The sequence below is a fragment of the Citrus sinensis genome, chromosome 4 (genome assembly GCF_022201045.2).
Source record: "Citrus sinensis cultivar Valencia sweet orange chromosome 4, DVS_A1.0, whole genome shotgun sequence".
NCBI lineage: Eukaryota > Viridiplantae > Streptophyta > Magnoliopsida > Sapindales > Rutaceae > Citrus > Citrus sinensis.
In genome coordinates this window covers 8,389,603-8,533,781 of record NC_068559.1, presented here as the reverse complement: position 1 = coordinate 8,533,781, position 144,179 = coordinate 8,389,603, and the positions used below count along the sequence as shown (strand labels likewise).

Sequence of the window (144,179 nt, the reverse complement as noted above, 5' to 3'; positions counted from 1 at the left end):
GCCTTAGCTCTGAACCAATCAATGAATCATCATCCTAGTGTAGCTAATGAGGTTTGTGCTCTTTGTTCGAACTTGTCTCATACAGCACAGAATTGTCCATCATTACCAGCCTATCAAGAGGCTTATTCTGAGCAGGCACATGCCTTACAATCATATGAGAAAACCCCCAATAATCCATATTCACCCACATATAATCCTAATTGGAGGAATCACCCGAATTTTTCTTGGAAACAAAATCAACCTTTGTCAAACCAAGGAGGACAACAGTTAAACATGCCCAATCAACAATTTGTCCCTCCTAACCAAGTACATCCTCCTGCCCAACAACCTATATCTCAATTTGTTGCACCCCAACAAAGGAAGCCTTCTTTAGAGGATACACTTCAAAGTTTCATTCAGTCAACCCAACAAGCTTTTCAGTCAAATACTCAAGCTATTCTGAAGCTTGAACATCAATTAGGTCAATTAGCAACTACTGTAGCTGAGAGAGAAAAAGGAAAATTTCCAAGTCAACCAATTCCTAATCTCAAAGGAGTGCACGAAGTTGGATCGAGTTCAAGCCATCAACATGAAGAAGCAAAATCTGTTATGACCTTGAGAAGAGGAAAATTATTTGACAACAAAGTAGAGGTTCAAACAAGGAAGACATCTGAGCCTACTTCTTCAGATCCAATTCCATCACAAGACTCATCACCAAATGATCTAGAAGAGAGTGGCCCACCAGCTTACATTCCTAAGGCTCCTTTTCCTCAAAGGTTAACAAAGGTAAAGAAAGGGACTTCAACAGGTGAGATTATGGAAATCTTCAAACAGGTAAGTATAAACATCCCTTTACTCGATGCCATTAAGCAAGTTCCTTCCTATGCCAAGTTTTTAAAAGATTTATGCACTAAAAAGAGAAATTTACATGTCATTAAAAATGCGTTTTTAACTGAACAAACTAGCAATTTACTTCAATGTAAAATGCCACCAAAATTTAAGGATCCTGGCTCTCCTACTATCTCATGTGTTATAGGGAACCAATGTTTTGATAAAGCATTATTGGATTTGGGTGCTAGTGTTAATCTTTTGCCTTATTCTGTTTACATGCAGCTTGGACTAGGTGAGTTAAAATCAACTCCTATTATTTTGCAACTTGCTGATAGATCAATGAAAATACCTCGTGGTATTATAGAGGATGTGTTGATACAGATTGATAAATTTTATTATCCTGTTGATTTTATCGTTATTGATACTCAGCATGTACATGATCCTAAGAAACACACTCCAGTTATTCTAGGTCGTCCTTTCTTAGCTACAGCTGATGCTCTTATTAATTGTGGGAATGGAAACATGCAGCTATCTTTTGGTAATATGACCATGGAATTGAATATTTTAAATGTTACCAAGCAGCCACAAGAAGAAGATGAATTTGTTGAAGCGAATATGATAGAGGAATTAGTAGAAGATTCATTCATTTCTAATCATAATGATGATCCATTAGAGGCATGTCTAACTCATTCTGATTTATCTTTTAATGATGACAGTGCAATTGCAGAAATCAGCGCTTTACTTGATGCACCTCTAATTACGGACACAACTAAATGGAAGACAAAGTCAGAACTACTGCCTCATTCTGAGAAGAAAATTGGCCCATCTGCGGAGGCACCACCAAAATTGAAGGGACTTTTGTGAATTTCCTTTCTAATGAAGGAATACTTGAGCATGACTCTTTATCCGAAAATCTAGTTGAAGCAGATCTTCTAAATGACAATTTGACTTTTCCATCTGAATACTGAGTCACATTTTACAACTCTATATTAGGCTCAAGTTGTTTTGGAATCGCTGGTGGAGCGGCTCCTTCAAGAATCCATTCTTCTGGAAGATGGACATCTTTCCATTGAATAGGTTTTGGAATGACAGTGTTGGCTCTAGACAAATCAGTCTGCAAGAGAAGAGTCTCATCTCTTTTTGACTGGAATTTATGTTGTGTACTGAATGCGGTGATCATTGCCTTATACGAGATTTTAAAAATTAAGGCAACTGGGATGGATCCCTCAATCATGTTATAATTATGAGTTTTGATTTGTAAAATCATGCTTTTCAAAATATTTTTATCTTTAAGTGAAATTGTTATGTTTGGATAACAATCAAATGAAATTGGACCTTTACAAAGACTGGACTCAATGTTACTTAGCAAAGAATCATCAAAGGAGATGAATCGCCCATCTCTAAGGACAGCAAGTATGGAAGTATCCAAGCCTTCTTTGGTTAAGGGTTTTATACCGACTTGAATAAGACCTATGTGAACATAATTGAAATTCTTTTCTTTTAATTTCTTTAAAGAATGCTCAAAAAACAAATGAATTGTTTCAGAAGGATTTGAAAGAGTTATATCACGTTCTTCAGTTTTTATGATATAATCATTCTTTAAAAAATCAAGCTTTTTTGTTTTGTAAATCTTTTCTTTAGAAATTTTTGGAAATCTATTTTCTCTGATACCAGAAGAAAATAGGATCGAATGATGGATATGCTTTCGTTGGATCTCAATATTAAAAACTCAAATTAAATAATTAACGGATCGGCTTTTCCAAATTTTAAAATTAAATTACCAGGTTTGAAATTAAGTAGATTTGCTTTGGATCGCGGTTGGTCAGATTTTAGAGAGGTATGTGGCGTTGTTTTACCGGAACGATGTGACCGAAGTCAAGCCTTTGGATCCAGATCTGACTTAGAACAGATCAATAATCCGCACATTCTGGTTTCCAGCCTATATACCAAAACTTTTTACCAAATAATTATTAGAATCTTTTAGCAAGCCTAGCAACACATACATCTAAAGGCTAGGGTGCATACACAGTACCAGATCCGGTTCCCGGAAATGGTGCTCTGAAGGAATGGAGGGAGAAGAGAAGATTTACAACTGAGGATCGAGATCTGGTCTCTTTGCCTCAGAGGAACGTACAGTTTATATGGCAGATCTGATAGAGATCAGTCTGCAAGCATGCTTTTTTTAAAATAAAATGCTTTAAAATTAAATTACAGAAATTTAAATTACATAAAGTAAATTGCAGAAAAGTAAATGCTTTAAAGTAAATTGCGAAAATTTAAATTACATTGAACTTTAAAAATTTGAAGAACTGAATTTAAACATACATCTTTGCTTTGGTTGGCTTTTACAAATTTTCAAATCTTTCCAGAAGGGAAGATTGAAAGTCGGGAAGATTGGGAAGGTAAAGAACTAGTCTGATCACCCAAAGCTCTGTGATAGAACTATTGTGTAAACAGAAAATTTCTTTGGAACCCTTCGGAGAGAGAGAGAGATTTTTTAGAGAGAAGGAAGAGAAGAAGAGAGAGAGAAGCCCTAAAACTATGAAATGAAAAACCTGAGGAGTCTAAGTCTTCCTCTCGGTTTATATACAAAAATCTTTAAACTGTTCACTGTAGCGGGACTTTAAGTGCACAGTAACATCTGGAACTCTGCACTGTTCACTGTAGCGGGATTTTAAGTGCACAGTAACAATTGGATCGTAACTTTGAATAGTAGATGCTTTGTACAAAAATTGAAATACGATACGGGTGAAGAGACATGTGCGCTCTCACTTGTGTCCAGAGGACCACCCGAAGAAATACTAGAATAGAAATTACTTTTCTTTTCTTTTTTTTTTCTTTTTTTTTTAAGTAAATATTCAAATAATCATTTACAATGCTTTACTGGAGAGAAAATGCCGAAACAATCATCTTCGTTTTCATCTCCAAGGGAAATGAATGGCTCTTCGTCTTCATCATCATCTTCATCTTCAGAGGAGTCTGCAACTGAGGATTTTGATCTTGAGGCGAGGAGCTGTTCCATGGCTTTAAAATATTCATCTTCAGTCTTGGCGCCTGCCAAAAGAGACTGGGCTTTGGATTTTTGGGTTAGGAAGGTTTGTTGGGCTTTAGAGGTGGTTAAGGTTGGTTAAAGAAGATTTTTAGAGGAAAGCCAATCTTTGATCATATTAACAGTCAGTTTGGACTGTTCATCAAATTTTGACCACCATTTGACTTTAAAGGTTCTTTGAAGGATGACTTGGGAATCTTGGATGTGGAAGCGGAGGTTCCACGAACAGACCCATGGTAGGAAGAAATTTGCACAAAAGCAAAGAAAGGGGGAAAATCTTTTTTCTGAGTCAGAAGGTAAGTAATGGGCTTTGAAAAGGTTTAGGCAATTTGTAGCGTTTGGCGATAGGATTTGTGGAATTGGGCCAAAAAGATTCCACCAGTGATGAAACCAATTTGGGAGACTTTGAACGGTTATCTTCGTATTGAAGAAAAATAACCATGAATGGGATTTTTTGGGGTTTTGGATAAAAAAGGTGTTATACCATGCTTGTTGGTAATCCTAATAGGAAAAAGTCCGACAATGTGGTAAACGAGTCTCAAAATTTAAAGGGAAGGTTTTGAAGCTGTGGAGTAGGTCACCCCACTGGTTTGGGCTCAATACTTTAAGGATTGTGGCCGTGGAATAAGCCGGTTCTGAATGGGCTTTGGCAAGAAAGAAATGTTTGAATTTAACTGATTCAGTTATTTCCAAAATGCTTTGATAGTAAGACTGGGGTTTTGTCAAATCCCATGGTTTGAAAAACCAGCCTTTGGGAAAAAACTTTGAAATGCTTTGAAAAGGATCAGAATGGTAAAATCCATCTTCTAGAGAAAGAATGTTTTGAAAATGGGTTTTATCAAACCAATCGGAGGTTTTCTTTGAAGGTGTTGGCTGAGAAAGCACAATTTGGGAAGATGAGCTTTCAGCAGAGACAACAACATTTTGGGAAGAGGGTTTTGTAATTTCAATTTCTTCTTTAGGAGAATTTTGGCTTTGAGAAAGGTTTTGAAGGGCGAGCATGAGCTCAGGAGATTTGGTAATGGAACTCATCCATTGCTTTACTTGGTCATCAGAAGAAATAGATTTGTATTGGGAACCATACTCTTCAACCAGTTCAATCCAGGATTTGATGGGTAAGGCTGAAGAAAGTAATTTTTCTTTGGAAGGGGTTGAAAGGGATTCTTTGAAAGGTTCTTGGGAACCAGTGTCTTTGAGAATTGCTTTACCTTTATTCTTCTTTGGCGGCATTATCTGTTTTGAAGAAATTCTCTGGTTAGAAAATCAGGAACAGAATTTTTATCACCTTTAATAAATTCGATATCAAAATCAAAAACACTTAAAATAGCTTGTCATCGTGCAAAAATCTGTTTTGATGCAATGTTATGAACATCCTTTTCTAAAACATGTTTTGCAGCTTTGCAATCAATCCTAAGTAAAAATTTTTGATTTAGTAAATCACTTTGGAATTTAGATATGCATAAAACAATGGAAAGAATTTCTTTTTTGATAGTAGAATAATTTTTCTGGCAATCATTCCAATGTGCAGAAACATATTGTACTATCTGTTCTTTATCATTTTCCCTTTGTTTCAATATACCTCCATAACCTATGTCAAATGCATCAGTTTCAACAATTTTAAATAATGCAGGATTTGCAAGAAATAAACATGGGATATTTTTTACAGACTGCTTTATTAATTTAACAACTTTAGTATGTTCTTCTGACCAAGCAACAGGGTTCTTTTTCAACCTATCATGCAAAGGTTTAGACATCCTATTGATATTAGGGCAAAAATCAAGAACATAATTTAAACTTCCAAGGAATCTTTGTAATTGGGTTTTGTCCAAAATCTTGTCTGGGAATTTATCTGCAAACAAAAGTGATCTTTCTATTGGAGTGATAGTTCCTTTGGAAATATAATGACCTAGGAACCGGACTTTTGTTTGAAATAAAGAAATTTTTGAACTAGAAAGGGCTAACCCAGCCTTTTTAGTAACAAGATAAAAAGTCTTTAAATGTTTGAAATGTTGATCAATACTTTGAGAAAAAATCAACACATCATCAATGTAAACAATGCAAAACTCAGAATAGGGATTATAAATATCGTTCATGATTCTTTGAAATTCTGAGGGTGCATTTTTCAAACCAAAAGGCATTACTGTCCATTCGTATTGTCCAAAGGGAACAGTAAAAGCTGTTTTGTATCGATCTTTGGGGTGAATTTGTATCTGCCAAAAACCAGACTTCATATCAAATTTGGAAAAAATGAAAGCTGAACAAAGTTTTTGGAGCAAATCTTTTTTATTAGGTATTGGGTACCTAATCCATTTTAAAGCTTTATTCAAAGGTTTGTAGTTTATCACAAGTCTAGGTACGCCTCTTTCAATCTCAGAATTTTTATTAACATAAAAAGCGGCACAAGACCATGGGGACCTTGACTTAACAATGAGTCCTTTTGACTCTAAATCTTTAATTTCATTTTTGCAATGTTGTTCCAAATCCATATTCATTTGGATTGGACAGGCTTTAGTGGGTATTTGCTTTTCATCAAAAGAATTTTCATAAGGCAAATCTACCAAATGTTGTTTCCTATTCCAAAAAGCAGATGGTAAATCGGCACATATTTCTTTTTCAATAAGACTTTTGAAATCGGAGACTTTTCTTTGTATAAAATCACTTTGTAGTTGACTTTCAGTTCTTTGAAAATTTAAATCCTTTTGTAAACAAAACAAATCATCTTGTTTGGATTTAAGGATGGCATTGATTTTGTTTTGGTAAACAGAACAAGCTTTAACAATGTTGAGATTCCTAGTTTTTGGCTTTTCAATAAACGAGAAAACAAGGTCTTTAGATTTTGCTTTGAAATATATACCATCATAATTGACAGCATAAGGGGTTATGAGATTTATAAAAGGGGTTCCTAAAATGATAGCATGGTGAATATCATTTGTAAGAACAAAAGAAGTTTTAAATTCAATTTTATTATTATAAATCGAGGCATCAACTTTGGAACTAACATTTAATTTTGAATTATTAGCGGCAGAAAGTCTTTCTTTTGTCTTTTCATGAAATCTTTTGGGGACGATCTCTTCTCTAATGCAATTTAAATCGGCGCCTGTATCAAAAAGGGCAATGGCGTCCATTGCAAAATCATCAGAAAAGATTAAAGTGACTTTAATCAAATACTTTCTTGTGGTGATTTGTTTTAAAACAAATAGGAAATCATTGGGTACAGACTCAATGTTTTCCACTTTAATTTCATCACCATCATCAGGATTAGATTCATTATCTGAATTATCCTGCAATTGTTTTTGTAAAAGAAGTTGGATAGTCTCAGAATCACTTTTTTGTTTTTCTTTTAAATCTCTGATTTCACATTTGATTTCTTTTATCTCTTTCTGAAGATCTTAGATATTAGGAACCATCTTTTTGTTTTCTTTTTATCCAAAATTTGAGTAAGATCATAAGAGTTCTTTTTGATAATTGGAACCTTAGAAATCTCAGCTGAGGTTCCGGCTTTGTCGGAATCCATAGTTTTCAAAAGTTTATCAAGATAATCCTTTTGAAGATTTGGATCTGAAATATGCTTTACAAGTTCAAGAAAAATCTCTTGGTCTTTAGTCAAAACATTGTTTTTCTTTAAATAGGAATCTGAATCAGAACCGTTGCTGCTAGATGCAGAGGTGTCTGAATCAAGTAATTCGTCGACTTGGAGGGGGTCACTATCTCCCGACATGGAAGACTCGGAGTCTGAAGACTCTATAAGGAGGGGGGCTATTTTGGAAAGGATGTCCTCATTGAGGTCAAGCTCTTGGAGTCTTTTGTTCATTCTGCAAAACTTTGCAGTATGACCTTTCATGCCACATTTAAAACATGTAGCATCTTTGAAGTTGAATGGGGTTTTAGGTTTGGCTTTAAACTCTTTCTTTTTAGAGAAACTATGTTTCTTATAAGGCCTTGAAGGTTTCTTATAAGGAAGTTTCTTAAAATCATGAAAGGGTTTCCTATGGCTCTTAGATTTGTAATGTTTCTTGTAAGGTTTTGAAGAACACTTACCATTACAGTCTTTGGAAGTAGAAGCTTTAAAGGGGTCGTAATTGAATTGCTTACAGAAACTGCCTAATTCTTGCTTAGATCTCCTAAGCTCCTGCTTTAGACGTTTCTGAAGTTTCAAATCTTGACAGATCTTTAAACCTTCTTTATTGACAAAACTGACTAGTTCACCATAAGTGAGCTCATCATAAGGAATACGATTGTCATAAAGAGCTTTGATGGAGTTTCTAACCTTTTCTCCCAAAAGGGTAGGTAAACCTGCAAGGAATTTTTCCTTCCAAGTTACATGATTCGCATCATCCCTAAGGAAGAGTCTAGTAAAGAAAGTTGTTTTGTAGTCTTGGAAATCACTAAGTTTTCTACACCTTAAGTTGTGTAGTAACTCAGCGTTTTTGTCCCTAAGGTGAGAAGGGTCACCTATGAAATGAAGGGATATGATCAATATCAGGGTAGCAACAGCATCCTGAATAGGGTTATTGAATTCGTCAAGAATGGGGGCACCATTCTCATCGGTTTGGATGGCATTGAAGATATCTAATTGCTGCAATTTAGTGAGAAGATGATCCCACCATCCTTTAAGTTGACTAGTAAAACCAGCAATTAGGATTTCTGCAATGGCCTTGTCAGAAGTTCCCGATTGGGTTTTATAGGCATTGGCTGCCATGGTCATTTGCTGCAATACACCTAGAATGTTGTACTCAGACATTCCATCTATATTCCACTCATAGACAGAGGATGCATTATATCGGGCTTGATTTAATGCACTAGGCCTGTTGTCTATAGTCAAATCAGGTGGAGATTTGGAAGTAGGGAGTGCCAATTCCCAATGGATTTTATTGGCTTTAGAAACAGGTTCTTCGATAAAGGCTTCTAAGTCAGAAGAGGCAATAGAAACCTGGTCTTGTTCAAGTACTCCAATCTTGCTAGATTGAGGAGTATCAGGGGCTATTTGAATCTTACTAGATGAGGAAGAAGCAGCTTCTATTCTATCTAGTTTTTCTCTAATAGCTTTGGCAAAATCTGATTTTGATTCATGGACAAGCCTTTGGCTAGTTTTCGAAACCTGAAAAGGTTTGAAAATAGGTTCTTTAAGCAGATCTAGGTTGACTTTGAAAAGGAAGATTTATAATAGAAGGGACTTTTGTGAATTTCCTTTCTAATGAAGGAATACTTGAGCATGACTCTTTATCCGAAAATCTAGTTGAAGCAGATCTTCTAAATGACAATTTGACTTTTCCATCTGAATACTGAGTCACATTTTGCAACTTTGTATTAGGCTCAAGTTGTTTTGGAATCGCTGGTGGAGCGGCTCCTTCAAGAATCCATTCTTCTGGAAGATGGACATCTTTCCATTGAATAGGTTTTGGAATGACAGTGTTGGCTCTAGACAAATCAGTCTGCAAGAGAAGAGTCTCATCTCTTTTTTACTGGAATTTATGTTGTGTACTGAATGCGGTGATCATTGCCTTATACGAGATTTTAAAAATTAAGGCAACTGGGATGGATCCCTCAATCATGTTATAATTATGAGTTTTGATTTGTAAAATCATGCTTTTCAAAATATTTTTATCTTTAAGTGAAATTGTTATGTTTGGACAACAATCAAATGAAATTGGACCTTTACAAAGACTGGACTCAATGCTACTTAGCAAAGAATCATCAAAGGAGATGAATCGCCCATCTCTAAGGACAGCAAGGATGGAAGTATCCAAGCCTTCTTTGGTTAAGGATTTTATACCGACTTGAATAAGACCTATGTGAACATAATTGAAATTCTTTTCTTTTAATTTCTTTAAAGAATGCTCAGAAAACAAATGAATTGTTTCAAAAGGATTTGAAAGAGTTATATCACGTTCTTCAGTTTTTATGATATAATCATTCTTTAAAAAATCAAGCTTTTTTGTTTTGTAAATCTTTTCTTTAGAAATTTTTGGAAGTTCCCAACAATCAATTGCTTTATCAAAGTTCTCAATAAAGAATTCTTCCGAACTCACAACATGCTTTGAATCACTAGTCTTCCCGGAAGAAGAGCTAGAAAAGGATGATGTTCTACAGTGCATAGGGTCCATGAGTAAAACCTATGGTCTATCTATATATATATATATATATATATATTGGGGGAAAGAGCAAAAGTATTTTCTGTGGGGACTGAGGGGAGACCGAAGAAGGAAGGCGAAAGGAATCAAAATCAAAGACATGTTGAGCTGTTACCATCCTTTTCATAAATCCATTTTTTTAATTAATGGTGATACTCAAATTTTATTATCATGTAATTTTTTGTAATTATTTTATTTAAACTATTTACGGAATGGTTGTGTATGTATTAGTTAAATAATTACTTTTTATTTATAAACGTGACTTAAATATTTAGTAAAAACTGTTTTTGAAAATGATATTACCGAACATATATTCACTACTTTTATCCTCTCAATTGTGTCTACCAAATGCATATTATTATTTTCAGTTTTAAAATACAGGATACAGAAAATCATACCAGACGCATACTTAAATTCAAAATACGGCAACTGTAAAACACCATTTTGATTCTCATTTTTATTTTCAGAAAATACAAATTCAAAAACAATACCAAATGGGCCTTTAGTTTCTCCGAATTTCAGCTCATTCAGATATGTTTAGACTATCGTTTTGCACCACCAAACATGATACATGAGTAATTTATGAAAGATTGGATAGCAACCAACCATTTTGAAAAATCGATTAAAAATCAGTTATAGACCCAATTCATTCCAAAATTTCCAGAACTAAAACATACACATTTAACTTTAATTATTTCAAACATATGGTAAATTTTGGACAAAATATTTCAATAATTTGAGAGTTCATTCCAAAATCATTACTTATAAACAAGTCTTATGATTTTGGCCATCAATCATATAAATATAAATAAGAAAAATTAAACAAATGAAGTAGATATTGCCTTATTATGAACATAAATATAAATAAGACAAATCTAATATTGCCTTAGTAATGAACTGAAGAAACAAAATTTTGTTTTGCCCTGTAAACAAATCCATTAAAGAAATGATAAAGACACCTCATTTCTTAACCTAAGCCACATACTTCAAACTTTTCCTTTGCAAAAGCATCTATTTGATAGTTTGTAATAAGTAATCATCCAATGAGACTATTTATAGCAAATAAAAATTGAAATCTATTCGATATGAACAAAACTAAAAAATAACAGTCGAAAAAAAATGAAAAGATTGCTTTTGAAAAAAAAAACTAATAACATATGAACAAATGGTTAATAAGCAATAAGTTATATCAACATAGAACCACTATGAACCAATATAAACCATCAATTTTAGCATAATCATGCTACTCTTAAGAATTCCCAAATTAGAAATTTTAGGGTTTTAGTGTAAAAAATGTTTAATGTCGTTCATCAGTGAAATAAAGTTAACCTTATAGTGACGATCAACCTAAACACAATATTTTCCAAAGTAAATATAATGAAGACTATTTGGTGCCAATAAAAGAAAAGAAAGTAGCAGAGAAAAAAACACAATAAAAGCTAAATCTTTACCTTCTTGTTTCTTCCAAGTAGCCAAAGAAACAATGCCCTCTAGTTTCTTCCAAGGAGCCAAAGAAACATAGAAGCTCTTCTCCAAATCACTTATTTAAACCTAAAAGAACAATTAAAACAAAAAAAAAACTCAAGATCTAATGACAATAAGAGAGACCCGAAATCATAAAATAAGAAAAGAAATAAGAAGTTAGGATTTTGAAGGCAAATGGTGAACATGTGCCACCGGTTTGACAGAATCATGGCTGAGCAATTTTTGACAATTTGGATGTTAGGGATTTTTCAGATCTGGGGAGCTTAGGAGGGAACGAATACTTTGGTAGAGGGAGTTGAAAAGTTATATTTTGGATAAGATAAGACTTGTCCATTTGTTTTGTTTTTATCCACTCAAAAAGCACAACTCTAAAAAAATTAAAAAATAATTCGTAGCCTAGTGGTCTTTTGATTCAATGTAGAAGCTTTAGGTTTAAGAGGTCTTGCGTTCTAATTCGAACTAAAACAAAATTAAAATGATAATTTTTAATTGCTGATACCTAAGCGTCATTGATCGCTATTACTAAAGCTATTGATACTTCAGTATTAGTAATTAGTGATATATATCTGTTAAACGCGGAAAATGATCCAAATGTATGTATATACTGATACTTTTAAATAAAGTGTCAGAAGACAAGTATCAGTAAAGATATTTTTCTAGTAGTGATTCTGTTTTATGAATGAAGTTCTTTTACATAAAATAAGAATAATAATATATAATAATAATTCCATTTATGAGTACCTGAATTTATTTGCTAATAACTATATCAAATTAGCAAAATTACATTAATTAAGCAGTAAATGTAGCACACGTGCATGCAATTGGAAGTAGTTAGCTTCATACTTCATTTGTCAGCTTGAAGCGATATATATATATATATATAATTGAGAGGTGCATGCTTTGATTCGTGGTTGTTCGGCGGCTATATAGAGCGTAAAATATTGACAGCTACTTCTTTTATCAAATTAGAGAGCCTAAAGCTAACAAAGGAAAATGGAAGAGAAATAGGAAGGTGGAGAAGAGAAAACAGAAGTAAAATGAAAGAAGTGAAAAAAAAAAAGGGAAGCTGAGAGTGAGGAAAAAGAGAAAAAGTTAAGAAATATTGAGAGTGAAAAAGAAGTTGAAAAGAGGAATTTGGCAGTTAGATTTATATTCAATCAGTGGATCACATATTTATAAAATTTGAACAATTATGATTTAATTTACATCATACGTATAAGTTTTTATATCAGTTCTAACACTTAATTTTTTTACCTGTATTTTAAAAGAAATCCGAGAATTCAAGAACCCACAAGAGTCCCAACGAACCCCAGAGTGAAACAAGAATGGTGATGGATACTATTATTACTATTATGTATCTTATGAAGCATTTATATTTAATAGTATGATTTAGTATCATGTTATGATTATACGCACGCATATTATATGATTGTTTAAGTCAAGAGATGTGATTGTATGTCAATATATGTTTACCTTTCCGCATAGGCTCTGCACATGTGTATTGAGAATTAAGTTACTCTGCCCATGCGATGTAGTTAAATCTTGTTGGGTATTGAGAAGTTTTTCCCCTATCATGCGATGATGATCTATGCGAATATTCAGAGTTATTTCCCCTAGGTACTATTTGGTGTAGTTTTGTAATGTATGTATGTATGAATTTATGTTTGCTTATGTAATGTGTTCATTGTGGAGTTATTTCATATGATTATGTATAAGTACTAGTTCGTTACTTTATTTATATATACATAATTATATCCACTCATTGAGCCGCAAACTCACTATTTTTCTATTTATTCCATTTCTCCTAGGTTTCCATTGGGTTTCGTATAGTTCGATTTTTAGTCAATTGAGGTTGGACCACGACACACATTACTGTTTGACTTGCATTTTGAGCATATTTACGTTTATATGTAAATATTTAAGATGTATGTGTATATAGTGAGATATGAAATGCATGAAGTTTGAATATGTTTTCAAATGAAGCGCAAATGTTACTATATATTTATAGTAGAAGCTTGAGACCATTTTTATATATTCATGAATTAAGTTTATATCATGAGTTTTATATATAAGATCGCATGGTTCGCCTCGAATCCGACAGATGGATCCGGGCAAGTTGTGATAGTAAAAGAATAATGGATTAATACAGAAGACTACAACTCTAAGCATGTCTTTGGTTAAACAATTTTTTACCTTCTTTGAATGAATAGCATATGGTCTATTAAGCAGGATCAATAAGGAGTAACATCTCACAGAAATAGAGCATAAAGAAGATTTCACAGATAGTACTATGAACAATCAATATGTCTGTAATAATATTATTAAATAATGAAACAATTGCTCTCAAACCAAACCACACATGAGTTGATAAATGATTTCATTGCTTTTTTAATTTCTTCCTTGTAGATTCGATTCGATCAACTTTATTTGTTAATTGATCAATATTTATGAATCTATTACTACTTGTACATGAACAATATGTTTGGTTTTATTTCTTCATGTTATAGAAACATTCTTTGTACTAAAGAACTAATTGACTCCCGACTACAAGAAAACAGGAAAACAAGAACAATAAGCTACGATATATAAAGGCTAATCAGAACCTCATAAGACAAGAATGATTATTACGCATTTAACATCATTCCTACATCAAATCCTCCAACCAAGAAAAGTCTCCTTTGCATGGCATAACTTAGCCACACCATTTCTCATCTCTATTGAAAGAAATTTAGATCTATCACAAATAGATGTAAGCAATTAAAAACTAAAAATATTAATTTTCCAAAAACACAATAAAATCCAGAAAATAAATGACACGAAGATTTTTACGTGGCTCAGATTAATCAATCCTACATCCACAAGGTCATGCCCAGATGAAAAGCAATTCACTAAGTTGAAATGTTACAACCTATGGATTTACCAAACTTAAGACTCTCGCTTACAGTTTATCACCATACAGTTTATTCAACCTTAGACTGAATCTGCTTCTCTTGAATAATTGCTACCCCTCTTGATCCACGATCCTCAAGGCACTTCGTAAAGTGATCAATAGCAATTCTTCAACGTCCGGTGATCCAAGATCCACATAAACTCTCCACAAAGATGAAAAGAAGATAAGAAAACAAATCAACACAACATGGTGCTCCAAATCCGAATTCTCTAAGAACGAGGTCGAATTTTGCTTGTCTGCTTTATGCTCTGTGTTGTGCGATCAACCTTCAATTATGAAATACTTCTCCTTATATAGACACTAAAGTTTCACCAAAATAGCAAGTCTTAAAAGACTTGGATTCTTTTCAAATAAGAGTTTTTTTTTCTCTTATAATTCCTATGAATCTGAATAGTAATAAATATGATCTTCTTGCCTTATTTGTCTCCCAAGAAATATCTAGAGCATTTAATGACTTCCTGTTTGAACCAACTTCTTGCTCTAAATAGATCTCATACGCCAATTATAGAATCTCATTATTAATTGCCTTGCTAAATTAGACATCTAATTAAATTAGGAAACAAATATTCCTAATAAATTGGAATCTCACTAAATTAAGGAATTAAATAAATTAATCTATATTACAAGATGTGCAATAAATAAACTTCTAATTTAACTAGACTTAGCATAAAATACCAACTTTATAAATAATGGCCTTAACATCTATCAGCTTATTTGGAGATTCCATTGAACAGAGAATAGTAATTCTAATTACAGAATTCAAGCAGTCCTCCATCCTGGCTCTTCGGTCTCCTCTAGTATTACTCCTAGATTTGTTTGATGTTACCTCCCATAAAAGTGAAGGAACAACAATCTTCATCACTTTTTCTCGTAAAGCCATCTTGGAAAATTCATAGAGAGTAGTCCTTCACTAAACATGGCATCAGTTGGTTGACTTCTTGTAAACATCTCCAACAACAAAATTCCAAAGTTGTTTACATCTCATGTCATAAATACTTTGCTGCCCATGCCATACTCTAAACACATTGACTGATAACAAACAGAGGTGTGCGACGATAAGCTCAAGCTAAAATTATGCTCAATGGTAGAGGTCGATCCCCTCTTCAGTGCCTCATTGTGGTCCTTTTCTTTAGCTTTTCCTCAACCTTTAGTACTAGTTGATAGGCCATTTTCCACATCTCTAAGTCAATTTTACTAGACAAAATATCAATAATTTGTAATTAAATAGAGAATGGGAGGGTGTGATGTCACACATCGTGGGAATAATATTGGTAATGAGCTTATAAGAGATGATCACTCTCAAATTAACAAGAGACTTTTTGCGTACGCTTAGCCATACTAAGAATAAAAACTGTAAGGGTGAATTATATGTATGTGAAACTTAAAACAAACAATATCTTACAAATAAGAATCGTATCTTTTTCTTTTTATCACCCTTAACCATTACCAGTATTTGTGTTATGTCTTTCCCCATGTAAGAAATAAAAATATAGATGGGAAATCCAAGAATTGATACAACAAAACTATTCTTCTCACCTCTCCCTTCATCTTATTGATTCATACAATAGATTTTTAGAATCCCGTCTTGGATTTAACCAACTTTTGCCTGACATTAATCAAATGATTAAAATTATCCATCAAAAAGTTCTCTTAGATTATTGTGTATAGAACCTAACTCTTACATTATACGATAATTCCATGTTGAATCTTTGATCCAACATTATTGGACTCTTAATCCAATGATGGGTTTATATGTGAATAATTATGTGTTGCAGATTGTCATATAAGATTAAGTCCAATTAAAAGTGATTTATTAAGGTTTTCGATATCATGGACTTTGATGTATCTAATAAGGTGTACCCCTTAATGTGTAAAGACTTAAAGGGTAATTTCTATTTCTATGATGGACTGAAATATGAACATCTAAAGATAATAAGAAAAGTTTGAAATACTAACTAGGCAACCCAAGAAGGGGGGTGAATTGATATTTTAAAATTTAAGCTAAGCAAACCACACAACATTTTAATCTATTGCCTTAATCAAATTGAAAATAAAAAATTCAATCATGCACAATATTAAAAGAGTAAGGGAAGAGAAAACAAACACAAGGATTTTTTCGTAGTTCAGCAATCCTCGCCTACGTCCACGCCTCCAAGCTCACCCGCTTGAGGATTTCACTATCCAAGCCTCCCAAGGCTTTAAGTTTTTACAATTGACTTTCAAGGTGTCAATGAACCTTTACAATCAAGAGATTATCTCCCCAATCTCTTCACCCCAAGTATTTCTCACACTTGTACACTCACAATTTGATGAGAAATGAAAATTACAACAATGAAACTCTCTTCAAGAGTGGATATACAAATGATAGCTCAATGAAGATTTAATCTATGATGATTTTCGAATTTGAAGCTCAATATAAGTTGTGTGCACTTGTTTATGCTTGCAAAGATTACCAAAAATGAATTGGATTTGAGTTTATATAGTTTGAACTCAAAAACTAGCCGTTATGCACATTTTGGTGATAACCAGCTTATTGTTTATGGAATCCGGTTAGCCACTTTTATGTTACCGTTACAAAAAAAATTTAAATTTCAGAATATCCGGCACGCCGCTTTTCAGATCCGGTTAGCCGCTTTTGAAATTCGGTTAGCCGCTTTCGAAATTCGGATAGCCGCTTTCATTCCAGAAGCTTACTGCCCAAAATGCGGCTAGTTGTTTGTCACATCCGGTTAGCCGCTTACTACAGTAACCGGTACAGTGCACTATTTTCTAAAATTATAGTTTGACCCTAAAACTTTATAAAACTGTATTATGACCCAAAATGTTATATTATTTTGTAAATATGTCCAATTTCAAAATCTCTAAATAATACTTGCTATTCCCAAAACTTTTTGAAATTATGATACGACCTAAAATGCTATGAAACTTTTCAAATAAGTTCTTCTCTAACATTTCAAGCAATACTTGTTGATTTCAAAGTTTTCAAAACTCTTTCAATTAAATCATAAATTTGAAAAACAAAAAATTTCATAAAATCATTTTTTCATTAAATATAAAACATTTATAATGTGAAAATAATGATTTATTTAAAATGTATAAAAAATAATTTGAGCTTAAAAGATTAATCATTCTGAATCTTGTTTGTTATCATCAAAATCAACATTATGGAAACATATATGTTAACAATCTCCCCCTTTTTGATGATGACAAACATTTCATGTATTTAAAGAATGATTCCACAAATTGCTTCCCCTAAATATAATCTTCTCTTACAATTTTCCAATTAGCTAAATTAATAAATTTAAATACATGAATTTTTCTTCCCCTTCATCATCAAAAAGAAAACTTAAAGGAAAAGAATAAAAGTAGCAAATTTGTTATCCATGTTGTCCGAGTAGAAATTTTGATAGAATCTCCCCCTAACAACAAGCATCACCTCAAATGTAATATTACAACCATGTAATTATTATAACATTAAATTATCATATAAAACAACCATGTAATCAAATCATATCCCAAAATCATCACTATAATCAAAACAATACTCAAAGTGCATATTATTCTCTTCCTTTTGACAATATCGAAATGATATATTACTTTGTCTCCCCCTTTGGACAATAAAAAAGTTTAAAATGCATATTATCCAAAAATATATTGCATGCTCCCTCTAAATATATGGCCAATTTAAAATTTAACCAAAATGAATTTATCCAAAAAAAAAATATATATCATATTTATCTCCCCCTTCATCGTAAAAAGGAAAATATAGATAGATGCAATCAAAACAAGATCATAAAAATATAATTCGATGGAGATATTACCCATTTTGTGTGAGAAAAATTTTTGACAGAGTCTCCCCTTAAAAATGAACAAATTCTCAAATACACAACATGTTTAAAAATACTTCCATATAAGCTTAAACAATTATAACAAATCAACAACTCCTTCAATTCATTAAGCAACGCACATATAATCATCAAGAAATCAAATCATCCCAAGTTCATGCCGAATTTTTGAAAATTACTCTTCGCAAAGAGGTTTTGATTTGTTTACCAAATTGGCATACATATTATCAACTATACAAGCTCCATAATTACTAATCACATTAAAAATTAAACTTATTTAGGATCTAATGTGACATTTCAATATAACTTAAAATAAATCTCATACGCTTAAAATTCTCGAAGTATATGTATTTTTTTTTCGAGATCATTTACAACCAGTAATGCATATTCAACAATACATCGATAAAGTACAAAAAATGCAACCATTCACCAATCATAGATTGCATAAGATCAAACTTCATCAAATACAATGTAATTATCAAAGCACATTCTTTATCATCAAAACTTAAGTAAAGCATAAGTACATAATGGAAATATATAGATCATCAAAATCAATATATGCCAATATATAGATCATCAAAATCAACATAGCTATTAAGAAAAAGCTATAATTATGAGTTAATGAACAAGTGATCAAATCCATTATTACAAATGCTTACATATATTTCTAAATAATGATCTAGTAATTACATCTTGTGAGGGATCTCCTAAAATTAAGTCCTTAGGGTGAGAAGAAACATACCTCCACTCTTTGGGGAGTGTTTAAGAAGTACCTTCATTTTGCTCCGCATTTGTTTCTTTGTGTTGTTCTTCTTAATTTTCAAGTGGTGTGTTCTTTTGGCTATCCTTTGATAATCTTCTTGTAGCTTTTCATCTACATTATCATCAACAACAACTTTCTCTGTAGAGGAAGAATTAGACTAATCAAATATAACATGTATAAATTCTTCCACAATCAAAGTTCTTTTGTTATACACTCTATAAGTTTTGCTTGTGTTTGAATAGCCAAGAAAAATACCAACATCAAATTTTGGATCAAATTTGCCAAGATTATCTTTTGTGTTCAAAATAAAACATTTGCATCAAAAACTTTACAATAACTAATGTTGGGTTTTCTATATTTCCAAATCTCATAAAGAGTATTATTGAGATGATGTCTAATCAATGGGTCCTATCTATTTTTTTAATAGAGCTATTCTTTCTCTCTACAACTCCATTTTGTTGTGGAGTCCTAGGTGGTGAAAATTTATGCTCAATGGCAAAATCATTACAAAAAATCTCAAATGCATGATTTTCAAATTCTCCACCATGATCACTTTTAATACAAGAAATAACATATAACTCATCTATCATGCATATACATCACACAATCATGAAATATGTAAGTATTCAAAGATTCAGAATTAAAGCATATCACTTATTTATCATGCTTAGGCATTACATAATCATTAAAATCAAAACAAATCCATCATGATGAGTTGACAAGCTATCATCTTATATATATAACCATGCCTCATGATAAAGCACTCAATGTTATATACGATGATAATTCGATCATGTAAATATACAAGTATACTTTCACAAATTCAAGCTACTATCCATTTATCATAATCCACTCGACATAGTAAATAGCCAAGATAAACTTATCCACATCATGTTAATTCACTTAATGTTATGATACCAAATGAAATGTTAAATATTTACTAAGATTAAAAGACCATCACTTAATAATCAATAAGGCAATAATTGTTACCAAAACATGTTAACATTTATGTATTCATAATGTTGATTTTGATGATAACAAACAAAATTAAGAATGATTCATTTTTTGAAAAGCTCAAATTATTTTTATACATTTTAAATAAATCATTATTTTCACATTTGAAAGGTTTTATATTTAATGGAAAAATGATTTTATGAAATTATTTGTTTTTCAAGTTTATAGTTTAATTGAAAGAGTTTTGAAAACTTTGAAATCAACAAGTATTGCTTGAAATTTTGGAGAAGAATTTATTTGAAAAGTATTCATAGCATTTTGGGCTATATCATAATTTCAAAAAGTTTTGGGAATAGTAAGCATTATTTAGAAATTTTGAAATTGGACTTATTTGCTAAATGTATAACGTTTTGGGTCATAGTACAGTTATATAAAGTTTTGGGGTCCAACTGTTATTTTACAAAATAGTTCACTGTAGCTGTAGCAGTTACTGTAGAAAACAGTGATCCGACATCTTGATAACAGCTCGCCGACATCTAACAGAATTGGAGATTAGCCTCAAGACACTAACGGCGATCCGACATCTGGTTAACGGCTCGCCGACATCGAACAGAATTGAAGATTAGTCTCTGGACAATAACAGCAATCCGACAACTAGATAACGGCGATCCAAAAATTTGTAAATCCAGCCCAACGGTCATATTGATCAGTCAAACGGCGATTTGACATCTAGTTAACGGCGATTCGACAGTGAGCAGAAAGTCAATAACGGCTAGTTTTTAGCTCCAACTATAAATAAACTCATTCAAATCTAAACAAGAAGATTTCTAACAATCATCATTGAGCAAAATATTGAGAATACAACTTTCATTGAGCTTTAAATCCTTGTATTCATCTCATTCATTCACACATTGAGCTTTCATTTGCGATCAAACACATTGTGTGAGAGAAATTCATTTGTAATCCTTTTTATAAAATCAAGTTAAAAGATTGTAAGTGTTGTGATACACTTGGGTTAAGAGATTATGGATAATCTCTTGTTGTGGAGGTCCATTGACACTTTGGAAGTCAATTGTAAGCATTTGAAGCCTTGGAGGCTTGCTTAGTGAAATCCTCAAGCCCGGTGAGCTTGGAGGCGTGGACGTAGGCGGAGATTGCCGAACCACGTAAAAATCATTGTGTTTGCTCTCTCTTCCCTTACTCTTTTATTATTGTGCTTTATTGAATTTATTATTTTTTAGCATTAGATTAAATTGTTGTGTGATTTGCTTAGCTTAATTTTTAAAATCCCAATTCACCCCCCCCCCTCTTGGGTTGCATAACTAGAATTTCATTTGGTATCGGAGTAAGATGCTCTTGTGTAGACTTAACCATCTAGAGTTAAAGATCCATGGCAACCCATAATGACTCAACCTTTAGGGAAGGACAATCCACAATTAGACCACCATTCTTTAACGGTAATGACTACCCATATTGGAAAACTAGGATGAGAATTTATTTACAAGCTTTAGATTATGAAATTTGAGAAATTGTTTGTGATGGTCTATTTATTCCTTTGACTAAAAACGAAGTCGGAGAAGATATTCCAAAACCTTCACGGGAATGGAATAAATTAGAAAAGAGAAAAGCTTCTCTAAACTCTAAAACTATGAATGCCTTATTTTGTGCACTAAATAAGAAGGAGTTTCATAGAGTATCTAGTCGTGAAATTGCTAATGAAATTTGGCACAAACTTGAAGTTGTTTATGAAGGCACGAATCAAGTGAAAGAGTCTAAAATTAGTAGGTACACTCGACAATATGAATTGTTCCAAATGGAACAAAATGAGAGTGTGTATTCTATGTATACTAGATTTACAGACATAGTGAACACTCTAGGAGCCTTAAGAAAGACATTTTCAAATAGCGAGAAAGTTAAGAAAATCATTACGTCCCTACCTAAGGAATGGAGACCAAAAAAGACTGCCATTGAGGAAGCCAAAGATTTAAATATTTTACCTATTGATGATTTAATTGGTTCTCTTATTTCTTATGAAGAAGACTTGGCAGCCAAAAGAGGCAATGAGGAAAAGAAGAAAATCATTGCTCTCAAAGCCTCAAAACATGAAAGTGGTGAGGAAAGCGAGCTGCATGAGGAGGAGATGGATATGCTGGCTAGGAGGTTTAGAAAACTTTTTAAGAAATCTAGTGAGCTAAGAAAATTTAGAGACCTCAAGAACCGAAAGGAGAAGAAGGAAGTAATCAAATGTTATGAGTGCAAGAAGTCTGGCCATATAAGAAAAAAAGGCCCTCTTCTCAACAAGAAAAAAGCAATGGTAGCCACATGGGATGATAGCAATGAGGAAACAAGTGATGATGAAGAGCATCAAGAAATGACAAATCTAACTCTCATGGCAATTGGAGATGAATCGGATGATGAACTTGATGAGGTAAATGATCTTTCTACTTATGATGAATTATATGATGCTTTTAAAGAATTGCATGATAACTGGATAAAAATTGGTAAAAAGAATGCATGTCTTAAAAAGAAGATGGTAAAGCTCACAAATGATAATGAATCTCTAAGTGCAAAGATTACATGCCTAGAATTAGAGAATAAAACATTGCATGATAGAGTTGTATTATCAAATGAGAAACCTAGCACTTCACATGAGCATCTAGAATCATATGTAGATGACTTGAAAACTGAAAAGGATGCTTTACAAAAATGCAATGATTCATTAAATGAAAAGATTAAAGGACTAGAGTTAGATAATAAAATATTGCATGATAGAATTGCATCATTTAAATGCAAACAAAGTACTTCATATGAGCATGAGAAATCACATGTTGATGAATTAATGAAAGAAAATGAAGTGCTTAAGAAGAAGAGTAATGAACTAAATCAAATTGTGTTAAAATTCACAAATGGGCAAAAGATGTTGGATAACTTGCTTAACTCACAAAAATGTGTGTTTGATCAAGGAGGTATTGGTTATAAGCCATATTTGAAACAAAAATATTATAAGAGTTATTTTGTTAAAACTAACTCCATTAATGATAAAATTGTATGTCATTATTGCAATCAAAATGGTCACATGAAGAATAGATGTCCAGTTAAAAGAAATGCATATTATGGAGCAAAATGTATTTGGGTTCCAAAAGGAACCATTGCTAACACTCAAGGACCCAAGAATGTTTGGGTACCAAAACACACAACTTGAATATTTTTTTAGGTACCACAAACAAGGAATGGTGGAGAGTTCCTTGATGAAGCTTGTGAAGATAAGCACTTGATCATTGTCTAAGCGAAAATGATGAGGCAAGATGATTTAATTGTTTTCGTAACTATTATTGCCTTATTGATTATAAGTGATGGTCTTTTAATCTTAGTAAACAATTAACATTTCATTTGGTATCATAACATTAAGTGCATTAACATGAAGTGGATAAGTTTATCTTGCCTATTTATTATGTTGAGTGGATCATGATAAATGGATAATAGCTTGAATTTGAGAAAGTATGCTTGTATGTTGACATGATGGAATTATCATTGTATATAACATTGAGTGATTTATCATGATGCCTTTGTTTGATTTTGATGATTGTATGGTCTTTGATTTTATCTTCTTAATTGTCTATCATCATTGTCCATCTCTTATGTATGTGTGAATTCATATGTCATTAATTGTGTTATATCATTTATAAAATTCGCACAAATGACTTATTGCACTTATGAATTTGATCACTTGTTCTTTACTTATAATGATGGCTTTTCTTAATAGCTATGTTGATTTTGATGATCTTATATTGTCATTATGTACTTATGTTTTACTTAAGTTTTGATGATAAATAATGTGCATTAATGATTACATTGTATTTGATGAAGATTTGATCTTATGGGATCTATGATTGGTGAATGAATGCATTTTTTGTACTTTATTGATGTATTGTTGAATATGCATTACTTGCTTTAAATAATATCGAAAGGGGGAGAAATACATATACTTCGAGAATTTTAAACATATGAGATTTTTTAAGTTATATTAAAATATCACATTAGATATTTGATGAGTTTAAATTGTCTTGATTTCTAAAATGTGTTTAGTTATTATGGAGCCTGGATAGTTGATAATATGTTCTTATAACTTTTGCATGCCAATTTGGTAAACAAATCAAAACCTTTTTGTGAAGAACAATTTTCAAAAATTCGGCATGTTCTTAGGATGATGAAATTTATTAATATCTCTAATAATGTTATTAATACTATTAAAATTGATTTCTTGATAATTTTGATTATTGATGATTATATGTGCATTGCTTGATGAATTGAAGGAGTTATTGGTTTGTTATAATTGATTAAGCTTTAATGGAAGTATTTTTAACTATGTTGTGTATTTGAGGATTTGTTCATTTTTAAGGGGAAACTTTGCCGAAATTTTTGCTCACACAAAATGGGTAATATCTTCATCGAATTATTTTTTTTATGATCTTGTTTCGATTGCATCTATCTATCTTTTCTTTTTTATGATGAAGGGGGAGATAAATATGATATATTTTTGGATAAAATCATTTTGGTTAAAATTTTAAATTGGTCATATATTTAGGGGGAGCATATAATATGATTTTGGATAATATGCATTTTGAACTTTTTTGTTGTCCAAAGGGGGAGACAAAGCAATATATCATTTTGATGTTATCAAAAAGAGGAGAATAATATGGACTTTTGAATAATTTTTTAATGATTAATATGTGATTATGGTGATGATTTTGAAATATGATGATGATTTGATTACATGGTGTGTATCATGATTTATAATAATTTGGGAGTAATATTACTAAACTTGTATTTGAGGTGATGCTTGTTGTTAGGGGAAGTATATATCCAAATTTTTACTCAGACAACATAGGTAACAAATTTGCTACTCTTTTTCTTTTCCACTAAGTTTTCTTTTTGATGATGAGGGGGAGAAGAATGCATGTATATAAATTTGTTAATTTAGCTAAATTGTAAGAGAAGCTTACATTTAGGGGGAGCAATTTATGGAATCATTCTTTAAATATATGAAAAGTTTGTCATCATCAAAAAAGGGGAGATTGTTAACATTTATGTATTCATAATGTTGATTTTGATGATAACAAACAAAATTAAGAATGATTCAGTTTTTGAAAAGCTCAAATTATTTTTATACATTTTAAATAAATCATTATTTTCACATTTAAAGGTTTTATATTTAATGGAAAAATGATTTTATGAAATTATTTGTTTTTCAAGTTTTTGGTTTAATTGAAAGAGTTTTGAAAACTTTGAAATCAAGTATTGCTTGAAATTTTGGAGAAGAATTTATTTGAAAAGTATTCATAGCATTTTGGTCTATATCATAATTTTAAAAAGTTTTGGGAACAGTAAGCATTATTTAGAAATTTTGAAATTGGACTTATTTGCTAAATGTATAACGTTTTGGGTCATAGTACAGTTATATAAAGTTTTGGGATCCAACTGTTATTTTACAAAATAGTTCACTGTAGCAGTCACTGTAGCAGTTACTGTAGAAAACAGTGATCCGACATCTTGATAACAGCTCGCCGACATCGAACAGAATTGAAGATTAGTCTCTGGACAATAACAGCAATCCGACAACTAGATAACGGCGATCCGAAAATTTGTAAATCCAGCCCAACGGTCATATTGATCAGTCAAACGGCGATCTGACATCTAGTTAACGGCGATCCGACAGTGAGCAGAAAGTCAATAACGGCTAGTTTTTAGCTCCAACTATAAATAAACTCATTCAAATCTAAACAAGAAGATTTCTAACAATCATCATTGAGCAAAATATTGAGAATACAACTTTCATTGAGCTTTAAATCCTTGTATTCATCTCATTCATTCACACATTGAGCTTTCATTTGTGATCAAACACATTGTGTGAGAGAAATTCATTTGTAATCCTTTTTGTAAAATCAAGTTAAAAGATTGTAAGTGTTGTGATATATTTGGGTTAAGAGATTAGGGATAATCTCTTGTTGTGAAGGTCCATTGGCACCTTGGAAGTCAATTGTAAGCATTTGAAGCCTTGGAGGCTTGCTTAATGAAATCCTCAAGCCCGGTGAGCTTGGAGCCGTAGACGTAGGCGGAGATTGTCGAACCACGTAAAAATCATTGTGTTTGCTCTCTCTTCCCTTACTCTTTTATTATTGTGCTTTATTGAATTTATTGTTTTTTATTCCATTAAGGCATTAGATTAAATTATTGTGTGATTTGCTTAGCTTAATTTTTAAAATCCCAATTCACCCCCCTCTTGGGTTGCATAACTAGAATTTCAAAACAATTAAATCATCTTACCTCATTATTTTTGCTTAGACTATGATCAAGTGATTATCTCCACAAGCTTCATCAAGGAACTCTCTACCATTCCTTATTTGTGGTACCTACAAAAAAATATTCAAATTGTGTGCTTTGGTACCCAAATATTCTTGGGTCCTTGAGTGTTAAAAATAATTCCTTTTGGAACCCAAACACATTTTACTCCATAATATGCATTTCTTTTAATTGAAAATATGTTCTTCATATGACCATTTTGATTGCAATAATAACATACAATTTTATGATCACTTGTGGAGGTAGCTTTAACAAAATAATTCTTATAATATTTTTGTTTCAACTTAGCCTTATACCCAGGTTCTCCTTTATCAAATACACATTTTTGAGTGCTTAGCGATTTTTCTAAGTTCTTTTGACCATTTATGAATTTTAACACAATTTCATTGAGCTCATTACTCTTTTTCTTAAGCACATCATTTTCTTTCATCAATTTATCAACATGTGATTTTTCATGCTCATACGAAGTATTTTATTTAATTTTAAATGATGCAATTCTATCATGCAACATTTTATTATCTAACTCTAGTCCTTTAATATTTTCATTTAATGAATCATTACATTTTTGTAAAGCATCCTTTTCATTTTTCAAGTTATCTACATGTGATTCTAGATGCTTGTGTGAAGTGCTAAATTTCTCATTTGATAATGCAACTTCATCATGCAATGTTTTATTCTCTAATTCTAATTCCTTTATCTTCTCATTCAATGAATCAATGCATTTTTGCATGGCATCCTTTTCATTTGTAAGTTTTAGCATTTTCTTCTTAAGACATGCATTCTTTTTACCAAGTTTCATCCACTCATCATGCAATTCTTTAAAAACATCATGTAATTCATCATAAGTAGAAAGATCATTTACCTCAACAAGTTTATCATCCGATTCATCTCCAATTGCCATAAGTGCCAAATTCGACATTTCATGAAATTCCTCCTCGTTTGTAGTCTCCTCATATACAATTTCAAGTTTTCTCCAAATTTCATAAGCATTAAAACAATTTGAAACTCTATAAAATTCCTTTTTATCTAAGGCACAAAATAAAGCATTCATAGCCTTAGAATTTAAAGACATATTTTTTTTATCCAACCCACTTAAAGCATTCTTCCAATGAATGAATAAATCATCACAAACAACTTCCCAAATTTCATAATCTAAAGCTTGTAAATAAATTCTCATCCTAGTTTTCCAATACAGGTAGTCATTTCCGTCAAAGAACGGTGGTCTAATTGTGGAATGTCTTTCCCTAAAGGTTGAGTCATTATGGATTGCCATAGATCTTTAACTCTAGACGGTTAAGTCTACACAAGAGCACCTCGCTCTGATACCAAATGAAATACTAACTAGGCAACCCAAGAGGGGGGTGAATTGGGATTTTAAAATTTAAGCTAAACAAACCACACAACAATTTAATCATTTGCCTTAATCAAATTGAAAACAATAAATTCAATCATGCACAATATTAAAAGAGTAAGGGAAGAGAAAACAAACACAAAGATTTTTACGTGGTTCGGCAATCCCTGCCTACGTCCACGCCTCCAATCTCACCCGCTTGAGGATTTCACTATCCAAGCCTCCCAAGGCTTTAAGTTTTTACAATTGACTTCCAATGTGTCAATGAACCTTTACAATCAAGAGATTGTCTCCTCAATCTCTTCACTCCAAGTATTTCTCACACTTGTACACTCACAATTTGATGAAAAATGAAAATTACAACAATGAAACTCTCTTTAAGAGTGGCTATACAAATGATAGCTCAATGAAGATTTAATCTATGATGATTTTCGAATTTGAAGCTCAATATAAGTTGTGTGCACTTGTTTATGCTTGCAAAGATTACCAAAAATGAATTGGATTTGAGTTTATATAGTTTGAACTCAAAAACTAGTTGTTATGTACATTTTGGTGATAACCGGCTTACCGTTTATGGAATCTGGTTAGCCGCTTTTATGTTATCGTTACAGCAAAAATTTAAATTTCAGAATATCTGGCATGCCATTTTTCATATCCGGTTAACCACTTTTGAAATCTGGTTAGCCGCTTTCAAAATCCGGATAGCCGCTTTCATTCCAGAAGCTTACTGCCCAAAATCCGGCTAGCTGTTTTGTCACATCTGGTTAGCCGCTTACTATAATAACCGGTACAGTGCACTATTTTCTAAAATTATAGTTTGACCCTAAAACTTTATAAAATTATATTATGGCCAAAACGTTATATTATTTTACAAATAGGTCCAATTTCATAATCTCTAAATAATGCTTGCTATTCCCAAAACTTTTTTAAATTATGATACGGCCCAAAATGCTATGAAACTTTTCAAATAAGTTCTTCTCCAAAATTTCAAGCAATACTTGTTGATTTCAAAGTTTTCAAAACTCTTTCAATTAAATCATAAACTTGAAAAACAACTAATTTCATAAAATCATTTTTTCATTAAATATAAAACCTTTATAATGTGAAAATAATGATTTATTTAAAATGTATAAAAAATAAGTTGAGCTTAAAAGATTAATCATTCTTAATCTTGTTTGTTATCATCAAAATCAACATTATAGAAACATATATGTTAACAAAGTTATCTACATAAGTGCTTATGGTCTCCAAGTCACACGTAGCTTTCCATTCTTTATAATATCTTATCATCGGAGAGAGCACAGAGAAAGTTAAAGGATTCTCTAAGAGAATGTATTGATCTATAAGAATAATCATACGGCTCTAATGAGTAAATAAGTACTATGAATTCACGTGGCATTATTTGTTATTGATTATTGGTGATATAATATGAATATTTCTCGATTATAGGTGATGGTTTTCACTAAAGGATTTTTTATTCTAACATTCCCTTCAATTATGGGTTTGTAGAGATTTCTAGTTGGAATGAAATTATGGACATGCTATGCTTTGTCTTTGAATGAAAGTTAAATTGCACACTTGATCAATGCGTAATTGGTGCAACCACTCCAATTCGCATGTATTTATAACTGAAATACAAGTAATCAACCCAAGAGGGGGGGTGAATTGGGATTCTAAAAAATTATTCAATATTAAAGAAAATCTTAATGCAATTATAACTCAAATTCAAAGCAATAACAATTAAGATGATCACAATATAAAAAGATAAGGGAAGAGAGATTCAAACACGAGATTTTTACGTGGTTCGGCCAACCTTGCCTACGTCCACGCCTCCAAGCTTTCCGGGCTTGAGGATTCCACTAAGCAAGCCTCCAAGGCTTCAAATGCTTACACTTGACTTCTAAGGTGTCAATGGACCTTTACAACAAGAGATTATCCCCAATCTCTTAACCCAAGTGTATCCCAACACTTACAATCACTCAAAGTAAAAGATTACAAATTGTTTTGCCTCTCACAATATATAAGATTACACAATGATGCTTAATATGTGAATAGATGAAGCAAGAATGTGTTCTAAGCTCTATGAAGACTGTAATCTCGAATATTAGCTCAAATGGTCGTATTGTGATTTTCTTTTCTTTGAATTTGAATGAGCTTATTTATATTTGGAGCAGAAAATCTAGCCGTTACAAACTGTCGGACAGAAAACGGTTCGCCGTAAACAATTAACGGTTAACCGTTTAGGCTGGTCAAAGTTACCGTTGGGCCAGATTTCAAATAAACGGTTTGCCGTTTAGGGTTGTCCTTTCGCCGTTAACTTCCAGAGACCTACAAGATGAGCATTTGTTATCCATTTACACTAAACGGTTAAGGACTTGCATGAAGTAACGTTTCTGGATATTATCGGTTAACCGTTGGAAATAAACGGTTAGCCGTTTGTCTCCAGTAACCTGCAAAATGAACATCAGTTAATCCGTTTCATTTAGCGGTTAGGGGATTGCATAAAGTGGCTTCTCTTGGTATTATCGGTTGACCGTTTAATAATAAACGGTTTGCCGTTTGGCCCCAGTAACCTGCACAACAATTCAGCCTTATCAGTTTTCGTTAATCAATGCCAGAGGAGGACAAACGTCAATTCTGGACGTTATCGGTTAACCGTTTAAAATAAACGGTTCACCGTTAGGTTCCAGTAGCCTTCCCATCTTGGGTGTTTTCCGTTAAGCATAAACGGTTAGAGCTTAGGTAATATGTTGCTCTCTGGTGCTAATCGGTTAACCGTTTAAAATAAAACGGTTTACCGTTAATTTCCAGTAACCTCCCTATCTTTTGTGTTTTCCGTTTTTCATAAACGGTTAGAGATTTAGGAAATGTGTTACTCTCTGCCTTTAATCGGTTAACCGTTTAAAATAAACGGTTCACCGTTTATGACCAGAATTGCAATTTTAAACAAGTTTTTGCAGAGAATTTCTTTCTAATTTGAAAATCCATCTTTTATGAAGAAATAAGGCAATGATTAAAAGGGTTTTCGTTTATTCAGAAATAGCTCCAATATTTTTGTCAAAATACATTTAAAATTTGTTATCATCAAAATCAATATTATTAACACATTTATGTTAACAATCTCCCCCTTTTTTATGATGACAAATTTCATTCAATGTTTTAGCTCCCCCTTAATATGTGCTCCCCCTACATGTATGGCCAAATTGAGAAATGTGAATAAAAGGATTCTTGCTTTAAATCTCCCCATTTTAAATCCATAAAGAAAAATTTCCCATTTAAAAAAAAATCATCTTAAAAACTATAAATTATCTCCCCCTTCATCATCAAAAAGAAAAGAGGAAAGAAGAAATACGCAAATCCGTTAAAGAAAGTGCCTGGTTTTGGCAAGTGAAAATTTTGGCAGAGTTTCCCCTTAAAAATGAGGAAAACCATAAATACAAAATGAGATAAAACACTTCCAAAATTAGATCAACATTAACTTCTGCTTTCAACAAGCCAACAACTCCATGAACAAGACAAAATAACACTTCAATATCCACAAATATACCAACACTCCAATATCCACAAATAAACCATTTCTACAACATCCAACCAATTAGGCAATCACAAAGCATCAATAAGCTAATCATCAAGAACATCACACACATATGCATCAAAATCAAAATAATAATAAAAATGCTAGCAACCAAAATGTAAAATGTATGTGCGAAGACAAAGCTCAGAAACTACGGAGGCGGAGAAGATGTGCTCCCCGGATCATAGCCGAAATAGCCGAGAATAGTGCGCTGTCCAGCGATAAGCTCCAGCTACTGATCAATGCTCTGCCGCTGGAATATCTGAAAGTCAGAACGCAGCTGCTGGTGGTCACGGGAAAGAGTGTCCAACCGATCAAGAATCAGCTGCTGGCGCTCCGAAATCCGCTGAACATCAGTGATCAGCTGCTGCACTACGTCGGAAGCAGGGGGCTGAACCGGAACTGGAGGCGGCATAGAGGCAGATGGCTGCTCGGGAACAACAGAAGGCTCAGGAGCAGGAGGCAGCTCGGAAGAGGAGGGAATGTCAGTATCTAACGTAGGCTCCTCAGGGTCTGAATCAGCAGGAGGCCGAGGTACAAAATGATGACGCGGAGGATGAGGAAGAGCTCCTAATCTAAAGTCAGGAAGCTGATCGGGAGTATAGATATCATTGAGCATCCGATCGTCCTCTGCAGCAATCAAGGTATCCCGGTTTTTGGAGTTACTTGTCTTTATCCACACTCCATTCTTCCTAGAGAATCCGATACTGGTCACAGCCTCGGGACCAATCCGTCAAGTCTCCATATGACCGGTATCAAGAAGTGGCACCTCAAAACGTCGCAGTATTTTAGTGATGATACTGCCATAAGGAAGCAAGCGGTGGTTGACCGCTGGAGTACTCAACATATGTCGCACAATAATATATCCGAGGTTAATGGGACGGTCTATAAGAAGGCTATCCAAAATGGCAACGTCCAACCTCGTAACCTCATCCGAGTGACCCTTCCTAGGAGTCACTATGTGTTGTAAAATAGAGTGAAGAATACGAACTTGGAGAGGTAAAAGCTGAGACCGAAACGGAAGCATACAAATCTCATCTGATAAGTCTCTACGACGACATATATTACGGACGCCATGAGTATGAGAAAAAGTATCAAAGGAGAGGGTTTTCCTAGAGGTGTAAATGTCAAGCCCCTCACAAGAGATACCTAGAAAGTCAGCTAAGTCCGCATCATCAAATTCTATGGGTACACGGCCGACTTGAGTGACTATCCTATTTGGGCGAGTATCGGAGATTTCCATGTTGGAGTAAAAGACTCGCACTAAATTTGGATAGACCCGATCATCAAGGTCAATAGCAGCCTCCCAAGGCTGAAGCATATCCCTAATACTTCTACCACAAACAACCAAGTTGCGGAAATCATCAATATCAACAAAAAAAGGATCAAGTACCTTTCGACCATCGAAGCGATCCTCAAACCGCTTAGCCAAGGCAGGAGTGGGGAAGTGAATCCTTGAAAATTCAGAGACCTCCCGAGGTGGTATGGGATTCCGTGGAGGCACAGATTTACGCCTAGGATTTCTCCGAGAGGGTTCAGCCATGGAAACACGAAGGTAAATCAATAAAAGGTTTAAGGAAGAGTAGAGGATGTGAGTAGGATGTTTAATTTGGTTGAAGAAAGGTGGAAATCGGATTAAGGACAAAGAAACCCGACCCGCGACAGTTAGGGTTTAGATTTGGGATTTTTGAATTTTGGGTTCGATTTGAAGTTTTGAATCGGTAGAAATGTTCTAAAGGTGATAAGAAATGATTTTGAGGGTTTGATTTGGCACGGAAAGGAAGAAAAATGAGGATTTGAGGACAAGGAGACCTTCGGCTGCGCAACAATGGAGGAAACGGTGAGAGGGTAACTGGAGAAGGAGAAGAAAACCTTTGAACAGTTTTTATACTTCGCGAAAACGGTTAACCGTTTATTGAAACGGTTAAAGGGTAACTCCCAGGGGCTGAAGAAACAGAAACGGTGTAAGCCTAATTGCTTAACGGCTAAGGGGTAACTGTTAGAGGACTCTCTGTTCAAAAACGGTTCACCGATTGTGGCAAACGGTGAAAGGGTAACTGGACAGACACACAATCTCGTTTCTGGAATTAAACGGTGATCCGTTTACAGGAAACGGCTAACCGTTTATTTTATCTGTAATTTCGCACATTTGATTTAATTTTTGGCCAGCAAATAATATATTCCAAGATCATTTAATCGATCTGAACATATTTTATGAGCCATTTTAATGCATGATTCATGAACATGTTTTCAACCAATCAATACATATACTCAAGAGTTATCAATGCAAATTCATCATTAGTCTACCAAGCTCAAGCATTTTATAAGTAGTAATCAATCAATTTAGTACACTCAATAGCATGAATAGAGATGTTAATGCAAAAATTTCATCATCCCAAGTTCATGCCGAATTTTTGAAAATTGTTCTTCGCAAAGCGGTTTTGTGAAAATATCGGCAAGTTGCTTTTCCGTGGAAATAAACTCTAATGCAATATCTCCCTTTTGAACATGATCTCTCAAGAAATGATGTCTTATTTCTATATGCTTGGTTCGAGAGTGTTGAATGGGATTCTTTGAAAGGTTTATAGCACTAGTATTATCACACTTAATAGGAATTTGTTCAAGATTAATGCCATAATCTCTAAGTGTTTGTTTCATCCAAAGAGCTTGTGCACAACAACTTCCGGCAGCTATATATTCAGCCTCGGTAGTTGAAAGTGCGACAGAATTTTATTTCTTGCTAAACCATGAAACAAGAGAGTGTCCTAGAATATAGCAAGTTCCACTAGTGCTCTTCCTATCCACTTTATAACCAGCAAAATCCGCATCCGAAAAGCATGTTAAATCTATGTGAGTTCCCCTAGGATACCAAAGGCCAATATCTATGGTTCCAATCAAATAACGGAAAATTCTTTTAACAGCTAGCAAATGAGATTCCTTGGGACATGACTGAAATCTTGCACACAGACATACACTAAACATGATATCGGGTCTACTTGCAGTCAAATAAAGTAGGGATCCGATCATACCTCGATACATTTTGATGTCCACTTCTTTACCTTTTTCATCTTTGTCCAGCTTGGTTGTTGTGCTCATTGGTGTATTCTTGGTCTTTGAATCATCAATGTCGAATCGTTTGAGTAGATCCTTTACGTACTTGGCTTGATTTATGAAAATTCCTTCCTCGTTTTGTTTGATTTGAAGTCCAAGGAAGTATTTCAACTCTCCCATCATACTCATCTCAAATTCTTTGCTCATACACGATGAAAATTCTTTACACAACAACTCATTAGTAGAACCAAAAATAATATCATCAACATAAATTTGAACAATAAGTATGTCTTGGTTTTTATGCTTAACAAATAGAGTAGTATCCGCTTTACCCATTGAGAAGTCATTTTCCAACAGAAAATTCTTAAGTCTATCATAACATGCTCTAGGTGCTTGTTTTAAACCATACAAGGCTTTAAGCAACTTATAAACATGATTTGGAAATTTTTCATTTTCAAAACCAGGGGGTTGTTTTACATACACTTCTTCCATAATATATCCATTTAGGAAAGCACTTTTCACATCCATTTGAAATAAAATAAAATATTTATGACATGCATATGCTAACAACATTCTAATGGATTCTAACCTTGCTACAGGAGCAAAGGTTTCATCAAAATCAATTCATTCTTCTTGGTTGTAACCTTGAGCCACTAATCTAGCTTTGTTTCTTACAACCACGCCGGATTCATCCATCTTATTTCTAAACACCCATTTAGTACCTATTACAGATTGATGTTCAAGTTTAGGAACTAATTCCCATACATTGTTTCTTTCAAATTGATTTAACTCCTCTTGCATTGCCATAATCCAAGATTCATCATTTTCTTCATCCTCAAAGGATTTTGGTTCAATTTGAGAGATGAATGCATTATGCTCACAAGTATTTCTAAGTGATGATCTAGTTGTAATACCTCGTGAGGGATCTCCTAAAATTACATCTTTAGGGTGAGAAGAGACATACCTCCACTCCTTGGGGAGTGTTTGAGAAGTACCTTCATTTTGCTCCGCATTTAGTTCTTCATGATGTTCCTCTTGAATTCCATGTGGTGCATCCTCTTGATTGTCATTTGATGTTTCTTCTTCTTGTTCTTTTTCTCCTGCATCATCATCAACAACGACTTTCTCCGTAGAGGAGGGGTTAGACTCATCAAATGTGACATGCATAGATTCTTCCACAACTAAAGTTCTTTTGTTATAGACTCTATAAGCTTTGCTTGAATTTGAATAACCAAGAAAAATACCAACATCGGATTTTGAATCAAATTTACCAAGATTGTCTTTTGTGTTCAATACAAAACATTTGCATCCAAAAACTTTAAAATAGCCAATGTTGGGTTTTCTATCTTTCCAAAGCTCATATGGAGTTTTATTAAGATTAGGTCTAATCAACACGCGATTTAAAACATAACAAGCGGTGTTGACAGCTTCGGCCCAAAAATATTTTGGTAATGCATTTTCATTTAACATGGTCCTAGCCATTTCTTGAATAGACCTATTCTTTCTCTCAACAACTCCATTTTATTGTGGAGTTCTAGGTGAAGAAAATTGATGCTCAATGCCTAGATTATTGCAAAAACTCTCAAATGCATGATTTTTAAATTCTCCTCCATGATCACTCCTAATGCATACAATACCATGCCCTTTTTCATTTTGTAATTTCTTACAAAGCACTTTAAATGCATCAAGAGCATCATCCTTATTGGCTAAGAATAATACACATGTATATCTAGAATAATCATCCACTATCACAAAAGCATAATATTTGCCATTTAGAATTGCATATCTAGATGGCCCAAAAAGATCTATGTGAAGAAGTTCAAGTGGTTTTGAAGTAGAAATATGGTTTTTATTCTTGAAAGAAGTTTTAATTTGTTTTCCAAATTGACAAGCTTCACAAATCTTATCCTTTTGAAAACCAATTTTCAGAAGACCTTTAACTAAACGATCTTTCGAAATTTTTGAAATCAAATCCATACTTGCATGTCCTAACCTTCTATGCCACAACCAACAATCATCATGCAATGCCGAAAAACATTTATCAAGAGTAGATGCACATTCTATGTCAATGATATAAACATTACCACATCTATTTCCAACAAATAAGGTTTTGCCATCACATGAGTTCTCAATAACACAACTAAATTTATCAAAGATAACTTTAGAACCTTTGTCACATAATTGACTAATGCTAATTAAGTTGTGTTTCAAGTTTTCAACCAAACATACATTCTCAATTAGAGTTGAAGAAACTTTACCAACATTTCCAATTCCAAGGATTTTTCCTTTTGAGTTGTCTCCAAAGAATACGTCTCCACCATTTTCAATTTTGGTAAAGCTTGAGAACCATGCATAGTTTCCGGTCATGTGCCTTGAACAACCGCTGTCCAAGTACCATTTATTCTTCTTCTTCTTCAAGCCCTACAAGAAAAAGTCTCAAGTTTTAGGTACCCAAAGCTTTTTGGGTCCTTGAGAGTTAGCAACGGTTCCTTTTGGAACCCAAATGCACTTGACACCATAATATGCATTCCTTTTCACGGGACATCTAAATTTCATGTGACCATTTTGATTACAATAATGACATACAATCTTATGATCATTTGTGGAGGTAGCTTTAACAAAATAATTCTTATAATACTTTTGCTTCAAGTTTGGCTTATATCCAAGTCCTCCTTTATCAAAAACACATTTTTGTGAGTTAAGCATATTATCCAACATCTTTTGCCCATTTGTAAATTTCAAAACAATTTCATTTAATTCATTATTCTTTTTCTTGAGCAATTCGTTCTCATTTTTCAACTCATCTATGTGTGATTTCAAATGCTCATGTAAGATGCTAGGTTTCTCATTTGATAATGCAATTTCATCATGCAATGTTTTGTTTCCTACTTCTAGGCATACAATTCTTGCATTTAGAGATTCATTTTCATTTTTAAGCTTTGCCATTTCCTTTTTAAGACATACATTCTTTTTACCAATTTTCATCAACTCATTATGCAAATCTTGAAAAGCATCATATAATTCATCATAGGTAGGATCACTTACCTCATTGAGATCATCATCCCCTCCTATTGCCATGAGTGATAGGTTTGATACTTCTTGCGATCCTTCTTCATCATTTGATTCTTCCTCACTATCATCCCAAGTTGCAACCATTGCTTTCTTCTTGAGTTTGTTGATAAGTGGGCACTCTGATCTTATATGTCCAGGCTTCTTGCATTCATAGCAAGTGATTGCCTCCTTCTTCTCCCTATAGTTCTTGAAGTTTCTGAAATTTCTTCGCTCTCCGGTTTTCTTGAAGAATTTTCTGAACCTCCTTGCTAGCATGGCTAGTTCTTCATCATCTGGTTCACTCTCCTCATAACTCTCATATTTTGAAGCTTTGAGAGCAATGCTTTTCTTCTTCTCCTTATGTCCTTTTTCTGCAGCTAAATCCTCTTCATACGAAATAAGAGAACCAATTAAATCATCAAGAGGTAAAGTATTTAAATCTTTGGCCTCTTCAATAGCGGTTCTTTTAGGTCTCCATTCTTTTGGAAGTGACCTAATGATTTTCTTAACTTTCTCACTATTTGAGAAGGTTTTCCCTAAGGCACCTAGGGTGTTCACTATGTCCGTGAATCTAGTGTACATAGAATACACATTTTCATTTTGTTCCATTTGGAACAACTCATATTGGCGAGTGTATCTACTGATTTTAGACTCTTTCACTTGATTTGTCCCTTCATAGACAACTTCAAGTTTGTCCCATATCTCTTGTGCACTTTTACAACTAGATACTCTATGGAATTCTTTCTTATCAAGGGCACAAAACAAAGCATTCATAGTCTTGGAGTTTAGAGACATCTTTCTCTTTTCTAACTCACTCCATTGACTCGATGGTTTAGGAATATCATCTCCTACTTCATCTTTGAACGTAGGCATGAATGGACCATCACAAACAACTTCCCAAATTTCATAATCTAAGGCTTGCAAATAGATTCTCATTCTAGTTTTTCAATAAGCATAATCATTACCATCAAAAAATGGTGGTCTAGTTGTGGATTGCCCTTCTCTAAAGGTTGAGTCATTTAGGGTTGCCATGGATCTTTTACTCTAGACGATTAAGTCTTAACAAGAGAACGAGGCTTTGATACCAATTGAAATACAAGTAAGCAACCCAAGAGGGGGGTGAATTGGGATTCTAAAAAATTATTCAATATTAAAGAAAATCTTAATGCAATTATAACTCAAATTCAAAGCAATAACAATTAAGATGATCACAATATAAAAAGATAAGGGAAGAGAGATTCAAACACGAGATTTTTACGTGGTTCGGCCAACCTTGCCTACGTCCACGCCTCCAAGCTTTCCGGGCTTGAGGATTCCACTAAGCAAGCCTCCAAGGCTTCAAATGCTTACACTTGACTTCCAAGGTGTCAATGGACCTTTACAACAAGAGATTATCCCCAATCTCTTAACCCAAGTGTATCCCAACACTTACAATCACTCAAAGTAAAAGATTACAAATTGTTTTACCTCTCACAATATATAAGATTACACAATGATGCTTAATATGTGAATAGATGAAGCAAGAATGTGTTCTAAGCTCTATGAAGATTATAATCTCGAATATTAGCTCAAATGGTCGTATTGTGATTTTCTCTTCTTTGAATTTGAATGAGCTTATTTATATTTGGAGCAGAAAATCTAGCCGTTACAAACTGTCGGACAGAAAACGGTTCGCCGTTAACAATTAACGGTTAACCGTTTAGGCTGGTCAAAGTTACCGTTGGGCCAGATTTCAAATAAACGGTTTGCCGTTTAGGGTTGCCCTTTCGCCGTTAACTTCCAGAGACCTACAAGATGAGCATTTGTTATCCATTTACACTAAACGGTTAAGGACTTGCATGAAGTAACGTTTCTGGATATTAACGGTTAACCGTTGGAAATAAACGGTTAGCCGTTTGTCTCCAGTAACCTGTAAAATGAACATCAATTCATCCGTTTCATTTAGCGGTTAGGGGATTGCATAAAGTGGCTTATCTTGGTATTATCGGTTGACCATTTAATAATAAACGGTTTTGCCGTTTGGCCCCAGTAACCTGCACAACAATTCAGCCTTATCAGTTTTCGTTAATCAATGCCAGAGGAGGACAAACGTCAATTCTGGACGTTATCGGTTAACCGTTTAAAATAAACGGTTCACCGTTAGGTTCTAGTAGCCTTCCCATCTTGGGTGTTTTCCGTTAAGCATAAACGGTTAGAGCTTAGGTAATATGTTGCTCTCTGGTGCTAATCGGTTAACCGTTTAAAATAAAACGGTTTACCGTTAATTTCCAGTAACCTCCCTATCTTTTGTGTTTTCGGTTTTTCATAAACGGTTAGAGGTTTAGGAAATGTGTTACTCTCTGCCTTTAATCGGTTAACCGTTTAAAATAAACGGTTCACCGTTTATGACCAGAATTGCAATTTTAAACAAGTTTTTGCAGAGAATTTCTTTCTAATTTGAAAATCCATCTTTTATGAAGAAATAAGGCAATGATTAAAAGGGTTTTCGTTTATTCAAAAATAGCTCCAATATTTTTGTCAAAATACATTTAAAATTTGTTATCATCAAAATCAATATTATTAATATATTTATGTTAACAATAACAAGGGTCTTGCAATAAACCCTTTTATAAGTATTCGTTGGAGCAGAGCTGAGTGTCTATTTGGTATGTAGGGTCACCTATGGTAGATCTTTGGAGTCAAGTTAGTCTAAGCATAAATTCACCTGACTATAGTGAAAATCGTTGTTACAATAAATTTTCCTACCAAGAAAAGTCCCCCTTGAAAGCTAGTGACGTTAGACAAGGCTAAATTAAAAAGAATTAGAATTACTAATATATATTTGAGGAAAGATTAGATGAAAATATTTATATGCTAAAGATAAAATAGATTTAAGAAAAAAAATCCATATAATTTTTTTAATTTATAATAAACTAAAAGTAGAGGTATCTATAGAAAATTTAAAGGGACTAGCCTGGAATATACAGCCCAGGTTAGCCCTACGCTATGCTAGCTACGCCAATGCTTGTGGCACATTATTTCGCCACAACATCTCTCCTTTGCATTCGCTCAATTAGAGATCTATTGAGCAGACATTTCTAATTCTAAATACAGAAACCCGGCACTCACTCAATTCTAGCAGGCGTCATAGATATCGGATTGCCAAAACTAATTGGTGCAATTGATTGGTCCAAGGATGCTATAGTGAAAATCATTGGATGAAAAATCAAATCACTACAGCTCCAAATTTCCAAGGGCCCGTAAGAAATTGTAACAAGGCAACAAGGATTGCCCCACGTATGCAGAAATCATATCATGGACTTGTCTGCAAAGACGATGATTTGATATAATTGATAAGCAGACTTCTCTAACAAATTTGGGAGTAAAATCAAAACCATAACTAATAACAAATTGACAGACAGCCCCATAACTAATAGTAAAATCAAAACCATTGAAAAATAGTTTCTGCCGCAACTCAAAATTGACGCCTGCCAACCACTGAGACACGAATTGATCTCCCTCCCATATCCTGCACCCAACAAATTTGGGTGTAAACATCTACGGTAGTCTTTCAGGTTCTCAAAAGAAGAGAATATTTGGGAAAAGATTTGTAACACTCCATAACAAAGGCAGAAAAACGATCTCGTCTATCGTTGGATTTCGAATGAAAATATAACATCGGTGCCACAATACCTTGTGGAAGCAGACATTAGATTGACATTTTTCCGAATGATCGCAACATGCAATCATATAACTAATTGAAATTGTTCAATGTTGTTGGGAAAAGAACCCTCACTAGTAGTTGTAAATTAAATGAAAACTATTTTTTTTTTCTTTGTGTGATTAAAACAAAATATGTGTCACAAATAAATAAGCAGAAATTAGATCAACACAATTTAAAGTAATAAATTAACCACAAAAAATATAAATAAATTCTACTTAAATTAACCAAAACAATAAAAAAATTATTTAAATAAGTTCTATTTAAATAAGTTCTATTTAAAAAAGTATGTCAAATGAAGCCTTAATTAACTTTTCGTTAATAAAATAAACAATTGAAAGAAGACAAAGTTTTCCATTAAAACCAAAGGTAAATAAAATCATGGGAAATTATCATTGCACTACATTTATTTTGCCTTATGTTCATTTAACCACTACAAAATTTTAACATGTACTTTGCATCACCTTTCTTTTCACATTTGTATCAACTAGCCACTTTTGCATTAACACTATTAAATAATTTTAATAAAATGATAATTTTATCCCCAAACAAATTAAAAGACTATTTTATCTTATAAAAACTTTTAAAATTAAAAATTACAATCATAAAACTATCTCTAAATTTACTAAAAAAATAAATCGCAAATAGAGGTGCTCAACTGATTTTTAGTAAATTTAGATTTTACAAAATTTTAATAATTATTTTTATTAAAAAATATAATTTTACAAAATTTTAATAAAAATAAATGAATTTATTTATTAAAAAATTATAATTTTGTAAAGTTTTATTAAAATAACTGAATTTATTTCTTAAAAGAATAAATCCTAAAATTTTAATAATCTAGGGGATTTTTATTAAATCCCAAAATTTTGCAATTATTTTTATAATTATAATTTTATATTAAAATAATTTTTATTAAAAATAAAAATTCTAATTTTGGGATTTTTTTATAAAATTTAGGGATATTTTTATCATTATTTTTTTTTATTTTTTAAAGTTTTTTAATTTATTTAGGGGTAAAATTGTTATTTTATTAAAATTATTTAATAGTGTTAATGCAAAAGTGATTAGTTGATACAAGTATGAAAGAAAGGTGGTGCAAAGTATATGTTAGAATTTTATAATGGTTGGATAAATATAAGATAAAATAAGGATGGTGTAATGATAATTTTCCTAAAATCATTAGAAGTACATAAATAAAAATGCCGTTGTTACATATTTACCTATCTCAATTTGTGGTCAGTGTTCAGGCCCATCACCACAACGGATTCTCGGTGAGCTTGCATTCAAGTGTTCATATCGGTGATGTCCAGAAAATCTGGCCCAAACAAAATCATTAACGTTAAATACAAATTAATACACACTTATCAGCTTTTTGTTAATGCTTAAAATATCTTTAACATAAACGCTAAGTAACGGACATGCAAAACTTAAAACAAAAATTATTAAAAAATTAAAAAAGGTCACCGGTTGGTCACTGGCAACTAAAATTGCTCTTAGAATGCACCGGCATCATCATTGGAACCCTAATTCTCTGATAAAACCCATATTCTCATTATCGCCTACCAGAAAAATGGGTATTTTACAACAAAAATTTTCGTCACTGTAGATAATAAATTGATCTCTTTATATTCTATAATGCAAAATAATTCATCACAAGTTAGTCGTGAAAACGACATCACAAAAGGTTGTACCGACCAAACCTATTTTTGTTATATAAATCAATATGTTTTTTAGACTAAAATGCATGTCTTAAGTTTAAACTAAACATATCATAAATGGTATTCAAAATGGCTAATTTAGAAGTTCGAAAGTGCAATCAACGACATTATGTTTTTGTCACTATAGGTGATTTGCAATGACTAAAATGTTTGTCTCTAGAATAAATAAAAATAGTCAAAATGGCATTCAAAATCGTTGCTTTTGATAATTCAAAAATACAATCAATAATGTTATATTTCTGTCATTGATTAGCTATCAAAGCGTACTTTTATCGCCAATAGTTAATATTTATGAAACTTTTCTTAATTGTAATTGGTAATTAATGTAGTCTCAAAATTTTGTTAAGCATAATGTATTCTATTATATATAATATTTCTCTGCTAGTTAATTCATACTAGAAAATTTTTGGTGATTTTTTTTGTATTGTCGCTGGAAGCAAAAATCCACCGCACCTAGTTTTAGTCATGGAAAATATTATCCATTAATTAAAACAATTCGATTCTAAAAATGTTGTATTGTAACGGTTTATTTCGTTTGAAACTGTAAGTAATAAAGTCTCACATTATGGTGAAAAACTTGACTCTCTTCATCTAAGCACGATGTCACGGGATGATTCGAGCGGCCCGTGACAGAGCTAGAATTGGTGTACTGAATCTCAAGGGGAGACAATTTATTGAAATAAAAGAAACAGAAAACAACAAGCAAGCTAGAGGATAGAACATAAAGCTACGCCACCTCAAAGAAAGACATGCCGAAAATAAAATACAAACTAAAGCAAAACACAAGCAAGAGCAGACTTATTATAATTTAGTGGAAGCGTCAAATATGCATGGTGCATGGTGATGTTCGCATGCTTTTTCTAAACAGTAGGCAGTTGTTGTTGTGGAGCATCGAGTCGCAGTATAACAATGAAACTGGATTGGAGGCTAGCCAAGTAGAGATTGCCTTCAAACTTGACAGCTGAATTGACAAGTGATATATAGGTTTGCATCGAGATCGTTGAAATCGATGATTTTTTGCCATTGTTTCCGTCAATTTTGAGTACTCTTGCCGCGCCGCCCCCCCCCCCCCCCCCCCCAACAAAAATCGCCGCCCATGGGGAGGAGTAGGCTGATCAGTACTGGATATGCAACCAACAGTTTCCATTTCTCCCTGCAGTTTTGTATAGCACTCAGCCCTGTTTGATTCATCTGCATCATGCACCATACTTATTTAGATAATTAATTTCATTAATTTACGAAGACATTTATTTTTTTACCCGTCCAATTTCCTCTAGTATTTGAACTCGAGTGGTCAATAACCAAATAAAACTGTTTGAAAACTGCTAAGTCAAAATCTTGGAAGAAAATAAGCACTACAATATCTTGATTAAAGTAATCCAAAAAGAGCCATCAGAGGCAAGATAGATTTTATCAGGTCCGCCTGGAAGGCTTTCAACGAAACTATCTAATATTCCAGTACGATCATCCTTTGGCAAATACCTTCTGCACTGGAATCTGTACCTCGGCCATGTAAAAAGAGAATTATTTAATTGCTTAAAGGGAAAAGGAAAACCATATCACCAAACTTTGGGAAAATAGTCATAGAAAGCCTTAAATTTTTAAAAAGAGACACAAGGTCTCTTTTCTTTTTTTTCACTATAGTGACATTTGAATATAGCAACTAAAAAGTTAACTTTAAATTTTTTCAATAAATAAAAATATAATATATCTAGTAGACAAATAATATTAAAATATTTTTATAGTTAAAATGATTTTAAATATGTAAATTATTAAATTTATTTTAATAATATATTCATATTTATTATAAAGATTATAAGTAAATCTTTGGGTTAAATAGATTATTAACATTATTATTTTACATAATATTAAAAAATATAAATTTAATATATTTTCTTTTATATTATGGTTCTATTTATTATAAAACTTTCGTCAATATAGTGAAATATGTCTAATAGACTATAAAATTTTAAAATATTTTTTAATATTGAAATTATTTTAAAAGATATAAATTATTATATTTTTATTTATTATAAAACATTAGAGTCAATTTTTTTAGGCTAATAGAGTTAAATGATATTATAGTCAAAAGAAGGGACAAGAAGGGTCATAGTATCCCTTATTAAAAACCTGCAAACCTTCGTGATTATATTTCCAAACCTTATGGTATAGGTGTTCGTTTCCTCAGTTGAATTGTGTATGCACACATGCTATATTAGGTGGTCTTAGGCCTCTCTCAACCCCAAAAGCTATCTTAAGGGTGAGGCTTTCTGTCACGCCTATAAAGTTACCACTAGCCTCCTTCCACGATTGATGTTGCATAATCTCATTAATCTCCCCCTCACATATTGGGCCTTAGGCCAAAAGCATAGATACTTATTATCCTTATTAGATTCTTAGGCCTAAAATTGTTGGTGAACCTAAGTTTTGATACCGGTGTTAGGCGATCTTGGGTCTCTCTCAATTCTAAAAGTTAGCTTAAGGGATGAGGTTTTCCTTCACACTTATAAAGTCACCACTAACCCACTTCCACAATTGATGTAGGATAACACCAACACTATATTATTATTATTATTATTAATTCAATTAGAACTTAATTCCATGGTTCACAAACGACCACAAATTCTTCATCTTTCGAGAGTGCAACACCATTAGCAAAGTAAAAACCCTCATGCAAAACTGTTTTCTTTCAATATAGGATCATACTTACGCAGCTGCTCGTAAGGTTCTCCCTCAGCCGTGTCTTTGTAGTAATCTGCGGGTGTGTATCTGGTGTTTGATACAGTAAAATACGAACTGCCATCTGATGCTTCGATCACATCATTTGCAAAACTGATCGATCAATACAATAAAATTAATGTAAGTAAATATAACAGATAACATATGGTGTCCGCCGTAGCATGCATGCATGCATGCTTTGGTCGAGCAAAATAATCAACATCGCCTCACATCTGAAACAATAGCTTCTAAACCTTGTTCTGTAACCTTAAGCAAACCCTGATCGATCAAAATAAATGCATATAAACAAATACAAATTACATGTGAAGGTGACATACCTTTGGACTCAGATTTCTGCTCACTTGATTTTGGGATTTCCATCTTCTTTGGGTAATAATTCTCATGTTCTAAATTTATTAAAAGTTCAAACAACAAATAAAAAAATTGCATGTCATAGAAAAAATTAAAAATAAAGAATAAATATGAAAAAAAAAATTGACCCACTGCTTTTCTTAGATGACTGACCAGAGAAAAGTTGTCGAGCCCTAGTGTTTGCAAAAATCAAATTGAAATTCGACAAAAAGAGACACATCAAAGCTTCATGACTCTCAGTTATTCATTTAAGCTTACCTTGAACAGAGATTGAGGCAATATGGCAATGATGGCGGAGCAGGTGGACAAAGGCTGAGAAGTTGTTTCCGATGATGAATGACTGAGTATTGATGAATGACTGAGTATTGAATGACTGAGTGTTGCTATGGCTACGGGTGATGACAGCAGTAGATTTGTTACCGGTGACTGGCCCAAAATGATCAATCACGGCAATGAATTTCCAACCAGAGCAAAAGAGACAAAAATACGGAGACTAGACATTTAGTGCACGAGAGATGACAGCAGTAGCTGGTCGAAAGCAGTGATGTAGGTTTTGGGTGTGTCGGCAGCGTGGCGGTGGGTTTGTTTTATAAGTTTCGATTGACAGTATAATGAAATGGGGGAATAGATTTCGATTGGGATTTAGGGATTTTGCTTTTGCTATTATATTTTTGTCTTTAATTTTTTGATATGATGCATTTTAATTCTAGAGGATTTAGTGGCCAGTGGTCTAAACATAAACATTTTGAATTTTAGGATCTTAGTTTCTAGTTGGAAGATTTACAAATTATAATAATTTGTTTATCTTTAATATTCTAGTATTAGTGATTTTTTATGTATAATTTACTGATACATTAGTATCAATAATTTTGATTGTTATTTGTTAAAAGTAGAAAACAGTGCATATATACATAATTACTGACACTTTTTACAAAGTATCAAAAAACTAAGTGTTAGTAAAGTCATTTTCGTAGTAGTGCTAACTTTGAGAGAAAATTTTTTCTATTACCAGTTGTTTTCAGTAATGATAAAGGGCTCACACATAAGATTGAACTAGAGTTATAACTTGGTAGATTGTTGGTGATAGATCGTGATTGGATAAGATTATTGGTGACAAATTGTGATCTAATAAGATAGGTGGCCACAAATAATGACTTGGGGAGCCCAAATTACTTTTACAAAAAAGTAAAGATACAATTTTTAGATTATGGTAATTCTATATATTGTATGAGAATTGCAATCCAAATATTTCTATTACAAAATGATTTTTAACTAATAATTGGTATCACATTGATCTCCGATAATACATAAAGTAATTGTATGAAGTCAATATCTTATATTATATGTATTAGATGAGTGGGATTGGTTTTATATAGCATTTCATTATGTGAATGAATATATCTGTGAGCATATTAATGGTTGTCTCAATTTATGGTTAGAAATTTCTTTTGCAGTAATTTTTCTAGATTTGTGAACAAGATAGGCGGCCAATTTTCGCCATGTTCTTGATTGATTATTTTATTTCACTAGTCTTAGATTTTTGGTAAGCCATTAGTGGTATAGGAGCTTTTATAAATTTTAATTTTGCTATTTAAAGGCAAAGAACTCCAGAAAAGCAAGAGAAGTTGGTGAAGGCAAGGAGAAGCAAAAACGGCAGCAGCTCCTAGAATCGGTGGTGCAAACCACAAAGGGAATTATGGTTTCTTTTGGATTTTTTCATTAGAAATCCTAATGTTTTAGTGATTTATGTTTATGAAAACATTCTAGAAACTTTTTCATTTAAGCCCAGCAGAATTTACTAGTGGCGGCTGGAAGAAAAATATGTGAATTGGGGTTTTAGGTTTATTTCTCATGGAATCCTATGGTTTCACTATTTTACAATTCAGCTAAAGTATTTGGGTTTTGGGCAGAAAAATTTAAATTTATTTATATTGGATCCAAGTCTATTTTTAGTTATCAATTGGATAATATAAATAGAAATTTGATAAGCACAATAAAAATTATTTGTCCACATTTATTTATATTGGTCCTAAACCTATTTTGGGATTTCAAAATTGGATCATAAGAAATTTGGTAAGATTAATAATAAAATTTATTGGCTAGGTCAAGAATTTTTTAAGATAAATTTGGCCTTATTTTATCAAATTAATTGGGTCTACTTTTTATAAATTTCATTTCAGAAATAAGATCCAATAGAATTTTATTTAAAAGGTGCCCAAATTTAGTTTTAAAAATTGAACCAAGCATAAAATCTAAAATTCCAAAAGTGCCCAAGCCAATGGATATGGTCAAGAACAAGTACAATGAAGAGAAAGAAGGGAAATAGATGCTGACTTCAAGCCCAATAGATACAGTAAAACCTCTATATAGTCATATCATGGGACTGAAGAAATTTATTCTTATAAAGAGATTATAACTCAATAGAAGTATAATACAAAAATTATAGTATTTGCTTAATTATATCTAATGCAAGTGATATAGAGATAACTTATATCATGTATTAATAAATTAATAAGTGAGTCAAATTCAATGTATAGGCATTAATAAATTAATTATTTTGTTGACCAATTATTAAGCGTCTATGCTGACTAATTAAAACATACCCGCAAATTCAAAGATGTGATTGCAACTTTAAAGAAACAATTATTGTCATAAACAACTTTAGAAAGATATTTTGTTCCATTTTAATTATTTAATGTAACATGGCATATATTTTTGAAGCATTATTACTATATGGAGGTAAGTTTATTAAGACGAGACCTACAAAAAATATAACTTATTACAATGTGGAGTTTATTCCTAATTATAATTGGTCTCAAGTTGGGACCACAATTTTTTATTACTTTAAAGAGATTATTCCTATATAGGGTATTCTTATTTGGAGGTTCTACTATATTAGGCTTGTAGATTAAGTCAAATTTTTCTAGGAAAACTATGAATTGAGATTGTTTAATTGCTTTTATCTACATGCTATGTTTGGACGATAACATGCTATGACAACATGTTATATAGAATTGGTAATGCCACTCAATGCACAATAATACATTGCATCTATAGATCAAGAATCTAGATATTGTTTGATGTTTGCATGTGCTTAATAATATTAGATTTCATCTAGATAATATTATTTCATAAAGCATGTAATTAAAAATATATGATGTAATCTATAAAGTTCAAAAGGAAAAACCAAATTTAAAATATTGAGTGGGAGAGGGAAAATCCAAGATAATTTTTCCCATGGACTCTATTATTGGTTCAATAATAAAATTATATATATACCTCGACTTTATGATACGATGATGCTTCCTACGAAAGATATATATATTAAACATTTTATTTGGTGAACTTCTTTAAAGATAAGATCGAAATATTTTTCAATCTGTTGATCACTCTAACAGTGGCTGCATGTTATGAGAGACACGTAGATTGAAACAATGGTTATACACTCAATAAAAGTTTGTTATTAACTTTTCCAAAGAAGCTTTGCTAACAAATTTTGGTCTTAAAGATCACTATAATTATTTATCATGTTTCAACATGAAATTAAATAATCTAAGGGTTAACTGAGTCTAATAATTGTAGGCATGACTTCTCCATCGATATCTTGCCATAGTAATATCTGATTATTGTTACAATAAAATTAAATGCATTTATGGCTTTTTGCATTTCAGATTATTTATCATGAACATTATTTGATTCAGAGTGTTTATGCATGTATGTCTTATTTTTCAAAAACATGTCTTCATTAGCCCATTATTAATTATCCTGGTTAAAAATGAATTCACTTGTGAAAATTAAAAATGAACTCATTGTTGAATATTGCTTAGATAGGATACATAATCAATTTAATATTTTCACTGCTAAAGGTTGCAAGTATGTTTTGACGCCCTCCAAAACCAACGTTCTATCATTATAGACATAGGGAATCTTATGAGAAATGGTGCAAAGGTAATAAAATAGCTAAATGTTATATATTGGCTTTGACTTCTTTGGAACTACTAAACAAACATTAGAGCGTAGAACAAGCACTAAATTATTGACCAGTATGAATTATTGACCAGTATCCATAACATGTTTACGCATAATACCCATTTTGCCAGAGAAGCAACATTGAAATATATAATTGACACCAAGATGGAAGAGAGCACAAGAGTTCATAATCATGTTCTCAAAATGATGAACTACTTGAATGAAGTTTAGATTCATGGTATTCAAATCATGACAAAACAAAAATTAATATGGCAATTGAATCTTTTCCTAATATGTTCAAAGAGTTAAGAGCTATATCTTATGCAATCAAGATATGACCTTAATTAATGTTGGAATGTGAAACTGAATTAAGATTCTGGATGAGATGACATTGTCAGATGGAGAAGCAATAGCTAATCGACATGTTAGCCACAAATTTAAACTGGTTGTATGACATTAAACTATTGTCATCTGAAGCAATAGGTAGAGCATATGTTCAACACGTGACCATTCATTTCAACCCAAGCCTAAAGGACTTTTGCTAATGCCATTTTGGTCGCTAATGTTTCTCACGAGTTTGGCATATGTGACAGACTGTTAAGCAAGTTTAAAAATGGCGGGAAGTTATGGTATCTTAATTGTCAATAAAATCCAGAGCTCAAATTGGCTCTTTAACCCACTTGCAGGATCATTTTAAAGATATATATAATGCCTTTATGACTCTTGTGTAGAGGATGATGTTTTCTGGTTCACATAGAAACTCTTTAAGCTTGTAATCTGAATTGAAGAAGAAAAAAGGCCATAGTTTCTTATTTTTGAAGAGGAAGTAGGTACATTTGGCCGAACCTCTATAATTCTCTATGTAAGTTCTATTTTTATTCCTCTGTTCCATTCTTAGTTCGATTAATCTTTCTTAATTTGATTTCATAACCATTCTTGATACAAGATCAGTATGTCGAGTTGAATCTTGGATGATTGGATTCAAAGAGAATCTGATCAAACTTGCAACAAACTAATATCAGAGCCCACATCTTTGATTTTAGTTTATCAAGAATGGCAACTCAGAAGATGGATGTGGAAAAGTTCACTAGGGAAAATGATTTTCACTTTTGGAGGCTTAAGATGAGGGCTTTGTTAGTTCATCAGGGAATTGAAGAAATTCTGAGGATTCACAAAGCTCAAAGCAATTACGCAAAATCAAAGATGAGGATATGCAAGATGTCATGGACAAAGCACACAACACTATAATCTTGAGTCTTGGTGAAGAAGTACTGAGAGAGGTGGGTAATGAGAACATTGTTATAGGTCTTTGGAAGAAATTGAAGGATTTGTACACCGGGAAATCTTTTACAAAGAGATTTGAGTACAAAGAAAATACTCTACATTCTTCAAATGGAAGAAGTTAGTTCTTTAACTACTCACATTAATGCCTTCAACAAGATCATCTTAGATCTTGAAGATATTAATGTGAAAATTGATGATGAGGATAAAGCAATTATTCTATTATCCTTATTACAACCCTCATATAGGCACTTTCTTGACATATTATTATATGAAAGACAAACCTTGACTATCCATGATGTTAAAAAGGCCTTGAGTTCAAAAAAGAGCTCTAAGAAATCTAAAGTAAAGGAAGGTGAAAGATTAATTGCAATAAGAAGATCAAAAAAGAGAGATGACTGGAAAAGGAAAAAAAATTCAAAATCCAAGAATAGAAATTTAAAGTGCTTTTAGTGCCATAAGGAAGGTCGCTTCAAGAAAGGCTGCCCTGAGAGAAAGAATAAGCTTATTGAGGCTAAAGGTATAAATGGTTTTCAAATGAGTTGGATTAAGGATATGACTCAACTGGAGTCCTTGTAGCCTCTTGCAACCAAACTGGAGGTAAGTGAGTTCTTGATTCTAGTTATACTTGCTACATGTACCTAAATAGACAATATTTACCGAATATCAGTTATACGATAGTGGTAAAGTCATGATGGGTAACATTGCATCTTATAAAGTCATTGATATAGGCTTTATAAGATTAAAATTGTCAGATGGCACCATTAGGGAGCTACATAATGTGAGACATATACCTGAATTAAAGAGGAATCTAATTTTCCTAAGCATGCTAGTAGATAAGGTAGGTTGTGTCATTAAGATGGTACCCAGTGTCTTAAGGGTCATTAAAGGGTCTTTGGTATTAATGAAAGGTGACATGTCAAATGGCTTATATGTACTACAAGGTACTGCCTTAACTGGTGATGTTAATGTTGCTGAGAATCAAATTTAGGATGAAATATTACTATGGTATCTAAAGCTAGGACATATGAGTGAAAAGAGGTTGAAGGAATTAGAGAAACAAGGAGCTCTAGGAAAAGATAGGATAAGAGCTTTAGGATTTTGTGAGGAGTGTATCCTAGGTAAATCCTCAAGAACTAGGTTAAAAAATGCAACGCATTCAACAAAAGGCACTTTGGATTACATACATGCAGATCTGTGAGGACCCTCATGGACTAAATCTCTAGGTGGCGCTAGGAATTTTCTGTCATTGATTGATAATTTCTCTAGATTGGTTTGGGTTCATCCATCGTAAAAAAAAGATCAGGCATTTGACAGTTTTAAAAATTGAAAAATTTTAATTGAAAACCAAACCAATAAGAAAGTTAAAAGATTCAAAAATGATAATGGATTGAAGTTCTGTAACAAAAACTTTGATTATTTCTATGTAAAGATGGTATTTTTAGGCACAAAATTGTCAGACACACACCTCAACAAAATGGTTTGGCTGAAAGGATGAATAGAACCTTAATAAAAAAGGTTAGGTGTATATTGTTTCACTCCAAATTACCTAAGTCTTTAGAGGCTGAAGCTTTGAATACATCATGTTATCTGGTCAACAAGAGCACATCCACAACTCTAGATTTCAAAACCCTTATGAGATATGGTCAGGAAGACTTGCAGACTATACATATAGGAAAATATTTGGTTGTATTGCTTATGCACACCCCAAACAGGGGAAACTTGAACCTAGAGCCTTGAAATGTGCTTTTCTAGGCTATCCTAATGGGATCAAGGGTTTCACAATTTGGTGTACTAATTTAAAACATTAGTAGGGATGTGGTAGTTAATAAAGCTAAAATGCTAAAGAGTCAATCAAAAGGTAAAGATGATATTTAGAAAATTCCTAAGCCTAATGAATCATATTTTAAGGTAGAGCTATCTGATAACAAGATTGGAATTAATAAAGAACAAAATGATGCAGCTAATAAAGAAATAGAGGAGATTGTTGAATAAAAAGTAGGACAAGCTTTAATGCAAGATTATCAGCTAACAATGGACAGACATAGAAGAAGAATAAAAACTCTTAAGAGATTGAGATATGCAAATCTAGTTGCATATGTTCTGACAACAACTCATTACCTGAATCAAGATGAATCTAAAACTTATGCAGAAGTTGTTGTAAGTCAATATTCATCTGAATGGTCACAAGTTATGAAGGATGACATGGATTCTATGTATAAAAATGAAACTTAGGAGCTCAATAGGAAACCAGAGGGAAAGAAGGTTGTAGGATGTAATTAGGTTTTCAAAGTTAAAGATGGTATCCCTAGTGTTGAACCAAAAAAGTTCAAAAGTAGGCTAGCTGCAAAAGGGTTTACACAAAACGAAAGGATAAATTTCCTTGAGGTCTTTTCTTCTATTGTAAAGCACATATCAATCAGAATTATCTTATCACTTGTTGCTATAAATGACATCCATCTTGAATAGATGGATGCCAAAACAGTTTTCCAGTACAACAAGTTTCAAGAAGAAATTGTGATGTCTCAACTTGAAAGTTTTGAAGATCCCAAGAGATCAAACTATGTTTTCCTATTAAAGAACTCACTCTATGACCTCAAGAAATTACCTAGGCAGTGGTATTTGAGGGTTGACAGGCATATGCAAAAGTTGAACTTCATCAGGTGCAATTTTAACTGTTGTGTGTGCTTTAGGAGGGTGAATAAACATGACATGATCTCTTTGGTTATGTACGACGATGATATGATTTTGGCATGCAAAGACATGAATCAGATAGATATATTGAAGCAACAACTAAAAAATGAGTTTGATATGAAGGATCTTGGTTTAGCTAAAAATATACTAGGAATGGATTTAAGAAGAGAAAAGTCAACAAGGTCTCTGTTTCTTTCTCAAGAAGGTTATATAATAAAATTATTAGATAGATTATATAATAAAAGAATTAGATAGATTTGGGATGTTGAACAGCAAACCAGTACTCACCCTATTAACAACACATTTTAAATTATCAAGTCAGCAGTGTCCAAGCTTTGATTATGAATAATCTTAAATAGCCAAGATACCATATGCAAGTGTTGTTAGGTGTTTAATGTATGCAATAGTGTCAACCAGACCAGACATTGCATATGTTGTTAGCATTGTCAGCAAATTCATGGCAAACCCAGGAAAAGAGCATTGGAGGGCTGTAAAGTGGATCCTAACATATCTAAGAGGAAAATCTAGCTATAGTTTATTGTATGGAGGAGTAAGGATGAGTAACAATTTGGTGGAAGGTTATGTTGACTCTAACTTTGCAGATGATCTTAATAACAGAAGGTCCCTCACTGGATCTTTTCACCATCAATAATTGTATCAATAGTTGTAAAGCATCTCTATAAAGTGTTGTAGCTTTATCCACTACTGAAGCTGAATACACAGTTGTTGTAGAGGCCTTTAAGGAAGCAATGTGGCTTAAAGGCATGCTGAGTGAATTGGGATATTTTTAGTCTTCAGTGACCGTTTATTGTGACAGTCAAAATGCCATTATTCTGAGCAAGAATCAAGTCCATTATGAGAAGATTAAACACATAGATATCAAGCTTCATTTTATCAAACTTGAAGTCTCTAAAGGCTCTGCTAAGTTAGTGAAAATTCATGCAAATGATAACATAGCTGATACGTTAACGAAACCAGTTCATATTGTTAAGTTTGAGCAGTGCTTAGACTTAGCTGGAATTTTCAGAAGGTGAAAAATTGCACATGATTAAAAAGAAGAAACTATAAGAATATTAATTCAAGTTCAAAGTGGAGATTGGTAGATATGAACTTTAGTTATGATTTTGGATGAGACGACATTGTCAAATGGAGAAGCAACAACTAATTGACATGTCGGCCACAAATTTAGACTGGTTGTATAACATTAAACTGATGTCGTCTAAAGCAATAAGTAGAGCACGTGCTTAGCACATGACCTTTCATATCAACTCAAGCCTGAAATGACTTTTGTTGATATTGTTTTGGTCGCTAATGTTTCTCACGAGTTTGGCATATGCAGTAGACTATTAAGAAAAGGTAAAAATGGCGGGAAGTTCTAGTATCTTAATTGTCAATAGAATCCAGATTCAAGCTGGCTCTTTAACCCACTTGCAGGATCATCCTAGAGATATATATAATGCATTTATGACTGTTGTATAGACGATGATGTTTTCTAGTTCACATAGAAACTCTTTAAGCTTGTAATATGAATTAAAGAAGAAAAAAAGCCATAGATTCTTGAAAATGAAGTAAGTACATTTGGCGGAACCTTTATAATTCTCTGTGTCAGTTCTGTTTTTATTCCTTTGTTCCATTTTTACTTTGATTAATCTCTTCTTAATTTGATTTGAATAACCATTTTTTATATAAGATTAATGTGTGGAGTTGAATCTTGGGTGATTGGATTCAAATAGAATCTAATCAAACTTGCAACAATTAAATTAATGCACAAAAAATGATATAGAAGAAATTGTTTCATAGCATGAATCTTTCCAAAAAAAAATTCTCTTCTAGGCTTAAGTCGAAAAACTAGGATAAGTAGAAGAGGGTTGGGATAAAGAAGCTGTCTACTAAAAGAAATGGCAAGTCAAAAGGCAAGTATTTCAAATATAGACAGAAGGGTCAATAGAAAAAAGATTGTCCTAAGATTATTAAAATTAAATATAGAAAATCTTTAAATTTTCAAATTAGTTCAGATTTATATTGATTGATGCATAGTAAATTCTTATATAACTAATCTTATTTGTGATTCATTTATTTAGTTTTAGGAAACCTAAAGAGTAAAATGAAAAAGCTTCAAATTATAGTTGAAGACATGTTAGTTTATATCAATTACAAAAATGATATAAGTTTTATGAGAATTTAGTTTTTGATATTTGTCTTTGTTTTTCAACATTAGAAGAATTTGATTTTAGTGTTTGTTTTTAATAAACAAGAGTACCCTGTTATTTTCGGATCTATTGCTTGTTTTCGTACCTTATGAAGACAATTTATGTCACATAAATCCATTGATCTATTCAGAGCAAGATATAATGATAAAGAGTATATGCATTTATATAAGAAAAGAAATGTTTCTTCTTAACCATTTTTGCCTCTGAGATTTTATGTTTAAGTCATATAAACTATAATAAGATTTTATGAGAATGATTAATAATAGGCTTTTTGGGCCTATTGAAATTGATCACTGACACTTTATAAATCTTATCTAGAAAAGTAATATGACAATGGGGCTCTTTTTGAGCTAAAAGAAAGCATAAAATTATATTGTATGATTTAGTGCATATAAATGTATGTGAACAAATCAGTTTTCAAGTTAAAAGAGTTTATGAGTATTTTATCAATCTTATTTGATGACTATTCAATGCATTTATATTTGTCTAAATGTGTCATATTATGTGGCTTTTGAAATTCAAAAGAGTACATGAATAAGACTGAGAAGTGATTAGACAAGAACATAAATCAACTTCAATCTAATTGAAGTAAATAATATCTATCTACAGAATTCAAAATCATTTGATTGTAAAATGGGATAAAGTCTTATTTATAATGAACATTATGACATAATAGTGTAATAAAATGAACAAACAACAGTCTTTTGGAGAAGATAAGATATGTACTAAGTGATTTATCATTTACCTTTCTGATTCCAAATATCAATATTTAAAAGTAAATAATCTATTAAACTTGGTTTCGTCTACATCCGTGACTATTACTCCAAGCAATTATGGAAAAGTCACAAACATAGTTTGAGATACATTCGTATTTGAAGTTAACTAGTATTTATGCTAAAATCAAAGGTAAAGAAGGTGGGTTCAGGCTCAGAAGTTTGCATATTTTTGGTATCTTAAACAAATAAAGGAAGTCTAATTTATAAGCCTTAAGATAAGAATGTATTTCTAGCCATACAAATTACTTTACTTGAGGAAGACTATATAAATGACTTATAACTTAAGAGTTTGGTAAAATTATAGAAATCCTTAAAAGATTAAGTTGATGCTTAATTTTCTATATATGTTTTAAAACATGAGAAAGAGCAACAACCTAATGATCACAACACTATCTCTGAACACTCACCGCCTATAGAACTTCTCGTAGTGGGAGGGTAACTAAATTTACCACCACCGGCACGGTACATGTTGCTAGGAGAAATTTATATATTTATCTCATATGGAAAAATACTAGATCCCACTAACTAGGACTAAGCTCTATTAGATGAAGATGCTTAACTATTTAAAAATGCCATGAACCAATAAAAGGAATTTATGTATTCCAGTCAAGTCTAGGAACTTGTAGAGGCACTAAATGGGATAAAGCCAGCAAGGTACAAGTGGATATACAAGACAAAAAGACGAGCAGATGGCAGGATGGAAACGCTTAAAGCAAGATTACTAGTCAAATTGCATACTCAAAAAGAAGGAATTGATGATAAGGAAACTTTTTCATCAATTGCTATCATAAATCTATCAAGATTCTACTCTCCATTACTGTAGTGTTGGATTATGAAATTTGACAAATGGATGTCAAGACTATGGACATCTTGAAAAAGGCATCTATAATATAGCAACTAGATGTAAGTTACAAAGATCCATTTATGGATTAAAGCAAGCATCTCAGTCATGGAACATCAAATTTGATCAAATAGTTAAATCGTTTGGATTCATACAAAATTTTGATGAGTTGTGTGTGTACAACAAATTTAGGGAAAGATTGTAGTATTACTAATTCTTTATAATAGTAATATCATCTTAATTAAAAAAAATAGAGGAGCATTATATGTAACAAAGAGTTTATTAGCAAAACAATTTGATGAAAATGACCAAAAAGTATAAAGTTGTATTCTTGGTACAAGCACAATGGTGAAACCAGAAGAATAAAACTCTAACTTTATCTTAAACTGCTTATATTGATGAGATACTTTCTTGATTAAACATTTAAATTCCAAAAGTGATTTTTATCATTCAGAAATGGAATTATATATTCTCTGAGCATCAACGTTCTTATACCTTGAGGAGATAGATAAAATGAGACAAATTACCTATGTAGGAGTTAAAAATGGAAAGACTCGGGTATATCATGATAGACTCTTATTTTGCAGTTGAATGGTCAATAAATATCATTCAAACCTTAAATATCAAAATATTGTTATAGCATTTAATGTAGATTCTGAAAAGAACTAAGAAATTATATGTTTATGTATTTTGGTGATAAACTCCTGCACATGCAGACCAAGTTAAGGCTCATCTTTTTTCTTTTAAATATATCACAAGCCCTTTTTGAAAGAGTTAACTCAAAAGAATTTGGGCACATTTTCTAGATAACAAAATACTTGTAGTTTAATGGTAATAGTGCTTTTTAGCAGTTTTGGAGACTTGATTCAAATCCTAATAGCCATATAATTTTGCTTTTTTATATATTTCATTTTCAAAAACTCAAATTATATTATTTTCTCTTAAATTTTAAAAAATAATAGTAATAAATTATTTATTTTAAATGTTGCACCTCTTTGTGAACATTAAGAAAAAAATAAGTACCCCAAATTAAATTAAAATTTTTTAACTAAACCCCCTAATTTAAGTATATGGGTCTGCCACTAATCTCATCCTAGTAAGTTTTGCAAAATGTTTTAACTACATCTCAGAAAAGGATCCTAGGAAATTTATTTCTAAATTATGTTTATATTGAGAGGTGGAGAGATGAGTTATAAAAGTATGAAACAATTTAGTATCTCTATTTTTTGTTACTAAGGAAGTTGTTTAACTCTATAAGTCCTTGTAAGATCTTGAGATAGTATCTATACCAACTACATCTATTAAACTTTAATAGTGTAATAGTATATCAATGTCAAAGTCATAGGAACCCAAATAGTACTTATGGTAACTGTATCTGTTAAACTTTAATAGTGTAATGGTCGTGCAATTAATCAACTATAGTAACCAACAAATCACAAAAAAGAAAAACACAATGAGAGGAGATACTATCTTTTAAGGGAATAGTGTAGAAAGGTTACATAAAAAGTACCCAATTGGCATTAGAATGTTATATGGCAGATCTTGTTACAATTACCTTTAATGGGAAACCTTTATAACCTGCACAGAGTCCAAGAGCATGTACATTATGCTAGATATGCTTTGAGAGGTAGTGGGAGATTGTTTGTATTATGTACTCTTTAAAGCATATAGTTTTATTTATAAATACATTTTTTATTAATAAAATATTTGAGATACTTTTTCAAATATCCTAATTACATAAATATTTTGAATAAAGTTTGTTTAATCACATTGTATATACTTATTTGATCATCATATGGATTCACAAAAGATATAAATACAAGTTATCTTATGATTAAATAAATAAGTTCGAAGTTAATAAATAGAGTTGGGCACTCTGTTTATATTAAATTATAGTAAATTCGTTGAAAGATTTGTTTTAATCGTGTATGAATTTATTGGTATAGTTTCACTACATTGAACTGGACCACATATGAGATTTAATTAACCTTGAAATAACTGTCAGATTTATAAAATCTCATAGGCATTGATTTTACTGCATTCTTAATCATGAGTTAATTATAGTTTCGTGATTATGATTGTTATTCTATTTAAGTTACCAATGGACGCGACTTACAGTTGTACTCAAGAGGACCTGATATCTTAATGGGAGCAATTATGAATAATGAGATTATAAATTAATAATAAAAATTTGTACAACACATCTCTTGACGGAATTTTGATACTTGATCATAGAGTTCTCTAACCAGAGTGTGTCAACATAATTAGTTTGTTAAAAACGATCATTATAGAAAATCGTAAGGGTCAAAGAATACGAAGTAATTAAATTAATTGGACAACTGAGATATCAATTTAATTAGTGATGTGGTATAAATGATTGTTTAGTAAAGAAATCAATGTGACCTGGGTCAAATTATTATTCGAGAACACCATCCTAGATAGCATAGAATTACGGAGGTCAGTTCCAGTCTTTTAGTGGAGTATATCTAGAATTAATAATCAGACTAGTTTAATTATAGGCTTAATTATTGTAGGTAATATTGTATATATCTATATGATCCCTCGGCTAACTCATTTAATTGACTGCACTACTACTAAATTGATAAGCAAGATAACTAACTATTTGAGTTAAAAACCTATATATATTTTTTGGTGAGAGGCTCTATTTAGTATGCTTGTATACAAGAGATCTGATATTATTTTACAAGATGGGCCCTTATAATAAGCACAAGTGATGTGTTACTTTAGGCTTTATCTTATTTTAAGTTCCCAGGGTTTCCATAAAAAACGAAAATATAAAAAGACTTATTTCTCTAAAAAGAAAATACAGAAGCCACAATATATAGAATAGAGAAAAAAAAAATCTCTCTAGCTTTGAGAGAAAATTTTGTCTATTGCTAGTTACTTTTAGTAATAATAAAGGCATTTACATGTCAAGTGCATATCGAACTTGAATTATAACCTGAAAGATTCTTGGTGATAAATCGTGATCTAATAAGATCGTTAGTGACATATTGTGTTCTAAAAAGATAAGTGGTGACAGATTGTGACTTGAGGAGCCCAAATTACTTCACTGAAAAAACAAAAGGTATGATTTCTAAATTATGGTAATTTTATATGTTGTATCAGAATTCCGATCTAAATATTTCCGCTACAAACGATTTTTAAGCAACCCAACAAAAAAAAAGGAACAAGAAGCAAAAATAAAAAATCCATGTGCTATAACAAAATGCCCTAATACATGAATTACTTACATTTATCATTTAAGAACAGAGAAAGTTTCAAAATTTATTGAGCAAGAAGTAAGAATTTTTTGAAATGACTCCGAAACTTAAAAAAAAAATGAATAAGGGTTGGGTCTGAACTTGAAGGTACATCAGAGAAAAATTAAAAAAGAAAAATGAAACATTAGAAAAACAAAATCTAACTTGAAGCTACTGATTTTTTTTCCCTCTTAAAAAGTTATAAAGTTGACAAAGTTTAAATTAATATTTTAAAATCCTACTTCCCCAAAATTTAAATTCAAATATCCAAATAAATGAAGCTACTTGAAAACTACCTACTCAGTAAAGTCTTTATAATTTCTTCAGGACCCATCGTGACTGAACAATACAACTTTGGTTACAAGGGTTCAATACCAAAAACAAATAATAATTACAAATTTCTATTTTATAAAGAATTTATTAACATTATGAAAAAAAATTATTTTGAAATGAAAACATTTTGATAAATTACATCTTTTAGTCAGATTCCACATTCTACATCAAACCATTTAGTTAACTAAAGAAAATTACAAAGCTCATCTTTCAAGGAACAAAAATCTCTTAAACTTACATCCTTTCAAGAAACAAAAATCTTGTATTATTGATTTTGAATTGAAGTATTCTATCTAATTACCTGCCCAAAAATTGTAAAAACAATGAATTCAAGAGGAGTTTGAAAAAAATGAAATTTTAGATTGAAGTAAAAAGGATAGTTACAAAAAAGATTTAAATTTTCAGGTTTTTTATGTTTCGAGAATTTAAGGGTTAGAAGCGAAATTGGTGAGAAGATGCGAATCATGGGACTGCTAATAATTTTTTGTTTTTGGGAAAAGGGATTACTTAAGAATTAAAATATAATAAATGTATATATATCTACTGGGTAAAAATTCGCTTAGTCTCTATATTTTATGGTTATTTTCCATTTAATCCCTTTATTCTTAAAAGTTTATCTGCTGTAAGATTATGACACATCTGTCATTACTCTTTTTTTTCTTTTAACTTGTTTTTTTAATATTACCCACTTACAATAATGTTTCTTTTTTTGGACATTGATAAAAAATTAAGTGACCAATTTAGTCTCAAAAAATAAAATAGAAACAAAAAGAATATCTATTAATTTTTGTGGAACACTACGTTGAGGGGTTAATATATTAAAATCTTTTTAATGTCCAAAAAATTGGCAATTTAAATTTTTTAGAATATTAATTTTTCTGAACATACGTGAGCTACCACAAAAATTAATATATATTATTTTTATTTTTATTTCATTTTTTAGAATTAAATTGATAATCTATTTTTTCTTTTTATTAATGTCCCTACAAAAAAAAAATTATTGTAAGAGAGCAATATTGTAAAAACAAGTCAAAACGACAAAAGGTAACAGCATAGGTGTCAATAATTTAATGACAGAGATGTTTTAAAGTATTTTTAAAAGTACAAGGGACATTGGCCTTATAATATAGTGACTGAATGAGTTTTTATCCTATATCTATTCTCAAAGGAAATTGCTTTCAAAGGACCAGCAATACATTCTCTTTTAAGGTGAATACACTAGTTACCTAAAAGAATTTCTTTTCTTTTTGCAATCTTACTATTACCCTACATATGAATTAAAAAGTTTCATGGGAGATGATTTTTTTAATCAGTCTTTGACTTAAGTTATGCATATTTTAAATTATGATTTAAAAACAATCTTAAGTATAAAATATTTAATCAATTAGAAATAAAAGTAATATATTATTATAAATTTGTGTAATTATTTTGGTTTGATAGGAAGTGACAGGTAAAAATTAAAAAAATTAATTAATTATGAATGCAAGTAAATTGTTAAAAAAAATATCTAAGTGCATTTAATTTTTGTTTACCTTTTAAGTGTAATTTTCATTTGCATTTGGGTTTTACTAAGATAATGCAACCGTGCCAATAGCTTCCGTCTATCCTTTTGCTTTTTTTTTTTTTTTTTAACTTTGGGCTGCAGCCCAGTTCGCTATTCGGCTCTGTTGCGCCCCGGAGTTCTTTTGCGAGTTCGGTGTACAATTTACTTGTGGTAGTTGAGTCTGGATTGTGGTAGTTGAGTCTCTACAGCCGGCAAAAAAGCCTTCTAATACAAGCATCACAGACCCCATTTCGTAAATTTCTAAAATAATTTGCTATAGTGGCTAATAGCCATGGTTCTCTGTTTTATGGTACTCTATGCGTATGAAGAACTAATTGACTAGTAGACTCCAAACCCCAAATATGATCAACGAAACAGAGAAAATTGGCTATAATACATGAGTAATTGTTTATGATACAAAGCAATTATCTTTCTTAATATCCTATTATTTACTTTTTTTAACTTTTTTTGCCTAGTGCCGTGGGCCAATTTGGTCTTACTCATGTTCCGCCCCAGAGTTATTTTGAGAATTCGGTGTAGAACAAATATTTGAAATTATGGTATTTGAGTAAAATTCTTGGCCTGCAAAAAGGTCTCTATTTTTTAAGGATGCACTAATACGAAAATGCAAAACGATGACCCATATATTATGACAATTTTTTTTAACAACCGTCATTAAAAGTATTTGATAACCGTTATTACACGAACGATCATAATATCTAACATTTATAATAACAATTCTATTATAAAATCATCATTAAATGTTAAGATAAAATCTAGTCTTACTTTTAATGGCGGTTCTGTATAAAATTAGTGATTGAAAGTATAAAACTTTCAATGACATTTCTATTATATAACAGTTATTAATTGTCAAACTAAAATATAATATTCCTTTTAATGATGGTTATAAATAAAAACGGTCATTAAAAGTATAACATTTACAATCATTATTCTATTATATAACAATTATTAAATGTCAGGTCTTATTTTTTAATGATGGTTCTTTATAAAAATGGTCACTAAAAATATAAAATTTATAATGATGGTTATATTATATAACAATCATGAAATGTCAAGATAAAATATAATTTTATTTTTAATGACGATTCTGTGTGAAAACAATCATTTAAAGTGTAAGATTTATAATGATAGTTCTATTATAACAACGATCGTTATTTATTATTATTATTATTAAAATAATATTTACTTTTATAATGATAATCCCTTATAAACCATCATCTTATTAAATAAAATAAAAAAAGTGTTTTTTCTGCGTAGCTTTTCCACTTATATTGGATTTGACGGGGGACTTATAAACTTGTTAGAAGCTTTCTATTAAAACAAAAAAAAAAAGGACTTTTGACGCTCAAAATAATTTTGATGGTTGCTATCGATCTTATACCTTGCTTGCTCTCGTAGGGACATTCATAATCCAATCTAATTTGTTTAATTTATCTAATTTGAAAAAATCCAACTCATAAAAATTTATTCTGTGGATTGATATATTAGATTGGATAAAAATTTTAAAAATCCACTTGGATATATATTTATATTTTTAAATTCACAAAAACTTATGAAAAAAATATTTATTTAAATAAAAAAATAAACTTGTAAATATGATATTATTATTTATTAATAAATAAATATATTAAAATAGAGTTATTTTCACACCATATTATATTTTATCTAATAATAATATAATTAAATATAATTAAATAATTATTCCTAAATAGTTAATTTTCACAATTTAATTAATTTCATGTTTTGCTTAACACAAATTAAAAAAAAAACCGATTAAAAGAACAAAAAAAACGTGCAATCCCTAACCAGTCACACACAGTAAATTCTGCTCTTCTTCTTCAATCTTCACAATCACCAGCTGTCGACGAGCACGCAACTTCTCTTCTTCTTCAATCTTCACAAATCACAATCACAACTACGCACTCACTCACACACAGTCACACACACCAGCCCTAACCCTGGCTAAGCTATCAAACGCCCACGCCGCCGCCGCTGTCAAATCCGTTCAGGTGCGCCGGCGCTGCGTCTTGTCGTCCTTGAGCCGATTTGCTTCTTTGTTCCATCCTCCAGGCTTTAGCTACTGTCAGTCTCTGCCATTCCTGAGCCGATTCAATTTCGCAAAACAGCTGCTGTTATTTCTGCCGAGCTGTCTCGGTGTTCGTTCACGGTCAGCCGCACTATGTAATTCAAATTTACATACGTTTTATAACAATTTTAAATGGTGCATGAATCATGAATGGGACAGTTTAATTGTAGTTTCAAATTTGTATATCGGCTATCTTGTAACTCAATCGGACAGATTATCATGATGTTTGATGCATTACAGTATGAATTTTTCGGTCAAAATGTTGGGGAGGAAGTTGAATTAGGGGGACTTGAAGATGAGGGAAATAATAGTACTCCTGTCTTTTGATCGGTAAGACGGTAACTGATGATGAGTACCATTTGTTCGACAAAGGAGAAGTAAGATTTCTTTCTTGTTTTATATTGTAATGTACTCTTAGCTTAACTGCTCAAGTTTATTGTGTGGAAGCTGTATAATTGATCTGGCTGCTGTTTTGTACTAAGTTGATTCATTCTTTGTAGGCTTTGAAACCTATGATACATTTTCCATTGAAATTGGGGAGGATATTGGCGTCTGTCTTCTAAGCTGAGTCCATCCCACTGAACATATAGAGGGAAGAAACTCATCTTTATTAGAGATCTGACAGCAACAATATATTTTTGGGCATCCATTCTGTCCGTGAACTTTGGAGACAGATGGTAAATGGTTATCTTTGGTAGATAATGGCGTTTATTTTTGTATTTATTGGTAGTTTAGTTAGAAAGAGTTATGAGAAGGTTTGAAAGTTCCATCAGGGAAAATACTCTATTTTTTATGGGAATATCCAAATTTTGTTCAACTTGCTTGGCTTCAGACTTCTTTCTTCGTTGTTCAACATAAGTAGGAAATTGGGGGTCTGCTATGGAAATTAAGTAGTTAGTTATTGTTCTTTGTTCTGATAACTTTTAGTAAGTTTTCATAAATATTTAGGTGCATTTGCAGTTGCATCATTTTCTGCATATTTTATCTATTACAGAAATGCAGTATCTTGTTGAGGTTTTTTATGAGATATGCAAATTCTTGATTTAATCTTTGATGCCTGCTATCAAAAGAAACTTATTGATGGCATTTCCCACCATTTCTCTCTGTGTTGCTGAATTATTCATGTTTTGGTTTCAAATTTTTTACTTCACTTTCTCTGTCTACTCCACAAGACACTCATGCATTGGCTCTAACTTTTTCTTTCTTCTATTTGGCTTGCATGGTTTAGATTTAGACTCTTTGTCTGATGTGGATGATTTGACAACTATGTTTGCAGTAGCCGGAGGTTAATCGTTTGGGTAGCTGTGAGGTTTATGTGTTTTGGACTTTATCTCATGGATTTAGAGTTCGATTATGTTTGGAATTGGAATAATGCATTCACTTACATATGATGTTTGATGAAATTCCCATAAGATTAATTCAATTATATATATTTATTGTGCTGAACAAGTAGAGCAAAAATTTTATCAATGGGCTGATTTCACTAGTTCAAGTAAGTAAAGCAAAGAGATTGTCTTTATGCACTTTAACCCTTCCTCCATTTAAAATAAAAAAGTTATTGAAGCTTTTGGAAGTGATTTGTTCATTTTGTTTGTGCACTTATGTAGATGGATTTACTTTTGGCTGCTTAACCCTTCCTCACTTATGTTTTTTCAGTTTAAATTGCAGTATTATGCTGCTGTGCAACAGCACAAGAGGCTGTTTTATTGCTGTTTATGCAGAACACAGCACCTGGACTGTTTAGCTGCTGTTATGCAGCAAAAACAGCACCTGAAAGTTTCGAGGTACTATTTTTACTGCTGTTTATGCAGAAACACAGCACCTAGAAGTGCCCAGGTCCTGTTTAGGTGCTGTTATGCTGCAAAAACAGCACCTGGAAACTTCCAAGTGCTGTTTTTACTGCTGTTTATGCAGAAACAAAGCACCTGGATGTGTCCAAGGATGTTTTACTGCTGTTTTGCACTTAGAAATTTTTGGTGCTATTTCACTGAAATTTTGCTGCTGACAGTGCAACTAAATAGTTTTGGACATTGTTTTGAACCTTCTTTAGTTCTTTCTCGTATGTCTATACTTAATCTTTTTTCCCCTCTTTGGTAATAAGTAGGTACAATTTTTGCAAGGTAATATCCAAGCACCCTGTTAATTCTTTAGTTAAGAGGATTCTAAACTTTAGGTCTCATTTTTTTATTTTCGAGTGTATAATGGATAGGTACTAGGTACTGGGTATCTTATGGATGATGTAGTTAATGCTTGTTTATTGTCTCTATTTTGGCAAATGTGTTGTCATTTATTATCTGAACACATGGTTGATAAATTTGAGGGTAAGTCTATTAACTAATAGTGATTTGGTACCTTAAAGTCTTGTTTTACAACTTAAAGTCACTAAAAATGTTTTAATTTTTATGACTTATAATAAATGAATTTATCTTAATTTCTCTTTATTTTTTGTAAGAATGACGTAGATTGGTGACAGTGGTGAGATTCGTTTGCAATTGAAGACTTGATGAGAAATTAGATGTACTCACACATGCCAATCTTGTCGGTTTCCAGTGGATTCATTAGCAGGAATTAAAGAGTACTGAGAATTTTGATGTTAAAGTTAACTGGTAGTTTGTTGAAGTTTAATGATCGTTAGAAACTTTTGTAGAGCTACCATTTTGTATATGAAACGTTTGTATCTTTTTGTATATGAAATATTTGTGAAAAAAAAAATTCTAAAGAATTTAATAGGAAATTAGAATTAAAATAGGGGTTTGAAATGGTCTTAAATTTGTCATATTTATTTTTTTTAATAATCAATAGCAAAGATGACAGTGATTTCAAAAGAACTGTCATTAAATGTAGTCTTTAGTAACAAAGATGACGGTTTTTTTTTAAAATTCATCATCAAATGTTGTTTCAATATTTAATGATGGATCTTATAATAATCTGTTATTAAATGTAACCATCATTAAAGATATATATTTAATATATTTAATGACGGTTTTACGATAAAGCATCATTGAAATGACATGCGATTATTTTAATAACCGTTATTAAATAATGTATATATATTTAATGATCGTTCTTACAATAAATTATCATTAAAATAACATATCTAATGACAATTATTCAAGTAATTATTATTATTTTTTTTTTGAAATGAAGTAATTATTATTAAAAATACACATTTTATCATTAAATGCATGTTTAATGATGGTTATATGAAATAACCATCATCAAAACATATAGGGTTATTATAGATAATGACTATTTTCAAAAATAACCATCATTAAAAATATATACACTGACAAAAAGTATACCCCTGTTAATGTCAGTGTTTAAGATGATGGTTTTGACCAATTTTGTTGTAGTTACAAGTATCACAGATCCTTTTAATGTAAATTTCTGAACATTCTTAGTTATAATGATTGGTAGCCAGGATCTTCTATTTCATGGTACTCTGGAATGTATGAAGAACTAATTGACAAATTGATTCCAAACTCCATATATGATTAATGAAACATAGGGAAAATTGGCTATGGTATGGGACTAATTGGCTATGATACACAGAAAATCTATGCATAAACTCATAAGACTATACTAATAATTAGGCAGGTAACATCAATACTAAATCAAAACCACCTGCCAAGAAAAGTCTCCCTTGCATGGCATAACTTAGCAACAGCGTCTCTCATCTCCATCCGCTCAGTTGGAGATTCCATCGAGCAGTGAACACCAACTCTAATTACAGTCCTAAAACAATCCTCTGCTCTGGCCCTTCCATCTCCCCACGTAGTACTCCAAGAATTGTTCGCCATTACCTCCAACAGAAGTGAAGGATCAACAATCTGTGTCACTTTTTCTGGTAAAGAATTCTCGGCTAAATCATGGAGAGTAAGTCCTTCATTAAACATGGCATCGGTTGGTCGCTTTCTTGTAAACAACTCTAGTAATAGAATTCCAAAACTGTAAACATCTCCTTTCATGGATGCTTCCCTGCCCATGCCATACTCTACAAACATATTGATTCATCGTATTATTTGCCATATTATTGTTAATATTTAATAAATGTATAAAACAATGACATATAAATATCAAATGTATCAAACATGAAAGAATTACCTGGAGCAACATAGCCAACTGTGCCTTTTATCCCAATTGAGATTGATCGAGTTTCCACAATGGTGTCAGGATTGTGATTTGATAGAAATTTTGCTAGCCCAAAGTCACTCACATGGGCAACTAGGTCTTGATCAAGCAAAACATTGCTTGGTTTAAGATCTCCGTGAACAATGGATGGTTCACAATAATGGTGAAGATATTCTATTGCTGAAGCAACATCAATGGCTATGTTTAGTCTTTGAATGACACTTAAACTGCAAACTTCAAGTTGATCATTGCTATGATGCAGCCACTCCTCTAGGCTTCCATTTTGCATATACTCATAAACAATAGCCTTGAAATCAGCCCCTTTGAAATCTCTGCCAGAGCAAATTGTGATGATTTTGATGAGATTTCGATGGCGAATATTTCTTAATGCTTTACATTCAGCCACAAAACTCTTAGAAGCCCCTTTCTGCTTAAGATTAATCACCTTTACTGCAACTTCTGTTCCATTTTCGCCCAAAAATCCCTTGTAAACAATCCCAGAGCCTCCTTCACCAATCTTGTTTGCTGATGAGAAGTTATCAGTTGCCTTGCTCAGCTCTGCATAAGAATCCACTAGAAATTGTTGTTCTATCGGCAACGTATTAGAAGCTTTACGTGCAGATCTCCTCCTCCAAACATAAATAAGAGTAAAACCTACTGATAAGATTAAACATGAGACTATCACAGGAATCACCACTTTGAGAAGAGTAGTTAGGGATCCTTTAGATTGGCAAGATGGCAAACGCAATTCATCTAAACCCCCACAAAGTTTTCCATTTCCGGCAATTGAAAATCTCGTTTTATTGTTGAAAACTCCTTTCATTGGTACCTCTCCCTCAAAATGATTGTATGAAAGATTCAAGAATTCCAAAAAGGATAGATTCTCAAGATACTCCGGAATTTGGCCATTTAAATTATTGCTTGAGAAATCTAGCTCTTTGATGCTTTGCAAGGAATCCAACAAAAGAGGAATGCTTCCACTAAAGGCATTGCCCGAAATATTAAGGTACTCTAAATTTGCACAAGCACTTAGAGTAGCAGGAATCTCACCAGAAAATTTATTTCCAGATAAATCCAAGCGCATGAGATTCTTCAAGTTACCCACTTCTGGAGGAAGAGAGCCGTTCAGAAGATTATTACCCAGCTCCAAGTAAAGTGAAAGAGTAGTTATCCTAAGAATTTGTCGAGGCAACGTGCCAATGAGCTTATTGTGGGAGATGTTCAACCCCAACAAATTAGTGCAATTTCCTAGGGAGGAGGGTATATTGCCTTCCAAGTTGTTGAGTCCCAGTTTCAAATACGTTAGCAGCGTCAAATTACCTAGAGATGAGGGAATGCTACCCTGCAAAAAGTTTCTATCCAAGTCCAGTTGTTGCAAGTTTGTAAGCTCACCAATTTCAGGAGGAATAGTGCCAGTTAATTGGTTTGTATCGATTGTCAACCAATTTAGACTGGCAAGATTTCTTATCTCTGGAGGTATGGTGCCGGATATTCGGTTTCTGCCCATCGCTATTTGCTTTATTGTTGATGAGAGGTTTGCTACAGAGTGTGGCAGCTCTCCTTCAAATCTATTCCTGTTAAAGTAAAGCCTTTCCAATTTGCTACAGTTTGTTAGAAGGTTTATAAAATCAAGTTCATTGGCTGCCCCGGTTCCCAGATTATTAATCCCCAAATTTAGCCAATACAGATTCTTGAGCCTACTAAAATCAACTGAGACTCCCCCACTGAATTGATTTTTGGAAAATTCAATCATTTCAAGACTCGAAGCATTGGACAACGAAACTGGGATAAATCCAGTGAAATTGTTTGCATTAGTTCTAAGCTCTCTAAGGCTTGGAAGATTGACACCCGTGTCAACTGGTAAACTACCTGTAAATCTATTTTCCGAAAGGGAAATCACCTCAAGAGAAGAGATATTAAAAATTGAAGGAGGAATCATACCAGAGAATTGATTAAAAGCTACGCTGAGAAGAGTTAAGCTTTTTAGTTGGCCTAGGCTGTCAATTCTCCCCCACAATCTATTCTCCCGAACATCAATTACCCGAAGAGATGAAAGATTCCCAATGGAAGCTGGGAGCTGTCCTGTTATATGATTCTGGAAAATGGACAGTCTTTCAAGCTTGAACAAGCTGCCGATATCTGCAGGAATTTCTCCGACGAGGTTGTTGGAGTCGGCAGAAAGTTCGATAAGGTTAGAGCAACTGGACAAGTTGGCAGGTATTGCACCCGAAAAAGAATTGTTGGACAGTATCAGCCTTTCAAGCGAGATCAGACGGCCAATTTGGTGGGGGATTTCGCCATTGAAGCCGTTGCTTGCAATGTTGATGTACCTGAGGAAGCTGAGATTCCCAACATAAGGAGATAGGGTACCTCGTATGCTTTGGTTTCCCAGATCTAACCTGGTTACCCTTTGATGCCGTTGACCGCAAGTGACCCCTGTCCATTGGCACAAGTTCATAGAATTATTCCATGAACTTGTAACTCCTAGTGGATCTTGAAGCTGTGACTTTATAGCTAGCAATGCAAGACGATCTGTCTCGTTTGTATCGGCACAAAAGCTTTGATGAGAATGAATCAACAAGCCGAGACTGATAGTAGCAAGGCAGCGAAAAATGGAAATGGAATTAAGCATGTTGAGTTTCAGAAAAGCCTAACGTTATCTGGTAAATGGGATATGATTGTTTCAAGTTCACAGCAATTGTTTTAAATTAGAAAAATGATTTGTTAGGCATGTTTTTTGGGGCATTTCTGACAGTGACGGAAGCCTCTGAATATGAGGGGATCTGTGTTCTATCACTTCGACCCAAAACAAACTGCTCCAGGACACTTTTAATCGGCGCCCACCCGTTTATTTTTAATTCAACGACAATGACGGGACTTGCATGATGACCAGTAGTAGCAGCGAGTCAATTATTCTAGTCTTCTAGATAAGAAAAGTTGAAAATGGTAGAATTCGTTTTAAAAAAAAAAAATCAGAAAACATATTCTTGGGTTCTGTGGATTTTCCGTTGTCATTTAATATTTAGTGGACACCATTTTAAATTATGTGACTAGCAACGCATTCATGATTTATCCTAACTAGAGAATAAACTAGTAATGAGACCGAGCATATTCTTCCTACTGTATCAAAGGCCACATGACACAAATCAAATGTTTTAAATTATTTATTACGAAAAACTCTTTCTTGGAATGTGAATAGAACAACCAACAGTTAAATTACTTTTTCTTCAATTACGGCTTTGTCGAAACTTCCACTGGAAATCAAATGGTTCGTAATTGCAGTTGATTAAATGAGAGCAAGCAAAAACAAAGCTTACTACTCCCATGAGCCCAAAGCCTCTTATCAGCTATGGCGTGTATTTTTGAAGTCAAAGTCAATTTTGTCGGCCATCAGCTTTAAGTTAAAGAATGGATATAATGAGACAGGCGGCTTTCCATATTTGGTACGCCGTGGGAGAATTGAAAAAACGCACTCAAACATATTGTATGCTTTGTCTTTGAAAGTTCCACACTTCTAGTTGATTAATGCTTGGTGCGGCCACTTCTCTAAACTTCCAATTCACGTGTATTTGAAAACAAGAGCGTTTAAAATCAACTTCCTTAAAATATTCACTAGAGCAAACAATGACATTTTGATGACGAATATCTCATAATGTTTCATATTTATTTGCAAAACTCCTGAAATCCTTTTGTTTAAAAGATTAATCATCTTCACTACAATGTCATTCTATTTTTACCAAACATTGCCTTGTATACAAATCCAAAATTACCTAATCAATCATATTTGATGATGAAAATCTAAAAATGCGCCAATTGCGTTACTCGGCATGCGTAAGTAATACACGAGAGAGAAGTAATTATTATAGATTTTTGTATGATATTGTATGGATGTTTTACATTATTGATCAAATTTATAAATCAAAATTAGGGAAAATGAGTAAAACTCCTATCTTATTTATCAAAATCCATCACAACCCTCCTCATGTTAAAAAATTATACAATTGATAGTTATTAGACAAAAACATAAATCTAATTAAATTGAAGATAATGAAGTGTTGAGCAAGAGTACCAATATGTTGATGAGGACAAATTAGTCTTTTGAGCTTAGAAGTTGATTTTCGAACTTTTCTGAATTATATTAAAAAAGAATTAACCTTCCAATCTCTGTCTTCGTGCCTCCAGCTCCTGTCTTAAAAAAAATTAAACAATTTTCATCCAAGGTAGTTAAGGAGTTTGGCGGTGAATGATAGAGAAAGCGATAATGATAGAAGGGGATGGAAAAAAATTGCCAAAAATGAGTGGAAATATATTTTTTTAAATTAGCTATTTTACTAAAAAGGTATTTGTTAATTTTTTTCAGGGTTTACCAAGGTTATATTGTTAATTTTTTTCAGGGTTTACCAAGGTTATATTTAATATAGAGCAGCACTATTGGCACTCCTCAATAATCATATTAAAACTTCGTTGTTGTTTTTACAATTTTAACCATGCAGGAAATTACATTAAAAGACAAATAAAAATCTAACGAAACTCTTGCATGCAGCCTGCGCAATTCCGGTTGGAATTTGGATACAAAACAATTGTTCTCTGCACCCATTCAAAATAATGGAGAAAAAGCTTAACTAATAAACAGTTGATTATATATGTTCACATAATCTTACTATTAATTTTTAGTCCATGACGAGATTGTAAATAGTTCAGTCAAATTTGATGAGTTAATTTTCAATATTTACAAACACCTCTCTCTCTTTAGAAGCTCTCTAAATCGCCATGTACTATATTATTTTTGTTTTTTCTGTATTTGATGTTTCATTGATGCTGATGCATGCAATTAAATTGTAATAACCGCGGAACCTTTATGTTTCAAGCATTCTAGAATAAGAGATTTGTAGAAGAAGAAATCTTCTCATGACAAAGATATTGTCATTTTCGCTTCTAAATGAAGGTTCATTATTATGTTAAAGTTTTACCACTCCTCTTTTTATTGAAAAATACGATTTCTTGCATATAAAAATGGAATATTTTGCTAAAATTCCTTGTATTGTCTTCTTATTTCTCAAACTTCACTAACTTTTTTATTTTAAATGTAAATTGAGGCAAATTATTAGACCTCTGTTCTTTATATAGATATTTCTACTACTACTACTATTATTATTATTATTCAATCATAGTGAACAATGGTATCATGGGAATTGAAGCTGGTGTTATCAGAGAAAGTCAGTTTTGCAATTATTAAATGGGGTGTTTCTAGAGAAGGAGTTGTGAGAGAATTATTGACAGGTGCCAATAGTACCACTCTTAATATAACTTACATTAAATAAAATTTACAATTGACCCATTTGGTCTTATTGTTGTGTTATTTGTTTTTAGACTGAAAAGTCTGATTGTAAGTTATGAGAAATGTAATTTAAAAAAATCTTTTTTTTTTCTATTTTCATATATTTTAGGTGGGGACATTAGTAATTGATATTGTCGAAGATTGAATTAGTCATTAAAATAATAAAAGGAGAAAAAATCTTTAAAAAGTTGATTTATTTTTTTGACATGGGAGTTTTTAATGAGTTTTAAAATATAAGGGGAGTTTTGATGAGTTTTAATAAGAAGGTTTAACTCATTTTCCGATCAATATCATCTCTAATCAAACATAAATATTATAAATCGTACATAAAAATAGTAAATAAAAGATAAAATTAATTAATTAATTAATATAATAATGGTAAATTATTTTTTAGAATTGTGAAAAGGGTAAAAATTTAAAAATATAACATAAAACTTTAAAATCAATTTTAAGTGTCCAATAACATATTGATTTTATAAGTTACAAACAAGACTAGTAAATATAACTAAAATAAATAAATTACTATCAAAGTGATAAATTTGTGTTAAGAGTAAAAAAAAACTAGAGTGAACATCGACACATATGGCATAAAATTTAAAATTTTGGGGAGAATTAATAGAAGAAGAGCATTCCCAAAAATCACAATGAATTTTCTGTATAAAAAAATCTGATTTTTATTAGAGAGAGCAAAAGACAATTTACAGGTTTTGCCTAATTAATTGGCAAGAAACACAAAAGGTCAAAAGCCTTGTGGCATCTCATATTCAAGAATCGTGTTCAACATGATCATGCAAATATCTATTTACTATATATAATTATAGGAAAAATAAGAGAAAAAGACAGCTAAACACATAATTTGAAGAAATAGTTATATAAATTTTTTAAGTTTTTAATAAAGGCATCAACATTCCTTTAGTCATCCTTTAATATTTATTTAAATTGAAAAATGATAAATTTGTTGTTATGTCTTACCACGTATGAATTGTTTTTCTAAGTGTAGAATTTTATAATTGAAATAAATATCCAAAACACGTGACTCAACACTAACATTGATTTACAATTTTACTCCTGTACAACAGATAAATTTACAAAAAGAAAAAAAATGTCCTACGAAGTAATGATGTAGTCCGTGTGGATGAGATTCGAAGTGACTTGTATACCCTAGTGAATCATTTTAATTACGCAAATAACCTTCAAATATAATTGATTTTGACCGTTCTAATGGCAACTGCATTATTTTAAAATCTGATCTGCTTTGTTGTCTATATAGTAGCTAGATGTTTCCGTTTTCCTATGAAAAATAATTTTATTTCCATTATACTCCATTGTTCACTACTCCATCAATTTCATTTTATGGAAACGAAACTCGTCAAGTTCAAAATCAATGGCAAATACTCATGAGAAAGTGAATGGAAGCTTGATTAAATTCAAGAACAAGGCATGCCGCATATATATATATATATATATATATATATATATATATATATATATATATATAATCGGTACCAATGTCAAAAAGGGCAATGGCGTCAATTGCAAAATCATTGGAAAAAATTAAGGTAATTTTAATTAAATATTTTTTCGTAGTGATTTGTTTTAAAACAAATAGAAAATCATTAGGTACAGACTCAATGTTTTCTAAATTTTGATCATTTTTGTCGTCATTTTCAGAATTAGATTCATTATCTGAATTATCTTGCAATTGCTTTTGCAAAAGAAGTTGGATGGTTTGAGAATCATTCTTTTGCTTTTCTTTTAACTTTATTATCTCAAATTTAATGTCTTTGATTTCTTTCTGAAGATCTTGGATATTGGGGATTGTCTTTTTTGTTTTCTTTTTGTCCAGAATTTCAGTAAGATCATAAGAACTCTTTTTAACTATTGGAATTTTGGAAGTTTCTGCTTTATTAAAATCCAGAGTTTTCAAAAGCTTATCAAGATATTCATTTTGAAGATTTGGATCAGAAATATGCTTTACGAGCTCAAGAAAAGTTTCTTGATCTTTAGTCAAAACATTGATTTTCTTTAGATAAGAATCTGTTTCAGAATCACTACTGCTAGATGCAGAGGTATCTGAGTCAAAAAGCTCATCGACCTGAAGAGGGTCACTATCTCCCGACATGGAAGACTCAGAGTCAGAGGACTCTACAAGAAGAGGGGCAACTTTGGAAATGATTTCTTCATCAAGGTCAAGCTCCTGGGGCTTTCTGTTCATTCTGTAATATTTTGCAGTATGGCCTTTTATACCACATTTATGGCATATGGCTTCTTTGTAGTTGAAAGGGGCTTTGTGTTTAGGTTTAAATTCCTTTTTCTTAGAGAAGTTGGCCTTTTTGTAAGGCCTCTGGGGTTTCTTATAAGAAGATTCTCTAAATTTCTGGAATGGCTTTCTATAGCTTTTGGATTTGTAGTGTCTCTTGTGAGGTTTGGAAGAACACTCACCATTACAATCTTTGGAAATGAAAGTTTTAAAGGGGTCATAATTGAATTGTTTACAGAAACTGCCTAGTTCTTGCTTAGATTTCCTAAGCTCCCATTTAAGTCGTTTCTGTAATTTCAAATCCTGTTGCATGGACTGATGAGCATACAACTGACTAACTCACCATAAGTGAGTTCATCATAGGGAATGCGGTTATCATAAAGGGCTTTAATGGAATTCCTAACCTTTTCACCTAGAAGAGTAGGCAATCCTGCTAAGAACTTCTCTTTCCAGGTTATATGATTTGCATCATCTCTAAAAAAGAGTCTGGTGAAGAAGGTGGTTTTGTAATCTTGGAATTCACTAAGTTTTCTACATCTCAAATTATGTAGTAACTCAGCATTTTTGTCTCTGAGGTGGGAAGGATCACCTATGAAATGGAGGGAAATGGTTAGAATCAGGGTATCTACGGCATCCTGAATTGGGTTAGGCAACTCATCAAGAATGAGGGCTCCATTCTCGTCAATTTGGATGGCATTAAGGATATCTAATTGTTGCAGCTTAGTGAGAAGATGATCCCACCATCCTTTAAGTTGACCAGTAAAACCCGCAATGAGAATTTTTGCAATGGCTTTGTCAGAAGTTCCTGATTGGATTTTATAGGCATTGGCTGCCATAGTCATCTGTTGCAACAATCCGAGGATGTTATACTCAGACATTCCATCTATATTCCACTCATAGACAGAGGATGCATTATATTGAGACTGATTTAATGCACTAGGCCTGTTGTCTATGGTCAAATCAGGTGGAGACTTGACAGTGGGAAGGGCTAATTCCCAATGGATTTTATTGGCTTTCGGGGTAGGTTCTTCTTTAAAGGCTTCTAGATCTATATATATATATATATATATATATATATATATATAGACACACACACACACACACACTCAATTAAAAGACTCATTAGCGGAAATATAATCTAATCTTAATTTAAAAAGTGGCATATACTTCCTCTCAAAAAAGGAAAATACCATATTGTTGCTATTTGTTACAAAATCCCAAAAACAAAAGAGAAAAAACAAAACAAAATACAAAAAGAAACACACACACACACACAGAGTATACAAACATTAGTCTTTGAACTTCCATCAACTTCAATATAACATCGATAAAAATTCAAAAACACCCAAAGTCATCAACTTCCAATAAGATCCATCTATTTCATTTTTCTTCTAAATTTTATTCACTCACACTAGTGAGGCTTGGGAGGCTGCACCATACCACTAGAGCTACACTTTAGCCTTAACCATCTTTTTACTCTCATAAAACATTTTTACTAAATAATTGTAACACAATTTCAAATTAAAAGAGCAAAAAAATAATTTCTAAAATGAAAATATTAAAGAAATAACACAAAACAAAGAAATGAATTTCAAACAAACTAAATCTAGATATTTGACAATATACAATTGTCCAACAAGTATATTGAATGTCAAAATGAAATAATGAACATAATAGAATGATAAAATTACAAATTTTTATATAAATTTATTTTCTCCAGATTGATGTGCCTTAAAATTATTAGTTCAATTAAAATACAAAAATTGTGAGACGAGGAGATTTTTGAATTACTCTGAGTATCTTTATTATTATATCTGCCTTCACATGTATTTTTCAATCAATTAAATCATAGTCTGTTTATAGTTACACCATGAATACATGATTTTAATGCAATCAACAAAGGGCGGAAAAAACGATTAAATAATAATAAGAAGAAGAAGAAGGGAGAAAATACATTATAAACGACTTTTATATGATAATTGATTAGTAATGATAAATTGAACAAAGCCGGCACTACTACAAAAATGACCTTTACTGACACTTAGTTTCCGACATTTTGTAAAAAGTATCAGTAATTGTATGCATATGCACCATTTTCCGCTTTTAACAAATAGGTATCACAAATTACTGATATCAGTGTGTCAGTAAATTAAGTATCAAAAACCACTGGCACTGAAGTATTAGAGGTTAAAAAAAAAATTACTATGATTTGTAAATCTTCCGACTCGAACCAAAGACTTTTAAAATTTAAAGTTTTTACATTTGAACCAAAGACCACATGACCTACAGATTCAAGATACAAGTATTTTTTAAAAGAATTAAAAACAAAATTATAATAGCAAAAGTAAAATCCCTAATCTCTTTCCCTCATTTCATCATATTGTCAATCGAAAACAAAACAAATCACTACCACGCCGCCGACATACCCAAAATCTCTTTCGCCACTTTCGTCACCACTCTCGACTAGCCACTGCCGTCACTACTTTCGACTAGCCATTGCCGTCATCTCTGATGCACCAAAGTCTGTTCTCTATATTTTTTTCTCTTTTGTTGTCGTCATCTCCTATCATATCTCGTGCACCAAAGTTGGAAACCCACTGTCGTAACTTATGATTTTTGACCGGCACCGGTAACTAATCCACTGCGATCATCACCAATAGGCCGTAACTACTTCCAGTTATCATCAATACTCAGCCGTTCGTCACCGGTAATAACTTCTCAGCCTCTGTCAGCCGCTCCGTCACTGTCGTACTGCCTCAATCTCCGTCGTCGCTGCTATACCACCACAATCTCTGTTCAAGGTAACCTTAAATGGATAAATAGAGCATGAAGAAAAGAGATAATGGACCTAAGTGTCCTGTGACCAGTAAGAGAAATCAATGGGTATCCATGCCTTTTTTGTTTTGTATAGAGAATTCTTTAAAATTGCTCTACTAAATGTCATATACTTCTTACTGAAACTAACTGTTTCTACATATGATTTTATAACAAACTTTTAAGATCAATTAACATTGTGGCTTTAGGTTCCTTAAAGCCACAATTGATTTTAGATCTATTGATTTTATTTTAAATTTTGTTTTTATCATAAATGAGCAGCTGATTTTTTTTCTGGAATAGAAATTGCAAGAGAGTTGACAATACAAGGCAAACAACCTTTGTCAGATACCATACATTGAATCCTTTGGCCCCGAATAAATTGCTTATCTGGGTGGTATGTTAAGACTTTTTGTTCTTTCTTCATTTAAATTGATCCATTTTATCTCTTTGCATATGAAAGAAAACAGAGATGTTGTTTGGTTGCTGAGAAAATAGCTCAGAGAAAGAGATGTTTCTGGAATCTGTACATTACAATGGAAACTAAGCAGGGCAGTGCCCTTACCATTCGCTGTAATATAATTACTCTTCTTCATGATTCAATTAACTAGAATGAGATTCTCATAAAGTTAAGTGGAGTGTTATGGATAGCAGTAAAATTAGACTGCTTTTTTCTTCTTTTTTTCTCCTCACTGGATGAGAAGTTGGTTAAGCCAACTCTACTGCATATAAAATTATTTGAGAAATGAAATCTTCAGCCAGGATACTGCTAGGAGTATTAGGGAAACAACCTTTTGGGCAGCAAAGAAATAATTAACTATGCGATTAGTTTAATAGTAATAATTGATTACCTTCAGAAATCAAACCTCATGTTTAAGTGGCTGGAAGAAGTATAATACACTTAATGCTTTTCTTTTCCCCTATGTAGCCGGAAGAGCATATCTTTATTTTTGATAACTATGATCATACCTCTAACTGCGTGCATTGGTATCATAATTTTGACTGAGGTTGCTGGTTTTGTCAACTTGTAGACCTGCTTCTTCTGCGAATTTGGGCACTCAGTGGTTTGTGCTGACTATCTTACACTTTGAAAGTGGTTTGTGCTGACCAGCTTACACTTTGAAAGGGGTTCATCATGGTATGCAGTTTTCTTGTTTGTTTAAATGATATGCCTTTACAATTATTAAAGGATTTGCTTCTGCATCATTCTTTATTTGAGAAATATATGTCAAATAAACATGAGCTTACAAATTTTGCATGTTTGTATCTCTACTCCAACTAAATAGTTTTCACAGCCAAAATTTATTAGTGCGTGAGTGCTAAACTTGTGTTCATATAAAAAGTTGAATGGTTAAATACTTAAATGGAATTATTCAATTATTCTTTTTTTATTTGACATTATTCTCATTTCTTCATTTTAAAAGTTGCGTTTTGCATGCAAAACTTCGTTGATAGTTGTGTCAAATTGTCACTGTACTTAAGCCTAAATATTTGTTTGCTTCAACCTAATAGCCAAAAATTAGAACTCCATGATCGCCAGCATGGCAAATCTAGCGGCTCACACAACCACCAGAATCCCACTCTCTTCATTGACCAAACATGAAAAACAAAAAAACTTATAAGGCCATTAAAGAATATGAAGACATTTTTTTTATTTTAAGTCTTAATTTTTATTAGTTACTTCACTTATGAATTAGCTTGACTTATTAAAAGCCACTAAGGCCCGTCTTACTGCACATCACTCACTTACGATTTAAGAGAGGTTAATGACAGCGATCAAAAAAGTGGTAGCTAGATTCTTGTTAAAAATTTTTGTCTCTCTCTATATTAATTAACTGATGAACATTTAATGATTGGCACACTGCGTATTGTTGGAGAGATTATGTGAATAACCATGAGATGTACAAAACAATTATATGGATTAATTGCGAGGTTGTTATTAGTGGGGATATGTTACAATATTGTTGCTTGTACGTCATGAAAGAGCTTTTGCGACTTCATAATCAATGGGCTACATATGTTGCCAAGTTAATTATAGCCCAAAATCACAAGGTAATATATGAGTAATTTATGATGATTTTTTCTTCCAAATATCCAAGATTTATTATTTGTTGTGTACTAATTAATTTTATGTACTTGTAGGTGGGAAAAAAATGAAGCCACATATGGATATTTATTGACACTCTTGTGCTTCTTTTTGTCCGTTAATGTTTGTTGAAACTTAATTTAGTACTTTATTGTCTAGAACTTGTCGAAAGCTTAATTTGATACTTATGTTTTTCTTTTCCAAACAGTGGTGTAGTTGAATTACATTAATTTAAATTATGTATTTGGAATGTTTGTTATGTGAATTGTGTTGTGAGATTTGGTATATTTAATATATTTTGAGTTTTCTTTTGATTGTAGAAAAAAAATATAATTAAAATAAAAATATACTATTAACAAAAGCAGCATAACATCAATAAATATTGACACTAAATATTTTAAAATGACATTAATAATATTTTACGTTAATGAATCAATGTGCTCCTGATACTGTAGTCACATTAATCATTGACATGTAAATAATATCATCAAACACTGATACCATCGTGTCATTATTTTAGTGATACTATTGTGACAAAAATTATTGACACAAAAATCACTGACACTAATTTTCAGTGTCAGTGTGTTCTGGCTGGAGCATTATTGACACAATTAACAAGTGTCAGGAAAAGTAATTACTGACACTAATTTAGTATCAGTAAAGCCCATTTTTCTAGTAGTGCGGTGCACAAAGGGCGTCAACCCTAGAAAAGTAAAAACAGAGCATAAAAGATTAATAGAAGAGGTTCTTTGTTTTTTCTTTTTTGGTCAGAGAAATCACTTGGTGTTTTCTTACTGTTTTCATTGCTTTTAATCTTGGTTTCTTGCATGTTGGTTTAATTCAATCAAGTCTTTGTTTGTTAATAGATCAATCTTGCATAACAGGAAGTAGTCACATACGCAAACTACGTACGGCATTGATTAAAAATAAATTATATGGTGGGTTATAAATTTTTTTTATCTAAACAACCTGAGTTTGTATAAAATAATTGTGTTCTTTGGTCTATCAATTATCATGTGTCATTTTGACTAATTTTCTATCATGATTTATCGTAGTGACTTGTTGCCATGGTCTTCTGTTTTATGGTACTACGTCATTGTACCTAAACAAAAGTAGGGTGGATCTTGTGCTGCTAGTACCTGAATAATATGTTTGATTTTATTTTTTTGATGTTGTTGAATTCGTTTTTGTACTGTATGAGGAATTCTAAAATAGATTAGAGGTAATATAACCAACTAATGCATGTATGACATATTTAATTGAATTTAATATAACCATTATTTGCATCATAATGCACACATGTCATGAGCATTATTTACTTATTGTATGGTTGATATGATACTTTTGATATATTCTAAAATTTCTTATACTAAATAAATAATTGATTCCAGATTCTAATAAAAAATAATTAATGAAACATGAAAACAAGAACAATAGGCTGAGATACATGAAGAAAATCTAAGCATAAACTCATTAAATTATAGTGATAATCAAGCAGTTAACATCACTGCAAAAAAAAAAAAAAATTAAATCCTCGTGCCAAGAAAAGTCTCCCTTGCATGGCGTAACTTAGCCACAACATCTCTCATCTCCATCCGCTCCATTGGAGATTCCATTGAGCAGGTAACACTAGTTCCAAGTAGGGGTGGACATGGGTTGGTTTGGGTTGGATTTTAAGTCAACCCAAACCAAACCATAAAAATTTGGATCTAACCCAAACCAACCCAAATATTTTTAACCCAAACCAAACCAAACCATTTGGGTTTGGTTTGAATTTTATTATCAAAATAATTTTTATTTTAATAAAATTTAATTATATCAAAATTATAATAATTATTAATTGTTATTAATTATTAAATTGATATTAAAATATAAAAAATATAGTGGATAAAAATTATAAATTTTACAATAACTTAATCCTTAAATTAAAGAATACTAGAAAATCAAAATAAAGTTTAATCACAAAAATTATTATTTTTCAATAAATAAGAACGTACACTTTAATAATAAACTTTCACAAACATGACATTAACAATCTAATAATAAATTTTGCCATTTGTTATTTATTTAATTATGCAATATTTGTTTTTATTTATCGTTTTGGTAGTTTTGCGTTATGTTGTCTACTTATATGTTTAATTTTAGGGAGATTGCTAGTTTCCCCCCTATAGTAATCAACATATATTATTTTTCCCCCTTTTGCTTTTATAATAGCCAAAAACTCCTCTAATAGTATAAGTTTACAATATTACCCTTATTTTCAACTACTCTTTTATTTATATTTATTCTAAATTAAATAAACCACATGAATAGAAACTAAATAAAAAATAAAGCATTAAAAATAAGAAATATTTGTTTTGATATGAACAAAAAAATTAATAATAAAATTTTTTTATACTTATTTATTTTTTGAAAATTTTCTTATAATAAATATATAAGAAAGTTATTAGTCAAATGATAAAAAAATTATTATAAGAAAACTTGATTGACAAATAAAAATTTATTATAAGATAAATAATAAAATATTTTACCTATACTTTTTACATTTAATTTTAAAATATTACAAAATATTTATTATAAGAAAATGTTCACAAAATAAATAATTACAAGAAAAAATTTTATTATTAATTTTTCTACTCATATCAAAATATATATTTCTTGTTTTAATACTTAATATGGGCATTACATTCAATTATTAACCAAAAATTAGCCGACATCTAGCATATCGGACCTAGTCCAAGCCGAATTATTATTGATCATTAGTAGAGTCTCTTGCTCTTTCTATGATGATCTTTCCATGTGGGAGGAATTATTTTTGTAAATAAGAAAAAAAAATTATGTTATTTACAACAGTATTTATTTAATATAAATTTATTTTTACTGTTATTTTCATTTTCTAACTGTTGACAATTGATCACGTCGTAAAAAATTTAATGGTGGTCTTTCACTTATTTGTGTTAATTTATTTTGTTTTCATTTATTTCATTTGAAAATTTAAGTGTTGGGGTTTTATCCATAACCCATGGGTAAACCATACCCAAACCATAATGAAATGGTTTTCTACATAAAACCCACATCTAACCCATTTTAATGATTTACCCAACCCAAACCATTTAATTTGGTTTGAGTTTGGATAAACCCATGGGTTGTGGGTTTATGCCCACCCCTAGTTCCAAGTATAGCAACCAGGCAGTCCTCTGTCCAAGAGTAGTTGTTCGCCGTTACCTCCAATAGAAGTGAAGGGTCAACAATCTCCATCACTTTGTCTGGTAAAGCCATCTTGACAAATTCATGGAGAGTAAGTCCATTAAACCTGGCATCGGTTGGTCGCCTTCTTGTAAACATCTCCAGCAACAAAATTCCAAAACTGTATAAATCTCCTGACACGGATGCTTTGCTGCCCATGCCACACTCTGAACATGTTCATTCATTCAAGGAATTTTGCATTTTAGTTAAAGTGTAGAATCTCAATTTAAATTCAATAGCCAATTGCTTTTCTATTTTAAAATATGTACATAATAGATCTCTATGTATAAATTTTGTAAGTCTTTGGATTTGAATTAATAATTATAATTGGGATCGCATGCTTTAATTAATATCCGTATGTCGCATATCCAACCGTCGAAATCTGTGTTGTGATTTTAATTAAAATGAATTTCATTTTCATACGTTTCTCTCATCTAAAAGGTCAATTATTCAACAGCAATCTAACAGCAATGTCGGCTTAACAACAGATTTTAATAAAAATTCAACAAATCGCGAAAAGCCACCCTTCTTTTTCATTCCGTACCGCCTTCGTCTTTGGTCTGGTCAAATTTTTACTAAACATGACAATTATCAGTCGGAAAATGCTTGAGCGAGAATGCTGAGAGAATGCCGAGAGTAATGCCGTTTCTCTCGGCCCCCACCTCCCCCACCGCCCACGTGAACTTTTGCTCCTTTTGCTTTTTCCACATTTTTTACGCTTTCTCACCCACGTTTGATTCTAGCTGAAAAGCACTACTCCTCACGTGAAAGGATTGAGTTGGGATTTTTGTCTAATTTCACAAGCAGAGTAGTTCATCACCAGTTTGAAGTAAAACACCCAGCTGGTAAAGAGAGATTTTTTTTTTCTATTATTTTTTGTTTATATGATAATGATAAATTTGATTTAAAAATTTTTAGTTTAAATTTTGTGTTGGATTTAAAATTTCTTTTAATATAAATGTTGTGTTTGATTTAGAAATCTTTTTATTTAGAATTTTTTTAATTTAAATGATGTGTGGGATTTAGAATTTTTTAATTTAATTTTTGTTTTGATTTACAATTTTTTTAATTTAAATTTTTTGTTAGATTTTTATTTTTTTAATTTAAATTTTTAGAATATAATGGATTAAATTATTTAGGCTACTATAATGTAAGAACGTAATTCGTGAAGAAATTTTAGTTTTAAATTTTTATTTTTGATTTTACATATATAATTTTTATTTTTGTAGGGACCTATATACCCAACCTAAGGTGGTGTGCACAATATTTTTTAACCATTTCTTTATAATTGGCACCAAGTAAGTTTTCACCTTAAAATCATAATTTGTTAGTGTATGCTTAGGGGTGGGCACGGTTTGGTCTGGTTCAATTCAGATCGAAATTAAGCAGAACCGATTTAAATTAGTTATTTTATAAAAAGAACTAAATAAGAACCGAACTCAATAAAAACCGAACATAAAAGGATCTTTTCGGATTGGTTTGGTTTTTTAGGTTTTGGGCCTATTTTGAATTTCTAAATTTTTAGCCCATTAGGCCTCATGAATGTAATTATTTTTTTCAACAATTAATTTATCCTAATTTCATTACAAATATTAACAATAAATACAAAGTATTTAAAACACATTTTATCACTAATATCTTACTAACTACTAATAAGATACTTACAAAATATGAAATATTAAGATTTCAAAATACATAATCAAACTCCAATACTCCATCTACATAAACATAATGTTGTAAAGACAAAAAAAAAAAATAACAACAATTAAAACTTACAACACAAAATAAAAATAAAATTTGGAAACAAACACCAACAACAATTTTTAAATATATATATACCCGTAATCATATGTGTGCATGCCTTTTTTAGTTATCTTACGCAACCAATTAAAAATTTAACACATGTCTATTTAAATAAAATTTCAAGAATAATCCGATTTTTTGGTTTAGCTGAGTGAACCGAATACCGAACCTGTATTTCGGTTTTCTTTACAAACCATATATTTCGGTTATTTTTAAAAATTAAAACCGGTCCAAACGGAACGGTTTAGATCGATTCGGTTCGATTTTCTCTAGTGCACGGTTTTTTTGCCCACCCCTTTGTATACTTATATTTTTTAATTTCTAAAATCTCATACTATGTTTTAATTTTTTATATATTACAGCAACAAAAATTTATTCCCAACCAGCAATATACCAAACATTTTTTCAGAACCACCCAACACAAAAAACCATACCCATAATGCTGGTAAATCTGCAATTTTACATGCAAATCAAACCTTAACTGTCAATAAGCCACCATCCAGTGTGCAAAACCAGGCTCAAAGTTCGGAAATTTTTGATAAAGATCAAATTTTGAAGGCGAATCAAACCTCAGTTGTCAATAAGGCACCATCCAGTGTGAAGAACCAAACTCAAAGTTCGGAAATTTATGTTGAAGATCAAAATTTGAAGGCAAATCAAAGTGCTACACCTGCTAGCAAGAGCACTAATTCAAGCTCATTGGTGAAGGATGGAGTGGCATCGAATGACTCGGCATCTTTGGCAAAGAAACAGGGTAATGATGGAAAGAAACAGAGGAATGGAAATGATGCAGGGGTAGTGGTGAAGCAGGGGAATGAGGGTTGGATTGATAGAGAATGGGTTCATATCCGCTTTAAAATATGATTTTGATGAGCAATTATAAAAAATTATCAAAAATTAATTATCAAAATAAATATCAAAAAATTAATTACCAACAAAGAGAGGGAGATGGAGAGAGACGAGGGAGACGAGCAGCACCACCGAGTAGCGAGCAGCGACCACCGACTACACCGAGCAGCGATCATCGACTAGATCTGGAGTAGTAGCGAGTGACACAGAGACGAAGCTGCTGCTGGAGCGAGAGGGGAGACGGAGACCGAGTAGAGTAAAGCTGTTGCTGGAGGGAGTGAGAGGAAAAACGGAGCAAGATGGGGAGAGGAGTGAGAGGAAAAATGACACTGTTTTTTTCCCTTTTATACCGGCAGATTTTAAAATGCTTTTGTTTTGTTTTTTTTCATTGAGAGCAAAACGCTGAGGAAACGACATTACTGTATGTCGTTTCTCTCGATTTTCTAGATTCCTAGCAGCAATTATTACTCAGCATGAAAAAGAATAAAGAAGAGAAGGAAGAAAGCACAGCCATATCAAAATAAATTTGACTTTTTAAGTAAGAGAAATACGTGAAAAAATTAGACAACACCGATTCGGACTGTTGGATGAAAGTAAATATTCAGAAATCTGGAGTAGAGAAAACTCTTGTATACATACCAATCTATTGTATCAAAAATAAAAAACTTACCTGGAGCAACATAGCCAACGGTTCCGTTTATCCCAATTGAACTTGATGCAGTTTCTGCGGTAGTACCAGGTTCATAACCATATAGAAATTTTGCCAATCCCAAGTCGCCCACATGAGTGACTACGTCCTGATCCAGTAGAATATTGCTTGGTTTAAGATCTCCATGAACAATTGATGGTTGACAATGGTGGCGGAGATATTCAATTGCAAAAGCAACGTCAATGGCTATGTTTACTCTTTGAGTGAGACTTAAATTGCACAATCTGAGTTGACCATTGCTCTAATGCAACCATTGCTCTAAATTTCCATTTTGCATATATTCATAAACAATAGCCTTGAAGTCAAACCCTTCGAAATCTATGCTTGAGCAAATAGTGATGATTTTGATGAGATTTCGATGGCGAATATTTCTTAATGCATTAAATTCAGCTGCAAAACTCCTTGAAGCCTCTTTCTGCTTAAGATTAGCCACCTTCATTGCAACATTGTACACAATGTTGAAGCCTCCCTCCCTAATTTTGTTTGCTGGTGAAAAGTTATTAGTTGCCTTACTCAGCTCTGCATGGGATATCATTGGAAATTGTTGTTTCATCGATAGCATATTAGAATCTTTATGTGCCGGTTTCTTTCTCCTAGCATAAAAAATAAAAGAAATTACCAATAAGATCAAACACGAGACTATCACTGGAATCAGCACTTTGAGAGAAGTGATTGATGGCTTTATGGATCCTTTGTATCGGCAAGATGGTAAATGCAATTCATCTAAACCCCCACAAAGCTTTCCATTCCCGATAATTGAAAATCTTGTTTTATTGTTGAAGACTCCTTTTGTTGGTACCTCGCTCCCAAAATAATTGTATGAAAGATTCAAGAGTTCGAAAAAGGATAAATTCTCAGGATATTCCGGAATCTGGCCAGTTCATCTGTTGCTTGAGAGATCTAGCTCTTTGATACTTTGCAAGGATCTCAAAGAAAGAAGAATGCTTCCACTAAAAGAATTGCCCGAAATATTAAGATATTCTAAGTTTGTACATGCACTTAGAGTAAATGAAATCTCACCAGAAAATCTATTTCCAGATACATGCAAGCGCAGGAGGTTCTTCAAGTTACCCACTTCTGGAGGAAGGGAGCCATTCAGAAGATTATTATCCAGTTCCAAGTAAAGTGAAAGAGTTGTTACGCTTAGAATTTGTTGGGGCAAAGTACTGGTGAGCTTATTATGGGAGACGCTCAACCCCAACAAACTCTTGCAATTTGCTAGAGATGAGGGTATATTGCCTTGCAAGTTATTGAATAGATAGGTTTGCAGCGTCAAATTACCTAGAGAGGAGAGAATGCTGCCTTGTAAGTGGTTTCCGCCTATATTTAGTAATTGCAAGTTTGGAGTCTCACCAATTAGTGGCGGAATAGTACCAATTAATTGGCTTGATTCCATTGTTAACCAATTTAGATTGACGAGATTTCTTATCCCATGAGGTATGGTGCTTGATATTCGGTTGCTACCCATGGCGATTTGCTTAATTGTTGATGAGAGGTTTGCTATAGAATGCGGCAGCACTCCTTCAAATCCATTCCTATTGAAGTAAAGCCTTTCTAATTTGCTACAGTTTGTTAAAAGGTTTATAAAATCAAGTTCATTGGCGGTCCCAGATCCCAAATTATTAACCCCTAAATTTAGCCATGACAAATTCTTAAGCCTACTAAAATCAACTGAGACTCCCCCACTGAATTGATTTCTGGAAAATTCAATCATTTCAAGACTCGAAGCATTGGACAACGAAACTCGAAGAAGAGATATTAAGAGCTACCACGGAATTGATTAAAAGCTAAGCTGAGAAGAAGTAAGCTTTTTAGGTGGCCTAGGCTGTCAATTCTCCCCCCACAATCTATTCTCCTGAACATCAATAACCTAAAGAGATGAAAGATTCCCAATGGAAGCTATGAGCTGTCCTGTTATATGATTTTGGAAAATGGACAGTCGCTCAAGCTTGAACAAGCTGCAGATCTCTGTAAGAATGTCTCTGACGAGGTTGTTGGAGTCGGTAGAAAGTTTGATAAGGTTAGAGCCACTGGACAAGTTGGCAGGTATTGCACACGAAAAGGAATTGTTGGACAGTATCAACCTTTCAAGCGATATCAGACGGCCAATTTGATGGGGGATTTCGCCATTGAAGCCGTTGTTTACAAGGTTGATGTACCTGAGGAAAGTCTTTGGAGTTCTGTGAAGATTGTATTCTAGGGAAGTCTTCTAGGCTAAGGTTTGAGACTGCAGCTCATACTACTAAAGAGAAACTTGGATACATACACTCTGATTTATGGGGGCCTACACAAGTGACTTCATTAGGTGGGTGTAAATACTTTCTGATTTTTATAGATGATTTTTCAAGGATGGTTTGGGTCTTTGCACTCAAAAGTAAGGATGAGGGTCTTGAAAAATTCAAAAGGTGGAAGATATTTGTTGAAAACTAAACTGGTTTAAAGGTGAAAACTCTGAGGATACATAATGGCTTGGAGTACTGCAATAAGTTGTTTGAAGAATTCTGTGAGAAGAATGGGATTCAGAGGCACAAAACTGTCACATATACTCCTCAACAAAATGGCCTTGCTGAGAGGATGAATAGAACTTTGGTAGAGAAGGTAAGGTGCATGTTGATCTATTCTAAGCTCCCAAAAACCCTTTGGGTAGAATCTTTAAACACAACATGCTATCTAGTCAACAGGAGCCCATCAACTGCTATATGATGTAAAACACCAATGTAATTGTGGTCAGAAGAATAGCTGATTATTCAAAACTCAGAATCTTTGGCTGCATAGCATATGCTCATGTAAAGCAAGGTAAACTGGAACCAAGAGCATTGAAATGTAGGTTTTTAGGGTACCTAGAGGGTGTCAAAGGCTATAGATTGTGGCGTGTTGACTCAAAGCCACCACAATGCATTATAAGCATAGATGTAACCTTCCATGAAGATGAGATTTTGAATAGACCAAAGAGTCTTGTTAACAGCTCTGAATTAGAAGCTGAGCCTGATAAAGTGAAGTTTCATGTGGAGCCTCACAACTTGAAATAACTTGAGCTAGAAATTAAGGGTGCTAAAATAAAACCTGAAGCTGGTGTTGAACATGAATCATCAAAAGTGAAGGGGACACATATCAATTGGCAAGAGACAGAAAGAGAAGGACTATAAGACCACCTGAAAGATATGCAGTGGCTAATCTGTGGTCAGAAGAATAGTTGATTATTCAAAACTCAGAATCTTTGGCTGCATAGCATATTGTTGCGGACCGCCCAATTCGCTAGCCCAATTGCCCCAATTTCGGGCTAGAGAGCCAACACAAGGCCAAGAGGGCTAGCTTGACCCAATTCCGGAAGGTTCTAGGCAACTCTAGCACATGTGAACATGTAAATATTCTAGAATACTTTATACAATTCCAGCACATGCAAATAGCTAGGAAATTGTAAAATACTCTAGAGTTTGACCAAGTTTGGCAAAGTTAGGTAAAGTTAGGCAAAGTTAGGCAAAGCCTCCCCTATAAATATGGGATGGCATTAAGCATTTGTATCCAACAAGCATTGTAATCTCTCTTTGTGTAATACAAGTTTCTTTGGCTCAATTGCTCTCTTCTCTTGTTCGAGAATCTCTAGGCTTACTTAGCAACATTCGGCAAAGTTGTCTAAGTGCCGCACGGGTTAGCTGCATAAAACACTCATCCCGTGACAAGTGGTATCAGAGCTAAGGTTTGCACGCACGCAAATTAGCTCACGAAGCAATGGCCAACCCTTCGAACGTAGCACAAGAGGGTGTTGTTGGTGTGGATGTTCCACCGGAACCAAGCCGTGGCCGAGAGGGAGAACGCGCCCAAGGCAAGACTCGCGGCAAGTCCAAGGCCCTATCCGTGGATGCGTTGGAGCCTCGTGTAGGCACTCTCGAAATAGCATTGTCCGCCGCTCAAGATAGCCTCGTGGGATTGGAGGAAAGAGTGGATGGTCTCGAGGGAGAATACGCCGAGTTCACGGTGGCCACAAAAGCTCTCATCCATGAGCAAGTGAACATTCTCCGAGGTGAGTTTCGTTCTTTCCATGATGAGTTGCTCAAACTTCGTACTTTTGTTCAGGACGAACTACATGCTGTCCGTGCGGAAGTGGATGAAGTCCGCTCGGATTGGGCATGGCACAAGCGCACACTCTCCACAAGTCCAGCTTCCGTAAACTCGAGTGATGCGCGCCGCATTGACGTGCCAAAGCCCGACACCTACGATGGCACACGCAATGCCATCATCGTGGACAATTTCCTCTTTGGGCTGGATCAATACTTCGATGCCATGGGTGTCCAAGATGAGGCATCGAAAGTGGGCACTGCACCCACCTATCTTAGAGGCGCTGCACAACTATGGTGGCGTCGCAAGCATGGCGAGATGGGCAAGGGCATTTGCGCCATCGACACTTGGGCCGACTTCAAGCAAGAACTCCGAAAGCAGTTCGCCCCAAGTAATGCGGAGAAGGAAGCGCGAGTGCGCTTACGTCGGCTCAAGCAATCGGGTAGCATTCGGGACTACATCAACGAGTTCACTACCCTCATGTTGGAGATAAGCGACATGTCCGACAAGGATTCACTCTTCTACTTCCAAGATGGCCTCAAGGATTGGGCCAAGACCGAGCTTGATAGGCGTGGTGTTCAAACACTTGACGACGCCATTGCCGTTGCGGAGTCGCTCACCGAATACTCTACCCAATCCAATGACAAAAAGGCCAACCAAGGCAAAGGTGGGGGAGAGAGTCGCAAGGACAAGGGCAACAACCGCAAAGATTGGGGGCAGAAAAAGCCGCCTAGCAACAAGAGTTGGCAAGGAAAATCGGAGGGCAAGAAGGAGGCGCCAAAGCCGCGAAGCCCATGCTTCATATGCAATGGTCCTCATTGGGTACGTGACTGTCCGGAGAAGAGGTCGCTTAATGCTCTTGCTGCCCAACTCAAGAGCAACCCCGCAATGTCCACGAAGGAACCCCAACTCAGCATGGGTTCTCTCCAACGCCTCGGTGCACTCAATCGCCACCAGCCCGCACTCGTCAAGAAAGGGCTCATGTATGTAAGCGCAAAGGTAAACGGTCAGTCCTTTCGTGCGCTGCTAGACACGGGAGCAACACACAATTTCGTGTCCGTAGACGAGGCCAAGCGCTTAGGCCTCAAGGCCACCAAGGAAGGAGCCACAATGAAGGCTGTGAACTCACCCGCCAAGCCAATTGCGGGAATCGCACAAGGCGTGCACATCACACTTGGTACGTGGGGTGGAAAGCTTGACTTCTCCATCGTGCCCATGGACGACTTCAAGATGGTCCTCGGCATGGAATTCTTCGACCAAGTCCATGCCTTCCCACTGCCCGCTACAAACTCCCTAAGCATCCTCGACGGGAGTAAAGCATGCATGGTACCCACGGAGCGAGGCAAGTCCGAGGAGAAGACACTCTCCGCCATGCAATTCAAAAGGGCTTTCAAGAAGGACCCAAGCTTCTTGGTCTCCATTCGGGAACTAAATGAGGAAGGAAATAGCGGAACATCGCCAAGCCAAGTCCCTCCACGAATTCAAGCCGTCCTCGAAGATTACAAGGATGTGATGCCTCCAGAACTTCCGAAGAAGCTCCCACCTCCGCGAGAGGTAGATCATGCGATTGAACTGGAACAAGGCGCGAAGCCACCAGCCTTGGCACCCTACCACATGGCGCCACCCGAATTAGAGGAGTTGCGGAGACAACTCAAAGACTTGCTGGATGCAGGCTACATTCGCCCCTCAAAGGCCCCATTCGGTGCACCCGTGCTCTTCCAAAAGAAAAAGGATGGATCGCTGCGGATGTGCATCGACTATAGAGCGCTCAACAAGATCACTATCAAGAACAAGTATCCGATTCCCTTGATTGCGGACTTGTTCGACCAGCTTGGCAAAGCGCGGTACTTCACCAAACTTGACTTGCGCTCCGGGTATTATCAAGTGCGCATCGCCAAGGGAGACGAACCGAACACAGCGTGCACAACAAGGTACGGGTCTTTCAAATTCCTTGTGATGCCTTTTGGCCTTACTAATGCACCCGCCACATTTTGCACACTCATGAACAAGGTACTCCAACCATTCCTCGACCGCTTCGTGGTCGTGTACTTGGATGACATTGTGGTGTATAGCACCACACTCGAGGATCATGCCCAACACTTGCAACAAGTCCTCTAAGTACTTCGAGACAATGAGCTCTTCCTCAAACTAGAGAAGTGCTCATTTGCCCAACAAGAGGTGGAGTTCCTTGGCCACAAGATTGCGGGTGGGAAGATCATGATGGAGAATGACAAAGTAAAGGCCATCCTCGATTGGGAGCCTCCCTCGAAAGTACCCGAGCTTCGCTCATTCCTTGGGCTGGTGAATTACTACCGCCGCTTCATTAAGGGCTATTCAGCCAAGGCGGCACCCTTGACGGATATGCTCAAGAAAAACAGAAAGTGGCATTGGTTCGAAGAGTGCCAACGTGCATTCGAGGAGTTGAAGAAGGCAATTTCGGAGGAACCAGTCCTCGCTCTTCTGGACCACACCAAGCCCTTCGAAGTTCAAACGGATGCCTCAGATTTCGCCATAGGTGGAGTCCTTATGCAAGAAGGCCACCCAATAGCGTTCGAGAGTCGAAAGCTAAATGACACGGAACGCCGCTACATGGTGCAAGAAAAGGAGATGACAGCCATCATCCATTGTCTAAGAGTGTGGCGACATTACTTGCTTGGCTCACACTTCACGATCATGACGGACAACGTGGCGACAAGCTACTTTCAAACTCAAAAAAAGTTGAGTCCGAAGCAAGCACGGTGGCAAGATTTCCTTGCGGAATTCGACTATCGGCTAGAGTACAAACCGGGGAAAGCCAATGTTGTTGCGGACGCTTTAAGCCGCAAGGCGGAATTGGCAACACTTAGTATGAGCCAACCGAAGTCCAACCTTGTCTCACGCATCAAGGAAGGCCTCCAACAAGATCCGCTAGCAAAAGATTTGCTGGAGAAGGTGCTCGAGGGAAAGACAAGGCAGTTTTGGCAAGAGGAAGGCATCCTCCTCACCAATGGAGATTGGCTGTTTGTGCCAAGGTGGGGAAACTTGCGGAAGGAAGTAATCAAGGAGTGCCACGACTCTAAGTGGGCTGGTCAACCAGGAATCGAGCGCACCACCGCACTAGTTCAAGCCTCGTATTTTTGGCCCCACATGAGGGACGACATCGAGGTATATGTGCGAACTTGTCTTGTGTGCCAACAAGATAAGGTGGATCATCAACTTCCAGCGGGATTGTTAGAGCCGCTACCACTAGCAACAAGGCCATGGGAGAGTGTCTCCATGGACTTCATCACATCGCTGCCCAAGTCCGAAGGTTGCGGTAGCATCATGGTCGTTGTCGACCGATACAGCAAGTATGCTACATTCATTGCCGCACCCGTCGATTGCAAAGCGGACGAGGCAGCCCGCCTATTCGTCAAGCACATTGTGAAGCTTTGGGGAGTTCCGAAGAGCATTGTGAGCGACCGAGACCCTCGGTTTACTGGGCGGTTTTGGACGGAGCTCTTTAAGATGTTGGGGACCGATCTCAAGTTCTCGACAAGTTTCCACCCACAAACGGATGGGCAGACCGAGCGCATTAGTGGCCTCCTTGAGATGTACCTGAGGCATTATGTGAGCACTCACCAGCGGGATTGGGCGAAGCTACTTGACATCGCCCAATTTTCTTATAACTTGCAGCAAAGCGAGGCTACAGGCAAGAGTCCGTTTGAGATCATCATGGGATTCCAGCCCATGACCCCCAATGCCATAGCCTCGACTTACGGAGGGAAAAGCCCCGCGGCACACAAGCTCGCCCGCGAATGGCATGAGGAAGCGGACATCACGCGAGCCTATCTCGACAAAGCCGCGAGGAAAATGAAGAAATGGGCTGATACAAGGAGACGACATGTTGAGTACAAGGAAGGAGATCAAGTCATGATCAAGCTCCTACCCCAACAATTCAAGACTTTGCGGAAAGTTCACAAGGGGTTAGTGAGGCGCTACGAGGGACCCTTCCGAGTTGTTCGACGTGTAGGCAACGTCTCGTATCAACTCCAACTTCCGCCAAGACTCAAGATCCATCCGGTCTTCCATGTGAGCCTTCTCAAGCCATATCATGAAGACATGGGAGAACCAAGTCACGGAGAATCGAGGCGCGCGCCAACTGCCGTTGTCACCGCGTTCGACAAAGATGTGGACTACATCATTGCGGACCGAACGGTTTCGAGGAGGGGCGTGCCAGCACATAGCGAGTACTTGGTGAAGTGGAAAAACCTCCCCGAGAGCGAAGCCACTTGGGAACGGGAAGATGATTTGTGGCAATTTGCTGAGCACATCCAGCACTTCAAACACGAGAGCGCGATGAGGACGCCGCGAGCTTAGGTGGGGGAGGATGTTGCGGACCGCCCAATTCGCTAGCCCAATTGCCCTAATTTCGGGCTAGAGAGCCAACACAAGGCCAAGAGTGCTAGCTTGGCCCAATTCCGGAAGGTTCTAGGCAACTCTAGCACATGTGAACATGTAAATATTCTAGAATACTTTATACAATTCCAGCACATGCAAATAGCTAGGAAATTGTAAAATACTCTAGAGTTTGACCAAGTTTGGCAAAGTTAGGTAAAGTTAGGCAAAGTTAGGCAAAGCCTCCCCTATAAATATGGGATGGCATTAAGCATTTGTATCCAACAAGCATTGTAATCTCTCTTTGTGTAATACAAGTTTCTTTGGCTCAATTGCTCTCTTCTCTTGTTCGAGAATCTCTAGGCTTACTTAGCAACATTCGGCAAAGTTGTCTAAGTGCCGCACGGGTTAGCTGCGCAAAACACTCATCCTGTGACAATATGCTCATGTAAAGTAGGGTAAACTGGAACCAAGAGCATTGAAATGTAGGTTTTTAGGGTACCTAGAGGGTGTCAAAGGCTATAGATTGTGGCGTGTTGACTCAAAGCCACCACAATGCATTATAAGCATAGATGTAACCTTCCATGAAGATGAGATTTTGAATAGACCAAAGAGTCTTGTTAACAGCTCTGAATTAGAAGCTGAGCCTGATAAAGTGAAGTTTCATGTGGAGCCTCACAACTTGAAATAACTTGAGCTAGAAATTAAGGGTGCTAAAATAAAACCTGAAGCTGGTGTTGAACATGAATCATTAAAAAGTGAAGGGGACACATATCAATTGGCAAGAGACAGAAAGAGAAGGACTATAAGACCACCTGAAAGATATGCAGTGGCTAATCTAATTGCATATGCTTTAACTGTTGCTTAAGAGCTGAATGATGATGAACCTAAGACTTATCAGGAAGCTATCACAGGCAAAAAACAAGCTGGAATGGAAGAGGGCAATGGAAGAAGAGATGGCATCCCTGATGAAAAACAAGACCTGGGAATTGATTGAAAAACCAGCTAAAAGATGGGATACCTGGAGCTGAGCTTAGAAGATTTAAGGCTAGACTGGTGGCAAGGGGCTTCACACAAAAGGAGGGAATTGACTTCACTGAAGTATTTTCCCCTGTAGTGAGACATGCTTTCATTAGAATTATTCTTGCACTTGTGGCTGTTTAGGATATGCATATTGAGCAGATGGATGTAAAAGCACAATTCCTGCATGGTGAATTACAAGAGGAAGATGTAATGCAACAACCAGAAGGGTATGTGGCATCTGGTAAAGAAGATTTTGTCTGCTTACTTAAAAAGTCTCTATATGGGTTAAAGCAATCACCTAGGCAATGGTATTTGAAGTTTGATAACTTCATGATAACAAATGCCTTTAATAGGTGCAACTATGATTGTTGTGTGTACTTCAAAGAGAGAAGTGGGGGGGGGGGGGGGGGGGTGATATATCTCCGGCGTATGTAGATGACATGTTGATTGTATGCCATGATAGGGAAGAGATTAATCATCTAAAGAAATTCTTAAGCAGAGAATTTGAAATACTTGGGGTAGCTAAGAGAATTCTAGGGATGGATATTATCAGGAACAAGAGCAAGAAGATTTTGTTCTTAACTCAACAGAGCTACATTAAGAAGGTTCTAGTGAGGTTTGGAATGAATGATGCTAAGCAAGTGTAGACACCATTGGCAAACCATTTCAAGTTGTCTGCGGCTCAGTGCCCTTAAATTGAAGCAGAACAACAGAAAATGACCTGTATACCCTACTCAAGTGCAGTAGGTAGCCTCATGTACGCCATGATACTCACCAGACCTGATATCTCATATGCTGTGAGTTTGGTGAGCAGGTTTATGGCAAATCCAGGCTATGAACACTGGAGAGCTGTTCAGTGGATTATGAGGTACCTGAAGGGGACTTTGGAGGTTGGTTTGGTTTATGGTGGAGAAGATAAAAATGGACACACACTAATTGGTTATGTAAATGCTGACTTTGCTAGTGATCTTGATAAAAGGAGGTCACAGATAAGGTATTTGTTTACTCTGGGGGGCTGCACAGTTAGTTGGAAAGCAACATTACAGAATATAGTGGCTTTATCTGCTACAGAGGCAGAGTATACTGCAGCAGCTAAAGCTTTCAAAGAAGCAATTTGGCTGAAAGACATGACAGCTGAGTTGGGAGCTAAGCAAGAGACTGTAACAGTATACAGTGACAACCAGAGTGTTATACATCCTAGCAAGAATCAATCCCATCACGAGAAAACAAAACATATAGATGTTAAGTTGCATTTCGTGAGGCTTGAGGTATCAAGGGGAGCTATGAAGTTGCTGAAGATTCATACTGAAGAAAATCCAACTGATATGTTAACCAAGGTTGTGCCCACTGCCAAGTTCATCATTTGCATGAACTTAGCAGGAATCTGCAGGTGTTAAGAAGCTGTAAATGGGGAGAAGACAATGAGAAATGAGGGAGTTATGAGTGTTGAGTTCAAGGTGGAGATTGTTGAAATGAACTCAAACTCATGTGAACAACTTGTCATATTAAAGTTGTAAAGATGAGTGACATGTCATTTCAAGTTGATCAAGATTCCCGAACCGACAACTTGGTGATGTCTTCCAAAACCATTAACTCTCACGTGGTTAATGCACACCTGTTCTAAGCTTAAACGACACGACTTGTTGTCGTTTAAGGAGGTTTTAAGTTACGCGTGAGAAACTCGTGATCAGTTAGTTAAGGCTGTTGATTTTGGAGGGAATCTTCTGGATCTGTAACGCCAGCAACAACTGATATATATATATATATACTGGTTCTGGTGTAGTCTTGTGGCATCAAGGAGAGAGTGATAAGGAAGGTATAGTGAGAGTGAAGCTTTATTGAGTGTTCTCTGTATTGCGAGTTATCATTTCTGTAACCTTGAAGCTTAATAAAGTTGCTCATTGAGTTGTTTTTTTCAGTGGATGTAGGCACCCTCAAAGGTGCTGAACCACTTAAGTCTTTGTGCATTCTTGATTCTTTGAGTTGTGTTTCTTTGATCTGGTGATTGTTTCAATTAGCTTAGGTTTGGTTCTTAAATCTTGGAGTCTAAGTTAGGTCTTGGCGTGTGATTAATCCAGTGATACTAGTGTTAATTTCACAACATCTAACCTGTTTACCCTTTGATGCCGTTGACCGCAAGTCACCTCTGTCCATAGGTACAAGTTCATAGAATTATTCCATGAACTTGTAACACCTAGTGGATCTTGAAGCTGTGACTTTATAGCTAGCAATGCAAGACAATCTGCCTCGTTTGTATTGGCACAAAAGCTTTGATGAAAATGAATCAACAAGCCGAGACTGATGGTAGCAAGGCAGCAAAAAATGGAAATGGAATTAAGCATGTTGAGTTTGAGACCAGTGATCTGAAAAGACTAACGTAAGACAATAAATAATTGTGAATAAGAAGAGGAACTGTCGATCAAGGTAATAATGCATTGTATGGATAAGATCACAGATCTACGGCTGGCGTTTGATTGTGAGATTAACGGCTACATATGGTTTCAATTGCATGTGGGACCCATGAATTAATGTGTGCACGAAATAAATAAAATGTGTTTCTATGGCCGAAATTCATGTGCATGGAGATGGAGAGAATTATGGTGGTAATTCAGTGGGAAAAAAATAAATACAATTTCATGGAATAAAAAAAAAAAAGAGTTTTGATATGGAGAGCTCTGAAAACCCTAAACCCTACGAAAACCCTAGTTTACTGAAAACGATTCCACCACCGCTAGCTGAAGATCGTTCCATAAAAAAGGCTAAGTTTCGTAGCCATGGAGCGGACGCAGATAATCCAACCCCCCTCTCTTTCAAGGATGCGCTTGTGCACCCTGACCAATACAGAAATTCTGATGATACTGAGATGGAAGAAGAATGGGAATTTGAACCTGGTGATGTAACTGTCGGTGATGATGGCACCATGCCCGTTATCAAATTTTCTAAACGAATCCAGGATAAATTGATTAAACCATGGCAGAACTCTGTGGTGGTGAAACTGTTGGGGAGAAACATTGGGTATAAAGTCTTGTGTAATCGGCTGAAGGTTATGTGGCATCAGATTCATGATTTTTCAGTGATTGATCTTGAAAACAATTACTTCCTAATTCGCCTTAAATCACCGGAGGATGATGTCTATGCTCTAACCGAGGGGCCATGGGTTATCTTTGGGCACTATTTAACAGTACAGCCGTGGACGCCTCAGTTTGACAGCACTGTTACTGACCTTGACTCTGCCATTGTTTGGATTCGGCTACCCGGCATGGCTTTTCACTTCTATGATAAGAGAATTTTGCGGAAGATTGGTCAGATTGTAGGTACCGTTATCAAGATCGATTACCTTACTGAACTGCGGGAGAGGGGAAAGTTCGCAAGGATCGCTGTCCGTATCTCTCTTTCACAGCCTCTGTTGTCCCAGTTTAATTTAGATGGGAAGATACAAAAGGTTGAGTACGAGGGATTGCCAGTCATATGCTATCAGTGTGGAAAGTATGGCCATAATAGTATTGTTTGCCATAGTAAACAAAAAATGAACGAAGCCAATAATGATACTTCTGCGAATATTGTATCAGCTAATACGGCAGGTGGAAAGGATGGTGTTGTAGCCATAAGCACCAACAAGAGCGAGAAGTTTGGACCTTGGATGATTGTGGCAAGGAAAGGGAAGCCTAAATTCATTGTGGAAAAGGAGAACTTTACTGCTGCAGAGAGGAGTCAGCGAGCAACTATTCCTGTTACATCTCGGTTTGATGCCTTATCTGAGGACTCGGAAAATAATAATACGGTGGAGGCTGCTGTAACGACCCCCAATCTTGAACCCCCACAACGACAAACTAAATCCATTACCGATCACTTCCACAATCGGAAGAACTTGCCCCTGAAAACCCCTAGCATTCTAAAACCTCAAAACCAACTATCCAAAGGAAAGCAAGTGGCCAGATCACACCACCCAGTATTGAAACAGCAGAATCTCACAGCTTCCACATCCATGCATGCAAACTTACGTCCCAGTAATACAAGAATCCTACTTCCCACTGCCAATGTCCCCATCCCGAATCCTTCACGCATCTCCACTAGCTTCCCTCGAGACCCTACCTCTACTTTCACTTTAACAACCTTAGATCCTCAAAAGCATATCGCAATAACTTTTTCCACAAAAAACCATGAGACCGTAGGCACCCCACCAGGTTTCCCACGTAACCAAACCTCAGTCAACTCTGAACAGCACCCTCACCCACCTCAAATAAATGAGCCTCCAGAGGACAAGGAGAAAGGGGATATAAATTCAATGGAGGATTATGTTGGTGCTTCTCAGCTTGCATCCGGTAATAAAGCGGATGACAACATGTCTGATGAGGAAAACTCTTTTGTCAATGAAACCCCGGGGATGCATGATGAAACAGAGCTGGAGCTTTGTGCATAAATCTTTCATGCTCACCCTCCTTATTAGATGCTTGTCATGACGATTTCCGTACTATTCTGGAATGTACAAGGGGCGAGGTCCCCATCTTTTAGACGAGCTTTTGCTACCTTAGTTAAAAGCTATAACCCTACGATTGTTGTGATCCTAGAGCCAAGAATCAACGGCAAGAGAGTAGATGAATTTATTAAAAAAAGTGGCTTTGACCGTTCTCATCGTGTGGAGGCTACTGGTTTTTCCGGGGGTATTTGGATCTTGTGGAGGAATTTTTTTGACGTCGAGATTGCCCTCAATCATACTCAGTTTATCCATCTCAAAATCAGTGTACAGAATGTCCTCCAATCTTGGGTCACTGCAGTCTATGCGAGCCCAAATTCAGCTGGACGTCGTGCTCTTTGGTATCATTTGAATAACATTGCGGAGTCGATGCATGATCCCTGGATTATGGGGGGCGATTTTAATTCAATTTTATATGCTGTGGAAAAACGTGGGGGTTCGGCTTTGATCACGGGTATTTGTCCTAGCTTCCACTCTTGGTTTCATACTAATCACATTGTTGACTTGCAGTTCAGTGGACCTAAATACACATGGGCTCGCGGGAATCTTTCAAAGCAGCTGGACCGTGCTATGAGCAACCAGGAATGGATTCTAAAATTTGATAATTATTCGGTTACTCACTTGCCTCGGGTTGAATCTGACCACCGGCCGATTTTGGTCCGTTTTGAGCGTCAGATTGGTTGTATGGGGAGTGCTAAACCTTTTCGTTTTTTAGCTGCTTGGATGACTGATAACCGTTTTGGGGACTTTATACAGGATAGTTGGCATAAAAATCTCCCTTATTCGCAAGCAGCTTCTATGTTTACTAGTAAGGTGGTTCACTGGAATAAAGAAGTTTTTGGAAACATTTTTCAACGGAAAAAGCAGCTGCTAGCCCGTATTGGAGGGGTTCAAAAGGCCTTAGAGAGTAAACCCCTTCGCAGCTTGTATCATCTCGAGGCCAAATTACAACAGAAATTTGAAGAAATCTTATCTCAAGAGGAATTATTGTGGTATCAAAAATCCCGCAAAGCTTGGATCAGCTATGGGGATCAGAATACCTCATTTTTTCATCAAAAAACTATTACAAGGAGGGCTCGGAATCGTATCAATGCTATTAAGGATGATAGAGATATTTGGCTTTATGACACCCAAAACATTAAGTCTCATGCCGTGTCCTTTTTCTCCACTCTCTACAAATCTGATCAAGACTCTCATCGGCCTTATCCTGTGCAAGGGTGTTTTCCTCGCATTGATCGTATTAATTTGTCAATTCTTGCTAGCTCGATTGACAACGAGGAAATTCGTCAGGCAGTATTTCAGATGCAGCCTTTCAAAGCGCCTGGTATTGATGGCTTCCCGGCTGGATTTTATCAAAGTCCAGTGTTCGATTAATTATGGAGACTCTTTCTGTTCTGGCATACAAGATATCTTCAAATCCCACAGTGTTCTTAGTGAAGCAAATAAAACCCTCATTGTACTCATCCCAAAATCGGAGCATCCCACTTCCTTCAAGATGTATCGCCCTATCAGTCTTTGTACCGTATTTTACAAAACGGTGACTAAGATTATTGTCAACCGATTGAAAAATATTCTCCCTGATCTAATTGGCCCCCATCAGACAAGTTTTGTCCCTGGCCGGCATATCACTGAAAACATTATCATTGCTCAAGAAGTGGTCCATTCCATGCGACGAAAGGTGGGCAAAAAAGGCTTCATGGCTATTAAAGTTGATCTGGAAAAAGCTTATGATAGACTGAGCTGGAATTTTATCTATGAGACCTTAACGGAGTTAGCCCTGCCTTTGGATCTTGTTCGATTAATTATGGAGTGCATTACTTCTACGAGTATGAATATTTTATGGCATGGAGAATTAACGGATGACTTCTCTCCTAGTAGGGGTGTAAGACAAGGTGATCCTTTGTCTCCCTATATTTTTGTTCTATGTATTGAAAGATTGAGTCATGGGGTATATCATTCCATTCATCAAGATCTTTGGAAGCCTATTCGCTTATCTCGGCTGGGTACTCCATTAAGTCATCTTTTCTTCGCGGATGATCTTCTCCTCTTTGTCGAGGCTACTAGTGGGCAAGCACAGTGCATCAATTCAGTCTTAGAAGAATTTTGCTTGAGCTCGGGCGCAAAAGTCAATCAATCCAAGACACATGTTTACTTTTCTAAAAATGTCCCGGATGTTGTAGCCAGGAGCCTAGGGCGAGATTTGGGTTATACAGTCACGAAGGATCTGGGCAAGTACTTGGGCATGCCTTTGCTGCACAGTCGTGTTTCTAAGCAAACGTATCAAGGGATTTTAGATAAAATGGACCAAAAGCTTTCGGGATGGGCAGCCTCTCAGCTTTCTCTTGCAGGGCGTATCACTCTCACCCAATCCGTCCTTCAAGCAATTCCAATTTATGCTATGCAGACTACAAACTTACCGGGAAGTATTAAGACTAAACTGGATCAAATTTGTAGACGGTTCTTGTGGAGTGGGAATGATGAGCTACGAAAAATGAGCTTAGTTAGTTGGCACAACATTTGCCAACCAAAAATGGCGGGTGGTCTCGGGTTCAAAAGATTGGATATCATGAATGAAGCGCTGCTCTTGAAGGTTGCTTGGGAATTAATCACGGAGCCTAACAAACTTTGTGTCCAAGTGCTATCCACAAAATATGGAGTTTCTTCATCGGATATTCCTCATGCACTATCTACTCGGTACGGCTCCCATTTGTGGAAATCTGTGGGTCGAGTTTGGGATGATGCTAAGAGAGGGTTACGCTGGAACGTTGGTAATGGGTTGAAAGTAAAATTTTGGTGGGACTGTTGGGCAACGACACCCCATCCTCTTGCGGAGTTAGTCTTACAGCCGATTCCCCCTGACCTTTGTGATTTGTATGTTGCCGATTTTGTCTCTACAGATGGCTCTTGGAATTGGCCAAAGTTTAGTCATATCCTGCCCCATCATGCAGTGATGGAAATTGCCTCAATCCTCCCCCCGTCAGCTTGTAATGGTGTTGATCAAGTCTACTGGGCAGCCTCTCCACAAGGAATCTTTACGGTTAAATCTGCTTATGAATTTTTGGATCACTCTCATGTGCAGGACAAGGCCATTTTATGGCAGTTAGCCTGGTCCTGGAAGGGCCCGCAAAGCATCAAGATTTTTATTTGGCTGGTTCTTCACAATAGATTAAAGACTCGGGCAGAGCTAGCTTCACGACACTTGAACATTGATCCATATTGTGAAAGGTGTGGTGCTGGTTTAGAGAATACGATCCATGTGCTCTGTGACTGCCCTTATTCGAGAGCGGTTTGGCTACGGCTTATTCGAGGAGACAATCAGCAGCATTTTTTTGAGTCTAGCCTTGCAGACTGGATGTCCGAGAATTTGCAACCCCAGAGCACCTCCCGTGGTAATAAACTTTGGAGAGTCATCTTTGGCGTTGCTATTTGGCGGCTTTGGTTTTGGCGAAATCGGTTTATTTTCACCAAAGATTATTGGGAGAGCACTAGCATAGCAATGGATATAAAAATCAGGGCAGCTGAAATTCAAAGATGTAATTCTTCCCTGATTGCCACTGGCAGGAATTGTATCGAAAAATGGATTCGCTGGAGTGCTCCTACTTGGCCTTGGGTGAAGTTGAATACTGACGGTGCCATGAAACCTTCAGGCCACGCAGGAGCTGGCGGGCTCATTCGTGATTACAGAGGAGTTTGGCAGCTCGGTTATAGTGCTAACTTAGGCGTTTGTTCAGTAACATCTGCTGAGCTTTGGGGTTTACTTCATGGGTTATCCATAGCTTGGCTTTATGGCTTTCGTAGGGTGATAGTGGAAGTGGACAGCAAGTGTATCTTGCAGTTAGTCTCCATTTCAAACCCAGTCACCAATGAGCACTCTTCTCTAATCCAAGCCATCCAAGCACTTCTCCGACGTGATTGGCTGATTCAATTGAACCATATCTATCGGGAAGCAAATGCAGCAGCAGACTTCCTGGCTACCTACAGCTTATCCTTTCCTTTAGGTTTACATTGCTTTCAATCTCTCCCTTCAAATATGCTTAGCATATTAAACAATGATGTTTCTGGGGTTGCACACTCTCGTTTAGTGTTGCCTTAGCTCTTTTCAGAGCCCTTTATTAATCAAAAAAAATAAATAAATAAATAAATACAATTACGCTCCATGATCTGCTTAAATATATTTGTAAATCTCCTAGGTTTAAAAAATAATCATATAAATATCTTTTTTATTATTTTACTTTTCGACTCTATTTTCCTAGATACATGGACTTCAATCTAATATTTTATAATAAGGATTTATCTGTGATACTATATTATATTTTTTAAGTATTGATAGCGGGATTGTTGGGCACTTTTAAATTTAAGTGTTTTGATCTCAGTCATTTATTTAATATAATTTAATAAAATAAATAAATAATTAATTAATTAAAAGATAACGGGTGATTTTTAGGTTTCAAGTAATTAAAACAATACAATCTTGCTATTTTGAATATAATTGGCTTAACCTAAAAATAACCACATGACAAATGCAAGTTATAAATTAATGAACAGAAGAAGCAAAATGTTTGTAAAAATCACTTGCATCAATCTGCTCTTACTATAACAAACTTAGTCCAATCCTTGGAAAAAAACACCGGTTTTCCACTCAAATTCTACTGCCACAATTGTTCGCGGGTTGTGCCGAGTGATCGAAAGCAAGAAGCGTAGTTAGTTTCAGTCTTAGACATGAGTTTAAGTACCTGAAAAATAATCATCGATAGCATCTTATACTTTTTAAAAAGTAATCTAGTGGGAATAGGACTTAAATTCATAAGAATTCACTATAAATCAATTAAAATAACAATAGCAGTTCAAATTTTTGGGCACCAAGTGTTGGAATAAATCATACTTTTCTAGATTCAATTTTAAATGAAGCAACTTGAGATAACATATTTATTGTATCTCTTTTTGCTTTTTTTTTTTAAAAAAAAATTCTGAAATCATCCTTTTAACTGGATTGGTAATTGTTATTTTAAAAATAATTAAAATAATAAATAAAAACATAAATTTAAATAAAAATAATCTCTAAGTTACATTTATTGGAACTGACAACTAATAAGAATAATACAAAAATGAGTAACATGTAAGTGATCTATGTGGGACCAATATCTCATTTTCACCTTTTTTTTTTATAATTGTGAGTTACATTAAAATAAATGTATTTGTGGGAGAATAAAGTGAAGTTAGAAAAAATATCACATCGTAAATATTGTTTGACCATTGAAATTTTATTATTATTATTTTTATGATTCAAAGTCTGAGAAATCACAAATCCTTGAGGTTGTTTGACAATTAACATAATTTTTGGTATTATTATTTATTTTTACATGATTTGATTGGGTTACTTCGTTCATATTAACAAATTCAGTTCAGCTCAATTATTAATTTTATGGGCATTTTTGATAGTGATGGATCACTTGACACAAAAGTATAGTGCTCCGGGTCAATTTGATTAGGTTCCCCCACGCGTGCATTATCAGAACCTTCGGGAGCGGCGGGTTTTGGCCGTTTATGCTTAGCCTGACAAACAATTCCCTTCAACTTTGGCGCTTTGTAGAAATTTCCATGATTTTGATGGATTTTTGAAGTCAATTACGTCGGTAATCAATTTTGAGTAATAAAATGGATTCAATACCACTAATTGGCTCCGTCCATTTTAATGGCTTTTCCGATAAGAATAATTTTAATGAGAAAAGTATTTTTCAAAATTTTTCGATCTTTTATTTGAATCATTTAAATAGACACAGACGTGTATTTTGTAAGCGAATGCGACCTTTTTTTTTTCTTTTTTTTTTATAAAAAAAACAGAAAATAAACTTTCATTAAACATCACAGTAATATTACAATACAATAGATTTGTCGCAATATCACTTACGTACATACACAAATTAGATATAAAAATGTATTACTTACCACAGGGCCGGCTTTAGTGTATATGGGGCCTAAGGCAAAATTTTTTGTGGGACTTTTTTTATTTTGTAATTTTAATATTTAATGAAATATAAGACTAAAAAATTATACGACTTTTAACTCTTGAATTTTAATAGTAATAAAAAATATCTTAAAAATTTTCAAAAACCAAACCTAAAAAAATAACCAAGAAAATATCTTTTTTACTTCCATTAAAATTATTACAAAGATAAACAAACAAATAAATACAAACAATATTATTTTCAAAGAGAATATTTAGAATAGTAGAAAGTTGAGATGATGAATTGATTATCAAATAATAGCTATGCACTTTGTATTTTAAGAAACTAATTTTTTTCTTTTTTAAATGAATCAATGAATGTAATAATTCTCTTCGTAAAAAAAAAGGCCAAGAAATCTATTTATTTATTATCTTTTATATTACAAGGTTTTAATGGAAATTAAAAGGAATATTAAAAATCAAAGAATTTAATTTTTTTAGGAAACTTAAAAGGTAAAAAATTTATTTATTTTTTTGGAAAAACTAATAATGAATGAATTAATGGCTAAACAATTTTATTATTTATATCTCTTGAACATTAAAGTTACCAAATATTGATTTTCTACAGAAAAAAAAAATAATTCTTAGTTGTGGTATAACCGTTAATTATAAAGATGTCTAATAGGCTTTTTTACAATACATAATTTTAAAAAAAATCTTTATTAATTAAATAACTACTAAGAAATACTAAAAAAAAATGAGGCCTTAAAAAAAATAGGACCTTAGGCAATCCACTTATTCGCCTATATTTAAAGACACCCCAAACTTACCGTCAACTGTTGGTAAGACCGTAACAAACATACTGACGATTAACAAAGAAAAAGTCCACTTTAAATATCGAGTGTCTCTGTCCCAAAACGATAATATAAACAAACTAATCGAGCTATTCCACATTAGCTCTTTCAGATAACCCACACCAGTCGGGCTACAAGTCACGACTTTTGTCATATAAATCTCCACTACTTTTAGCTTTCCATACTGATATAGTAACACGATTTATGTAGAGATCCAACCACAATAGCTTGAAATCTTCCAAATCTGAGGTATAGAAACCTTAGATCTAGAAGAAAAGCTAGATATTCCAAACAAAAGAAAGGAGAAAATATAGATCCACCACAGATTAAAATTCAGATGGCCTGGTAACAAAACCCCATAGATCAAAGATCTTGGAGTAATCAACCTTCACAAAGAAGAATGCTACCCTCACCAAGAGAGGAAATAAAGCACAAAAATTGGAAAAAAAGTTTGAAAGAAAGGTATATAAATGTGACTTAAATTGCACACTTATAGTTGATCAATGCTTTGGTGCGGTCACTTCTGTAATATTCCAATTCGCATGTATTCATAAACAAGCCAGTGAGCCAGAGGCTTGAAATTAACCCTTTTAAAATATTCGCTAGAGCATAAAGTGATTATTTTGACGAGATTTTGATAGCAAAATTTCTTAATGCTTCACATTTACTCATCAAACTCCTAAAATCCCATTTCTAATTAAGTCTTAATGCTTCACATTTAGTCATTGTTGTGCGCAGAATGTGGAATCAAATGCACAGAGGACACATAATTTACGTGATTCAACAATATGCTTACGTCCACGAGAGTAAGAGAAAAAATAATTGTATTACTAATAATTATTAGAGTACAAATTTGAGTAAAAAAACCTCAATTTTTTCAGAATCTAAATACACCCAGTACTTTTACACACACTTGAAAGAAAAAAAAAAAATCTCTCAATTACACACTCTCCAATTGCTCAATCTCTTAATAATTCTTCACTTGAATTATTAAGCTCAAATTTTTGGGATTCTCTCAAAATTTCACCGAGATGGAGAATTGTTGAAAAGTCAAATAATGGCTTGCCAAATTTTTCTGTGATTATTTGGTGCGGTTAATTTCGTATTCTGCGCACAACAGTCACCAACCTCCTGAAATCTCATTTCTAATTAAAATTAATCACCTTCACTGCAACTGCTGTCCTATTTTCTCCCAAAATCCCTTTGTTCATAACTCCAAAGTTCCTTGATCAATCATGTTTTGATGATGAAAAATTGAAAATTCATCAATCAGTATTAGAAACATAGTCTTTATTGATATTAGAATAGTGTAAATAATTACTTTCAGTGACACTTGTTAATTGTGTCAGTAATCTGAATAGTGACACTTGTTTGTGGTGTCACAAATAGAGTGTTAGTAATTACTATTACTACACTATCACCAATATTATGCCACCATAGGGTTAGTAGTTGTTGATATTTTGTTAGTTTCTATGATTACTATTACCACAGTATTACTGTTTAATTTATTTAAAAAAATAGAAAACTGAATTGGATCATTGCCTATTGATTTATTGGTAAGATTAAAAGGCTCCACAAAATAACAAAAAAAATTGATTTATATTACAAAATCTTTCATTTCACATTTAAAATATTATTAGTATATATTACAAATCCCAAAACTTCAATAACCAAGATATGAGCTATCCTACTGTCATAACTAAATAATCTAAATTAAATACATAATGATTTCTACCATCCAATCAAATGCCTACTACTTGTGGCTAAATTTAATAAATGTAGAAGCTAAATTGAGAACGATGACTGTCTTTAACTCTTTGAATATAAGTAGTGTAATTGTGTTATCACACCAGCAGCTTCTCTATTCAATAGACCGTATGGGTTAGGACATAAGTGAAGTTGAGGAAGAAATACTTCAAAAACATTCATCAAATCTGCATATGAATACATGGAAAAGGAAAAAAAAAATTGGCTACCAATTCCCAACCATTGGCGAAACAACAATTAATTGAAATATAATTATTTTGTTTGAAAGAAAAAATACTCATAAGCTATTTACAAATAAACTCAATTATTTCAAATGAAAATGAGTGAATAAGAAAGCTGTAGCTCATTTAATTAAAAATACCTAAGATATGCAGTTTATTCAACTATAGATATAAATAAGAAAAAAGGGATCTAGTGAATTTATTCCATTTTAGTAAAGGTTATATATATAGCAAATTATAGCAGACAAGAAGTTTTCAATGTAATAGCTACTTTCAACAAAAACATGTTACTTTATCCACATCTACCAAATGATTTTCATGCATGGTTAAAAGTTATCACAAATACTCTATTACAAATAAATCTTTGCTCATTTCCTCAATTTATTCATTCCAAAAGCCCTTTTAACAAGGCAAAAAATAAGTTCTCGAACTGTTATTTCCTTAAACTGTGCATAAAATAACTATGAATCTCCATATTTATATTAGACATAATGAAGTTTCGACATAAATTATTTCAGTAATTTGAGAGTTCGATCCAAAATCATTACAACTAAAAAAAATAATATTTAGAAACTTAGTTAAGCCTTTATAAAGTGAGTATGAGATTTATTATACTAGTTAAATCTATTCATGTGAACCATTTAAAGAATATCACCCTAAATTGTAATTAAGTATTCATTAGTTTTGCATGAATATAAAACTTTAAGAAGATAAGAAAATAAAAATAGAATAAAATATAATCATTATATATTTCCACTCACAAGTAAGTAATGTTGCATTAACTTGATTGACATCATCACCTAAAATCACTTTAAACATTTCCCCTAAACCTAGAAAGAAAAAAAAAACAGAACAAACTTTAAAATATAATTATCATATATTAAGACATGCAAGTATAACATAACTTTTTACTAGAATATTCATGGAATAATTCATAGTTCTTAAAATTAATACGCTACACTAAATAGATATTTGACACAGTAAATTAATTTTCAAGATATTACTCATATGCTCATCATCCAAACTTATTTCTTGAAACCCTTCAAAGTCTTAAACTAGGATGTAAAACTCAAACCAACACAAAACAAGAATGTAAAACTCAAATTAATCGCAAACCATAGAAATCAATAATCAAGCTAATATTTAAGTTAAATCAATTCAATAAAAAAAGAAAAGAAAAGACTAACCTTTAAGAATAGTCCCAAATATAATGAAAAAAGATTTACACCTTTGGTAGTTTATTCAAGGGGTGTTCAGAATCCAATCCGATCCGCTCAATCCGTCCAATTCGCTCAATCCGATCCGTATAAATCCGATCCGTAGATTGGTGGATTGGATATGGATTGAAAATTTAAAAATCCGCAGTCGATGGATTGGATATGGATTTACTTCTATAAATCTACAGAAATCGGTGAATCCGCAAAAAAAAAAAAAAAAATATATATATATATATATATATATATAATTAAAAAATTATTATAAATTTAATTAAAAAAATTATAAATGTGACATTATATAGTTACATAAGCACTATAACATATCTTAGCCATTACCCAATAATAATATAAAATAAAAAATAATTAAATAATCAAATATACAAATATAACTTGTAAAAATTGTAAAACAAAATAAAAGCAAAGTCACACGCACTAGCAAAAGCAAAGTAACATAACGCCAAGTCACCAACAATTTGCAAAGTCACCCAAAAGCAAAGTAACATGACGCCAAGTCACCAATAATTTGCAAACAAAAAACCCTAAGCTTCCCCGCCGTCACACACACTAGCAACACTCAATACTGGTTGGATACACTCTCGACACGGATTTGAAGGACATCGGCCACGCGATTCAGGCGAAAGCAAGCCATCTTATTTCCCAAGTCGATCGAGCCACTTCACATTCACTGGTTCCAACTGAACAATTTCACTATTACAACCTTCAAGATCGCCACCCGTACGGCTTCTCCTGGTTCCCATCGTGGACGGCTTCGTAATCACCACTTTTCGACAGGCGCAACAGCCCTGGTGAAGGATTAGACTGTGTTTGGTTTTCAAAACTTCGTTATTTCAATTAATTGTGGCTTTATTTGAACAATTAATTTCGGTGTTATATTAACGTATTATTGTAACTTTATTTGAACAATTAAGCTTGGTGTGTTATATTTTGAAACTTTGAACGTATTATTGTAGTTTTATTTGAATAATTAGTCTCGATGTGTTATATTTTGAAACTTTAAATGTATTATTTTAGCTTTATTTAAATAATTAATTTATTTCAATTTTATTCAATTTTAAATTTAATTGGTAGCAAAATTATTTTTATATTAGATTTTTTTTATTTCATTAGTTGGAGAGAACTAAAAAATTTTAATTCGAAAACTAATGCGCAAAATGGTGGATTGTATATGGATTGAGTCAAATCCGCATCCGATCCACAAATGTATGGATTGGATATGGATTGAGTCAAATCTGTATCCGATCCGCAGATGTATGGATTGGATTTAGATTGAATTTTATCAATCCGTGGATTGAATTGGATTGAAAAATTATAATCCGCAAAATCATGGATCGGATATGGATTGATGTCTAATCCGTAAAATCCGATCCGCGAACACCTCTAGTTTATTCTAAGATTGCAATTCACAATGTTGACACATATTTTTTTCTTGAAAAATATTGCAAGTTAGTATATTTATCACAAATCAGATTTAATAGAAAACATTGACAGCTTGAATTTAAGATTTTCTTCAATTCAATACTATTTGGAATGATATGAAACTTACAAAACATAATTAGACATGTCAATGCACCACAAATAAAATTTCTAAGTCATTTGGACAACTCCACATTAGCTTTTCACATGATAAAACTATATAAGTCAAAACTACATATGAAACTGTAAAGCAGTAGTAGGTGTTTGAATATTTATTAAATTTAAAATACTAAATATATTAGAATGATACTTTTAAGTGGACATATAAGTTAATGACATTAAAATTTGAGGTTATTCCGATATCATTATGCATGTGTTTGATAGGATCAAAGATTAATGAACAACTCTGTCAAAAGAAGTTACTGCAAAGGCAAGGTTTGAAAAATCATTAAAAATAAATTAAAAGTTCAATCAAAGTGAAAATTTTTCCAGATTCGAAGTATGCATATAGAAGTGTAGGCAAACATGATACATAGGTAATTTCTATTAAAATTGGACAACAACCAACCATACTGAGAAATCCATTCAAAATCAAATTTAAACCTAATTCATTCCAAAATTTCCAGAACTAAAATGTTTGCATTTAAATTTAGTTTAGTCAAACTTTCAAATCAATTAAAAGTCATTTAGTCAAGTCCTGAAACAACCAAGTTCACAACAATAGTCTATCAGTCCTCAAATTTTCAGCATAATTTCATAAACTATTAATAAACTTTTCACCTTAAAATCAACTATGCAGCAACTCGAGTATCATCAATCCCCATGTTAAAAGTAAAATTAGGCAAAAAAGCAAACAATAACCTTGCTTTTCACTATTAAATATCCAAAAGTATAAACTTAAGCACTTGAAGCCACATATACATAACTAAATGATGAGGTGATTCACAAAATAAAATCCCAAATTGACCAAGTTCATTACCATAACCTCAGTGATTTATAAATATATAAACTGCCCAAAAAAGAAAAAGGTTTCACTAATCTAAGTGAGGATGGGATTGTTATTACACACCTCTAGACTAAATTAACAAAATCATTCACTTAAACACTAAGTTAACAAAATCATTCACTTTAAAAAGCAACAAAACCCTAGATTTCCAAACAAATACAAAGTCTCAATCATATTCGGTAATCACATTAATCAATTAACCACATAAACACTTAAAAAATATGAATAGAGAGCAAGATAAAGAACTACCACGAAGCTGATTCAATTTTTAAACCCCTGACTTTGCCCAAATAATTTTACACTTTCCTCACGATGACTTCTAAGTTTTGACACCATAAAGACAACGTCTCTTTGCACAGCTAACTAATGAGCTTTGAACGATTGATGATGGAGGTTTTGCAATAAGTTTTGGGTTGTTACCTAGAAAGAGAAAGAGAGAGAGTGATGGACTTATAGGTCGTGATGGAGAATTGAGATTTTTACTTCAGAAAATTTTAGGTTTTGGGCTTTCATATACACCATTAAATAAAATATATAATATATAATAAACCCATGATTGTCGATTGCCATTATTCTTTTAATTAACAAATTGCATTCAACCTAAATCCATAATCACCAATTGTAATCATTCTTTCAATTAATAAATTGAATTCCACCTATAACACAATAGCCTTTTATTTATTTTGTTAAATATTAAATTAGATTATAAGCAACAAAAACCCTAGATGGCTAGGTTTCTAAACAAGTGCAAGCTCCCAATCGCACTCAATAAACATTAACCAATTAATAGATAAACTCTGAAACAATGAGAATAGAGAATGAGATAAAGAGTTACCGCAACACTTATTCGGACTTTCAAACCTTTTCTTTGCCCAAATTCTTCACAACACTTTTTGGGTTCTTTTAAGGGATATTTTACGGAGGCGGCTTTCAAGGTAGATCATTATTAGAGAGAGAAAGAGACATAGAGAGAGAGGGAGGGAGAGAAAAGGAAGAGAGCTTTGGCGACCATGGTATAGATTTTTGACTTAACAAAAATTTTTAGATCTTAGGTTTCACATAAACCATCCATTAAAAATGACATAGTGTCAATGGTCACTAGGTAATTTATTTTAAGTTTTAATATTTATTTACTTATTAATTTATACATTTAAAATGTAATTCGTAGCCTAGTGGTTTAGCATTTAAAATTAAAAAGTTATTTTCGGTTTGATTATTACCTTAGTGTAACGGATCTCTGATGTTTAATTTACTGACACCATAGTATTAGTAATTTGTAAATCTTATTTGTTAAATACGGAAAATGGCCCAAATACATATAACTACTGATACTTTTTAATAAAGTGTCACAAAAGACCATTTTTCTACTAGTTACACTGATATTTGAATCACCATATTGAGAAGGGCAATTCTAAGTTTTTATGATCCTCTCGAACAACAAGATGGTAAAAACAATTCTTGTAATGGGTTACGATTTTTAGATGAGGGGGAAAATAACACTAATTTGTCCTCAGGTCATTTGTGCTCCATATAACCAAGAAGTTTTGAAGAAGTACCATTGAAATCAACTTGGCTTCATCGTCGTGTTTCTTATCAAGTGATGAGAACTAAACACTTAATGATTATGTCAATCGTGCTACATTACGGAGGACTTGATGTTTACCAAAAAAAAAAATGATAACTGATAAATGCAAACTTCATTGACAGGAAATAATTGTAGATTGTTTCTCAGAAGTACATTATTTTTTACTGCATTTCTTGCCAATGGCTTTCATCAAACACAGAGTAACCATTAGAGTATTAAATCCTGTCATTCTCTGTGAAGGTTCAATTTCTTGCACTAAAAGGCTATGATCACTTCCTTCTAAAATGACTCAATTGCTTTAGCATTATAGTTTACATAAATTACGGTGGCATTTTTTTTTATCTGAAATTTAAATACACCTGAATTAGTCTGAATTCTAAATAGAGTTCAACGTTTGATTTTGAATGATTTTTTTGTTTGAATAGCTAAAAAAAAAAGTATGTTGTTTTAACTCAAAAATATAAAAGCTAGTATTTTTACATTTGTACCCCTACAAATTATAAATGTTAAACAAATAATAAACATCTCAAAGAACATAAATAAAATAATATATTATCATAGTGTAAATTTTGTTCAATTGAATAGATACTTTTAATATTCTAAATTATTATATGTTAATCGATTTTATTGTGATTTACAATGTTTCTATTAGAAAAATATTCATAAAAAATGATGAAGATTAATAATGCTAATTTAAAGAAAATAAAAAGATAAAAATAATCTACCACTGTATTATCACAAGTTATGGAGATTGGTAACAACGTTAATTATTAAATTTTATTCAGGTAAGGTTGAAAATTAATTAATTAGATAGAAATATTTTAGAAATATCTTTTAATGATATCATTTAGACAGTTTAAATTAAGTAAAGAGTTTAAAAAATTAGCTTAATAACTTACTGTGTGAAAATTTTCAATTAATAACTTAATAACTTAAGTGATTAAACTTAAGTACAAAAAAAAAAGAACAAGAAGAAGAAGAAGAACGAAAAAACAGCCCCTACATATTGTAAATTACAAATTTTAAGATTTGAATTAATGCAATAACCATTTTATGTACCTACCGGATAAATATAATACTTTTAGTTGACTTCATAATCACGTACCCTATTTTTTGGGTTCGAGAGTCAACCTTTTAACCTTAGCCTATGATTGAGGTTTGTTTTTTTTTTTTAATCACCTCTTCCAGAATAGCAATAAATTAATGCTAATTATGTGATAAGAGAGTGAAACAATTTTTAAAGACCAAACACAAATCCGACTCGTTTTTAGTGGATTTTAATTAATGGATAGATATGTCGACGACTTGATTTGATAAGTTTAGATCCCGCAACTGTTCTTATAATGCATTTTCGCATTGTGCAAATGAGTAGTATGAACTTTTGTTAGGCCTACCATCGCAATTAGCCAAAAAGATTATTAAAATTATTTTGATTAGGGTTAATTGTGATTTATCAGCTAATAAATTAATTATCTTCAAAATGCTCCCAAACTATTATGTCTCTACTTATTCCAATAAATACATTATGAAAGAAAAAAAAATTCCATCATAGTGCCCCCATTTGTCGTTATCCTTTGAACTGTAATTAGTGATAAGTTGAGGTTTACAATTATTTAGGGGTCAGTATTTTGAAGATAACAAATATTTAGAGAATGAACTGAAATTAACCCTTTTGAATATGGTGATATTATTATATTCCTATAAGACACGGATGCACACACCAACTCAACCAATAAGTAATTAGAAGTTCTTAACTATGACTACTGAGTATAAAAACAACCACAAACTCTTCTGTATTTTTAAAATGATTTGCCCCAAACATGAAGGGTAAGTTTGGTTAGTTTTATCTAATATGATAATTAAATAAAATAATCTATAATGGTCCTGCAAAATATTTGATAGAGTCTCCCCTATATTTTTATTTATTTATTTCCAACATGAAAATTTGTAAAATAGGCACTTCCAAAATAATTCAATATTCAACTAACTTCATTGATCAATCTCCTCAAACATAATCATGCATCACTTTACATAATATGCTTAAATAGTCTCATCCAAATATCACCTACTATTTCCAATAGTATCAGAATAGTATAGTGTGTCTAACGCCAATACACATCAAATGTCCATAATAATAATATCATAATTATACAATAAAAAATGAGGTGATCAAAATGCTCTAATAGTATAATTACCAACCCTTACAAAAATCACATGGTTAAAACTTAAAATAACTATAGTCGCTAGCTCAAATAGTGTACATACAGTCTCCTCAAATAGTGTACCTGCAGTCTCCTGGGGCGCCTCGGGGGGGGGGGGGGGGGGGGGAGTGCGAGATACAGTAAAATAGGCGAGTATAAAATTCAGTGAGTAGATGACATGTTTTGAAAATAAAATTATTTTAAAAATAAATATGTTACTACAATATGCAAGTTTCACCAAACTGTGTCAAAACGATAAGTAAAAATAATAATAATAATAATAAAAGGTAATATATGATGTTGTACAAAATAATGATGAAAATCATTTCAAGAGAACATATACACATGATTTTAAAATTGTCATTAAATAAATATTTAGGGGAATAAAATCGTTATACTCAGATCTCATACGGGGCGATGTAATAACATACTAGAAATGTAGTGTCATGCCTGGAGCTATAATGGGCAGACCAATGACATGTCAGCTCATATATCTCATAATATCTTATCATACCTAGCCATAAACAAAACTTTTCTTTATTACATCATAATAATTTACAAAGAGTGTATCCTATTATATAATATAAAAAAGATTTGGCAAAAAAGGAGGTTCCGAATCTTTCAGAGAAGGAATCTCATAATCATACAATCACATCTCGAACTAGTGGGCTACTAATAAAGAAAAATAATTACACTAAAATAATCGATTTCGATACTGACCCTCAAGCTAGATCATTTATGTTAATCATATTCAGCTTGCTAATGAAATCATTGAAACTATACCCTGAAAATCTTTTGATGAAGATGTCTCCATTTTGATGTGTAGTAGGAACGCAAGCAGGGGTGAAGCTATCAAGAAGGCTAACCCGGGCTGTAGCCCGGGTTAGTTTCTTGAAAAAAAAAAAATTAATTATAAATTTATTCTTTTTAAAAAACTTATAATAAAATATAAAAATACAAATTTCAATTGTTTCTCCTCTTCCTTCTCGGGTTTTCTCTCTGAAAACTTGGAATAGAAGTTGGGTAGGGTCTTCATGATGCTTGATCTCTGGTTTAAAATACTATTCATAGCTCTCTAGATTTTTTTGTTTTTTACTCTTTCTTTCTTTACTCAAAATCTTTTAAAGTAGATTTGGAGATTTGTTTAAGGAGCATTTATAACTGGTTGGTGATATTCTTTAATTGTTTGTGTCCATCAGATTGTCCTTTAAAGGCATTATGGACACAAAAGAGCAAATCCGCAAGTGTAGAGCCATAACTCTAACAGGGGATAGAGAAGGCAATGTTTCTTTCAAAAGCAATATGAATGCAAAGGGTGAACAAATTGTAGCAGGGTGTCTAGTTGGTAAAGTATTGACAAATAGAACAATGAACAAGGAGGGGATTAAGAGCGGAGCCTTTGGGAGCCACAGTGTTTTTGTTCAGGTTTGGGACTGAAGCTGACAAAAGGAAAATGATAGCCGGAGGGCCATGGCATCATGAGCAAGCCCTTGTTTTGCTCATAGAAACGATTAGTATTGGAGATGTATCGCAACAGACTTTCACCTATGTGTCATTTTGGGGACAACTCAAAAATGTGCCCATTATGTGCGTGGAAAAGGAAATAATAACGGAGATGGGTGAAGCCATTGGGAGAGTAAAAGAAGTTGAAACAAATGAAAATTGAGATTGTATAGGGCAGATTATCAGGCTCAGAGTATCGGTTGATATCACTATACCTCTAATAAAGATCTTGTACATATAGAAGAAAGATAAGCAAGTAGAGAAAATTCCAATAACAGTCCAATATGAAAGATTGCCTGACTTTTGTTACTGCTGTGGTTGTTTTGGACACCGATACAAAAAATGTGCAGTATATAGAAATCAAGCAAAGGAGGATTTACTTTACGGCTCATGGGTTAAGGCTCAAACCACAGTTGAAAAGTGGAAACAGAGCAGAGTTAGGGGAAAATGGAATACAACACTAGAAGACTCAAACAATGGATCATAAACACAACCTAAAAATCCAAATAGCAAAGATTTGCAGACTCAAAATCCTACAGGCAAACCGAATTTGGATATAGGGCAGACCTAGAACCAGAACCCTTAGAGACGGGGGAGCATTTAGTGCAGGGGGAAGCAAGCTTGGGACTGGTGAACAATAATAACCAAAAGCAAAGAGTGCCAGCTGGTAAAATCAACATCAGTAGGGTGCAGATACTACAAATGGGGAAGCTAAATTAAGAAGAGAAAGGGCAGGATCTTCAAAACTTGAAGATCAAAAAGAGGGGGGGGGGGGGGGGGGGGGATGGTAGCTTCTCCCTCAATTCAAACAGCAGCTGAAATATAAGAAGTAGCTAATGAGCCAGATGTTTCTGTAGCAAAGCCCAAATGGAGAAAATGAAAAATACTAGTGAAGAGAGCTTTGGAGAGAAAAGAGCTAAATTAATTAATGGGCCTATTACAATAACTTACAAGTCATGCAAATTTGGCAAGCCTAAAGGCCAAAAGAAATAAATAAGAGGCCCAATGGAAACTATATCTCTTGTTTCACCAAGAGTAAAACAAAAGCTGAGATTAGAGATAGATGAAAAGCAAATTAATGGAGACTTGGAAATAGTGATGGGAGATATTGAGAAAAGAGCGACGGAGGCTAGTTGCCAACCTCATTGACAACTATGAATTTCATCAACTGAAACATTTAGAGATTGAGATTGGGGAATGACGAAGCATTCTGAGAAGTCCAAAAAATTCTCCAAATGCATAGACCTCAGTTTATTTATTTATTTATTTTGGTGAAACAAAACTAATGTCTACGTAAATGTAGGAGAAAAGTAGATAATTAAGATTAAAAAATTGCTTTGAAGTTAGTAAAATAGGAGAAGGAGGTGCTTTGGTAATGTTATAGAACTCAGAGTTAAGGTTGATGTAAAGTCTTTTAGTAAACAATATACTGAAAATGGGAGTTATTGGAGATTGTATATGGTCATCCAAAGCAAGTCAAAAGCATGACACATGAACTCTCCTGAAAAGGTTAACTGGCTAATCTTGATCGCCTTTTATTTGTTCTGGGGATTTTAATGAAATTCTAATGCCTTTTGAGAAGATAAAAGGGAATGACAAAGATGTTAATAGGATGCATGACTTTAGATAAGTAATTAGAGAATGTGATATGGTAGATTTAGGGAGCAAAGGACATCATATTATATGGTTTAACAAAGGTTATTGCCTTTCTTTGATTGAAGAAAGATTGGATCATATTATACGGTTTAAGTTTGGGGGTGTGATAATTCTATGAAATGAGAGTTATTACGGAAATTCTAGATTTAAATCAAGACCACTTAGAGAGTGAATGATGTGTTTTTATTATATTTTGCATAAACAACCATTTTAGTTAAGTCTTAATAAGTTTTGCTTGATTTAAAGTAATTTGTGCTCAAAACATGTGCATAATTGTAGGTTTTCAGAAGTTCATAATTCATGAAGGGATGCTGAGATATTAGGCTAGCAAGAAGAAGAAAGAATATGGCCACAAAAGAAGTGAAACACAACTGGGAACAGTGCAGTGTTATAGCCATTGCTGGAGCGACCATTGCTGTAGCAATCCTGGAACACCGAGGGAGAAAACTTAGCGTAGGTTAGCTGTAGAATTGCGATATGCGGTTTCTTAATTTGACTCATGTAGGCTCGAGGCTTTTGTTTACCCTAGTTTTCAGTTATAAAAGGAGACGCGCATCACATAAAACGGCGGCAAGGAATTATCTTTGGAAAAATTGGGAAAAAGAAGAAGGAGATCAGAACTCAAGGGAACCAATGCCGCATCAGTGAAGAATCCAGCAGAGTTATTTGGATTCACTATCCATCGTTCTTCACTCTTTGATTAAACCAATGTATTTCATGACTAATATGTTGCTGTTTGTTTTTTTCTTTCAGAATATGAACTAAACTTGGTTGTAGTTGAGTGACAAACGATCTAATGGGTTCTTGATTGTTCTTATGAGTTGCTATATCATTGATGTAGCATTTTACTCTAGTAGCTATTATTATAATTGTTATTTCGGTTGACCACCCATTTAATGGTTCAAATTAAGATAGAGCCGCAAAAGGGCATGTCTTAGTGGATATTATTAGAGTAATACTTGATCTTAATTTAAGTTTCCTGGATTAAGTTTATCTTGAATCCCATAAGGGCCATACTTAAAGTTAAGATTTGTGATAACTTAGACATAGGTACTCACCTTGTAGGGTGGAGAGAATGGATGTTCATAATGTCATGCCATAGGTAGAATAACAATTGGTCATTACTAAGATACTTACGGGTATGAGAATTCCAATATGCGACAGCTGAGGATGTAAAATAAATTTTGCCCAATACTATAGAAATTGATGTAGCAACTGGTGTTAACTTGATGAAATGCAGTCAGCCCATAAAAAGAGTTTGATCATTCAACTAACTTATTTTCATTTAATTCTTCGACACATTTTTATTTAATTTATTTCATTACTGCATTGTTTCATTTTTATTCTCTCACAATTATCAATTTCAATAGTAACCAACTTTACATTTGTTCCTCTCGGAATCAAGGTAGATTGCACTATTGTGATTACTGTAGCATTTCTAGTAACATCAATCCCTGTGGAGACGATCTTAAATATTCATCACTTTATTACTTGTTGTGTATACTTGGACATTAGCATCAATAGCATTAGAATATACCCAACAGAGTGGCAAAGGGTATGATTTAACTACAAAGAGGTTTGAGGCAGGGTTGCCCTCTCTCGTCTTACTCATGCAGAAAAAATCAAAGCAGTTTATCAACAGTTTAAAGTTTAATAGAAACTTATCAATCACACATCTCTTCTTTGCAAATGATATCCTTACATTTACAAAGGTTACAACTATAGGTACAAATTTAAAGGCTATTTTTTAAACTATTATGCAGCTACTTCAAGTCAGATCCTTAATTATGAGAAGTCTTCAACATTTTTTTAGTGGAAACACTTAAGTTAGATAAATTGCTACAATCAAAATCATCTGTTAGCTCTAAGTTGTGTCTTGGCATGAGAAATATCTTAATTTGCCATCCATGGTGGGAAGAAAGAAGGTGAGTTTTTTCGAAGGTATCAATCTCAGAGTTTTAAATAAGATATCGAGTTAGCAAAGTAAATTATTTTCTAGTGGTGGGAGAGAAGTGCTCATCAAAGTAGTTGTCCAATAATATATGTTTACACCATGAGTGTTTTCAAGATTCTGATGGGTTTATATGATGACATTCAAAAGGCAATAGCAAGATTCTGGTTGAGTTCAAAAGAATATCAAAAAAACATTCATTGGGCTAAATAGGAGAAAGTATGCAAATTTAAAGGTAGAAGGGGTATTAGGATTTAAGGAATTGTCTAGCTCTAACCAAGCTCTAGTGGCAAAATAAGGCTGGAGGCTCATGAAGTTTCCTAGTTCACTAATGGCAAAAGGTTTTATTGGCCCAATAGTTTAAGAAGTCAATTTTTTTAAATGCAAGTTAGTATGTAAGCCATCCCTTATATGTAAGAGCATTATTTCAGGTAGACAAGTGCTTTATAATGGTTTGGGATGAATAGGTAATGGAGAACAAGTGTAGATTTACAAAAGTTTTTGAATTCCTAGATCAATTACTTTAAATATGTTGTCTACACTAACACTGCCCTTGAAAGAGACTACAATATCAGCTCTGATTGATAAGGAACACAAGTGGAAGGGGGACTTGACTTGCTAAATTTTATACCTGAAGTTGCAGATCAGATTATAAAGATTTCACTCCAATAATCTTAAGACTTGATAAGCCTCTTTATTCTTTTGATAAATATGGTAACTACTTAATGAAGAGTGGGTACAAACTTGCACATAGACTAAAGATGCGAGACTATCCAAGCCCTTCAAGATCAAGTATCACCGAATGTAATGCAATTTGGAGGCTGGAATTGCCAGAAAAAATAAAAATTTTTATGTAGAGAGCTGTTCAAAACTTCCTTCTAGCAGTTGAGAATCTATGGAAAAAGAGAATCTTACAATAACCATGGTATCAAAGGTGTGGTAGAGAAGGAGAAAATGTTGCTTATGCCCACATAACCTGCAAAGCTTTCAAAAGATATGGAAAATCATAACTTTTTAAACAAAAAGGCAATGCCTTGCAAACCAAGACTTATTGAACGTTCTACAATATTTGATAAAATGAGACGCAAATCAGATCTGTAACTTTTTATTCCTTTGTTTTGAGCTAATTGGCATCAAGAAATCTTTTTATCTTTGAAGAGAGAAGGAAGATTCACAAATATCAGTGGCTATAGTTGAAGCAATAGTAAAGTCATATAAGAAAATCAAATCACCCCAAAAATGATATATCTCAATAAATTCCAGCAAACTAGACTTACAAACCTCCTCCGGGAGGCTCTTTTTAAGGTGAATATGGATGCAGCAACAAAGTTGAAAGTGCATACTGCAGGATTATGATAAGTGATTAGAGATTCAGGGAAACTTAATAACTATAGCTATGAAGAAATCAACATTCAGATTGAGACTTGAAACTACAAAAGGGCTGCTTGTGTGCCACTGATAAATGAAATTGATTGTTAAGAAATTGTTGAACTTAACAAATGGAGGAAATGTAGTCAAACCAAGATCTCATGGACCATTACTGACACAGAAGAGATGTTAAAAAGACTAAGTCAGGCTAGAATGTAGCACACTTTAAGGCTATGTAATGGCAGTACACATTATCTAGCCAAAATGGCTTTAAACATTGTAAAACCTATAATGTAGGTGGGAACTTCTTTAATTCATATGATATATTTGTTGTTGTTGTTCTTCTTCTTAAAAAAAAAAAGATTACCTTAACCTTATGTCATTCAAATAGTGAAAATTTATGACTCCAAATGCATATTGCAAATTTGCCTATAATTGCCTTTCTATCTAATCAAGGATTTCTATAAACTAATTCACCAATAAATCACCCACTGTTTTAACAAACCATCATATAAAAAAAATAACCATGGATATTGTCTTTCAAGCTCCACATTTAACAAACTAAATATTAATCATACTTTTAATAAGACCCATCAATATCCTATGTTGGTGTTTAATGTTAATAAAATCCCACTTAATCCCATATCATTAGGCTATTTTCTTGTCCAATGTGACTAATTAAAATCATTAATAAAGATTTTGCTGAAAATTTGGCAGAGTCTCCCCTGCATTTTGACATTTTCAACTTGTGAATTTGAAAAACAAGCACTCCAAAATAATCCAATATTCAACCAACTTTATTGGTCAACCTCAACCTCCTCAATTATAATACAAAACATTATAGTAAATAAAACACTTTAATGATCTAATCCAAATATTACCCAACATCTCCAAAGTATTAAAAGAGTAATGCCAACATACTTTAAACATCCATAATCATTAAATCATAGAATAATTATACAATCCAAAATGAGATGTTCAAAATACTCAAATAATATCATCCATGTCTCTTAGCACCATCATGTACAGTCACTATGTTGACTAATATACTTGCAATCTCTTGTGAGAGAAAAAATATAATAAAATGGGGTAAGTATAAAACTTAGTGAGTATAAAACAGTTTTCAAAATAAAATTTTCTTTAAAATTACTATGTTATTGCAATATACATACAATTTTCGTGGACTTATATATAAGACAACATAAGTAAAATATTTAGATTTTAAATCAATTAACTAGCTTTTAGGAAAAGAACACACAATGTCGTACATAATAATCATGAAAATCATCTTAAGGGGAGAAAACACACACATGATTTAAAACTGTCACTAAGCAAGTACCACGAAAATAACTTTGTCATACTTAGATCTCATATGAGTGGTGCAATGATTTATTAAAAGACAATGTCATGTCCGAAGCTCAACAGGTAGACCAATAACATAGCATCTCATATATTTAATCATACTGCATGAACAAAATAGCCTCAAAGGGCAAAAGTACACAAGCACATGGCCCGATGTCTTGTGTGCGCTCAAATGAGCCCTAAAGGCCTCTATGTCAATTGTACCTCTGTATTGTATCTCTATAATTGTATCTCTATAACTATATCTTTATACTCATCCATGTGTCTAAAAGGGATGGGTACAATTTAATAATTTTGAAAACAAACTTTACACACATGTACATAAAGCATTTTAAACATATTTGAAGTCTAAATTCCTTTTCACTAAACATATTTTAATATTAAAAAAAATCAATGAATCATATCCTTTAAAAAACGTATTAATTTGCAAATAAAAACTATTTTGAGAAAACTTGAAGCATTAAAGATTTCTTTGCAAAAATGATTTACTTTTCTAATATTAAAATAGTAAAAGAAAAATATAAAATATAAGTTTAATATATTCAACTCAAAATGACCATACTCAAACTTGGTTAATCTCAATATCTTGGCATTGTTTCACGGCCATGGCTCTTTTAAATCAAAGGAAACATAAGCATCCTCTAAATTAATTAAACTAATTCTCAACAAATTCCTTAACCAAAACCCTTATAAAAACTTCATGGCCTAATTTGATATAACTTTTTACCCATTTATAAGCCATTAAATGTTATTTTGAAATCATATCTGACAATAGTTCTTTTGAAAGCTACCATGTTAGCACAAACCAGCACCCTTACACTTTGTAAATTTATCTTTCCAATTCACAATCTAAAGCCTTTAAAGTAGTTTAAACTTTAAAACACAAGCTCTTCTTTCACGAGAGCTCTCATGCGAATAGAGCTTCGTGAATGGAAGCATTCTTAGGGGTTGCAGGACCCATATGGTCACTCCGAGAGTGAGTGGTTTAGTTCTTACCAGTAGGCTCTTTAGCTAGAGCTCTGGAAGGAAGGCAGAGAAGGAGTATGATAGGTGATAAGGGGTATTAATATCTCAGTGTTAGGTTAGTCAGGTGTTTAAAGTTTGCTCAACCTCTTAGCATTAATATCCATGGATACAAAAGAGTTAATTCGCAAATGCAGAGCAATCACAATACGAGAGGAAGACAGAACCCAAATGTCAGTAAAAGTAAATATGAAAGCAAAAAGAAGGGAAGTTTTGGCAGGATGCCTGGTGGGCAAAATTCTGCTGTCTAGAAGTGTCAACAAAGAAGGTCTCAAAAGTGCTTTGCAACAGGCTTGGCGAACACTCAAAGAAGTAAAAATTGAGAGCTTGGGAAGCAATATTTTCATGTTTAAGTTTGTAGTTGAGGCAGACAAAAGAAGAGTAATCATGGGTGGCCCGTGGCACTTTGACAGAGCTCTGATAGTTCTTACCGAGCCAAGAAGAATTGGGGAGATCTCCAAGCAATCATTTGTTTATGTTTCCTTTTGGGTGCAGATCCGCAATGTTCCAATTGCGTGTATGGAGAAGGATTTTCTTTATGAGCTAGGAGGAAAGATTGGGGAAGTAGAAGAGGTAGAGACTAACGAAAATGGAGATTGTATTGGGGAACTTGCTAGAATAAGGATAACTATCAACATAACACAACCATTGAAGAAAGTATTATTTCTCAAACAAGAAGGTGAAACAGATATACCAATGCCAGCGGTGTATGAACGATTGCCCGATTTTTGTTTCTGCTGTGGTATCATTGGGCACCAATACAAAGAATGCTCTAAGTACCAGGGGCAACCAAAAGAAGACTTTCCCTTTGGGGTGTGGATGAAAGCTATCACAATTGGAGGACGCCTAAAGAAATACCGCAACAAAGAGAGATGGCAAAACGAAGGAAATAGAGCTGCGAAATTGGCAAGCTCAGAGCAGTATGAACAGTCTCAACAAAATCAGCAAGAACAGATGAACCCGAACGATAAAAACGGGTTAGAACCCGATATGGAGGAAATGAGTCAAACTAGAGAGCATGACAGCAACATCGAGGTGCAACGGGTAGTTGAGAAGCATTTAATGGAGGGAGGGACAGAACTGATGGCTAAGAAGCAGGTAGACGGCAAAATGGAAAGGGTGGTTATTGACAATGTAACAGCACCTAGAGAACTGAGAATTCAAGCGGGAGTTGAAGTATCAAAAGTGAGGGAAAATTCGAAAACAGCTGGGGTTGAGATGTTTAAGGAGATAATGGGCCCGAAAGCTATCCTTAATAGCCCAACCAGATTAAATTATGAGGAAACAGAGGAGGAAAGAATAAGAGATGGCCTGGGAGTTTCTCAAAGTCAAGCTAACCGACAGAAATGGAAAAGGCAAACTCGAGCCTTTAAGAGTGAAGGAGGAATCAAGTTGGGATCAGGTGCTCAAAAAAGACCAAACAATGAGGCAATAGGGCTAAGCCCGAAGCAAAAGAAATGTAGAGGTGCTAGCCCCTCTCCAGCTAAAACAAAGAAACACACTACAGCAGCAGCAATAACTAAACAGCTCTGGGAGCCACTGGAAATGGAGGAGATGGAGCTCACAGCTACAATCACAGAAGAGAGATCGGCGGAGGCTGGTAGCCAGCCCCGCCGGAAGCCATGATAGTGCTCAGTTGGAACATTCGGGGTTTTGGGGAATCCCCGAATGTTTCTAGCTCTCAGGAAAATTCTCCAAATGCACGGTCCTCACCTTGTGTTTTTATGTGAAACGAAGTTGATGACCTCGCAAATGAATGGGGTGTGCAATAAGCTTAATTATGAAAATTATTTTGCTGTAAGTAGTATTGGGAGAGGAGGTGGCCTAGCAATGCTTTGGAACTCAGACACGAATGTGCAAGTCCAATCTTTCAGCAAGCATCATATCGATGTTGAAATCCAGATGGACAATGGTAGACAAGTTCGATGCACAGGGGTCTATGGTCACCCAGAAACGAGACAAAAACGGCACACTTGGACTTTACTGAGGCGCCTTACAAATTTATCAACTAGTCCCTGGCTTTGCTTCGGAGATTTTAACAAAATCCTTCATCCATGTGAAAAGAGTGGAGGAAACAAGAGACATCCAAATTTAATTCATGATTTCAGAGAGGCCTTGAGGGATTGTGACCTTCTGGACGTGGGATTCGAGGGGTACCCTTTTACTTGGAGCAATGGCAGATATGGTCCTGGCTTTGTCAAAGAAAGGCCTGACAGATTTATGAGTCACAATACTTAGAGGGACATATTTTCGGATTGTGCAGCCACCAACATTGACACATGGACCTCAGATCATTGTCCTGTATTGATGAAGGTTCAAGAACGGGGCAACGGGATAACAAATAACAAAAGTCAGGCTTCTCGGAGCTTCTACGAAGATATGTGGAGCCCTTATGATGCGTGTAAAGAGATTATTGAGGAGGAATTGAGCTGGCAAGGGAGCGGGAATAGTGAGAACCCTGTGCACCTATTTCAAAAAGTTTCCAAGAATTCCTTGGCCAGGCTGCTGCAATGGAGTAAAGAAGAGTTCAAAGGTAGACAAAAGAAGTTGGAAAAGCTAATGAAGCAGCTTCAAAGCCTCAAGCAGAGAAGAGTGCAGTATGAGAATGGGGATTCGATTAAAGGGGTGGAAAGGAAAATCCAAAATATGCTAGCTGATGATGAAATATATTGGAAACAACGCTCAAGGGCTGACTGGCTGAAGGAAGGGGACAGAAACACAAAATGTTTACTATAAGGCTTCATCTAGAAAGAAGAAGAATCGGATTTGGGGAATTGAAAGTGAAGCGGGAAGGTGGTTGGATAAAGCTGAGGAAGTTGAGTATGAATTCTGTAAATATTTCTCCAATTTGTTCACTTCATCCAAGCCGAACCAAGCTCAAACAACAGCTGCTCTTTCTGGAGTTTCTCGGAGAGTTACTAGTGAGATGAATAGAAATCTAGAGATGCTGTTTATAGCTGACGAAGTAAAGGAAGCTCTTTTTCAAATGTGCCCGACCAAGGCTCCTGGTCCCGATGGCTTGCCGGCAGTGTTTTATCAAAAGCACTGGCACTTGGTTAAACAAGGGGTTATCTCTACATGTCTTCACATCTTCAATAAGCAAGGTACCTTAGCCCCTCTCAACCACACTTACATTGCTTTAATTCCGAAGAAAGAGAAACCTAGGAAAGTTACCGACTTTAGGCCTATTAGTCTATGCAATGTCATTTATCGGATTGTTGCTAAAGCCATAGCTAATAGACTTAAGCATGTTATGCACAAAATTATCTCCCCAATGCAAAATGCTTTCATTCCCGATCGGTTGATTACTGACAATATCATTATAGGCTATGAGTGCCTCCATAAGATAAGGCATTGTAAAGGGAGAAAAAATGGATTAGTAGCCCTGAAGCTTGATATCAGTAAAGCTTACGACAGGCTAGAATGGAAGTTCTTAGAGCACACAATGGAGTCTCTAGGATTCTCAAGGGGTTGGATCAACCTAATTATGCGATGTGTTAGCTCCGTTTCATTTTCAGTTGTTATAAATGGGGCTGTGAGCAGGGTAATTCAACCTCAACGAGGTTTACGCCAAGGTTGCCCACTCTCCCCGTACTTGTTCATCATGTGTATGGAGGCCTTTTCTTCCCTACTACTTCAAGCGGAGCAGCAAGGGCTCATCCATGGTCTGTCATTCGGGAAGGACTTAAGGATCTCTCACCTCTTGTTTGCGGATGATAGTCTGGTCTTCACGAGAGCGTCGGTTGCTGATTGTCAAAACTTGAAAAGGATCTTTGACTGCTACTCGACAGCCTCTAGTCAGCTGTTCAACTTCGAGAAATCATCAATGTTTCTCAGCGGTAACATCCAGGATGGGCAAGCTTCATCAATTAAGGATATTTTTCAGCTCAACATTGTCTCAAGGCATGAAAGATACTTAGGATTGCCTTCCATGATTGGAAGGAAGAGAAGTAATTTTTTTAATGACATCAAGCTGAAGATTTACAATAAGGTATCGAGTTGCCAACATAAATTCTTCTCCTGTGGGGGTACAGAGGTTTTGATTAAGGCTGCAGCTCTGGCCATTCCTACATACGCAATGAGCATTTTTAAGATTCCCTTGGGCATTTGTGATGATATCCAGAGAGTAATAGCAAACTTTTGGTGGGGCTAAAAAAAGGACAAGAAGAATATTCATTGGTCAAGATGGGATAAGCTAAGTCAGTCTAAGTGCAGAGGAGGTATGGGATTCAGGGACTTTTCGAGCTTCAATCAGGCGTTATTAGCAAAGCAAGGCTAGAATCTTACAAGCTCGATACTTCCAGAACAAGGACTTTTTGAGTGCAGGGCTCGGCTCCAAGCCATCTTTTATATGGAGAAGCATTTTGTGGGGTCGGCAAGTTATTTCCAAGGGTTCAAGATGGAGGGTGGGAAATGGTCAAAGCATTATGATCCATAAGTCAAATTGGTTACCCAGGCCCTCTACCTTTAAACCAATTGCCAGACCAAATTTACCAGCTGATGCAGTAGTTGTTGAGTTAATCGATGTTGAGCATTGCTGGAATAAGAGACTGATTTACAGTGTTTTTGACAAAATGGATGCGGCAACTATTGTTAGAATCCCTCTCCTTAGAAGACCAATGAGGGATGAAGTTATTTGGCATTATAATAAGAGAGGTCAATTCTCAGTCAAGAGTGGGTATCGGGTTGCTTTGAGCCTGAAACTTCCAGCCACTCCATCAAGTTCAGAAAATCCCAATAGTCAATGGAAGTTTATCTGGTTGCTTACTCTGCCTGAGAAGATAAGAATTTTTGTGTGGAGGGCTGTTAAGAACATTCTTCCATCAGCTGAAAATCTGTGGAAGAGGAAGATTATTCAGGAACCCTTGTGTCAGCTCTACAAGAATGGAATGGAGACTATTTTTCATGCTCTAGTTGGCTACAAAGCTGCTAAGAAAATCTGGAAAACGACCAGATTTGCAGAGGATTTGAAAGGTAGCAGTGATCAAGATATTCTGAGTTTTCTATTGGCTTTAAATTCAAAGAGAAGCAAAGCTGAAATGGAGCATCTGGTGGGGATCCTCTGGATGATATGGAATGCAAAGAATAGCTGGCTCTTTAAAGGAAAAAAAGATACTCCTTAAATCCTTGTTTCCAAGGCTGAAGCTGTGATAGAAGCTTATCAAAGAACCCAAAAACCAGCAGCTGCTCATATTGGCAATCAGAGAAGCTTGATCCGCAAGGCTTGGAATCCTCCCCAAAGAGGGTACGTCAAAGTTAACGTGGATGCTGCTACCAACTCAGAAAAGCAGCTTTCAGGCCTTGGGGCTGTAATTCGAGATGAGAATGGGAATGTGATTGCAGCTGCTATTAAGGTATCAAGATTCTATGGGGAAGCTGCTTATGCAGAAGCAGAAGCAGAAGCCATTGATTGGGGCCTGCAAATTGCTGATCGAGCAAGCTTAAGTTCGCTGGTGGTGGAATCAGATGCTCAAGAAGTTGTTCAGTTGGTAAACAACAACCAGGGCTGCAAATCCGAGATATATTGGATTATTTCAGAGGTGCAAAGTATGCTGGAAAATTTTAACTCTATAAGTGTTCAATATACTCATAGATCATGTAATGTTTTAGCCCACTCTCTAGCAAAACTAGCTTTAGAGACTTGAAACTATTGTGTGGATGGGTTCATTCCCCCCTCATTTGCTGTACTTATTTTCTTCTGTGAAATGAAAGCATTTTCCTTTAAAAAAAAAAAAAGAAAGCTACCATATTAGCTAGCTAATCACCAATCAATGTCAATCCTCAATAATTTACATATCCCCCAATTTCATGAACCTTATACATATCCAATTATAACCACTTTAATTTATTTTCCCTATAAGAACTTAATTTTATATTTTGAGAAAATTCTACTCCAAGATTCAGATATCAAAATACCTAATCCTTAAATTTATTTAATAAGCAAACCCAAAGTTTCATCATAAAAAATCAAATTAATCATAACACATATATTTCTACATAATTAACATTCCTCAACTTTAAACTTTTCTTAAACTTAAAAGTAATATATAATAAATGAACTAATATTAGAAAAATGAATACATTCCCAATACAATATTTCTGTAAAACTTATGTTTATTTTTAATAACTTTTTAATCTTTTGCAAGCCTCCAAATCCCAATTCCAAATCTAGTAGAAAACTCAACAATTATCAAACCTATCTTGAATTTCATAAAACTGCTAGGCAGGGCAGAGGACATATAAGATTAGAGGGCGCCATGGCCCTTACTGAATTTGAAAAATTTTTAAGGTTTATAAGTAAAATATGAGAAGTTAGTGTAAAATGTCCATATTGGCCCCTGCACAATTAATGTATAAAGTATATATATTAGATCATATTGTAATTTTACTGTTTAGCCCACTAATGATACCATCAAAATAGTAAGAAACAAATCCGTCAAGCCCACTAAAACCCAATAAATCACTAATATATAATGACATAAAAATTGAAAGTTTAAATGGTGGGGCTTCCATGAAATTTTCCAGTCAACAAATTACTCTCCCAAATTTGTCATTCTCCCAGCTCACTCTCTCAAAGCTCTTTCCTAATTCCTTCTTCTTTTCCTTTTTTATTCTTCTTTTCCTTTTTTTATCTTCTTCATCCCTCCCTCATGGAAACAAATATTCTTCAATAATACCTAAACTGCATTTTCACATAAAGAAAATCTCAAATCACTTTTCTATTTCCATAAGTCACAAATCACAAATTTCTCACAAATAAATCCCAAATTTGAAACGCATTTAACAGTTAAATTCTTCCCTTTTCCTTTAGGCTTTTTTCCCCCTCTTTCTCTATTTTTTCTTCTTCCTTGTTCTCGTTTCTTCTAGTTTAAAATCCTCCCTCAGTTTGGAGCCCCATGGCCCCACCCCAAATGAAGTTAATTTTGAATAGTTTTTGGGGAATAGGGTGGGGAATGAGAAAAAATAATCCCCAAGTTCTTAATGGGACGAGATTTGATTTTGTACTCCCCACTCCCCCACATCCCAATCCCCATTATATATGAATATTTTTTTTAATTTTTGTTTTATTAATTTTAATATTGGTTAATAAATTTCTTTTTATTTTTACCTAATATTAATAGGTTATAATTAAAAGAAAAGTCTAACTTATAATTCTTATTCAACCCTAAAATATTATTATATTTTTTTTCTGTCTTAAGATGCTACTCTCTTCAAATGTTTTTTAATTTTGATATTATTTCAAATTTTTGGTAATATGGTAATAATTTTATTTGAGTCTATAATTTTTAATTTACTGAAACTATTTATTTACTCATATGGGGATTCCCCATTCCCACCCGATTAAATTTATTAGAGGATGGTATGGGGAATGGAAGATATATTTTTAATGAGTTGGGAATGGTGTAGGCCTCCCAATCCTCACCTCGCCCTCCCCTATTGTCATCCTTAAAGATAAGCGTCTTTTGTCGTTTGAAAACAAAATATCTATTTTCTAGAATTTTTATTTTTGTGGGCCTAAAATGTATTAATGGTCTTTGGACTGTCGAGATTGGGCTTTTTTTTGTTGGGCCTTAAATGTATTAACAGTCTATGGGCTTAGTCTAAATGTCCTAGATTTGGCTTAAAAAATAATAATAACAATAACAATAATAGTGAGTAAAACTAAATAAAGAAAGGAAATAAGAATAATTAGTTGGGGTATTTCACTTGCATATAGACTTTGAAATGTTGTGCAACTGCTACAACTACCTTAATACTTGACAATGTCACAAGTTGAAGATTGAAAATGATGTTTGGTTACTTAGAAAATAAAGGAAAGTGAAAAGAATTAAGAAATAGATCTGAGTAAACTTCTGATCTTATTAATCAAAATACACTCATAATGTGTGTTGAATTATTTCTTATATACAAGTGCTTAAGCTCAGCTTGATAACTGAATATAACAACCTTTAACTAATCAGTCACGTGTACACATATTTCATAATCACCAGGCATGACATGGCATGCCACATCATCAATGCGTAACTGATTGATCTTGCTGCTATCATCCTCTGTTCTGTTGACTACAGTACAAGTGTGAGCTTCCTTAACATCCCCCCTCAAGCTCAATGGTCTATTAATAACATTGAGCTTGGAGCGGAAGTAACTGAACTTAGGAAATGACAGAGGTTTTGTAAACACATCAGCAACCTATTCCTCTGTGGGAATATATCTGATTTCCAACTCCTTCTTTAGCACATTGTCTCTGATGTAGTGAACATCTAGTTCAATGTGCTTTGACTTAGAATGAAAAACAGGATTCCTAGCTAAGTCACCAGCCCTTTGGTTGTCACACCAAAGAACTGGAGGAGGTAACTTCATAATCTTAAGCTCAGAAAATAAGGATTGCAGCCATGATAATTCTGAGCTTGTTGAGGATAGAGCTCTGTATTCACTCTCTGTGCTGGATTTAGCAACAATAGGTTGCTTTTTAGATGACCAAGAGATTATATTGTTACCAAGATATATACAATAAGCTCCAATGGACTTGCGATCATCAACATCACATGCCCAATCAGCATATGAATAACCAGTCAATCCAACAGTTTTAAGTATTCCCTCCTTTTGAATGTGAAGGCCGTAGGTGATTGTTGCTTGAAGATATTTAAGAACTTTCTTGCAGGCCAACCAGTGTTGAAGTGTGGGAGCACTGAGATATTGGCTGAGCTTATGAATTGAGTAGGCAATATCAGGTCTGGTAAGAATTAGATATTGAAGGCCACCAACAAGACTTCTGTACAATATGGGATCCTCAAACTCTTGCCCCAGAGAACCTTGTACAGCTCTTTCCAACTTAAAACCAATACTAAAAGGTGTATCAGAACCTTTGGAATTCTGCATTGAAGCTCTACTCAGTAAATCTTTAATATATTTTGTTTGAGAAAGATGCATTCCCTGAGCAGTGTAACACACTTCCACTAGAAGAAAATAAGCAACCAGCCCCAAATCCTTAAGAGCAAACACTGTGCTGAGTTTAGTTATGAATACCTCCAGTAGATCAGAATCAGGGCTAGTAATTAGAATGTCATCTACATAGATGAGAACAATGATTAATCCTCTTGTATCATGCTTGATGAAGAGAAAAGTGTCAGCTTTAGAATTGATAAACTGCCAGTCAGTTAGACAGCCTTTGAACTTTTCATACCAAGCTTTTGGAGCTTGTTTTAGCCCATACAAAGCTTTGTTGAGTTTACAAATGTAGCCTTTCTTAGATTCAAAGCCTTCAGGTTGTGTCATATATACATCTTCAGAGAGTTCTCCATTAAGAAAGGCATTATTTACATCAATTTGCCTTACTTTCCATTCTTTCATAACAGCTAAGCTTAGGATAACTCTTACTGTTGAAGATTTGATTACAAGGCTGAAGGTTTCTGAATAGTTAATGCTTGCAGTTTGGTGAAACCCCTTTGCAACTAGTCTTGCTTTGTACTTGGAGATTGAACCATCAGTGTTGTATTTAGTTCGAAAAATCCATTTGCATCCAACTGGTTTATAAGAGGAAGATATAGGTACTAAGCTCCAGGTATTGTTCTTCATGAGAGCATCATACTCTGCCTGCATAGCTGCCTTCCACTTAGGATCAGATAATGCCTCATAGGTAGTGGATGGTTCCAGGCTGTTATGGTTGGCAATGAAGGCCTTTAGCTTGAAGATTCCAGCCTTAGCTCCGGTGATCATTTGTGTGTAGATACGAGTGATTTGACTTGTGTTGGTATTGATGATTGGTGTGTTTCAACTGGTGAAGAAGATAGATTTTGCTGATTTGGTAGTGATGTGGCATTATTGGGCTGTATGGAAGTGTTTAGATCAGAAGCTGGTTGTGTGAGTGGTAAGCAATGAAGTGAGTCAATGGGAAGGTTATTTGATGGTGAGGAAACATTTGGTACGTTGTGAGAAGAATATAGAGGAGAATAATGGTCATTGTCAGCTGCATTAGCTTCAAGAGTGTCTTGATTGCTATTGAAAACTGGAATTATATAACGTTTGAGAAGATTATACTGAAAATCTGAGGAATGATTTCCAGATGAAAAAATATAAAAAAGTGATGAATATGGAAAGGAAGATTCATCAAACAGAACATGACTAGCTATATAGGTTTTACCAGAGGGATGTAAACATTTATAGCCTTTATGTAAAGGGCTATAACCCAGAAAGACACATTTGGATGTATGAAACTGAAACTTGTGTTTATTGTACTCTCTAAGGAAAGGGAAACATGAGCAACCAAAGACTCTTAGAAACTGGTAATCTGGTGAAAGTTGAAATAGAGATTCATAGGGAGATTTCATGCTCAATACAGGAGTGGGTAGTCTGTTTATAATATAGGTTGTTGTATGAAAAGAATCCTACCAAAATTTAAGAGGCATGGTAGCTTGTGCAAGTAAGGTGAACCCAAGTTCAGTGATGTGTCTGTGTTTTCTTTCTACTAAACCATTTTGATTATGAGTATATGGACATGAGTGTTTGAATTAGATTCCCTCAGCAAGAAGATAGTTAACAAAGGATCTGAACTCTCCCCCCCAATCAAATTAAAGACATTTAATGGATCTGTTGAGTTGTTTTTCAATTTGGATTTTGAAGATTTTAAAGACAGGGAGAGTTTCATCTTTTATTTTTAATGGAAATATCCAAGTGAATCTGGTGCACTCATCAACAAAACTTACATGATACCTATATCCTTGAGGAGAGATCACAGGAGAGGGTCCCCATAGATCAGTGTGTAATATTTCTAAAGAAAACTTTGTTTTTGTTTCAGTGGCAGGAAAGTGTAATCTGTGCATCTTTCCCATCTTACAAGCATCACAAGAGTCAAAGGTTTTGTTTCCATTGATAGTTTGAACAAATGAACATGTTTTGATTATATGATTTAAAACATGAGAAGATGGATGACCTAACCTTTGATGTAATACAGAAGTACTTAACAAACACTCAGAATTTATACAAGGAACTGCTGAAGTGTGTAAGCAGTTGGTTTTATTTTTGAATTCAGAACTAACACTTGAAAACATTGAAAGAGGAGTTAATGGCTCGGTTGACTCTATATTAGCAATATAACTTTGACCAGATGATGTGATAAGAGTTTTATTAGAAGAAACCAATAGCAATCTGTAGAGACTCTTTTCAGCCTTGCCCTGCAATATTACCACATTCTTCATCTTGTCCTTCACAAAACAAAATTTGTCAGTGAATTCAACCACTATATTATTATCTTTGGTAAGTCTGGATATGCTAATGAGGTTTTTGGTAATTTGTGGTACTAGGAGCATGTCATTAAGCTTAAGTGTTGATATGGCATCATCTCTATTTTTATGCATTTTCAAGACTACACTACCTAAGTGAGTTATGCTTAAACCAGCACCATTACCAACAATGAGCTTAGAAGTACCTGTAAAGCTTTCAGAAACATGTATATTATTCATGTCATTTGTCAGATGATGTGTAGCTCCACTGTCCAGGTACCAGTTTGCATCAGATGGTCCCTCTATGTTGGCCAAGTATGCAGCTTTTAGATTTCTATTTGGTGGTGGTCTGTATGCTCCAGAATTAATGAACTCTGTAAGCTTCCAGCAGATGTTTGCAGTATGTCTAGTCTTGAGGCATATTTGACAGGTTGGTTTAGAACCATTCCACTGAGGCTTGATCAGTCCAGATGGTCTGCCATTATATCCTCCATTACTAGCATTTGGATTCCAATTGCCTCCTCCACCTCTCTGATTATCACCTTGATAAGCCTTGTACTGAGAATCTCCATTACCAGCAAATCCATATCCAGATCCTCCATAATTGCCTTTGTAATGATTAGTTCCAAAACCTCTATTGTTTCCAGTATTGTATCCATAACCACCAAAGTGTTTACCACCAGACATGTTGCCTTTCTTAAATCCTCTATTTAGAACTAGATTAACTTCAAAATTCTGTTTCACATCTGTATCAGCAAGCATTTGAGCTTGTTGCTCGATCCTTGCTTCTTGAGTTAAAAGCATGGCATAAGCCTCATTAACATTCATCTTTCCAAAACCTACTTGTCCAGTGATATAAGTGGCTATAGAATTGTATTCAGGTCCCAAACTAGAGAGTATATGCAGAATTAAATCATCATTATTCAAAGCACTTCCTGCTGCAGCCATGTTATCAGCTATAGATTTCATTTTAATGAAGTAATCATTGATTTTCAAATTTTCTTTCCTAGTTGAGTTCATCATGTATCTCAGATGTAAAAGTCTAGATTTAGATTATGAGCCAAATTGTGTTTCAATGGCCTTCCATACCTTAACAGAAGTTTCCAGATTAAACACTAAGCTAATAATACCTTCACTCATTGATGAGAGCAGCCATCCAAGAAGTACTTGATCTTGTGATCTCCAAATTACAAACTCTGGATTCTCCACAAATCTGATATCATCACCAATCATTTGAGCAATGCGAGATGGAGGTGGAGTTGCTGAATCATCTATGAACTTCTCAAGTCTGTTACCACGGATTGAAGCCAAAACTTGAGATCTCCATATTAGAAAATTGGATTGATCAAGTTTAACAGGAGTGTTGAACGTAAATGAAGAAATTGCTGAGTTAACAATTGTGTTAAGAATTGGAGCAGAAGATGAAACAAGATTTACTGATGCCATTACTTTGCCGTAGCTCTGATACCAAGTTGAAGATTAAAAATGATGTTTGGTTACTTAGAAAATACAGGAAAGTGAAAAGAATTAAGAAATAGATCTGAGTAAACTTCTGATCTTATTAATCAAAATACACTCATAATGTGTGTTGAATTATTTCTTATATACAAGTGCTTAAGTTCAGCTTGATAACTGAATATAACAACCTTTAACTAATCAGTCACGTGTACACATATTTCATAATCACCAGGCATGACATGACATGCCACATCATCAATGCGTAACTGATTGATCTTGCTGCTATCATCCTTTGTTCTGTTGAGTACAGTACAAGTGTGAGCTTCCTTAACATCACAAAACCAAATCGTTAGCTTCTCCCGGTGACCTTGTCATAAGTTACCTGCCACAAATAATAACCTCATCACATCAAACTCTTCAAAATACTAATCACTAACAGATATTTAATCTGGAATTGAAGTCTTCCCAGCTGCTAGGAGAGCATCCAACAGCTCCCCATAGCTTGTTGTTTGATGTTATATACTCATTGCTTATGTCATATATTTAGTCTACTATATTTAATGCTTGCTGAGGATATTATGCCTTTGTTTATCTAGTGTTCTGTTAAATATTCTTTTCTTTTGATCAGAACCGAAAGTCCACCAGTGATGTTTTACCCTAAAATCTGTTTGGTCCAGGATTTGGCCGGTAGATCATTTCGAGTCTCCGTGGCTGAAGCTAGGCTTCCAAGGCATCAATTTCAAGCTGTGACAAAACTGATTCTCAGTTGTTTTGATTCTACCATGAGCGTGCGTGTGTTAGAAGTCTGATTATTGATTATATCAAATCATTGTCTTCACAGACAGGTCAATGATATTATTTCTGCAGATGTGGCGACATTAATCCTAGTTTCCTTATTACAATTTCTAACTAATTTCACAGGTCCTCGGAAATTTGGAGCTGCATTGATTTGATCTTCATCCAAAGGCTTTGAGAACAGGATCCTTGCGCCGGCGGCATGTACCATTTTGGCAATCTAATCTTTGTGACGCCTGCTAGATGAACAAGAGCTAAGCTGTCTATTGCTAGCTTTTTCATTTATATTATTTACACCAGAATTAAGATGAGAAAAGAAACGTATAGCCTAAAGTTTGACTTGATTTGACACACGACATATCTATTTTTGGTCTAGCCGTTCAGTTTATGCTGGTAGGATTTTTGTGATTGCGAAATCATTTCTTCTCATGTATTGTTTGGCTTGCTAGAAGGATCTTTTCTTTTTATCTGTGCAGCACTCCGAATTTCTGTAGAAAATCAAACTCCATCTTTCTTTTTTTTTCCCCCACTCTCATTTCATCTTCCCTTCATTCTTCTCGTTCCTTTATTCGAAATCCAATCTCGAAAAGGAATTCACAAATAACATCCCAACATTCTATAATTTATCAATAGCAGCCCAATTTGATGTGTTCCATTTTTTTTTATTCTCATTTTTTAAATATCCACTTTTTCTTTCTCTATGTTGTGAACGGGTATGAGTTATATATCTTTTAGTTTACACAATGTTTAAACTCCTCGAAGGGTTTCGGATGATACCATCTTCTCAAGAATTCCTGCAGATTTATCAGCAAATGAAGCCTAGAACATTCTAAAAGAGGAGTTTCAAGGCAATGCTAAGCTAAAAGCTATTAAATTTCAATCTATACAAAGGGATTTTAGAAGTATTAAAATGCAAGATCTAAGGCTATTAAAAATTATTATTCAAGAGCAAAAGATACAGTAAACTAATTGAAAGCATATAGGGAAGCTATTAATGATAAACAGGTGGTGGAGAAATTATTAATTAGTGTCCGAGAAAAACTTGACCCAATAGTAACTGCTATGGAAGAGCCAAGAGACATATAGACTCTTCCCATGACAGAACTAGCGGGATCTCCTCATGCATGGGAAAAAAGGTTGAATAGGCATAATGGAAGTTCTGTTGAAAGTACATTTCGATCAAAGTTAAATATGCAACATCAAAATTTTAAAAGGAGAAGTAATAAACAAAATTATAGAGGAGGAGACAAAAATGACAATAATCATAAAGAAAGAAAATCACAAGAGAAGAAAAGCTTTCTACCATGTGGCATTTGTGAAAGAACAAATAATTCATAAAAGGATTGCTGGTAACATGGAAAGCCGAAATACTGAAATTTGTAAAAAAATTCGGGCACACAGAAAATTTATAGATTCAAGAAAAACAGTCAAGCCAATTTCTTTGAAAAAAAATGAGGAGGAGCTCTTTTATGCCTGTCAAGCAGCCATGTAGGAAATGAATGACACGTGCTACATAAATAGTGCTTGAAGCAATCACACGACTAGGGGACGACAACATTTTCTACAATCTCGACACATCAATAAAGTCCCAAGTCAAGTTTAGGAACGGGGCACTGGTAGAAGCACAAGGAAAAGGTACGATCGCGATCCAAACTAATAAAGGAATTAAATATACCAATGATGTACTTTTGGTGCCAAGTTTGAAACATAATTTGCTGAATGTCGGTCAAATGATCGAGAACGGATATTCTTTACACTTCACTGGTTATATTTGCACATTATTGAACAAAGATACAAAGCAAATAATAGTCAAAGTGAAGTTGCAAAACAGAAATTTTCCTATCCAATGGCAGACAATCGATACGGCCATGAAAACAGAGCTTGAAGATTCATGATTATAGTATAAAAGGTTTGGCCACCTTAACTTCTATGCACTAAAGATTCTTCAGCAGAGGAATATGATAAGAGACTTGCCAAGAATCAAAGAAATGAGTGACGTATGAGAAAGATGTCCTCAAGGAAAACAATAACAGTAGTCATTCCCACTAGAAATATACAAAGGCCCAAGGCACCACTGGAGCAAGTGCATACAAACTTTTGTAGACCCATGAGGACTCTGTCACTTGAATAAAGTAGGTACTTTATATTGAGTATCGATGATTTTTCTAGAATGAAATCGGTATACTTCTACATGAAAGATTTAAAGTACTTGATGTCTTTAAGAAGTTCAAGAACCATGTTGAGAAACAAAGTGGCCACTATATAAAGACGCTCGGAAATGACTTAGTTAAAGAATATACTTCCAGAGACTTTAATAAGTTCTATGATGATGAACGAGTCAAGCATCAGCTGATAGTAGGCTACGCTCCAAAACAAAATGGAGTTTGATCACGATAATAGAGATGACAAGGTCAACACTACATGAGAAAGGATTACCAAACAAATTCTAAGAAGAGTCTGTAAACGCTACAGTGTATCTGCTAAATCGATGTCCAACTAAAGTTATACAAAACAAAACTCCAATAGAAACATCAAGCAAACAGAAGCCTTTCTCAGAATATTTAGATGTATCTGTTACGTTTATATTCCAACTAAAAAAAGACATAAGCTAGAAGAAAAAATAGAGAAAGGCATACTCATGGGGTATAACATTGTATATACAATGTAAGAACCGAGAAGCTTGTAGTCAGCAAGGTGTTGAGTTCAATGAGGAAACCTCATGGAATTGGAATAAAGAAAAAGCCAAGAAAGAAGTATTATGCTTCCAACAATGCAAAAAAGGACAACAATGCAAGGACATTTAGAAGAAGCAGTAGAAGGGACAGATTCAGATACTTCAGACTCATCCTCAACATCACTAGAAGAATCATCCTCTGATTCACCAACAAGAAGAGTTCCAGAGCTCGAAGAAATATATGAGTCATGCAAATTACTACTTTAGAACCAGAGTTCTATGAAAAAGCAACAAAAGAAGAAGTATGGAAGAAGGCTATGGAAAAGGAAATCAAGATGATCGAAAAAAAAGACATGGGAACTAGTAGAGTGTCCTCAAGACAAAGAGATCGTTGGAGTCAAGTGGATACACAAAACCAAGATCAATCTTGACGATTCAGTTAAAAAATACAAAGCACAGTCTGTGACTAAAGGCTATTCACAACCGCCAGGCATCGATTACAATGAGACTTTCATTTATGGATACAATACGAGCACTTATGGCACTTATAACTCAAAATGGTTGGAAGATTCATTAGCTTGATATAAAGTCAGCAGTGAGGATAAGATTCTAAAACCAAAAAAAAAAAAAAGCCTTTAATGCATTGAAGCAAGCACCGACAGCATAATATAGCTACATTGACCGCTATTTCATCGGTTAGGAATCAAGAGGAGCAAAAGTGAGCCGACGCTATACATCAAAAGCCGAGTGAAGTCAAATACCCTGTCTCTTTATACGTAGATGATTTTATCTACACAAAAAATAAAAAGAGAAAATACTACTACAACTCAAAAATGTCAAAGTAACTCATTATTCAAGCAACTTAATAAGGCCACGTCAGCAAAATGTTGTTAA

The 144,179-nt window shown here is 34.0% G+C and overlaps 4 protein-coding genes, 3 long non-coding RNA genes and 1 other non-coding gene across 13 annotated transcripts in view; 2 read left to right on the top strand and 6 right to left on the bottom strand.

Annotated features, from left to right (window-relative positions):
* LOC127901844 (uncharacterized) overlaps positions 1 to 1,674 on the top strand; it is a 2,457-nt gene extending 783 nt beyond the window's left edge. Inside the window, exon 1 of the mRNA XM_052439862.1 lies at positions 1 to 1,674. This exon is cut by the window's left edge and continues 783 nt beyond it. Coding sequence (XP_052295822.1) covers positions 1 to 1,674 — 1,674 coding nt within the window.
* A 42,184-nt stretch (positions 1,675 to 43,858) lies between these two features.
* On the bottom strand, positions 43,859 to 46,470 carry LOC127901927 (uncharacterized). Its single transcript, XR_008054276.1, has 4 exons — positions 46,144 to 46,470; positions 45,852 to 45,920; positions 45,506 to 45,627; positions 43,859 to 43,986 (listed from the first exon to the last, which is right to left on the bottom strand). It is a non-coding gene; the product is annotated as an uncharacterized LOC127901927 (long non-coding RNA).
* Positions 46,471 to 64,556: 18,086 nt separating this feature from the next.
* LOC102622178 (uncharacterized) lies at positions 64,557 to 67,667 on the top strand. Of its 6 annotated transcripts, none has more exons than XR_003066531.2 (3): positions 64,582 to 65,279; positions 65,403 to 66,686; positions 67,365 to 67,667. It is a non-coding gene; the product is annotated as an uncharacterized LOC102622178 (long non-coding RNA). The 6 variants fall into 6 exon arrangements; XR_371327.4 differs by having other exon boundaries at positions 67,355 to 67,667; XR_001508769.3 differs by having other exon boundaries at positions 64,585 to 65,279; positions 65,403 to 65,579; positions 67,355 to 67,667.
* A 685-nt stretch (positions 67,668 to 68,352) lies between these two features.
* On the bottom strand, positions 68,353 to 71,830 carry LOC102622883 (putative receptor-like protein kinase At3g47110). Its single transcript, XM_006485161.4, has 2 exons — positions 69,007 to 71,830; positions 68,353 to 68,896 (listed from the first exon to the last, which is right to left on the bottom strand). Exons 1-2 carry the CDS (start codon positions 71,663 to 71,665, stop codon positions 68,517 to 68,519), a joined length of 3,039 nt encoding a protein of 1,012 aa, XP_006485224.1. The 5' UTR covers positions 71,666 to 71,830; the 3' UTR covers positions 68,353 to 68,516.
* A 4,419-nt stretch (positions 71,831 to 76,249) lies between these two features.
* On the bottom strand, positions 76,250 to 77,509 carry LOC127901843 (uncharacterized). Its single transcript, XM_052439861.1, has 3 exons — positions 76,975 to 77,509; positions 76,386 to 76,822; positions 76,250 to 76,270 (listed from the first exon to the last, which is right to left on the bottom strand). Exons 1-3 carry the CDS (start codon positions 77,507 to 77,509, stop codon positions 76,250 to 76,252), a joined length of 993 nt encoding a protein of 330 aa, XP_052295821.1.
* A 7,655-nt stretch (positions 77,510 to 85,164) lies between these two features.
* Positions 85,165 to 88,102, bottom strand: LOC112498830 (uncharacterized). Its single transcript, XR_003066226.2, has 2 exons — positions 87,513 to 88,102; positions 85,165 to 85,568 (listed from the first exon to the last, which is right to left on the bottom strand). It is a non-coding gene; the product is annotated as an uncharacterized LOC112498830 (long non-coding RNA).
* A 277-nt stretch (positions 88,103 to 88,379) lies between these two features.
* Positions 88,380 to 89,534, bottom strand: LOC127901842 (receptor kinase-like protein Xa21). Its single transcript, XM_052439860.1, has 2 exons — positions 89,159 to 89,534; positions 88,380 to 88,657 (listed from the first exon to the last, which is right to left on the bottom strand). Exons 1-2 carry the CDS (start codon positions 89,532 to 89,534, stop codon positions 88,380 to 88,382), a joined length of 654 nt encoding a protein of 217 aa, XP_052295820.1.
* A 49,617-nt stretch (positions 89,535 to 139,151) lies between these two features.
* LOC127902022 (small nucleolar RNA Z247) lies at positions 139,152 to 139,288 on the bottom strand. The gene has a single exon (XR_008054427.1). It is a non-coding gene; the product is annotated as a small nucleolar RNA Z247 (small nucleolar RNA).
* Positions 139,289 to 144,179: the final 4,891 nt, after the last annotated feature.

Coding starts and splice junctions, on each gene's coding strand:
- LOC102622883 (XM_006485161.4), bottom strand. CDS start 71,665: ATGCTTAATTCCATTTCCATTTTTCGCTGCCTTGCTACTATCAGTCTC. Junction 68,897..69,006: donor AGTTGGCTATGTTGCTCCAG/GTAATTCTTTCA, acceptor ATATGTTTGTAG/AGTATGGCATGGGCAGGGAA.
- LOC127901842 (XM_052439860.1), bottom strand. CDS start 89,534: ATGGAATCAAGCCAATTAATTGGTACTATTCCGCCACTAATTGGTGAG. Junction 88,658..89,158: donor ATCTGGAAATAGATTTTCTG/GTGAGATTTCAT, acceptor TATCCCATGCAG/AGCTGAGTAAGGCAACTAAT.
- LOC127901843 (XM_052439861.1), bottom strand. CDS start 77,509: ATGTCTGAGTATAACATCCTCGGATTGTTGCAACAGATGACTATGGCA. Junction 76,823..76,974: donor CTATGATGAACTCACTTATG/GTGAGTTAGTCA, acceptor TCATTTCCAAAG/ATTGTAATGGTGAGTGTTCT. Junction 76,271..76,385: donor CTTATCTAAAGAAAATCAAT/GTTTTGACTAAA, acceptor TTAATAAAGCAG/AAACTTCCAAAATTCCAATA.